General features: G+C 34.9%; 3 protein-coding genes across 3 annotated transcripts; 2 read left to right on the plus strand and 1 right to left on the minus strand.

The window, feature by feature from the left end:
* Positions 1–18,999: 18,999 nt before the first annotated feature.
* LOC147069678 (uncharacterized) lies at positions 19,000–65,126 on the plus strand. Its single transcript, XM_085950688.1, has 2 exons — positions 19,000–19,782; positions 63,013–65,126. Exons 1-2 carry the CDS (start codon positions 19,655–19,657, stop codon positions 64,448–64,450), a joined length of 1,566 nt encoding a protein of 521 aa, XP_085806814.1. The 5' UTR covers positions 19,000–19,654; the 3' UTR covers positions 64,451–65,126.
* A 35,465-nt stretch (positions 65,127–100,591) lies between these two features.
* LOC147069679 (uncharacterized) lies at positions 100,592–104,278 on the minus strand. Its single transcript, XM_085950621.1, has 3 exons — positions 103,807–104,278; positions 103,298–103,399; positions 100,592–102,240 (listed from the first exon to the last, which is right to left on the minus strand). The coding sequence occupies exons 1-3, from the start codon at positions 103,942–103,944 to the stop codon at positions 101,923–101,925; spliced, it is 558 nt and encodes a 185-aa protein (XP_085806747.1). The 5' UTR covers positions 103,945–104,278; the 3' UTR covers positions 100,592–101,922.
* Positions 104,279–105,533: 1,255 nt separating this feature from the next.
* On the plus strand, positions 105,534–123,060 carry LOC147069680 (bleomycin hydrolase). Its single transcript, XM_085950881.1, has 11 exons — positions 105,534–105,653; positions 107,170–107,327; positions 109,099–109,229; positions 109,478–109,592; positions 110,147–110,284; positions 111,605–111,728; positions 112,716–112,843; positions 114,802–115,028; positions 115,304–115,424; positions 119,408–119,518; positions 121,229–123,060. Exons 1-11 carry the CDS (start codon positions 105,635–105,637, stop codon positions 121,331–121,333), a joined length of 1,377 nt encoding a protein of 458 aa, XP_085807007.1. The 5' UTR covers positions 105,534–105,634; the 3' UTR covers positions 121,334–123,060.
* The last annotated feature ends 21,119 nt before the right edge of the window (positions 123,061–144,179 follow it).

Raw genomic sequence — 144,179 nt, forward strand, 5'->3', positions numbered from 1 at the left:
TAATTTCTGGTACATGTACATATTTGTAATATCTAATTATGTTTGGAAATTTCAATCACTAATAAAAATAAACCCCAACAATAATTAATTATTATTGGAAACGGTGTTGCTAACAATATAAAACAAAAAGAAAATTATTACAAAACTTCTACACGTGCTGTATTGTGGATCAGACACATGGTCAGCGCTTTTTTCCGCCATAAGGGAGCGACCTCTTCGCAAAATTGTCTATATTATTATATTTATATTCAATTACAGAATTTTTTTTTTAAAATGTCGTTCTTTTCAAGCCACACGCGCGACGAGAAAATGTAAATAAACAAAACAAAGCACAGCTTGAAAATAATAACAAAATGTCAATTCGTCAAGCGATTTTGTTTGTGAGTAATTTGGTTATTTTTATTTTTGCGTAGAAGATAATTTTAAATAAAGAATATTAATTCAAATCGTGTCTATGGCATTCGTTTCTGATTTGAATTAATTATTATTATGTGTGTTCTAGGAAATCGAATAATATAGACCAAATCTAAATAAGCCGCCGAATTTTAACTTATTTTTGTATTTTTATTGCATTAACCAGCTTACGTGGAAATCGTTTTCAAATTAACCTTGAAGAACTCGCGTGAACTTACTTAATTCGTATTGAATTACCCACAGCTTGACACAAAAGCGAGAGAAAGAGAACAATATGTAAATTCCTGAGTTTTAAACTGGGTGTAGTTTTCTCTAACCGTCGCGCGATAGGCTCTTTGTATGTTTAGAGAATAGTATTACGACGAGAGCCTAAAGGAAGATAAAAACATATTTTTTACGAAGAATTGAAAATTGAGTACTTATTTATTTGTGATGGTGCATATTGCATGACTCACAGCCTGCCGCAGGAGTGGGGTAAAGAAAAAATATGAATCCCGTACCTTAATAGGTATAGTTTCTCCCTACCGTCACGCAGTAGGCTCTTTGCATAATATCGAAATAGTTTGACGATGAGTGCAATAAGTGGCCAATAGAAGGCCAAAACATAATTTTAATGAGACTGAGAATTTGTTTGTGATAGTGTAATACAGTTACTATCCATCATTGTCAGTGTGTGTTTGCCTTTTGGTGAGTGTACACAGCGCCTGAAGATGCCGAAAGGCGAAACCCGGGTCGTAAAACCGACTCAAATGGAATAGTATCTAGGTAAAAAACTTAAATCCATTAGAATTTAAATTCAAATTCCATCAAGTACCTTCGGTCGATAGTATTAAAATATTGGGTACTGTTCGGTTAAAGCGGATACAGCGGAAAACGCATTTTGAAAATAGCCGATAAACTGGATTATTTGTTAGGTAAACCTAACCAAACCTAACCTAACCTAACCTAACCCAACCTAACCTAACCTAAACTAACCCAAACTAACAAATAATCCAGTTTATCGGCTATTTTCAAAATGCGTTATCCGCTGTATCCGCTTTAACCGAACAGTACCAAATATTGTTAATTACTAATGTTGTTTAATATGTAAAACGTCAGTGTCCTTAGCTAAATATAATACGTTTGTTTAAAGTTGAAGAATAACAACAATATGAGAGTGTGGTGATGATGATGACTGCAAGTTTCAATTGGATAGTAGATCACGGCCTACTTCAAGTAGGACACGACTGTTATATAGGATTCCCACATGTCCTCTTTTACCAGGACATGTCATTACGGTCAATGTCCGTTTCCGGTAACTTTGTTCATTTTTATAGAATAATGCGTAATATTTAATCTTTTTCCGCTATGAACATTGTATGCTCCTATTTTGTAAAATCGAAAGATTTGTACCTTTGTAAGTTGTAAGAGTACCTATATTTATTAATTACAATATTATTTACTCGTTAGAAATTCTTGTTTTTTAATAAATATGATTATGAGAATACGTGATTGTAAACTTATTACATTTGAAGTAAATTATCGAGTTCTAGCAATCATTGGCATACCACGGGTTGCAATGTAAATTACAGTGGAAAAATACATCACAGAAACGGTTACATAATATGTATTTTACATAATACGTGATATTATTATCAATAGTGCGTAAAACATTTCACCGTGGCACAGTTCGCCGTGAACTTTTTTATCGGAAAATACGGTATTCTACACGGTCTCCAATTTTATTAGATTCAATATGAACATTAATTCAATTTTCATAGCTGATTTTGGCAAAATTCATGAATTGAAGAATGAAAACCTAACCTAACCTAACAAATAATCCAGTATGTGGACTATTTTTAAAATTTGTTCGCTGCTGACTTCCTGTAAAGTGTAAACCGACAAGAACCGTGTTTTATTTAGACATGAATTGTATGGTTGTACTATTTATACGACCCAAGGAGTTTGGATGGTCTTTAATATCCGTTGTTATATCATTGGTTTATCGAATATCCGTTTTTGTCGAAATAGACCTTTTAATGCAGAATGATTTTTTGCTTCTAAATGGACCAGAACCATTCTTTTCTTTAAGTCGTTTTGTAATGAATACAGCATTCAGATGGTGTAAAAACAACAATTTTAATACCCCCATGTAATTAAATATAAGATAATGAAATTTGTTTTTCGTCTCCTGAACATTTGACATCTGGTCTATTCGACAAACCAATCTACAGCGAGGAACGGCATGTTGAAGTATGATACGGCGACCTGCACACAGAGAACCGGACACATACAGAAACACTCTGAATTAATAGATTCACAATATTATGTATGTATTGTGAGATCACCGAGATCGAACCCGGAGACCCCGTACGGCATTGGACTATGGGGCGGCTGCTGATTTTTTTTTTATTTTTTTTTTTATTTTATTTATTAAGGAAAACAAACAGTTACATATTGATTACAGAAATTTATAATATAATAATAAAAAGTTAATGCAACCAGCAAAGTTTCCATATATACATTATAATATCGACTGTGGAAAGGCAAAAGGAGTTAATCCACACTAATCAAATTTTACAGGAGGCACAAAAAACGTTTTGATAATGATTTTGGGCCAAAGTCTAAATATAAAATAGACACAAACTTGAAGTGCATGATGATTAATAATTTGGTGTTTTTTTTCCCCAATCTATAATTAAATAATGAAGTTATTGAAGAAAAACTAATAAAAATGAGGGTTAAGTCATTTTACCTGACAAACAATTAGGTAGGTATTAACATATTTGGAGTTAGACACGTACATTTTACTTGCGATTCATGTTATTACTATAATATATTAACATAAAACAGTGCATAATAATGATATTAGTCTATTACAATGATATTAATCGTAAATTAAAGCGAATTGAAAACAATTTCAATTGAGAAGTATTTTTGACATATCACATAACCTATAAATCGCATGGCGGTGTTTTAAGTGAATTAGCAAATATTGCATTACTTTTCTCAGATATTATGAAATCATCAAATCAATTAATCAATAATCGACAATTAAAACATAATATAAGTTGTAATAGGCCGTTTCATACCGATATAGATAGAATTTACAATAGCTCTTCTCGTGTGTGATATAAAAACTTCAAGATGTAATTTTAAACACTAACAGTTCTTGTCGGGATTATTTGTTGCGTCCATATTAACACCACACTTTTCAAGAATCATTTTGCTTCGTTCTGTTGCCATTTTCACTCAATGTTTAAACTTTAAATGATTTTTTATGAAAAGACTGTCGAAATCCGTGTTAACTGTCAAACGACCGACCGTGAAATGTATGTGGCTTAAGTCTACCTTCTGGTTCATAACTTACCCGGTCGGCCGGCAGAGTTTAGTAAAACTACCATTATTTTCATACATTTGCAACGTAAGATGCATAACGCCTTTTTCCTTTCCGTAAAAGATTACTTGAACGACTAATAATGTCATTGATGTGGAATAAATCCTTTTACCTGGACGCAAATTTCAAACGCCCTTCTTTTTTAAAAATTAAAAGTTAAAATTTGATAATAATTTGGCATTTTGCAGCTTACATCCTTTAGGCAGAACGTGTATTTAGTTGTGTGCAATGCTATTATTCAATAAAACCTATTTTGCAAAAAGTGAGGGTTAAATCCTTTTGCCTTTCCACAGTCGATATAGTTAAGCCTAACAAGATAGAGAGTAAAATAACATAAATATAAAGAAATTATATGAGAAGATTACATAAGAAAAAATGAGAAAAATGAGGAAGAATAATGAATAATTAAATAATATACAAAAGATAAAAAAGAAAAATAAAAAAGTAACATAAAAAATAAAAGAATTATTATATATGTATAAGTAAATATATTATATATCTATTTATACAAAATTTTTGAGATAGCATGTTTAAATGAAACAGGTGAATTATTAAAAGGGTCAACGGTGGAGAAATACATATTATAATTTAAATAAGAGCGCCGAATAAAGGAGTTTTGTGCATAATTAGAACCGCTACGACTGATATGGTACAAAGTCTGGTTTCGTGTAAATCTTGATGGACAATGGAAACCCACCCTTTCGAGTTGGTTTGGCGAGTCAACAAAACCATTGATAATTTTAAAAAGAAAATATTGATCAGATATAGAACGTCGACTTTCCAAAGATGGTACCATAAAAGTTGCAGCGGTCGAAGTAGAATTAGATAAATCATAACAGTAGGCTTTAAAATTAACGTGCTTGCGAAATCGCTTTTGCACCGCTTCGAGCCGATTTATATAAGTAACGTACTGTGGATTCCACACGACAGAGGCATACTCAACTAAGGATCTAACATAAGAGAAGTAAAGAACCTTCAGAACATCAGGTGATCTGAATGGTTTAGAGATCCGAAGGATAAAACCTAGTAATTTTAATGCTTTATTGATGGTTTCATTGATATGAGCGTTAAAATTCATTTTATTATCCATTATAACACCCAGGTCACGTATTTTTGAGCTGCGTTTCAAGGGTTCGACTCCTAGTTTGTATGGTGTGATGAAATATATTCTCTTTTTATCATCTTCAAATATCTTACTGTTATATAAATATAGAAACGGATTAACGCTATATTCCAACTCGATTCATCCATTATAGCTATTGCATACTATTAGTTTTATGTTGCATGCACGTGTGGCATAGTCAGTAGTGTATAAATCAATAATCCATCATACAGGTCAGTACCCACTAAATGTAATACACCAACATTATTATCGTATATCGACTTCACACTTTATTATTTTCGAATTATGTTTAACTAACACCGTGTCGTGTGCAGTATTGTTGATTTCTTTCTTGCGATATGCAATGTAATAATTTTCTTCGATGAGAAGGATTTCACTGAGATGTGTACGGTGCAGAGTTCGACAAACCGAGCTTGAACGTATCGTTTTGAGGTTGATTTGATTTATCTGTTTGAACAAAAGATGATGAAACTATGAGAAACTACACATAATTAAATAGTTGAATAAACGTGTAAGATTTAAAACCGTTTATTACTGCACTCGTGTAAGTAATCAAAATAATAAAAAAAAACATAATACCTAGTAACTGAGCGATGTTAATACTTGTGTGGAGTTTACCAACTTAAGCATGTTTCATACATATGCTGAATAATTTCAAATGTCAGTTGGAATAGAAAATAACGTACAAGGCTGGCTAATTCTGTTTATAGTCCAAATTCTTTTTTAATTCATGTTTAAACCCGTCTCATTGTCAATGCGTGTCATTTTTTTTTCGTGTCTCTTTTAATCCCTCTGGGTTTTAATCAAACGGGTATTTAGCGAATGACCAACAACCATCCATAATTTAAAAATCTGTTAATATCTTAGCACGATCCTTTGTAAGCTCATGTAACCCAATAATTGTGTCCGAAAATGGTAATTTATTTTTCCTGACATTGATATAAATTATGTATGTCTGTTGTCTGTAACAATTATGTAACTTTCAACATTTATAAATTATCAACCAGTTTAGTCTCATGGCATTATCAATTTGAGCCCTTACTCTGGGCTACATACGTATTGAATGGCTGATACCTGAAATATCACTACATAATAATATAATATAACTTCATGCATTTTTTTTCGACCATGTGCGATCCTAATAGGATCATATTATAGGCCTCCACAGAGTAGAGGTTTGTATTAAAAGATTTTGTTATTTACGAGAAATGGATGTCAGCCACTTGCTCTACCTATTATGTCCATACCATGACTCACACACAAATTGAAAAACAATATGTGTACTCGTCAGACCCAGGATTCGAACCTGAGACCCAAGGCGTGATAGTCCAGCGCTTAAGCCGCGCGGCCACCGTGAGTGTCTACATTTACGGTGGACAAAGATTATTACAGTAGAATACTTTAAGTAGGTATAGCAGTAACGAAGGGTGGAGGTAGGCTGTTAAGATTCAACATAAAATAGTGCACACTAAACTTTGTCAGTCATACTTATTTGTTTTCGTTAAACTACGAACACAATTTGCAGATGGTGCTGGTTAGTTTTTAAAATTCAATTAAATCCTGCCTAGACCAAAACCATAATAGTTTAAATATTCTGTAGGCAATCCGACAAAAATAGTACCTACACACTTTTTCAGTCATACTTATATGTTTTCGTTGAATTAAGAATAGGTACGTATTACAGATGGTGTTGGTTAGTTTTTTTTGAAGCTAAACAAAACCATGATCGATAAAAAATATTCTTCTATCTATAAAATATCCAAAATTATGTATAGTTTAATAGCATAATTTTAGATGATACGAGTATTTCATAGATAAATCTTTTTTTTTATCATTATCTACTATGGCTTGGATTAGGCAGTTTAATTTAATTTTAAAAACTGACAAACACAATTACACATTGTAGTATTAATTCAATGAAAACAATAATACGTTTGACTGACAAAGTTTTACATTATTTATGTCAGATCTTAACAGAATAACTCCATCATTCGCCACTGAGGTAGACCGAGCTTACCACAAAAGAGCAAATAGGTACCTGGTAGGAAAATTATTAAATTATTACCCATCCACTATGACAAATAATTTAATTTCTGTGATTTTTTTTGTAATTTTGAGTGTTTTTTTATTAAGGACATATCAACCGTGTTTAGGAAAAAGGGCGTAACCCACGCAGATCAATTTTTACAGGAGAGGCAAAAAACGTTTTTTGAATGATTTTGGTTCAATATTAATAAATAAGCACAGATATTGGGTGCATGATGATTGATGATTTGGTATAATATCTTTTCGATCTACTAATAATTAAAGAAGTTATTACAGAAAAATCATTAAAATTGAGGGTAAATGCCTTAAATTAAAACTTAATTGAAGCTCAATTAAAAACTGAATTTAGATAATAAATCGGCATTTGCGGCTTACTTCCTTTTTACAGAATATCTAATAAAAGCACTTTTCGAAAAATCGAGGGTTACGCCCTTTTTCCTAAACACAGTCGATATGTCATAATATGATATGTGACGCTTCTGGAACGCATATTTTGCGTCCCTGTATATTGTACTCAGATGCAGAGGTACTTGTTTTAATAAGCAGCATCATTGATTAATATATACGTATGGCGTAATAACATAAAGGTCAAATCTACTTCTGGGAAACGATCACAAAATATATTTTTGTTTTCTTTCGTGACACGTGTAGAGATACTTTTTAGATAGTCAATTTATTCTCCCCACCCTTTCATAATAATTATTTGTGTTAACAGACGTAAATCAGATATTTTACGTAGGTACTTATCATAATCTTTTACTACGGGGTTTCCCAATCCTGTGCCCGAGTGTGCCGGTGCGCCCTCGAAATCTTTCGTGCATTATTTTCAACAATGCAGATCGCGACTCACTAATGCGAATGTAAATAACTGTTTAATAGGTAATAGGAATATACACAATACGTACTCAAAATTTCTTGAATAAATTATATGCCAAAGATCCCACTAATTAAAACGTCATTCTGTTTTCTCATATATTGTTTGCTTACAACGTTTTCATATTTTCATTTATAAAAAATATTTTTATAAAGATTATTTTTATATCTAATTTCAATTGTGGATTGCTTCAGGCATGATGTAATTATTGAATTTAAAAGTCAAACCAATACCATCTGCAATTTGTATTTTTAGTATAATGAAAACAAATAAGTACCTATGACTGACAAAGTTTAGTGTGCACTGTTAATTTCGGATGTCAACAGCCTACCTCCACCCTTCGCCACTGGATCAGGGTCACCATGATAAATGCGGTGGCGGTATCCGATTCTGGGCTAAACGTATATAAATAAACAACTGAAATGAATTGCACATTGTTTGTATTAAGTACCTACGTAAATCTCAATTCAAGTCGAGTTTCTAGTAAGTAATAAAAAAAACCACAAAATATTTTATAAGTATAGGTATATAATATTTTTCTTGATTTCTCCACTATAATCGGTTTGAAAAAAAGTTATTTTTGTTATTTCTACTCGTTCAGAAGATGTATTTATATGCCGAAATAGCTGTCAAAGTACATAACTCAATTAAAGAAGAATCGACAAAAATTACTTTGTTTCAAAGGCATTAATTTTTGAGACGTTTCAGCTTTGCACTTTGACGGTCGCAATTACGTTTTACTTCTGCCATACGCGGAAGCTACACGTCTTAATGTTTTTTGTTTTATTTATGTGACGCAAACGTATATTCGATTCAGAACACCACAAAAACAAGCGTTGTTAAAGATGACATAAAGGTCTATCAGTACAATTTAACTGAAAATAATACATTATCTTTCAGTGAAATTATTATCAGTAGGCAGTAGGTACATAATATTTAAAAAAAAAAAAAAAAAAAACAAATAACGAATTTGTTATTTTGCCAATTATGCTGGATATTGCTTGGTAATTTTCCACAAGGAAATGGTCTCCACCAGATGACGCTAAGTTGAATTTTAAGTTAAGTGCATTTTATGAACCTACATAATATAGTTTTTTTTACCATTATGCGGAATTGACACGAATGCTTGACCCTTGATGATAATTTATGAGGTGACTGCATTACTGCAAACAAAACTGTACCTACTGCGTATTAAGTAGATAGTGACAAAGACTATAATATACTGAACAATTATTAACCGTTTGCATTGTCTTGTAAAAAAGTCGGTTTCAAAGCGAGCTCCGCAGGGTCTAGCTAGGACGATTCGGCGCTAGGACAAATGGGTGCCACGCAATCAAATAATATTCGAAAATAAATAGACGTTCGTGAGTTATAGGTAGGTGCCTACTTTAAAATACGTATCTATTTAATATTATTGTTTATATTTAATTATATGATTATTTAAAAATGTAGGTACCTACACGTAAATAATGATTTAATTGTGAAATTAAAAGAGAATTTTTTTTATGTATAGGCTTTATAGCCTCAGGAGTGATAATTATCAGTCCGCAATAAAAAAAAAACATTATGTTAGGAGCAACACTATTAAAACTGCTAAGTAGGTAGTTGATAGAAACTGTATAAAGTTCCTCGTCTACTCTACTACGGCGTCCATGGCCACCGCAGGACATTTTAAAAAATACACATTTTTTTAACAGAAATTATACATGCCTGTAGAGTTTATCTGCTGGATTCGTCGTAGTTATCTAAGGCGCCCGTAGTTTAATTGGTAAAACATACTGGCACGAATCCAGCAGATACAGGATCAAGTCCCGTCGGGAGTCGTATTTTTTTTTCTTCTACAAAACGATTTTTTCTAGTGTGTACCTATATACATGAAATGTTTTCAAATTATGTTTATTCAGTATATCGAATGTTACATTCAGAAATCTTGTGTCTTATTCGTTGAATAAAAGAAATACTTTATTGAAAATTACACAAAATGGTTTTCAATGCAATGAAGTTGACGCAATTAAGGACACTCGTGTCAAAATTGAAGGCCGTTATTTCGGATAAAACATCCGTGGGATTTGGCGGCAAAGACAAAACGTAAAAACCATATACAAACCATCCGAGATGATCTCGGCTCCGTGCCATTTTACCTCGCGGTGACGTAAACTAGGACTGCCGAAAAAACGGTGACGTCACCTTCCAGAGAGATAGCTTAGCGTCGAAAACTGGTTCTCAACGAATATAACATTAATTATTTTGCTGGCAATCTGGTCCGAGTCGCTCCTAACGTGTTATTGCAGGTTTTACCAGCACGACAGAACGCGAAGATTCTGACGGTCTAAATTTCGTCAACAGCCAGCCATTATTATGATCGGCGGGTATGGCATTTGACATTGGCCAATTAAAATGACACTATTCACAATCGTCTCGGTAATGACTGATTACTTTTGGATTAGATTCTATGCTGTGGCAGACAGCGTTGTCAACATATCGTCTTTCTTGCCATTTCTAACATTCTTGAATTAATAGACATCTAGCTTTCAAAATTCGCATCTGACCTATGGCATTAAATCTAGCGTTTTTCTACACAGCAGACAGCTTAAAATTTCTCATAATAAAGCTGGAATAGGTACCAGATTTGATTGAAAATGTTTTTTGTAAGTAGGTACCTACGTTATCTTATAAATAAAATAACTATAAGTACATACAAAATTAAGAAATTCTTCTTCGATATTTGCTCTTGTATAAACAATGTTAATAATTTTGACATGTTTTTAAAAATTGCTGATTTCTAGACATTTTTTTAATTATGAGATTATCTAACATTTTTTCTGTCACCTAGCTTATTTTCTTACCCTATCTGGCCTTTTTTTGTGAATAACATGGTGTGTAAAATTCCCACCTCCGCTCCCGTTATGTATATGCAGCCACGTCATACGCGGCCGGCTAACATAACCCTTACGTGTGCCAGATCAAAGAATTTAAGCCCTCATTTTGTCCCGAGCAGAGCCGCACGGGACTGGTGATGCAACCTTGCACCGAAGTGCGAATGCATGATGTTAATTTATATGGCAACTATCAGAGTGACTTTAGTTTGAAGAGTCGCAAGGGGAGTCGAGAGTGTACCGCCCCCCGTACGCTCTGGCGAATTTAGTAAAGGCCGCAAAATTGGCCTCGGTTGCCACCATGTCCGCGTGTCCTATTGGGCCCGAATGGGGTCGGACCTGGGCAAACAACTCCGCTCGTTCGGGGCCCATAAGTGGACAGTCCCACAGGACGTGCTCTGCGTCCTGCTGGTCGTGTCCACATGAGCAACCCGACCCATTTCCTGCCAAACCAAACCCCTGCAGTTTGGCCGCAAAGTTTCCATGGCCAGTCATGAATTGACTAGTCCAGTGGGTAGGCACCAGTCTCCTCGTCATGTGTCTCACCGAGACATCTGGAAAGTATAGAAAAGTCTGGCGGCCCTTAGAGGAGGCCACCCATCTCGCCTGCCATGCCGCATATGCGGTCTTGTAGACCAGCTCAGATACAGTTTTTCTGTAGCTCACGCCCTCCACTCTCGATGGCGGTGTCAGAGGGACACCGGCGAGAGTTGTATTGATCCTCCTCATAAGGAGAGTGATCGATCCTCTAATTTGAACGTGCAAGTCGAGGGGAAAAACCCCCGCAAGGACCGCCAGGGCATCCGAAGATGTGGTCCTATAGGCCTTAGTAAGGCCAATCAGAGCAGCCCTCTGTCCGCTAAGCAGAGCCCTCTTCACAATTGTCAGCGAGGCTTTGGTGTGCCACACGCTGGAGGCATAGCCAGCGATGCCCATGAATATAGCCTCGTAGGCGATTCTCAGGGCCCGAGGCTTTAGGCCCCAATTGTTGCCCGCCAGGCGAGCAACCTTCTGATAGGCTGAGTTGGCCTTAGCCACAATTACTTTAGCATGCTTCAAAAAGGTCTGCTTCTCGTCCAGAACGACCCCCAAGTAGGTCATCTCTCGAGAAAACCTTATAGCAGAGTCGCCGAAGCGCACTGCGGGTGATCGCTTATTTATGTTTATCCTTGAGCTGCCCTTTAGGAGGATAGCTTCCGTTTTGCTAGGTGCAAATGCAAGCTTATTAAGCTTACCCCAGTTAAGGATTCTCGATAATGCGTCCTTAGCTACGCGCTCGAGTGTTGGACGGCTCGACGAGCCAACTAGTAAAAGAAGGTCATCAGCGTACGCGACGAGCGCGCAGCCCGGTGGCAGAGGTAACGTCAAAACATCGTCAAAAAGTATATTCCATAGCAAGGGGCCAAGCACGGAACCCTGCGGACACCCCATGGTGGTCTCCCTGTAAATCAATTCAGTGCTAGAGTCGTATATAACTTCCCTTTTATTAAAATAGCTTTGCACTAGGGCAAAGAGGTCCCCCGGGATCTGTCGGAGCCGAAGCTTAGATAGAATTAATGGCCACCATGCGGTGTCGAAGGCACCGGCTATGTCCAAAAAGAAGCCTGCCACAATAACTCCTTCTGAGTCCTCAACAAATTTCTGTGAAAATCTGATAGCGTCCTCAGTAGACTTGCCGGGTCTAAAGCCAAATTGCCTCTCCGAGATAGGGAAGATTCTCTCAAGGTGGTCCTCCAGTCTTCTGCTGATTAACCGCTCCAATATCTTACCCAGCACTGGCAGAAGAGTGATTGGACGGTACGCCTTTGGGTCATGCGGTGGTCGTGTGCTCATCTTAGGTATAATCCTAAGGAGACCCTTCTTCCAACAGTCCGGGAAGATGCCCCTGCTCATGCAGTCAGCATACAGCCCGACTATCTCATGAGGTGCTCGAAGCCACGCCCTTCTGGCAATCACATTGCTGATCCCATCAGGTCCGGGGGCTTTGCCCGCCCTGAGGCCATCAAAAATTAATCCCACCTCCGACTGGGTAAGCTCAGGAGAATGGTGAGTTTCCAACGGCAAGATTGCAGATAGTCTTAGTTGACAGGTTCTGTCATCTTCATGTGCCGTAGGTATGTCCTGTGGAATTAGAGCTTCCAGCAGTATGGATGCAGACTCTGCGCTGTCCATCGCAAAGGTGCCATCGGGGCGCCGCATAGCCGCCATGACTTTACCAGGCCTTGAGCCCAGCTTTATCACGCGGAAAGGCGGTCCCCACGGATCATAGCCCCCCATTTCAGAGACAAAATCCCGCCAGTGCTTTTTCTTGGCTTTATTTAACTCTTTTTTGAATTTTGCCCTTGCGGATTTATAAGCAATCTCCGTAGGTTCGTCATTTCTGGGTAAGTCGTTCTGAGATCTTCTAGCTCTTTGCAATTTTCTTTGGGCAAGTCTCATGGTCCTTCTCAAAGACGTCAATTTTGGTATCCACCATGGCGCAAGGTTGGGTGGCCTCAGAGTGGTTCTACCCAGCGTGGACTCCGCAGTTTGAGTAATGAACGCAGTCAAGTCATTGGCTCTTTGGTGGAGATCGTCAGCCGACATGGCAGAAGCCAGTCCACCAATTTTGACGTCAAAAGCATCCCAATTGACACCGCTCGTCCGAAAGCGCCTGGGAAGTAGTAGGCTCTCGGTTTGGCTCAATGGGGCCGCATCTCCCGCAACTCTGAACGAAAATGTGATCAGACGGTGATCGCTAGCCACCGCGTCCGTGTGGACCTGCCAGTCCACGGCGCGTCTGGCAACGCCACTGGATGTCAGAGTGACATCAATATGTGACTCACCATTTCTGGTGGAGAAAGTGGCCGGCCCGTTAGGGTCATTTAGCACCGTCAAATGAAAGGCGGCCAAGAGCTCCTCGAGTGGCTCAGGTTTGTCCTTGTTACGTCTGGGCCCAGAGGGGGCCCAGAGCAAGGACTGGACGTTAACGTCCGCCCCAACAATTATCTGCTTGCCTCTGCAAGCATATAAGATTTTCTCCAGTTGTTTTGTGCAATACAGGGTAGAAGAACTGTACTGAAAATACGCAGATATAACTACAATGGAGAGCCCCCTGTTATTAGCAATCTCCGCCACCGCGAAGAGCTCATTGGATAGATGCGAGAGATGCAACACAGTCAGTGCGGTGTCAATTACAAATATGCAAGCTAGAGATTTCGGGGTAGCTTGTATGATACGGCCACCGCTTAGGCCCCGATTGGGACCAAAGGCGTATGGCTCTTGTATCATAATTATGTCCGTATTCTGATCCCGAGCAACCTCAAGCAGCTCGGCAGATGTGGCTCGACCTCTGCCCACGTTTATCTGAGCGAAGGAGATCATTGCGGACAGTAATCAGTGCGGCTTCTTTCCTCCTCAATAGCGTGTAGGCGCGCGGGACAGTCGGGATCGGTGGCCAAGTGGCCGTTCGGCTTCTTGTAGCGCGTGCACGCAGGGCACTTGCCCGGTTCGTCAGCGGTGGGGCAGTCTGCTCTGTCATGCCCTTCTTTAGTGCAGTGGCCGCACGTTGTAACCTTAGCGTTGCAACCCTTAGCCATGTGTCCGTATAAGTGGCACTTTGCACACTTGACAACTCCGCAAAAGTCACGCACAGGGAACGAATTCCACCCCATGAAAAGTCTACCATCATTAAGCAGCGCCTCTCGAGCCTTTCCAGGGATCGACATTATCATATGATAACGTTCGGTCTTCGGTCCCGCCTTGTGGCTCAGTTTAGTTTCAGCGTAACCCTCAGATGCAAGGCCAGACGCCTCCTGGGTATTGTTTATGATTGCCTCCTTGAGCTGCTCTTCTGTCGTCTCAATGGGTACATTAAAAATTATGACGCGGGGAAGCTTTCTCCCCGCGACTTGGGCCTTTAAGCCGGCCTCAGTCAGCCCAGGGGCAGCCATGAGCCGCTTAGCCTCGTCGTCACTTTTGGGATGCACGATGATCCCGCCTCCCCGGATCTTGCGTACCCCGGTGATGTGCACTCCCAAAGTTTCAGGCACAATAGTTTTCATGACCGCTTCCTTTGTGGCAGTCGATTCTTGGCCCACCTTAGTCGGATAAAACATCACCCCGGCCTGGCGACAGTTTTCGGAGGAACTGGTGGCCATTCGGAGACTCTAGTTGGTTGAGCCTCTCTACGGGTTACGTCACTCCAAAGAGCCCTGGGAGGAGCATTAGAAGGAGCCTGGATGATGGCTCTCGTTAAGGAGGCACGATCCTTCACAATTGCCTTGTGTGCCTCCAGCTCTATCGCCATGGCCCACGTTTCAGTGATTGCCATCTCAAGCTCCTCGGCAACTGCGTTCACGGTTGCTCTGGCAATACGACTGTCCTTCTCGAGGGTGGCAAGCGCCTTTTTGATGGCAATCGTCGCCCTGGACGCACTCTCCTGAGACTCAGAGAGAATACTCAAAGCCACGGGACTGATCTCCTCGCAAGATGCTGAGGTTGAACCAGCCCTTGACTTAACGCCCTTGCCCTTTGAAGTGGTGGAAGCGCTCTGCTTGTCTTTCTCTTTTTCTTTCTCAGGCCTTTTATCCTTGACCTTGGGGGCCTGCTTTGGGTCACCAATACCCTCAGCCACGTCCGACTTCCGCTTCCTAGTGGACATTCCTTCCACTTGCATGGGGTCCCCTTTGTGGTTGACCATGGCGCTAGGTAACACTCGTCACACGTCACTCACTCAACCACAATTTATCGCACAATAAATATTATTGTTACAATAATTACGTAACTATTATTAAACGAATTAAAAGTCACAATTCCCGGGAAAGTCCAAAGGGAAAACACACAAAAGTTTCACAAATCGTATTCCAAGGGCAGGCGAAGGTATTAGTATAGAAACGGGATCAAAAACTTGTGAATAGCAGGGTCAAAATTGAAGATAACGAAAGCGAAATAATAGCGATGCAAAAACACGTCCGCACGGCTCGACAGTTCAGTCGCAACTCTTTGTGAATAACAGTAGGCTACACTGCAAGTATGATATTCAAGAATTGACAGTGGCATTATCATTTTTTTGAAACATTAGTCGCATTGCCTATAATAGCAGGTTGATTCTACAACTTATGAGAACAAACAATTAACTGACGCTTCCGATGTCTACAATGACATAGAGCGGCATGCACAATCAAAGATTTCGATCCTAAAGATAAGTCGCCGAAAAGCATGACTTAACTATAGACAATCCTGAGTATAGAGTTAAGGAATCCTTAACCATAGACTATATTTGTTATGAACACCCCCCCCCCCCTTCTGTATTGCCATTTACCACTGACAGCTGCTGTCAAAATAAATTTGCATGTCTATAAAACAGTCCATACACTCAAATTCATTTAACAATGTATCTCAATATGGATATTGATAGTGTTAATTCGTTTGGCATGTACTTGCAGAATATTATTTTACTTTTATACGCCAGCCCGCAGAAATACAAAATGCCAGATGATAGAATGACACTTGACGCTAGTGTTACCATGTTAAAAAATATCTTGCGGTGCCTGTGGAATCACGTATAATGACTTACAACGGAAACATAAGAGTATTATAATCAAATAATAATATGTATTTATAAAATGCAGTTGTCATATTTTTGTCATCGTTTAACAATTATAAAATAATTTACCTAAACTGTAGGAAAGAGAATTTTTAAATATGGTATTATTTTCAATAGAAATGATCTTAACTAAGGACAATGTTTCTGCATAGTGTTTTCTGCCAAGGAAATTTTAGTTGTGACAAAATGTTTCTGCATTCCGCTCATAGTTTTTAAAGGCCCATTATAGTCAGCCCGTTACACGAAACTGAAAACTTCTATTTCTCCCTGAAAAGGTTTGTGGCCCGATTAGGCCCATCGCGGGCCTGTCGTGGTTTTAAAACAAAGTTTTTTTTAATAATACGATAATGTAATAATTGTCGTAGACGTTGTTTTAAAACAAGTATAATGGAGTTATGTCACCTAAATGTTAATTCAACACTTAGGTATAAGTCCACCCAATTATATTAAAATAATGTTATTTGTAAATAGTGGCAAAACCCCGATTCTATCACGAGGAAAATTCAATCAACCAATTGCGTCGTTACGTATCTTTAACCACATTATTGGGCGATTTTATTTATGTCGCTATCTGGGTAGGTATGACTTTTCTCTAATCTCCCAAAGTAGTGTTCCAATTACTAGATGGGTACTGTTTTCTTTCAAAACAATATTAAGACAACTTTTGTTTTGTTCGACAAAGTAAACAACACTTACATCTACGAACGTAAACAATAACGCAGTGAGTGAATAAGAAAATACGTAATATTATTAGGTGTATACATATTATATTATTATTACGAATCTTTGTCTCTCTCTCTCACATCAGAGATAATGAAATAATTTTAACGGTCGGGAAAACCCGGAAAACTGCCAAAAGCTATCTGACAAGTAAAGCACGCGGCGCGTATGTTTTTTTGTCAACACACAATATTTCCTTTGATTTATTTATACAGCGGTCAATACGCGTCGATTCGCTATACCTAATATAAAACTAATTTATTGTAATAGTAACCTGCATATTATCTATATTTTAGTATTTTAACTAAGCTGCTTTTAAATAACGGACTATGTTTAATAACTAACAGATTAGCTTCATAAATACATTAATTAATTCATTGAGCTAATGACCTTTAGCCGCAGATTAAGTTCAACAAATCGTTAGTTTGCAGGTCAAAGGTTTATTTTTTAATGAAAGAAACATGCGTTTATTCTAATTGTCATAAATACAACTTTATTAATCTAGTCTACTCAGTAATTACTTCATCACACTGCGATACTTACTTTATTTTTAAGACTTTTGTCTCTTAAGGTTATAATACATTATCATCACGTCATGTGCTGTTACGTGCTGTCACGAAAAGCTGCCGCTACGGGGGAAAATGTGTAATATCGTTTTTATTGATATAAAATGTTATCAGACTGATGCTCCCATCCCGTATCACATTAAAATCTGGTTACCAGGTACTGGTATGAGGTCCTCATGTTTATCGCACTACATCGCCAATTGCATGACTCAATGAAAGTTTTTTTTATTATGTTATGCATGCCTACACATTTTCGACTCACGTCAAAACGCGTGCTCTTTGTTGGATGCAAAATCGCTTTAGTGCTCGTCCCATAGACTAATTAACAGTCCCACAAACTTATCTGTAGAGCGGACAAAAATGGAATTACAATGACGCCATATTGAATACGTCATTCCACTGTCAGATTCTGTTAGGTTGCGAGTCTTTATTGAGTAGTTTTCGACTGTGGCTCCCCCATCAATTCTCCAGATAAATGTGTGTCACTGTACGTATATCATGTCACGTAACTGCACGTGACGTGGTGGTAATATGTTCGGGCCGTTAGCTTATTCGTTATATATCAGGGATGGGCATACAACGAGAGCCACATTCTGGATTTTCATATACTTATATAAAGAGCCACATCATAGTCACGTTCTCGCGTAGTATTTAATACACCAATTTCAATATAATTAGGTACACACAAATCTTAATTGCTATATAAAGCATAAAAAATACATATAAGAAAATAAAAAATTAGAAAGAAAACACAAAATAATCTTTGTCAGTTGCATTAATATTCCTGCGCGCATCTTGTCACTTACATTGTTTAGAAAGGAAAACTCACGAAAATACAAGTATGTATATCTAATGGGAAAAGAAAATACCTATATCTTTATCAAGAGATATTGGGAGCCGCACTTAACCCAACGAAGAGCCGCATTTGCCCATGTCTGTTATAGGTCAAAGGCTTTTGTAATGAATAAAATACGTATTTATTCTTCTTCTAAACTCGCAATAAAATTAACCCTTGTCTATTTTGAATACAATTAAAATAAAGATCATTGTGGATGATTATTAATTGCTGTAGGTACAGTGTAGAATAATTGTAGATGACGGTAGCAATAGCTGAGATAGGTATTGATATATTGTATTTAACTGTCATTGTTTTTTTCGATCCATCGAAACAGATCAATAGACTATAGATTTATGTGGCATAGGTAATCAATCTTATGGGTGTGGCATACGGACAAAAAATTGTATTGTTTTTATTTTATTTCTAAACAATAATAAATATATAAAAGTTTTATTATCTCTCTTGTAGCATTTATTGTATACTATGTAAGTTAATTTAGATTGAATGTCTTCTCTTTCTTTCGCAGGGAGAAGCCCGCATCAAAAATCTGCATTCGCTGGTTGAATAAAATAAAATTCTACAGTCGCCCGCTGGCCGCAGTCAGAGGTGGACGTATAACTTGTTTGTGGTAACACTCGTCTGGCAAACTAAATTCCCGCGAACACGATACAGTTTCGAATAACTAATAAATAAAATGATAATAATTATGTACCAAAATTACGAGAAATTGGCGCGGTCTAACGCTAAAAGAACTAACTTTTTTAATAATTCAAGTGATAGAATTAACATTGAATTGTTTTGCAGCGCATCTGATGTAATTCTATGAATGCACCGTATGTTTGGTTTCATTAAATTCTATGTCAAAGAGTCATTGTCTGTTTCGACTGTGAATCGATTGAAAATAGTGATTTTTTTCATATCCAGTAATTAAATCAGTGCCAAGTCTTGCCAGTTTATAAATAAAAACACTATTTATTGTTGCTGCAAAAGTTTTGAAACAGTTCCGTTGGTTGTTATTTGACCAACAAAGAAAGTGTTGTGAATTTTTGACAGTCGCCGAATAGAAATCAGAACGTTCAAATAATAATATTGAAACAAAACTAATACAATATAACATAATAATATGTGCAGAAATATTCAAATGGTCAATTCGTGAGGAGTGTGTGATCTGATCAAGTTGAAATAAAATTTGACAGCAGTTTTGAAATCGAGTGGTTATATTATTATTGCTAAAATGGTGTCAGGCGTGGAATTGGCTGCGACGATTTCGCTGGCCGTCGTGCTGGTGATTTCGATTGCTGCGAATGGACTCGCCCTCGTCGTCTTCTGCAGTCGATCAGCTCTCAGAACTGTCTCCAATAGGTATGTCCAAAACGTCATCTATTTTCTTACATCATTTTAACCTTCCCTACTTACTAACCACATTAAAATGTTATCAGAACTGATAATAATTTAGTACTTACCTGCACATTCGTTACATATAACATACTTAATATTATAGGTGTTCAAATAATATATAGTTCGTAATCCTAACAAGTCACGAACTTATTTATATTTTATGCAATTCACGATGAAATTAATGATTGTGCTGAAAAACGGAATTTATTATGCTATGCGTGTTTATTATAAATTTAATATTATTAGAGAATACAATAATATGCATATTTAGTTTAGATTATGTTCTTGTTGTCACAGGAAAAATGGTGACCATAAACAATGATTGAGTACTGCCTAATTTATGTATCTATTTACAAAAGGGCGTCTGCAGTGGTGTTTGGCTAATTGTATTTTCAATGTTGATATTTTTGGATTCATATTCCATAGCATGGACATGACAGGTTGAGTGAATGAATAACAATTACCTGTATTTTACCTAAGTAATACAAAATACTTTTTACCAAAATTGTCCATCCCTTTTGGGTGCATAGCTGGTATTTTTCATTAGAAAAGTTAAAAACTAATATTAAACTGTACACGAAGTACCTACCTAGGTAGCTATGATTTCAATATACTTATTGAATTGATAAAATGGAAGAGCTCAGAAAACTTATTAAAATGCACTTACTCGAAATTATCAATTTTTGACAATGTTTCCAATACCAAAGATGTTAAAAAAAAACCTTTCTGTCAGATAGAGCCTTTTGTGGTTACCGTATCAAAATGGTTGAAACTAGTTCCAATTTGTCGTCTGTTATTTTTCTTAGCAACATCCTTAGATACTCAGTTTCTATGAAAATTAGTAGAATTTTGCGTCACTTAAATAAATTATGTTTAGGCTCCATTTGTATAAATATAAAAGAAGGTTTTATTCGGCTTTCCGTTCTTTCTAATGCCATTGCCGATTATAATTATAGATAATATTAGTTTTATTATTTTGTAATTTTGATAATAATATGATCAACATTGTGCATACTATTATTATGTCATTTAGATGCGTACTTGATATCTATGGTTTGCATGATTTCTTTGTCAACTGAATACAAAGATAAGTATTTTTTTTATTTTGTAAACATTGTTTATGACATGTCTTGTAGAAATCCGATAAGATTCTCATATTCCACGTAAATCCTTGATAATTTAAATTGGATGTTCCTAAATTTGCAATGATACTGATTATCTAACGTCACTAGAAAAACCTTTTGTTTTGCAACAAGCCATACTGCAATTAGCGTGGTTGTTTTGCACGTATAACTAATTAATCACTAATTAAATTTTCTCGCGTGGCAATATCACCGTGGATAGTACCTACCGGCTTTATATACCTACCTAGTACCTATTTATTATGTAGTATGGAAGTGATGCTTCGTCACAAATAATATAACACCAACATGATAAATGATCTAACTATTAAAGCCAATAACCAAAGCACTTCGCAATGATTGTGTATCTAGGTATATAATATATTTGTATGTAAATAAATTATTATGCCAATCCCCCAGAAAGATCAGTGGCAATAATATAAAAAACCAAATGACCGATTGGGTAAATATTTTCTTCCGAAAGCAACACCAGTTGAAATTTAATTCCAAATTCAAAACATCCCGAAATTGACGTTAATATAGCAAAGAATGCTGCCTGTCAATATTGAAAGTCAATTGACACACCTTTTGAAGATCTTTGTTGATCTTATTTGTTAAAAAGTAATGCGTTTGAAGTTCTGGATGTGCCGGATTTTTGGGAGTTGACGTGAGAAAGGCTAGTTAAATGCATAGCTAAGCTACTAACAACCCTGGGAAATTTGCTTTCAAATGCAATCTTCTTATAATAATCTGGCAGAATGCATACCTAATACTAATTATCTTTTGACAGTCGTTTTGTCGCTAGTTTTAAACCCGTTACGATTTCGCAAATTTCTTTCTGGAGATTTCGCACTCAATTATGGTCGATTCACACTTAACATTCCGTTTACAGTCAAAGCATGTTTTTCAATGCTAATATTATTAAAAATACATCCTTGCCTGTCCATATAAACACCAAAATCAGGTTCATTTTAATATATAGGTAACTCGTCGGTGGATACATAACGTCGTCGAAGGCCGGCTCTCAAATTTCACAAGAAAATAACAGTGTAAAAGCAATTCGCTGCGCACAATGCCGCAATCAGAGAAATTTCCTATTAATTGTTGGGAAATCATTAATATGTACTAAGTATTTTGCTACCTTCCAATAATGCAGACCGAAAATGTTAAAGAAAACAACCTCTGCATAGATCTGATCTAGATGCAGCGTAAATATATGACAATGAAGCTGAAAAAAGGGTTCTATGACTAATGATGAAGTTAGCTATACGATTCCTTTCGCATTGCAAATGACGTGCAGCTGACACTAATTGGGTTAGTTACTTTAGTGGTGTTATTTACGATTATTTATCTAAATAATAGAGTTAATTTTATTAAAAAAAAAAAAAAAACTAAAGCTTGTTTGGCATGTTTTGAATTGCAGATTTAGTGGAAAGCTTGCCATAGATGAATCTGCGTTGCAAAATGAAATGACGTGCATCATATTTAAGCATTAGTCTTAGCAACACTTTTACCAGTTACACTTGAAAATATAAAATATACTCGTATCTCTGATGTAAACTGTTTTTACAGATATTGGTTGTCAGCCTTTTCACAAACTCACTAAATACTCGTAGCTCAATGATGCAATTTTTATCCTGAATGAAATTTCTTAAATTTAATGGTATTTTTTTGCCGGAAGATCTACGAATGCAAAAAAAAACAGCAAGAAAAGGTACAAATTGAATAATAATGTCGATTGCTCGAGAAAACAAATATTCTTGATTTTGAGAATACTCGAATCTCAAGAAATTAAAAAAGTCGAGAAATCGCAAACTCTAGTTGCACCGTTGCGTGGGAAAATGTTACATAAATCAGTTTGCATATCCATAAACAGACTCGCACTCAGCTGTCAGTATTAATTGAGGGTTGAAAATCAGACTGTTCTATCGTATCGTATCACTGGACGATACACACACAGTAAATAAGTGTGTACGGCCTAAGGTAGCCAACATTTTGCGTGGACTGTTGGCCAAATTTGTGTCAACGGGCCAATAATAAGCGAATCGCTAAAGTTATTAGCTGTCAACGGTGTTTTAGTCATAGTTTTTGTCCACTTGGCTCCACAACATGTAAGTTTCGCCCACCGCGCCTACCAAAACGAGACAATCGCCTTGAATATTAAACTACATATTATTACATGTATTGTAAACTTGTAATAAGACCGCCGTATAATAGATTCTTAATCGTGTTGATATTATATTACATGCATGTTTGGCTTTTTTTTCGTCGCTCGAAAGGTCACGTCTACTATCATTAGTGTGTTATATATATGGATAAGTTATTCTTAAATCATTGATGATTGAAGGTTTTTCTTTCTCATCGGTGATCGGTTGGACTAAATTTAAACACCGCAGGCTCTCGAGATGGTTTGCCGTCGCACAGACCCGCTCCGCCAATGTGCACGAAGTGTGTATTGGACGAGGGCGGCTGAATTTAGAGGCGGCTAAAAATGTATGCTATCTACTTGTAGCGGCCGCCACTGTGCATGAAGATAACTGCTATAGAAAAAATGCACTAAGTATTTAAATGTAAAAAATCCCTTTGTTTTAGAAAGTCATTAAACTAATTTTCCCAACATCCCCCCCCCCCCCACCCCCTTCAACCTACGTGCTTATTTTAGTTTGCAATCACACAAACTCGCAATATCGTTCGTAGTAAATACATTTCAATTGCCAGATATATTAAATTTAATATCTTTAATTGTATTAACTGACAATTCATGGTGGAAATGCATTGTATTATTAATTTTTAAGAAAAACGCATTTTTTGTACTGATTCCACTTTTTATTAAATAATCGGACCGGTTTCGTCCGCCTTAGAATGACATTTTCAACTAAGATAATATAAAATAAAACAGACGGATAATAAATTAATTTAAAAAAAGGCAAAAACATTCACACATACATTAAGTAGCTGGTGGATAGGCCGATTTCCTTGTGGCGGTCCTGCCATCATAATACCGAAACTCGATTCAAACAGATTTCAAGTGAATTAATTACATTTTTATTTCATAGATAAATCTTTTAAACAAAAAAAAATCTGCACGTTTTGTGAATTAAAAATACTATAATATATTATCATTAATAATTATTCAATATAATGGTTAAGTAATATAAAAATAGTTTGATAAAACACAGACTTTGCACAAGAATCGAAAAGCGCTGTCTCATTTGTCCATTTTCTACTCAGGCTAGTTGCTAAGTTGAACGATGGTCTTTTGTTCTAATTGCAGTCGCTTTGTTCTATGTGAATATTGATCTTAGTGACTTGCCATACAATTTTATTTACGATGCTTACTTTAACTGTCTACCACCGCTATAACCGTATACCTAGCTTCTTTATTAAACAACATAATTCAATCACGACAGTCTAGTTTTGAATCTGCACAATTTCAGAAAAGAATTTTAAATATGCTTCACTGCAAACACGAGCTAAATAGGTGTAGTCTCTGTGCGTTATGCCCATAATGCATCATCGTGCCACGTTACGATATCGTTCATTTTTGGATTTCTCTTGCAATAAATAAGTGTTCACGTTTTTCATGCATACGTCACTTACTACTGGCAGCATACATTGATTATATACAAACTTGAGGTTGTCTAAACAATGTTAATTATTACTATGTAGTTACATGATTAGCAAAATAAACGGCCGTCACCGTTTTCTTCTGCTTGTTACTTATTATTCAGATGTTTTCACGTTATGCATTTCCATTTTAATTTGATAATATCTTTGACTATTCTGCATGCGTAATATATTTACAATATTCTCTGTATTAGTATAAGTATTATTGCTTACCCACTTCAATCTATTTTCTGCGTATGGTTCGCCGCTATATTCTCCCAATCCTTTACTATGTCATGGAATGTAGAGGTTTTACCCAACTCTACAACTGACACGTTATTGTCTATGCTCATGTTTAAAGCATAGACAATGGCGAGTCTAAAATGACAGTTGTCTAGAGACTTTCAATATAATATGTAGAGGTTACAAGAGCACTCACCCCTTTTCCAAATTACCCAATTTCCAAGGATCAGGATAAACATTTACACTAAAAAACATGGTTTAAATATAACGGCATGCTATCTGCCGTGTAATACTACTAATGTATTTGTGCCATATAAACGATATAAAATACCAACGCGTGTTTTCCTTCAACACTGTCCATACAACATTACATGCCAGATACAAAAGCAACTGTCTGAATATAAAATAATAACGAGGGTAGTCGACTAAAGAAATAACAACTACTCCTCTTATAGGAGATAGTTTCGAGGTGTGGCTGTACATACACATACCTACTCAAAATTCCTTGGTCTGATAGGTGTCAAATTTAGACATCCACAAAAAAGACTATATTCTACCTAGGTATCTTATTTAAACTACCAAATAAGTTCTGATTGCTGTGCATTTTAGATTATACTATGAATTATTCACAAGACCACACAATTAATTGCCTGAAACAAACTGTACCTGTGATAGACAGCCCAATAAATATCGATCTACTAAACTGTACATATAATTATAATTAATCGGTAAACAGAGCCCCACCTCAAATCTACATTTTTTTGGTGTAGTGATTTACATACTTTATTTTTTTGACATTGTTTTTTAATGTACTTCGTAAACAGTTTGAAAAAAAATTTGCGTCACTAGGTATCTACTGGTCACTTTTTGTCAATAAAAATAATGTTTTTTTTTTATTCTTAATTAAGTTACTGGTTCTGAAACTATTTAGCATTTTTTGTAATATAAGGTATAATTAAATTTATTAAAATTAAAACCACCGGAAAAATATTGCCATTACACTGCTAATGTAGTAAGTAGCAAGAACACGTCTTGTCCGGATCCATTAATCGTATCACAATGTATCAGTGGCGAAGACTCCATACTAGGCGATTATTTAAAGCCTACCTTCTTAAGAAAAATATTTTTTAATTGCATATTGACATATTTATATACTTAATCACTTCATTATTTTATGTTATATAAAAATTATTTATTTTGCCAACGAGATCGCATATGTAGGAATGTATTACAGTATTACACAGTTTACAAAACAACTGCAAAGGTATTAAAAAAACCACAGCGCGCCGCGCCGTAAATTAAATAATAAATGCCGCAACTCTTCTCGACGTAAATAAATTTCCGATTATGTTTGGAATAATTCTGAATTTTTTTTGTATGGACTTTACGTCTCGTAACCTCAGCAAGTCTGCTGATTTGTACGAAATGAGGCAAGCTCCTTTCGCAGAGCCTAAAACATTCGCGCATAATATTGTTGTCACGACTGCGCACTTTGTCCAAAATCATTAATAATTAGATAATTAAAAAAATAATTTTAACGGCGTTTAATCGAATATTAATAAATAAGTAAGTAGGTATAGATTGTTTTTAAAAATAAAAATAAATTTTATCTAATGATTTTTGATGGGTATACATGTTTTGAAAAATACGTAATTTTAACACATCGCTCATTTTTATGTCGTCAATGAGTTTTTGAAGTTTCATTGAATTAGTGTGTCGTTATCATTTATTAGTGTGTGCCTATTCATTAGTAGTAAATATCGTACTATTCTCGTAAGTATACCTGACAAGTGTGCTCTTTTTATCATATCTCCACAGCCTACCTCTTTCCAAAAGTCACCCTTCGCCACTGCAATGTATGATACCACAGCATTGCCCTAATGTGAATTCTTGGCATATTTCTATCGTGATTATCACTCCTAATGGCACCTTTGTCTTTTTGTAAATCAGTAATCACTGACATGCATTTTACCTATTACAAATTACACCCTACAAGTGCTTCCCAATCTGTGTTAAAGAATTTTAAAGCTCTCGAATCCGATTGTAAATTGAAAAATTTAAAAAAGCTTACGTAAAAAGCTACCGGTCTTTTTGATTGGCACGTCGGTATGATCTGTGTATTTAAAGGGACATTCCACCTATTGACTGACAATTGACAATATAATATCGATGTGTTAATGCACAGTGATACCTATTGTATATCTAGCTTTTTTTTAATTTTGTTATTATACTATACACACCTGTAAAAATATTTTGCATTCAAATAGGATAAGTATTTGAGACGATATTATTGTTTCGTTCAAATACATGTATACTTTATAACTAGTGCGCCTTCAATGTTCTCAAAATAAATGAAACTGAATATACAATAGGTACTTACACTAACCCATAAATGTGTAAATTTATAAATTTGGTTTAATATATGACACGCTATCGCATTGCGAAAGCTCGTGTCGTTTGTGGGAGGAAGGTAGTTTGATCAGTACAACATGCCATGAGCCCCAAAGACAGTAGTGTAGTAGAAGTGAGACGATCACATGGCTTTGAGAGAATCACATACATAATATCGTCCCTGTTCTGGCAGAAGACAATAATTCGAAAAAATGACATATTGAGTTAGTTATACCAAAATGTTCCTTATTTCAAACTTTACCGTCTGGAAACCTCTTAGTAAATAAACAGTCTTTATTTTAAAGTCATCCTTCTTACGATTACTTAATAAACTCACATGCTAGACCATTTCAAACATTTTAACAACTTCAAAGTCAAATTACCAATGACAATTATTAATGTCATTGCAAATTACTCAAAACTAGTATTCTCAAGTTAGTGTGTTCTGCCAGAACAGACACGATATATTGTGACCTAGCTAGAATTCACACCCGGAGCCCCCGGCCGAGAGGCCACTGCCTTACACACTGGACTAAATTTACCTTCTTGTCACAATAAAGCTCTATTCGATTTGATCAAACGTCTTTAAATACATTATTTCATTCTACTCGTAAATCATATCACCCAAAGCAGTTATACGCCGAGTTAGGATTTGACAAGCGTCTGCCATACTAACTGTTGGACTGGAAAATTTATAACATCTATGGGAAAATTACATTATACATTCAGAAACAGCGAGTACCCATCTATTATATTTTGATATTGAGTGTAGATGTATGTGAAATTTTGAATGGGTATGTACCCTTAAACTAATTTACCAATACATACAACCACTGGCTTTTAGTTTGCCGATGTATTTTATATCTGCCCAGCAACACTGACTGACTTGACAGACAGCTGATTGAAGTGCATAAGTATTAAGTTTAGTTATTATCTACAAAGTGTCAAACCAATCTATAAACAGAAAAAAACATGTTTAACAACTTCATTATTTATTAGACCAAAATGATTTATGTTTTATTTAATCAGCTTTTACAAGTATGTACCTACGTACGTATTATATTATACTATTTAACTCGCAACATCTATATCAATACATTTTAATTAATAAACTATTATATGGTAATAATACATTGTCCATTGATTATCACTATTATCAGCATCACTAGATAAAAACACACCCCCAGCGCACTTAGGGCATTATGTACAGTCATGTTATTATGTAAAACTAACTAATTATGACTACTGCTATGTAAATATGGTCTAAAAAATACAGAATTAATATAATATTATTGTGTCCATCACTCATCAGGGTCACCTTCAATACTGAATGATTATTTTCAGTTACAGGATGTAATTCTAATAAAGAGATAAGTACCTAATTATGTTGGTTGTGGGAATGTGTGATTTTTATCTATTTTATTTATTGTGGGGAGTCCCAAAATCACTCACTCAGTCGGGCCGTAATTATTCCCTTAATTCACCAATGTAAATATGACTATGTAATTATAAAAATTACCAGGCGGCAGTGCCACCTGTCAACATTCTTGGATGTGACGATATGCTAGTACTGCACTGTAAGCATCAGCTGTATATTATGAAAGTATTCGATCGTTGGTTTTCTTTCACGACCCAGTCAGTTTATTTTTAATTCGAACATACATAATTTGAAAACAGCTTATGCATATACCAATTAGAAAAAATCAGTGTGCTTTTCCGATTAAACTACGGGCATCCTACTTAACTACGACGATTTTAACTAATAGCTAACTAATAGAAATGCTTATCAAAATGCGTTACAATGTAGTGGGTATATGCATGAGATGTTTTCATATTATTTATGTTGAATATATTATAGAATGTTACACTCTAAAATATTGTGTTTTATTCATTGAATAAAAGAAATTGTTTATTAAGTAACTCTCTAAGTACTAAGTAATCTCTCACCCTACGTCTTTTCATATGACGTCTTCTCCCTGTGTAGCTAGCTCTCTTCTATAAATTAAGTTCTCGCATGCGTTACAGACAGACAGATAAAACAAGATAAATATAATATATTGTAATACAATACATTGTATATTCTACCTACTCAAGGATTCGGCATGATAATAATATTATTATCGACTTCGAGTAAAGTTGATTCGACGAAAAATAATAATAAAAAAATATTTTAACATTGAAATTAATGTATTTTGCCCTTCGTCCTCCTCTAAATATTAATCAAACAAGTAGGCAGGTAGGTACTAGCATAATATAATATGCCATATGATAATAAAATATAGCTTTTCTGTTATCTAGCAGTAATAAAAAGTCACTGTGGAGCATTTAAAAAGTGGCACAAAAATCAAGGCAACAATGTAATTATGTGTAAGTTAATACCCAATTATCAATATTGGACTTAACGTTTTCCTATCTATATAATAAATTAATATTATTATGTAAGTTAGTACAACTGTGGTATGAACTGTCTATAACTAACCAACTGAGTATCTACTGTAATTAGATAACTGACGTTATAACTTTATTAGTTTTATTTTAAATATAATTTTAACGAACTCTTCGATTCTCTCCAATGCCAGGGCACATTTGAACTCCTTGATGTTTTAAAAGACATCAGCTGTAAGTTGCAGCTCTACTCTTGTGTCGTTCAAATTTAGGGTATTGTACCACTATGTGTGCAATGTCCTCCTAAATAAAATATCATATTCAAACGCGTTACATGGAAGTATGCCGAATAAGTCAAGTAGATCCTATTTTAAGAATATAAAACAATTTCCACCTAAACTCTTAAACACGCATGTGGAATATATCAATATTATCCGAGGCGATTTGGTTGAACACAGTTAATGCCCTACCAATAATTGGCATCACCGATGATGTATTAATTATGCACCTTGGAAGAACAAACTCAGTTACTGATTCTACCAATTTTTAGGATAGTTATCAGTGTTATCAGTGTTATCAGTGACATCCTACTACAGATAATGGCATAGTTCTCATGTACACCTACAATTTGTGTTTGGATCCAGAGCATGGACCCAAAGGGGTGAGATAATGGTTCACAATCGTTCATCGTTATACTTTTTCTATTAATTACCAATCATTTTTAGTTCAGCTAATTGTTGTTATTAAGTCTCAAAGGTAAAAGAGATAAATCAAGCTATCAGATGTTAAATCCTATATTCCAGATAACACGAATGATATTCTGTTTATTTCATGCTATTAAATACCATACCATATTTATCTGGGAAGGGGCAAAAATATCTGGCAATTACAGACTAATGTTTAGAGTTTTAGCAAATATTCTATGGAGAAAGTACTAGGTAACTCATGAAGTGTGATGAACAATTTTACCGCCTTGTATACCACTCAGTTGTGAAAGATTGAAAATTACTTCTCTACTGTCCATCAACATTATTACTTACAACCAATAAAAAAATTCGGCAAACGTAACGTTTTTACATAAATCCGAATGAAGTAATGCATTAATTTCTACATCATTACGTTTCATTTGATATAGTTACAGTTAGTAGCACGCACGATCATTTTAATATTAAAACCTAAATATTATTATCTCGCAGATAGGATAATTGTATAATTTAATATTGAATATCAAAGAGTATGCCCGGCGCGGCTTAAAAAATCTGAGTCCACGTAAAAAGCGGTTTTATTGTGAATGGCAAGCCGCTCATTCAGAAGAGGCATTCTCTCGATAAATAAATAATTCACATTCTGCGTCCAGACTCCAGACTTCAGACCTGTCTGTGCGTCTGCGGCTCCGGGAACAAAAACGATCGGAATTATAAACTCCATAAAATGTATTCTATCGTCTGGAAATTTTAATAAATAAAAAAAAACCTAATAGGGGTAGAGGAGTTTTCAATGTCGGCGCCGTATAACTAGTTAGTACTAAACTTGAAACCGAAGAGTTTTACTGTTCAATAATGAATACCGAATAAATGTTTTGATCGTCTCACGTTTTAGTAATACTAATAAGTAAATAATACATGTAACTCTATTAAATTACTTTTATGCACACCAAACTAGTGGTTTACATAATGCCAATACATTCAATTAATATAATAATAAATTACTGTGTTCAACCTAATCGCGCCGGATATTGATATATTCCACTTATGTGAGTGAGTTTAGGTGGACGTTATTTTATAATTGTATTAAATAATATGGTTCATTTGGTGTACCTACCTACTTCCATGTACTTTTTTATGATATTTTATTTACTTATTTAATTATTATTACTGTTTTTCGTATACCTGCCAACATATTGTTAATGCTGTTACAAATTTCTTTGCCCCCCCCCCCCCCCATGTCCTGAATTTTAAACAAATTTGAATTAAAAATGGCACCAGATATCTATATACTTCACTTACCAACATAGGCAACCTAATTCATCACAAGTAGGTTAATTAGCCGGATAGCAGCGGCGGAATGTTGATGTGAGATACGGGATAGAGGGTTCGCGTACATCCAACCGTTATTTTATCATATTGAAAAAAACAAATCTAATCGGTAAAATAATGTATTTCTTCATTCTGTATGTATATTATCTGTCTTTTTGCAGCGTCATGGGTACTGAATCGTGAATATCTCTTCACTTCGATTGTTCGGGAGTTTTGTATTAGCTTTTGTCATTTATTAGTTAGGTATCATTTTTAATGTTGTCTCTCTGTGCTCTTTCTCCTGTGGACACTCTTGATATCAAGTCGGCTAAACTCCACCAAACCACACTTGAGTGCGTATTGACCTCAGTCTTTGGTAACTACTCCTGAGAAATTGCCAGGCAAAAAAAACACCTGATTCTTCACATCGAAACTTTAGAGCCTAGTAATACGCCCGTTTATTATCGGTATGTTGCAGGGCGGATGGTTTGGAAGGATCTGTGTTTGTGTTGTCCACTTTTTATTTTCTCTAGTTATTGATAAATTTATATCTGCTCTTTCAGATAGCTATCATGGCGTCAATGGAGATTATTATTAATATTTTTTTATTATTGTGTTCCTCGATACTTAAAAATAATTGATTTTGGCCACCAGTCAATATTAAATGCGATCGTAGTACGTACGGCCTGCATGTATTATTTTCGATTTGCCAGTAATTCTGTTACTGTGTAAGTAAATATAATTAAATTATTCCAGTAATATCTACAACTCTGCAGTATATCTATCGAGTGGATTCTCAAGTGCTAAGTCGAATTGTGCCGATGTTCCCGAATCCGGATAGTGGCGTGCGTTTCTGATTTGTTTAGAGGGGTGGAAAATAATATTTAAATCATGTAATAATCAGAGTGACGTTTTTATTTTCAGTAAGAAAGTCCAAAAGAAAGAAAGTTTCCAATTTTGCTAAGTTATGCCATTTTAAAGTACGAATGAGTTATTAATATTCTTTTACTTTCTTGTTTTTTTATATATTTCTATATCAAGCTTATCCCGAGTCTCGGGCGCATAGTATATAAATAAGCATACAAGCGATATGATCTGGTGTTTTTTTTTGTCTACACATCATATTATATTATTATGTATTTATAAAAACATATATTTTGAGAAGTACCTAAGTAAGTACTGGAAGAAATCTTTTTTGAAAAAATACGGAGTCCGACGAGGTTTGAACCTGTAACAACTGGATTCGTGCTTTACCAATTAAGCTACGGGCATCCTATATAATTCTAACGACGACATTCACCAGTAGTTTCTACATGCAATGCTTATCAAATTTGCGTTAATTTTGGCTATCGGCTTTAGTGTTTTAAATCAAGGTATCAATTAAATGCCCTAATTAGTAGCCGACGCCAGCATTACTCCAAAATTTAGTTAGCATTCGTTGAATGAAACAAATAGTTTATTATAGTTGTATATAATAGTAGAGATCTGAATTCATTGAAGACGACTCAAACTCGAACCCTATGCCATTTCTTCGATTTTCATAATTTAAATTTAATAGGCAATGTCGGAACCTCAATCAAAAGTTGTAATTCTTTGTGATGGGAATAAATTTTCGGCCATTAAAATATGTGTACAGTAAAAAACAAACAATAATGCGGTCGGTCGATAGCGTGCGTGCGTATGAGGAGCCGTGATAAATGCCTGGCAGCCGATATCCGCGTATTCGTACGTATACGTACATAATCGACGAACCGCAATCATTGTTTCGTTTTTACTGTTTAACTAGGTACCTATTTAATACGCATTTCCTTAACGGAATTTAGACTCTATTGGCTGCAATATTTAGCAATTTACATTAGGATAATATGGCAATGGAGGTTCTAATGATGCGTTTCTAGTCAAAGCATCTGTCAAAATTCCTATTTTAAGAAACTATTTATTATTTATTTTACCTTGAATTTGTTTAATGCTATTCATTTAGTCTACCTAGTGATAGGTATAATTGTCACTGAAAACTTTATGTGAAGAGTTCTCGTCAAAAATTAATTTTCTCAGACTGTTCGAAGGAAAAACAACTCAAAATATTATTAATGGAGGCTACTCATAAACGTTATGGTAATTACTATAGAAATAATATATGCGCATAACCGAGAGGCTGGTAATTTTATCAATAACCTTTAATACAGATATCGCAAAATACTCCCTCCAAACTCCTCTACCCACAGACTATTTTCTTTTACTTCATCGCTTTCTCCGTCATGGTAACGTTTACCTACGTCACGTTATTTAAATTTCAAGCTAAAATATGTCGTGACGTTGTATCCATCTAGTTCAAACATAACATGTACCTACTGCTTGACCTTGCGAGAGTGGATCCTTCTCATCCACGCTCGACCGAAGTATTATTAGGAATAGTCGAGCCGCTTACGGTCAAACTATGCGCACTATATAAATATACCCCATTCACAACCGGGGTCTTGGGAAGTTATCCCCGAGACATCCAGATATGAATATGTGATGTATGGTGGGCGTAATGCATGTTTACGAAATGTATCTATTTTGTTTCAGTTATTACATAACAAGCATATTTTTTACAGGCGGTTTACTGTTAATACTCCCACTGGCAAAGTGTGTCCCTTCTTCATCCCCGTGTCAATACATATTGTCACATGTGATAAATAATTTCGCTTTACATTACAGCAAAGATTACATTCGCTTAGAGACAATTTGAGATAAAGACTGTAAAATCTTGTTTATTTGACAAACAATATTGGCATTAGTCATAAATATAGAGATGTGCTACACATTGGGTACGATGTAAGTCTGTAACTTTTGCTTTTTATACAATTATCAATTGACATGTACCTATCGTAGAGAACTTGACAGAATTATCCAGTGGGTAAACTTACTTTAGTAATTCAATTAAAATGTAGCTGTTGAGTAGTAAGTGTTGAGCACATCAAAAGCTCCCAGCTTCGTCTGGGCCTCTGTATAGATAAATCTTAATGATATTATTATTTACAATAACATAAATTATCTATTAAGAAATCATTGCCAGAATTTTATAAATATCCATACTTACTCGTGCCGAATTTATTAGTTATATGGGCAAATCTACTTGCCCCCTTCTTGGTAAGCGTCCAGGAATGCCTCTGCTATAATTTATTTCCTTTCCGTTCACGGTATTCACATGCAGTGTTCACGTGTTACAGGTTGGCGGATTATTTCGCCACTCGAGTGGCCATATTGCTTCTGCATGCAGGCAGCCAATCTAATAATAATGAAATTAAACATTTCATTGTACGGTGCTGCCAGTTGATTGGCTGAATGGAATTGATACTGCACTTGACGGGAAATCCCTTTCGATTGGCGACAAAGCTCACCTATAGAGATAAGTTGATAAGTTAATAAATATTGCTACAGCTTTGAGTAGTACCTTAGTTAGTGACATATTAATGAAGTAGCACTTGATTCCATTCGTTAATATCACTGAAAGTGATTATTTCATATCTGGACGAGAATTATCCACTATTTAATGATAACTCTTATCAAACAATATAGTGTTATATTTACCCATATACCAGCTAAATTTAAGAGAGCTTTTCTGAATGGCATGAAGGTGGTTTGCTCAAAGAAACAATGATCCTTGTGAAGTCTGACGCCGTAAATGGTAGGCATCTAAAAGAGTAACTCCCATACGTTGATAGATCATATTAATATGGTTGAACTTCCAGTTGAGCAACTCCACAAATATTATCGTAGGCTCTGCGGACTTCTATAGCATGCGTACGTGGGTGTTAAATCCCTTTCCTTTGTGTGCGTACTGAGAAATCCAAACCACTGAGACCGTTGAGACTTGCTTCCCATATGTCTTTCTTCAATGCCGCTTTTCTATCCACCAAGCTGGTATGTATTGAAGTCGTACATGTGTCTCTATTCTAATGATAACAGCTATTTATTGACAATGTGATACTGTGTGGTTTTGTTTCTGTTAAGTTAATGTCATTGGTGTAGGTATACATACTTATATTTTGTCATGTACTATTTTGAAGCCACCGAGATTACAAAATTAAATAAAAACCATAAACGCCAACCCAGTAAAACTATCAATTCTACTTATCTCTTTTCTAGAATCACATCCTGTAACTAAAAATAAATAGCATTAAAGATGAATAATAAGTAACTGATGACACGTGATAATATTATAAGTGGTTTATTTTTTTGACTACAAGTACATATTCGCTTGAGTTGGTTTGTTATGATGTGTCTCTTCGCAAAAAAAAATTATGCCCTAAGTACCTAATAAGTATTTTATATTAGATTTATGAGAAATACGCATCCTAATTGTATGACCGGTTTGAATTATTTCGAGCCCCCCTTTAAATTTAAATCTTCTGACCTATCGATTGTATTATCTGCGTCAAAGAAAATCGCCGCTTACCCTGCCGCCATACACCTGAGTGAATTAATGACAGAAGCACTGTGCTATCATGGTTTGTCAAATATATAAATCTCCTAAAAATCACATTTAACATGACTGTTGCAAACAAATCATCTAAATATATATGATTTGAATTGTCCAGACTCCAGATGCCAAGTTGGTGAATTAGATTCGATAAAAAAAAATCACCAAAAATGCGGTAACTCGATGCGGTCCGATTTTGCAACCGTGTTAACTCGAGATAAATAATAACAATATAAGAAACCAAAACAATCATTCGCGGTTTATTCGCGCCTAAGTGAAAACTGTGGTTTTGCACCCGGAAATTATCGAACCGGTTCTGTTCACTCGAAACTATCGATTCCGATCACAATCGCATATAGACATTATCCGTTATTATATTTTGAATCGTTTCGATTTTTAAATGGGACAGGTCCGTCTCAGAGGGACATTTTCAACAGGCGGACGAAACCGGTCCTAATTTATTGAATAAAGTGGAATAAGTACTACAAAAAAAATAGCGTTTTATTAAATAAAAACAACAATACAATGCAGTTCCACCATGAATTGACAGTTAACAAAATAAACTAAAAAAAAGTCAACATAATAAATGTAGGTAGGTATCTACTTTATTTCGCTGTAAAATAATATTTAAAATATATTTCAATAGTTATGTTTATTGATAGGTACCTACTTCTTTTATCTGTAATATGGCTTGATGAATAAGAAATACCGAAATACCGGTATTGATATATTCATTCGGTATTGCAATCCCTACTTAATAGTACTTAGGGGATCAACATGAGGTCCTAGGAAATGCATGTGACCAAGTGGATTGGACCGACTTCTGAGTTAAATACGCAATTATTAATTTATTCTAAATACCTGTTTTAAACATTCCATAAATGAAGTCCGGTTCGTGAATGATACAATATTTCTATGCCAAGAAGAATATTGATATTTATTTTATGTTAATTATTGTTTTCAGCATTAAAATTAGATGCCAACGTTGCTATGAAAATAATAACATTTTATACACGGAGTTTTTTATTATATGTAATATAATTCAGTGTTACTGCTATACTGCATATTAGTACCTACATCAGTTTCACGGATACATCCTGTTGCAGACAAAATTGTTTATGTTGGAAAGGCAAAGTTACGAACGTCGAGGGTGAAAAGGACCAATCCAAATAATCGGAAACTTGTAAACTAGAAGTTGACTACGTTGGCTACATCATGTGGCCGAGAGCTGGTTACATGTAAAACATTTTCATCGTGGCACAGTTCGCCGTGAGCTTTCTTATCGGAAAGTGATGAACGTATACTATAGGTACAGTCTCCAATTTTAATAGATTCAATATGAAAATTAATTCAAGTTTCATAGCTTATTTTGGCAAAATTCATGAATTCATGAATGAAAACCTAACCTAACCTAATCTAACAAATAATCCAGTATATCGGCTATTTTCAAAACTTGTTTGCTGCTGGCTTCCTGTAAAGTGTAAACCGACAAGAATCGTGTTTTATTTAGACATGAATTTTATTTCAGTACTATACGACCCAAAGAGGTTGGACAGTCTTTTGCATCTTATCATTCAATGGAAGATCTCCGGCAAGTGAGACCCTGGCAGATGAAGAACGCCCTGGGTCAAGAATATCAGAGACTGGTTTGAGCTTAGCACTTCATCCTGCTTAGAGTAGCGAAATAACTCAATTATTCATCGCCGACAACCAACAATCGGTTCATATACCTACGCACTGTCTTATACAGTCCACAACTGTTTTTGTTGATATTATTCGTTCATTGTCTATTTATTACATTACTCTATTGTATGTACGCATGGGCTATAGGCCTAAATAATATTCGTTTTATTATCATATTCTTCAGAACTTTCGAGTCCTGGCCTTCCAAAGTAGCAGATGCCAAGTTTGGCAGTCCTTCAAAATTCCTCCAAAATACACTTACTTTGAAGTATATCCATTCACACTATGAATTATCAATATGTCGAATATTTACTTGGATGAAAATAATTCAATGCGCATCGGCCCTCGCGGAAAGGTAAACGTATCAAGTTATTATTTGGCCCTCAGCTATCGGCGTCTGCTCTCAAAAGTGCGGGTTTATATACGCAGCCGTGACCCGAAATTCTTTCCATCAGTACGCACATTACTCACCGGATCATTTGGCATTAATACTTTCAATAATAATTCATGGTTCTAAATGCTAATATTCGACCATCCATATTGGTTTCAATTATCTGGTCTTAGGTTCAGGACACTGGTCACTACTGCGCGAAGGCTTTCCCCATCTCCTCCCACTCTTCTGGCTCCTTAGTGTTTCGCTGCCACGTTCACCTACTGAACTTATTTTTTTAAACAAAATCAGTAATTATATGGAATAATCCAGTCATAGATTTTTAAAAAAAATACCAATTCTATTTACTAAACTTCGAAGCGCTACAAAATTTTTCTGTGTATACTAAAATGTATTGTATCTACCTAATTATCATACCAGTTACTCTAATAATTTATGTACACTAAATCTATGTTTACCTGTGTACCTACCATCTAGTTATGTACATAAACTATAGTATGTATTATATAAATAATTATCATGTAACAGACCTCAGGCTACAAATATATATTTGCTGAAGATAAGAAAAATTCTAGTGATGCTTTATTCTTCTAGATTGCATCATTTGCATCCGTTCGTAACGAATCGCTAGATGAACTCCTCTCCAAACACTATGACCTAGATAAAAATGTTTGAGTTACGTTAGTCGAACGTACGTAAATTTATATGCATAGACCAACAGACTGACAGTTGGTAAACTCTTAATTCGTGACGTCACATCGTTATGTGACCATTTTTTAAATGTTCACCTCCCGATATTATAAAAAAATCTATAAATGGTGTGCAAACGGCTTAATAACGGAATAATTAAATTAAATTATAGTTTATTAAATACTTACGTCATCAGTGTTTAACTGAAGTAATTAACGCATTGCGGGTCCAATGCACATAGTATGATAGAATTAGTTATACTGTATCCGTTTTTGTTTTTATTAATATGGCAATAAATTTCATACATTTTCTAAAATGGTCCCTTGTGAAATATAATAATATTTAATCGATATGTATTCAATATAATTTTATTTTGTTGGAAACAAGTAAATGAGATTAAAAACTATTTATTTGTTTGGTTAAAAATGATAGACAGATTTGTTTACATTTTTTTCGCCTTTACTTGGGTATTCAGCTACTCACTCGTATGCTCTAAATTCATTGTTTTCTATGTTATGTTATAGTATCCCCGATCAGTAATTTTAGAGAGAGTTTGTGTCTATTTCGACATGTGCACGGCATACACTAAAGTAGTTTGAATACTGATTACCCGTAGTGAGTATTTTCAAAATTTATCGCCGCTAAAAAGCAATCTACAAAAAAAACAAAAGAAACACCGTTAACCAGGCCACTCTTTTGTCTATTATTTTGAATAATTGAGAACATATTATTGTTTTAACTCACGTATATTATTGCATGTAATAGGTAATTAGGATAGCCTTCTATCTGTCAAAATGTAACTATATTGTAATCTAGTAACTAATTATTATTAGTTACTAGACATAATATACCTACTACTTTACTATAAGCAAATTAAAATTCAATTAACACAGACAATATTACTCTTATCATATTATTTTCCATGCATACTGAACGTTAGGCCATTTCACAGTGACATTATCTAAAATAGAAAAAGAAGAAAATATACCTACAGTCATGTATTTTTATTGAACTTAGATGGCAACTCTGGATGAGCTACAATTACAATTTTAAAAAATATTATGAAGTATTGATGAAAAAATGTGTGTACGGTGTGTGTACTTATGTACGCGCGTTATAAGTTATACTTCTTTGGCGTAACAAAACAAAAACAAAACTTGTGATAAACTAGATTCTTCGACTAGCTCTTAATTATCTTGTTAAATTACACACTCAAGAAAAAGGGCCTCTTATTGGAACGCCGTTGGTTTATTTCTATACACTTTAACTTATATCACTAAATTATATAATTATTTATCGTTCTTTTTATTTTTAAAGTCACAACTGCCACTATGACGTTTAATAGTTTGTTTTCGTAAGGAATTGCAAATGGCCGACAATAATAAATTCGCTGCCTAACAACGGAACAATTCTAAACTATAATATTATACTGTATAATCGTCACTATTGTAGTATCATTCCGTGGCGCAATGGTTTTGCTTTCGGCTGATAACCGAACAATCGTTGGTTCGAATCCAATCAAGTGTTTTTTGTGTGAAAAAATAAATTATGTGTTACATGTCACACGCCAAAAATACACTGTGATCTGATTTTCCAAACGCGCCTAAAGAAGTATAACTTCAAAAATCTCAATTAAATTAACTACGTATAGTCTCTTATTACAGTAATTCCCAACCAGGTTCTGCGAGATTCCGCAAATTTTACGAATGAAGTACGATTTGCCAACTGCTTTTTAATTGAGTTAAAATTACCTTATACGAGTATATTATATTAATTGTCTCGATTTATCTGTAACGCATTGGAGAATATGTGTTATGTAAATTCGTAGGAGAGAGCGAGACAGTAAGCATGTGAATTAAATAGGGTAATGTGAAAGAAAAGATGAACGCAAATTCTAAATTTGAAAAATAAACTAACACGAAAATAAAGGAATCGATTATTTTAATTGGGTCGTAATCGTTTGACAAATGATTTTAATCAAATTAATTCATGTTTAACAACTAAGCCACAAACAAGATTATTCACCGGTGTGATTTTTAATCTACAACAAGAAATGAAAATATAATTAATATTAAATTCTACAGGTTCTACAAACCTGTAGAATTTAATATTAATTATATTTTCATTTCTTGTAAAATGGAATTCTACCAAGTAAATGCTAACTCAATTAATAATCTACAACAGTTTACATGTGACCTATCATTAATGATACAATGAGGGCTCGATTGATATTATTGAACTTATTTTTATAAAAAAAACAATTTAAAATTATTACAAAAAAAAACAATCTAAAACCACTAGTAAAGTGATTTTGTTATTCCAGTCTAACCTAATATGTGTCAGCCAGGTATTACAGTATATTTCAAAACATAAAAGGTTCGGAATCACTGCTTTAGTGAGTAAGTTCAATTAATAAATACTTATTGATTTCAATTATTGATACTGCCTCAATATTGGGTGCCATTATTTATTTATTAAATAAGGAAGTCGTTTAAATACGTGCACAATGAGTAGACATTTTTTTTTCTTAATTTTAGTAATATCGATTATTCATTCGTTGCCAATGATGATGATTGAATTCGAAATTAATGGCTACATAATTTAGAATTGAAACAATTAGATATAAATCAAATTTGCATTAATGTCATTATTATATCAGCTATCACTATGACGTTTATGAATAGGTCTACGTCTTGACATTCGTAGGTCACGTTAATATTTCTACATTGTAATCTCGTGTAAAAACAGGATAAAACATTTTTGAAAGCAGTCGGACAAGAATTTGGTATCAGGCCGGCATGATAATAATATGCCAATAGGTTTTTTTAATTTTTATGTAAACGGACCTAAAAAAATAAAGACAAATTTAAAAAATATGGAACATTCGAAACAAGTGAAACGAATTTTAACGTCAGACGAATAAATCGAATATAAATATAATAGAATAAAACGAAAAGAGACGAAATAACACAGGAAGAAGAAATAATTTTTTTAAATCTTAAAAACACTAATGAATTTTTCTACAATTCTCTGAAAATTAATGGGTTTTAATGGTACCGTTAACTTGTGATTTTTCTCCATTTTAACACGTTTTAATTGGCTGATTTTAAGCTAATAATTATTACGGTAGTTACACTTATCACAGAATTTCTTCATAATAACATCATAAAAATAATAGCACACTATAATTTATAGTTATGTTTTGGTTATACCTCAATGTCTAACACTATTTTCTAAGACACTTGCATTTCAAGATGACATGCAATAATTATTGTACTTGATGTTCTATTCACCATCCATATCTACCTCATACAAACTCAAATAGATGGCTTACTATATCAAGAAATTCATCCTTTATTGACTGTTCAATAATTCCATTTAAAACGTCTCATTCGTTGGTTAATTATAGGAAAGTGAATAAAAAAACGCGATGAGCATTTCCATGGAATATAGGCGCGGGTGTTTGCAGTGGGTATAGTGGAAATTTATTGATGTCGCTCCTCTGCGGGAATTTCCCGGAATTTTCCTTTGTCCGGACGTCGCGGTGTTTATTTAAGTACCAGCATAGTCGCGGTGTTGCCACTCACTGCTAAGTATTTGATAGTTATGAAAAGGAATGATGCTAATCGGCAACACTTTGATGTTTTGTTCGGGGATTTAAAAGTGTGCAAGAATTTCGCACTCTTAGAAATATATTAATATATAATGTAGATTATCTATCAACTTATTATACTACGTAATACATAATTCTGATTACAATACTTTTTTTGCTTTGATTGTCAATTACACTTCTACGCTTTTCTCAACGTCCAGCTTATCGCAAGATCTGTGGTGGTGGAAACTAAGCAAGACATCACTACAAGTTATTCATGCGCTCTCGTCGTCACAAAAACTACCATAGACAAGAGCTTCTCAAACTGTTTCAGACTACCAACCCACGTCCCCATTACTGCACAATGTCATTCAAAAATTACGAGTATGGGTATTTAAAAATTAAATTTCTAATAATAAATTAATTAAATTGCGACGTTTGTTCTTATACAGGTATAACGTATCTTAAAAATACATGTAATGATAAATACTGATGAAAAATCATTTAAATGTGCTTTTGTCTTTATAAAAAAAGGTTGGCCGTTTAAAAACACATACAATAACACGTCATTGCGGAGACACAATGAAAGGGATGAAATGTCTCGATTTGTAATATTTGCCCAATAATTGAATCATTCTAGCGCCATTTTGAGAATCACTGCTTTAGACAATATTTCAAGTCAAAAAAGACTGAGATAATATGATGTTGATGATATTATTGTGTAGTTGTCTTAAGCCAAGTGGTATAACTATTTATTAAAGCTAGAATAGATAGCGAATGTAAAACGTTAAATTGGCAACACTGGTAATATGCCGGCGTCTATTGGCGATATCGGCGTCTGCACGAAAAGCGCGCCACGAGTCGTCTACCGGAAGTAGCATAAGGTACATAATACACCAGCGCCACGTGTAAATAATAGCGTGAACTAGATTTACTTTTCCCTCCTTTTTTACTTAAGATTGCGTATATGCTAATTTGATTATAATAATAATAATAGTGGTATTGAAATAATGTATACAAATTTAATATAATTGGGTAATAGGTAGGTAGGTAGGTATCGAACGATTGTATTTTTTTGTGAAATTAGAATTTCAATTCCAATCCATTGTATACTATTAATTATTCTGAAAGTTTCCACGCTTTTGCCGCGGTGCTCGATCGTTTTACCTATATACATAATTAAATTATTTACCTAGCTACTACCGATCGATGTTAAAAAATTCTGTTACCTGCTTTCAATTAAGAATGATATATAACTAGGTAACTGTGTACCTACCTATAAACCTTTCGTTTACATAATTTGCGATTTTTTGTTTACTTTATTACTGTAGAAAATTTTCCATGTTATATAATGTAAATAGCTACCATCTATCATTAGGTAACGTAATAGTAGGTATGTATGTATTATTATCATTAAATTCTGTTGTCTTTGGTCACAATATTACGATCAGTGCAATGTTTACAATTTTGAGAAGGTGTATTTGGCTTGTTTTCAATAATAAAGATTATCGCCAATATTAACAGAAGTTTTATTAACATTTTAAATGCATTGATGTTAGTTTAGGTTGGTTACTTTAAAATACTAAGGTAGGTATATATTTTGTTCAACTGTGTTACCTTCTTAAATCTTGTGTTATATTTTATTCATTGATTGAACTATTTTCTTCTTTTCCACGAATAATTCGCACGATTTGAGAACGTAACATTCTTTATTGAGCATACAGTATATGAAAACACCTCAGATATATACCCACTAAAAAAATCTTAAAAAATACAATGCCGGGCGAGACTCGAACCCGCACCCACCGGATTCGCGCCAATATGCTTTACCAATTGAAATTAACACGCACGACCTCGCCAACTGGTGCTATTTTATCCAAATGATTCTGAAAACTAAGTTACTCTCAAGGAAAACCAAAACAACCCTATTTAAAACTCACCTGCCTCACTAAACAAGTGCCCAATAATAACGTATAAATCAACCCTTAGCAAACAGGATCAGAAAAATATAGATATATTTGAGAGGACAGTAATGAGTTGAATCTCAATAAGATGTCATTTGGGGGTCCAGAGATACTGACGAACTGTACACACTTTATGGGGGTGAAAACATCACGTGGCATATTAAAAGAAGACTCCGCTGGGTCATCCTTGTGCATAGAATAACAGAGGAGATACCAGCACGACGGTTTATGTACGCAACCCCGAGGCAAGAGAAAGACTTGGACCGCCGAAACTGAGATGGCTTGAGATTTAAGGATGCTCGATCAAAGCAACTGGAGAGTATCTGCGTTGGATCGTCCAGGATGGTGGAAGTTTTTGAAGGAAGTCAAAACCCGCCAAGGGAAGTGGTGCCACAAACGATGATGATATATCATCTAAAGTAGTTTGAAATCATGTAGGTACATACCAAATTAAATTTATTTATGTAAATATTGACATAATTATACAAAAAAAATGTGAATTCTCTACACAGTCTACACTGTTCATTTGATTATTTTATTAAATTCACAGATAGTCTTGACTATTTTTTAAGATTTCCGTCGATTCATATTTCTATCCCAATGTTTTTCCAGCCAGCAACGGTTCACGGCCAAGTAGCGCACTTCTAAATACGTCCACACGTAACTATTTCAGTGAGCAATATCCATCCATCACACATCTTTCGCAATGTCCCCAATTATCGACCCGGCTTCGACCTCTCCGAGCGCTTTCAACATTCAGACATTTCGATTTCAATTCGGCTAGCCCTGAAAGGTTCATTCAATCTCTCCTCGCCTTTGATGTGTTGTGTTTTCACTTCGGCTGCGTGGCCCGCTCGCGTCTTATCTCGCGCCCACTCGGGCCGCGGACCCGCGTTCGCTATTCCTGGCGAGGCCGCGAATTTTGGTGCTCGATTCGACTCAGAGGTGGGCAACTTATCGGATGATAATTGGGCGATATTCCCCTTCGGAGTAATGGTGTCTTTAGCCGTATACGGAATCTTGATAACTGCGGGCATTGGCCTTAAGTATTATTAGCATTTCACTGTAGCAAAAATTAGCTAAATTATTCTAATACGTGTGTCTATGGCTAAATTCCGTAAAGCACTTACACAAATCTTAGAACTTAGAATAATTAATCATCTCAGCTAATCTTGGTACACTGCTGCATAAAGGCCTCTCCTTGCCAGTTGCACTTCAACGTAAAATAAGATCAACTCATTAGTTATTCCCAATACGTTACCATTGTTCCCAGAATGGACGATTTTACACCTCTTGAGTGTAGTATTTTTATTGTTTATAATTACTAATGATCTATTATTAGGTTTTGACGATTTATATACGCTTATGTGTATTATTATTGATAAGATAGGCGTTTTTTTACAAACATTTCAACTACCTATTCATAGTCTGTTTGTTATATATTTTTATTGTGATCCTTGACTTAATAGGTAGGTAGGTGATAAAGTTTTTACCTACTTTATTGAATTGATTTGTTACTAGTATCTATATAAGTTAAATTGTACTCGTTGTTAGTGTGTATTTACCATTTGGTGAGTGTACACAGTGCCTGAAGATGCCGAAAGGCGAAACTCGGGTTGCAAAAAACGACTGAAATGGAATAGTACAAAATTTAAATACATTACAATTTAAGATTATCCAACGGTGTGTTAGTCACCATTTATATCTTTTAAAATACTCCAGATACCAATGGATGATGCAATGTATCCAGTAATGATCTGTTCTACCATGCCGCTTTGTGTTACTATATAGTACATAAGATACTACCTATATAATGATATTAATAATTAATGTAATATTTGTAACTTTGAAACAGGTCGATCACACCTAGTAGGTCTGCCTAACAATAAATGAATAATTCGACTAATTTTGGCATAACGGAAGAAGTACAGTTCTTTCACCGCCGCGTGGCTTGAAGAAAAAGATAACGGTCAGTCGTCAACGCGTCTCCCGATTCGCATCATAATGCACGCTCCTACGCCACCTTTCAGTCAAGTTCTTAAACTCAGTGACGCAATTTAAAAAGCGCTTCAGAGAGTATTGTAAAAACATTAGTTAAATTTCTCGCAATTTGATAAGACACGTATAGATTAGTGGTCAGTGCACACGGGCGTGAATCCCGAGAAACGCAGGTTCGAATCCTTCTAGGTGTATTTGTTTTCTATTGGTTATAATATATTTCTCAGAAGTTATGTATATTCAATAAAAGAAGTTTACATTCTTAAATCTCGTCAATTATTCGTTGAATAAAAAAATGTTTATTATATATCTACATAATATTATTAAGAACATGAAAGTTGTCTTGGTTACATTAAATCTGTATTTAAATAATGCTAATAACAGTTTTCCTTTACTCATTCATCGATTAAAGTAAGTATGTGAACAGTATTAAATTGAATCTCTTCACTAGATAATGAATTGTATAAAACAAAAGTGCATTAACAGAATAACTATAACAATAAAAAAACTTTTTAAGTGAATTATTTTCTACAAATAACCGTGATGCAGGTTCGTGATGCGACTAAATATCTCTCGCGCTGAAATAAAATCACCAAGCTTCGCGAAATTTCGATTCATTTCGCATAATAGACAATGACAGGTTCTTTTCATAGATAGCGCGAGACCTCTTATTTATACCTTTATGGGTAAGTATGCAAATTAATAGTGCTGTGCAGTCGCCCAAGTGCCGTTCCCAACTACAATCGATACGAAGACTCCGCGACTGATGGTCGAATCGCGTGTGCACACCCATTACTTCATACTTTATAGCAAAGAGTATTATAAATAATACTCACTTGGATAGGTAGTTTATTTACCTACCTTCTTACCTAGGTTCTCTGCTTTTCACGTGGCTTATATTATAAGAATAGAAATAATGACATAACCACTCCTGGCAGCTGAAAACGTGCCACTGTAGTTTTCATTGTAATTTGTATTTATTTATTTAAGTGATTGTAAAGGAATATACCATGAATATCAAAAGACGTAATATTGATGCCTTATAAGGAGGCATGTTGAAGATATAATTGAAAGCGCAAATAACTACATAACGTCTCCAAATTAATGTAAACTCTCCATACCAAAGTAAGTAAATATATAACACAAATGTGTCGCTAGATTTCAAAATCAGCCAAGTCCATAATAGATGCATAGGAGAAAAACAGCTTTTTGTTTTCTCAAATACACAGTCACAAGGGTGAAAGTTTATATTATTTCGAGTATAGAATATTTAAAATTAATAAAATCCACATTTTGATAATGCAGAAATGTTAGAAAGCAGTAGTTCTTCAGCAATTCACAAAAAAGTCAAAAATACCTAAAGGTGTTTGGCTGATTCCGACACAAATATGGAAGAACGGTACTTCCGTCGTAACAACAGTGCACTTAAGTGGCCATGTAAATTCATCCCGCCAAATTTTAGGGGCAGGAAAATGAACCCATTACTCACGCATCAGCTTTTGATTGTCTTATCGTTAAATTCCTATGCTATTACATATTTTTGACTGGCTGTCAAACACGCTGTAGTATGCCTTCGAGCCTTAATTGAAATTGCGCCTGGTATCTCTCTGCCCAGTGGAAGGAAACCGGAGGTGGGGAGGTACCGTGCCGTCATTTATATTCTCCACCAGACTAAACATTTTTCTCAGTATTTTCAATTTCTTTTTACAGCACCCACACACCGTTCAAAACACATTTATTAGACCCAATAATTAGTATGAATGACGTTCTCTTTTATTTCAATGTTCTGGTTTATTTACTTGTAGAGCTTTTTATAGTTTTATATCATTTATTTACTAATAAAATATATTATTAATTAATTGCCGTCCTATAAAATATAATTCACCAAATTAGCGACAGTTTAATTTCAAACATAGACGCTTTGAAACTGTGTCAAGTTTGGTCGTATTTTGCCGAAACGTTCTTGAAACTACTGGCATACAAAAATAAAGTCTGCTTTCAAAACATTTCCATAATTGCTCGCAATAATTAAAAAAAAAAATGTCGAGATATGTATTGAATACTCTGTACTATTAAAGTAAATCAGCTATTTACATAAATTCCATCAAAATGTCATTGGAATTATTAATTAGCCAAACTATCAGTAAGCTGGACAGTGCGCCAGATAGAGGCGTAGGCCATGTATCAATCATGAGCGTCCAACCAGTCACGGAGCTTCTCTTATATTGATAAATCAAAGAAAACGAGATATGGGAAAACTGAACTGAATCAGTTTTACTTTATAGAAAGATACACGTCAGTTCTGATGGCGCCTAAATTATGGCCATCATAGAATCGGCAACATGGCTCAATTCGCTCATTGAATCTCGGAAGAAAGAACAGAAAGTTAAACAGTTTCATTTTATTTCTGATCCAAAGTCATTTTTAAACATGCATTAAAATAATTTCTACTAATAATCTACACCGCTTTGTACAGATATATGCCATGACTTGTCCAGTGAACTATATTTCTCGTGAGTTGCTGGTAGATACCGTACTTTTTCGCCACGGGCAAGGCCATTATAACTTCTATGGTTCTGCCTCACCCCCGTGGAAACACCCAAACACGAGTCGCAACCCCACCGCAGACAAAACTGTATAGAACAATCGTAGTCTTCAGCGTTTAGCTTGTCTATGATAGATATGTCATGTCATCGACCCGACCCGCCTTTGTGTGATTGGATAGGTCACGTCACGCATAATATGACCGCTAATAATAGACTGAGGGGGCATTAACTATATCATTATACCCTAGAGTCGTATTAATTTGATTTGAATAAAGCTTATTGGGTTGGTTGGGTGGGGGGGGGGGTTACATCTCGAAATAGACCCGAATTACTTAATCAGACATACGCCTCAAACGATTCCTTGGGGCTGCGGGATTATGTCACATTATGAGTTTTGCCATTTTCTAAATTAGCTTTTACTTTGTTTTTTGCTTAATAAAATGAAATAAACAGAATATTATTCTTGTTATCTGGAATATATTCAACATTTGATAGCTTAATATGTCTTTTGCCTTTGAGACTGAGCTAAAAATGAGTTGGGTTAGATTAAAAAGCTTAATTACTAGTTTCGCTCTGTGGTAGCAGACTAGCGATTATTAGTCATTCTCTCACCTCTTTGGGTCCATATATATTATATATATTCTTCTTTTTTAACACTACGATAGACCATGAGGCGCATCGACGGTAATGTAGTACCTAATAGACGTGAAACAATTTTATGAGAATCGCTTAAATGTATTGTGACCGAACCGGAATCGAACCAGGAGCCCCCGTGTGAGAAGCCTTCGCCTTACGCACTGTACTACTAGGACCGCCATACAGGTGACATTTCATAAAGCATAAATTATAATTCTAACCGTCTTTCAATTAATTAAACTTACATAAAGTTTTATCGACTTGTGGTGCTTGATGATAATTGATTAAAGTCTAATAGCTATCATTAAATAAATAATCGTATTTCAAAACAATATTCCGTATTTATTTGAGGTTATTAAAGCTATATATAAAAGCTTTTCAATTGCACTTGGCTGTTGATTTATTGCCCAATATCATGCATCGGATCGAAATGGTAATTGCACTAACATGAAAATATAATTCATCTTTTCGGCCATGTTTTGACATAAATTGTCTGCCGTTTCTAGCGATTTACCATTAAAATCGGGTCTTCGGTGAAATCAATAAATTAAATATGTCCTTTACTGCCCAAAATTGCACAAAGTTTGACCTTAGCAGTGATTAAATTCAACTGTTGTTAATATTTTGTTGTTTATTAGTCGAATACGTATTCATAAATCGTTACTATCGCGGTCAATTAAAAGGAGAATACACCTTGGTAAATCATAATAATTCACAATTAGTTCTTAATTTGACAACACCAAATTTAATAATTAACAGTAAATTGCATGGTTATGAATTATTATGCAAATGGCATTCGGAATTGAAAATTTTCGCCTATTAATGATTGATGACTTCCAAATTGCATTTATCAATTACTCCTTCTATGGAAAATGGAAGAAAATTTATTGTATTGTATAATTCGGTTCTTACTCAATTTGCGGAAACGGCTTATTGAAATTCTTTTTCTTCGATATCCGCCTCAGTGTTACCAAACAACTCTTATTATCTTCGGTGAAAATAATATATTCCAGATGGGGTTAGAAAAACAGATATTTCGCAGAGAAATAGGCTGCTATTTCTGGAGAATTCTGTCTACATAAGGAAAAGGGCAGCTTTTCGACAAAAATCACAAATTGAGTAAGTGTACGGACAATGCTCTACGTGAATTTCTGAATCATTTGACAAAATGTCAAAAGCAGTATAAAAGTTATTTCAGTATACAAATTGATATATTCTTGTTCATTTTTTCGCGAAATCGGTAGTTATGCTAAACAAGAAGACAGTATAAAGACATTCATAAGCATCGATTGAAAATATTATACTGATTTTTGCTTTGGTATACCTACCATAAATCAAAATATTCATCTACATAATTAAAAATTTTCTTAAGAAACGTTGAAATAACGAGAATTTGTCATTATCTCAAAATGCGACTTTGGCAAATAGCTGCATTTTTGCTTATGGGGGCAGAATTATTATACAACGAATGCTAAACTTTTTTAAAGTCTAGTACTTAAATAAAATCTACTGTGAAAACCAATTTAATGATTTCTTCTCAGGAACAACATTCTCTTGGCCGCTTATACAAACCTACGTATCATATATACAAGTATATAATATGTTATTCATAATGGTATTTTTTTCATTTCCAATTTGTATCACCAATGTTAGTTTTACTCTACTCCTTGGGAGAACGAATAATATTGGTTCTCCCGATTTCTCGGAATAATTATCTGGATTAACGACGGTTTAAAATCGCTGACCTTGCTTATCATATTGCATATCAAAGTCAGGGAATCGCTATGCACTTGTGATTGAATTAGGGGCAAATTGACTCCGTGAGCCGGATGTCGGCTAGACCCGAATGAAATCGGTTTCTCTTCCATCGCATCAATTTGCAATACAAATTGCTCCATAATATGACATTCGCGGACAACTTTACCATTCGACGAATCATTCATACAAAATTTGACATTATTGTCTACGCGTGTCTGTTTATTTGTACGTATAGATGTATTTGATTTAATTTAAGGCGGTGATAGTAACCATTTGGAACTAAATACTTTTTCTGTTCATTGATATAATACCTATATAGTTATATATATCATGTATGTGTGAACTTACATATAATATATTGACTGTCGAAAGTAAAAAGGGCGTAACCCTCAGTTTTTTCAAAATAGGTTGTAGACGACTAAAATACACGTTGTGTCCAAAGGATGTCAGGTGAAAATGCCGATTTATTATGTAAATTTAGCTATCAATTAAAAAAAGAAGAAAGTGACATGGGAAAAACGACTTAACCATCATTTTGGTCGGCTTTTTCGTTTAATTAACTCAAACTAGGAAAATAAAAACTTATTAATTATCATACATTTCAAGGTTATGTCTATTTTGGATTTTAACTTTGACCGAAAACCATAACATAAACGGTTTTGTGCCTCCTGTAAAATTTTATTTGTGTGTATTACGCCCTTTTTCTTTTCCACAGTCGATATATTATGTGTGTGTACTTAAATATATATTCTTTTTAACACTGCAACAAGTCATGAGACCCAATGATAGTAGTGTAGTTAGTAATATACTCGTAAGTGAAACAGTCGCAAACACCCAGGCCCAGAATGAAAAACCAGCGCACGCACCCACCGGCTAGCGACTTCTCCTGACATCTAGTCTATATATTTATGTTAGATTCGATTTATTTTTATTTGTGTGACTTACCGCTGTCTTCAATTATTATTTTTATTTTGAAATATATTGTATGCCTAGGTACATTTATTTTGATATTGAAAAATGGTTTTATTAAGTACCTAAGATAGATGTACGTATATCGATCAACGAAGCGACCTCGTGCAAACCCGGGTACTTTATCTAGTATCTAATATTCTACTAATGCTTGTTACACGTTGATGTCTTATAGCTATGATTGACTTGAACCTGTTCAATATTAAGTACTTACATACTCTACTAGTAACAATCAATCTATAAAAAATATACCTACACAATGAATGTAGTTCCCATAAGAACAAGTTTTTTTTTGTCTTCTGATTGTGATATTACCAATATTATATTCAGTTCAATCTCCTTCGCTATTTTACATACAATAAGAATTGATTGGTTGTAAAAAATGGATACAGTTCTGATTGGCACGTCAATATCTACGCAAAAGGATGTCGTTACCTAAATTAGATAAATCTTCATTAGTTTTTTCTTTGAGTACTACGTTCATGACATCATAATATGAGTAGTGTAGAATCAAAAGTGGATACATCCATAATTCAATATTAGCAGTAACGTTTTGTATATTTTAAAAATTTACCAAATTAACTGATGTGATTATAGGTATATGTATTATATAGGGAACTCAGAAATAATGGGAACTGAAATACCTAACGGGTAAGGAGAAGCAGGCAGCTGATCTAGAGTAAGGAAGAATGCGGGATAAATTTAAACACGTGTCAAGAATACGTCATACGTCGAATACTGACAACTGCTCTCGGTTTATGCATTGAGGGTCATTAAAATTTAATATCAGTGTATTATAATATATACACTATTGCACGTCTATAAATAATGCATGGTTCATTTTCGTATGGCACTCACACTTTCAAAACCCTGCGTTAAAATTTACTGTATTGGTATATACTATATAGCTTATCGGAATTATATTTATTAGGTATCTATTCTGTGGTATTATAATTGAAAATCAAGTCTCATTGCATGCATCATTAAAAAACATCATCATCTTCTCCGATACAACTCAATGTAAATGGGTCTTGGCTACCTCTAAAAAACATATTTATCCACCTCCCTCACCACCTGCCTGTCAGTGTTTCTATATTTTCTAATGGTTTCTGATTTTTGTAAGATATTATTTTGACATGGGATTGAAAAATATTGACTAAATATATTCCAATTACACATAATATAACTGTGCTAGACGAAGTGCCAATGTCATCAGTCACGACAATTTAAAATACATATATTTTGAAGATATGGGCAACCACCATTCGCTTGGCCCTGCTTCATAACTCCGGTAACATCACGAGGTAAAGTCCTCGATAGAATGTTGGCACATTTTCTGAATCATAATTTTCGACTATCGTCGATTAACAAACATTTCGTGGTTATCCAAAATTGCATTTGCTGGATATCTTCGCAACGTTAAATGAAGTATGTTTATCTCTCCAAGGAATGTGCAAAATGTAGATATTAAATAGTTTCGCTGTCTCGTAAGTTGCAATTTGGGATCTCAACTGTGGATTCGCGGCTATTTTACAACGTTTTTATTAGCTCGTATTCTTATTTGCCCGGTGGTTGTTTATCCGGTACAAATCTTGCAATTCCCGACTAGCTAGACATTTGAAACTTTTAGAATACACCAGAACACGATGCCAATGCATTATTTTAATACTTTTAGCCATCTTTAAGTAGAATTGAATTCATTTTCAGTTATTCTGTTTTGTATGAAAAGTTATTTCGGAAGAAATCCATAATCCAATCCACTATTATTGGTTGCTTCTGGGGTCCTAGCAACTAAATTATTAATATATACGTGTGTTACTATTAAAATCAATATGACATTTCAGTATTCCTATATTTTTTTGTTTGTTTTTTATTTATTTACTTCATATCAAGTACAAGTTTGAGCATATTGAGCATAATAATTCAACAGAAAATTTAAAAACGTTGTACGTTTTGTTTTCGTGTTTCATGTTTCTATGACTAGAAACAATTGAGAAAATTTCCCATTAAATCACACTTGATATCGTGACTGCTACCTACGTCATGGTTAGTTGCACCTGAGACATTCCCGGAAGAACTGCAGATGAGTCACATTACCATTGGTAATTCGGCATACTCCCGATTAGGCTGGTTTGCTTCAAGGCCTTGGTTTGCTTAAGCATTTTTTACCAACTAACTTTGCCTAATAGTTACCACAATACCCATGAGTATAATATTCTATCAGCTTTGCCTGTACCCACAAGACAATTTTCACAGCGAATCTCTGTATTTTACCACGTTTTTATTAGCTCGTATTCTTGTTTGTCCAATACAAATCTTGCAATCGATTTTTAACTAACTTCCCGACTAGCTAGACATTTGAAACTTTTAGAATATATCAGAACACGATGACAATGCATTATTTTAATACTTTTAGCCATCTTTAACGGTTTCGCTGCTGAAGAGATAATGAGATTTTAATTGCCCCCTTTAAAATGCACGTTAATTACATCGATCGGCCGCCTGGCCATTACGCGCCGTGCGCGTCTTCCGCGTCCAAAGTATTAAGCAGAATTGAATTCATTTTCAGTTAATTCTGTATTGTATGGAAAGTTATTTCGGAAAAAATCGTAAAAGTAAAACACTATTATTGGTTGCTAAGGGGGTCCTAGCAACTAAATTATTAATATATACGTGCTTTACTATAGAAATCAATATGAAATGTCAAAATGACATTTCAGTAAGTATTCTATATTTATTCAGTATTTCTATCAAGTACATAAAAAGTATTTATTAATACATATAAATTGTCAAGTTTATATGATTCAACAGAAAATTTGAAAACAAGGTATATAAAGAGTTCTTTTTATCTTGTAATTATTTATATTTCTATTGTAGATGTTTATCTATTTATAATTCATGTTAATTTTTAATTTTGGCCTTACTTGCTGGTGACCTCAGGCATAGATATCTAGTTTTTTTTATATATCTAAAGTGCACGCGGATTGTAATCAAAAATACACGTTTGATAGTCAACTTTGATTTTTATTTGACAATAATCATTAAAATATAATACTTCGAATTATTATTTAATATTTGTTTATTATGTTTATTACGTCTTATATTACCGAACGTCTTGTCTTTTTTGTTTCCTTTGTAAACGTATTTAATAATTAATTCGCTGAGAATCGAGTCGAAGTGGCATTATCAGTAATAGATGAGTTAAGTAGTATAGGTTTTTACATCATCGTATTATACGTATTTATACATAATACAGGATTCAAACACATAACTGCTTTGTTTAATAATATACAAGCATTCTATCTATGAGCATGGTGTATGTATAAGATGTCGTTTATATTTTCATCGAATACTAAAATCAATAATGAAAAAAGATATGTAGTTATATATTCTTAACGGAATTGCTATAAATTTTATAGTATAACGGATCATTTGAGAAACGAGACCTGAGGCTGAAAACAGTTATTAGAATTTTCAATTTTACACTTAACTTTAAAGACGTGTTACTCAACATGTTAACCGGTGTACCTACTTGTATTACCTACTTCAATTCTTAGCACCTTAGAGCGGAATGCACAATCTAAGATTTCGTTCTTAAGGATAAGTCGCCGAAAAGCATGACTTAACTATAGACAATCCTGAGTATAGAGTTAAGGAATCCTTAACAATAGACTACTTTTGTTATGAACATGCCCCCTTCTGTATTACCATTTACCACTGACAGCTGCTGTCAAAATAAATTCGCATGTCTATAACACAGTCCATACACTCAAATTCATTTAACAATGTATCTCAATATGGATATTGATAGTGTGAATTCGTTTGGCATGTACTTGCAGAATATTATTTTATTTTTATACGCCAGCCCGCAGAAATACAAAATACCAGATGAAGATTGACACTTGATGCTAGTGTTACCATGTTAAAAAAAATCGTGTGGTGCCTGTGGAATCACGTATAATGACTTATAACGGAAACATAAGAGTATTATCATTAAATATTAATATGTATTTATAGTTATTGCATTTATAAAATGCAGTTGTCATATTTTTGTCATCGTTTAACAATTATAAAATAATTTACCTAATTTACCTAACGAGAATTTTTAAATATGGTATTATTTTCAATAAAAATGATCTTAACTAAGGACAGTGTTTCTGCATAGTGTTTTCTGCTAAGGAAATTTTAGTTATGACAAATGTTTCTGCATTCCGCTCTTAATTATTGTCGTGATGTTTTTTTCCCATCATATAATAATTAATATTCATCATGATGTTAGTCACTTGCTCAACACATTAAGTACAAGATACAAAAATTTTAGCTACGATTACAGACCAATAATTCCATATAATTAGGGTTCCCAGACAAGTCCTCTTTTTGAGGTCAATGTCCGTGTCCAGTACCTTTTATCATTTTTATCGAATAATACGTCCTCTTATTCCGCTATGAACATTTTTTGCTCCTATTTTGTAAAATCGATTGACAAAATATTTTTTTCATTCAATATTATTGAAAAAATTGTGGTACCTTAGTATATTTCCGACACTAATAATTCTTGTTTGTTAAATTAATTATGAGAATATTCTTCTTCTTCTTCTTCTTCGATGGCGCTACAGCTCAAGTTGAGCCCTGGCCTCCTCCACCGCCGTCCTCCAGCCGGAACGGTCCTCTGCACGTATTTTCCAGTTCCTGATTTTTAACAGCTTGTTGGCATCTTTTGTAATGTTATCACCCCATCGTGTGCGTGGCTTTCCCACTGGTCTTTTCCCCCCTGGGTTTCCTTCGTGGATCGTCTTCGGTATCCGTGACTCAATTATTATTATTATGAGAATATACGATTGTAAAATTATTACATTTCGGGGTAAATTGTCGAGATCTAGCAATCATTGGTATACCACGGGTTCAATTACAGTGGGGCAAAATACATCACAAAAACATCAGAAATGTATGTGTGTATTGTGAGATCACCGGGAATCGAACCAGGAGACCCCGTACGGCATTGGACTATATGGGGCGGCTGCTGATTATGAAACATGTCCTCTTTTTATCATTGTCAAATATGGGAGCCCTACATATAATTCGTCACCTCAATACTACAACTAGATAACTCTGATTTGGCCATTGTTGGGAAAGTGAAATTTAAACTTAATCTAGGCTATAATCATTATTTAAAATAAAAATGGAAAATTGTGTTTGTCTAATTAGGAACAATTATTAAATTATGTTCAATTGTATGAAAAAATATTGTGAATATAATATTTTATTTATTTAATTAATTAATTTATGGTTTTAAAGTTATCTAATATTTTCAAATACAAAATTAATACATTTCCCATTAACCTCTGACTACCTAGATTCATCATTTTGTAGAGAATGAAATAATGTAGAATCATATTCAATAGCTATCTCAAAAACAGTGAAAATCATTTATCTAGTTGTAGTATTGAGGTGACGAATTGAAATACGTAGCTAGTTTCTCGCGTTTTAATTTTGTTACTTAAAAATTTTATGAAATAGCACATCGATTCGCTACCACTGCTCCATATTTAAACGTGAGATAATAACTCTGTGTCGAAATCAAATAATATATTGTATTTTTAATACCCACCGTAAGACGGTTAAGTAACCGATTATTATAATCCATTTTAGATTTGGCTCAGTCCGCTGTTATCTAATTGCCCCCGAGAGCGTAACGCTTTCCGACATGGCGAATATTAATTTTAAATAAAATCGCAATATGATTTCGATATCGTCGAATGCCAAATGCTAGACAGGTTAGCGGTGCAGCTCTTGTGACTCACGTATATAGACGATGATGGTGCTGACTGGTGACCTCGCAGCCGTTTTGGACGGACGACTTCATCCTCTCTCTCCTCTCGTCAACGATAAGTATTTGTAGAGTGTAGAAAACAGAGAACCCTGTTGTGTTGTGTATTGCTTTTTTTCTCTCTAGTGGATAAACTTGAGCATTGCCAAATTTGTTCTGCGTTCAATTTATTGCTTTAAATCTAATTATACGTGACGGTATCTGGACGTCGAAATGTTTTGCCAATAATTATATAGATATTTAGTTACTATACTCCATGCGTATCCAACTTGCATGGACATACGGATTCTTTCCTTATATTGACAATCAAAAGAATTTTCCAACTCATTTTCTTCTGGGTATGCTATCAATGTATTGTCCATCTTAGTGAGTTCATTTACAATCCGTCTATCTATATATACTGACAAGCAGTGGCTATTTTCTTTGAAGCATACAACGTACTCAATTCGTCGGAATATTTATAAGGGGGCCTTGAAACAGTTCAAACTAATCATACAATAATTAAATTGTATCTACCAATATTTTAAAAATATGCATTTTTTGGATTCACACAAATCATAAGAAAATCACTGTAACTGACATCAAAGTGGCCTTGTACCATACAATATTAATTTATGTTATCTTCAATAACAATAATATTTACAGGATTTGATTCCAGTACTTAATTTATAGTTTTTATTTTATTTTATCGTGGGGGTGCTCAAATTCAGTCATTGCCTCGGGCATCCATTCCTCTAAACGCGTCACTGCTCGTCATTGTATCGACAAGTTTGAAACATTGTATACTTACTCAGTTTTTTTTCTCTCGAAAAATCGTACATGCCACAACACCGACGGAACATCGTGCCGCGTTTCATTGCCAAAGGGTTCGTTGATTGATGACATCAGCCGGCTGCTATTAAAACAATCATGACTTGCAACACCATTGATCGCTGGGCGGCATCATAATGGCGCGGCCCACGGATGGTTCGCGATTATGTAACTCGCCCAGGTGGGCAAGGTGTTCCGACCGCGCCCAGTCGTTTGTGTGAGCTCAGCAGGCGCGCACACAATGGGGGGGGGGTTTCGGGTCCGGACCCCCCCCCCAAATGTTTAGATAAATGGAATACTACTTCTTTTTCGTCGGGACTCCATGACATACCTCAGGATCGGGACCAGGATGATTTGCTGTCAAACAGACTTCTCAATGAACTAATCCCAATCCTATCGGTATTGTACAACATTCAAGGCATTTGGCCACTAGAAGAACCGCCACACTCATAAATTGGTGCAGTTATCTGGGACGTCATCCAATGGTTGCTTCAATATTCCGATGCGACGTGTGTAAAGCCGCATTTAGACCAAGCGAGCGAATGTTTGTTCTTCCCCCACTCCAGCGAAATTCTCTTGACTTGTCGCTTTTTGTTGAGCGAGCATAGGAATTTCGATGGAGTGGGGGAGAACAAACACTGCGCGAACGGCACAAACGGATACTAACGATCCTAATTATTACGACCGTTAAGCCATATGCAATGATAACCACTTGTGGATGCGACAGCTCGTAATGTCGTAGTCGAACGCCCTTAGTTTGATGTTTATCGCTAGACTCTAGTGCGGCGTGTCTGTGTATGGAGAATGTACCTTTAAAATGTAGTAAGTATTCCGCGACGGGGTAAATGTGAAAGTTAGAGCGCAGACACATTACATTGCAATCGATGTGCGTAGACTCGATAAAACAAATTCAATTTGTTATTCTAACCGGATGCAATTTGAATCAAATAAGACCATGCGACGACGCACGTCCACTGTAATGCCGTGTGTCTGTAGCCTTAGTATACGGCCTGAGTGGACAGCGTTCGGCGGGATGTAAGCGGCGTGCGGAACTCAAACGTATAACCAAGTATGAAAATGTTCGTAGACAATGTCTTTTTGGTACCTGCTAGATTTTACTAACCCCGCTGCCTTAAATCAATTAAAAAATATTATGAGCAATTTTTTTCAACTTGACCCCCCTCAGTAATCTTTCTGTGTGCGCCTCTGGAACTAAGTACGGCCGCATGGTAGCTAGCTACCACTCAGTATAATCGGATTTTGGAGAACCAAGGTCAAACTAGCCAACTGATACGAGTTTTCTATTAATTTATTAAAGTCGCTTTGTGACCGACCATTTATTTTGTTGACAGGCTAAACTTTAATAAGTTACATATTATTATCTAAATTACTTATATACCTGTATAATTATTTATATAGTGATATAAAAGCCTGCAAGATATACTTAGTATATATGTATATTTTACTCTGCAGTCGAAAAAAATAATACAAGTAATATTGCGATATTTCCTAGTCCATTCAACCTCACGAGTATTTAGTTTTTTCAAGTAAGGGAGTAAATCAATAGATGTTGAAAAATTCCTTCTATAGAGATGGAGCCTGAATGTATGATATTTAAGCAAGAAAGGGTCCACTGATTAAATTTGCTATTTGACTACGACTTCGCATTACAGGTTCATTTGCAGAGAGCTTTACACTACTGCTATGACATTTATTTGACAATTTGCAGGGCGTATATAAAGATAATCCATCACGGGCACTATTATTTAGTACTACTAGTACTACTATTCTATAAAATCTCGGAGTAAGTAATCACAATGAATGCAAAAATAGCCGCCGTATTGCGTGAATAAAAAAATCTGAATGACAACTGAGCGATGTTAATTTTTGTGGGGTTTATCAACATAACCATGCTTCACGCGCTTGCGAAATAATTTAAAATGTCTATGTGTAGTATAAGTATTTTGTATAAGTTTTGACGCAACATCTGACAATAGAAAAAAAACACAGGTATCTAAACCATAATATGAACAATATAGTGTTTTCCCTCTGATTTCGTGGTCGGCACTGTATCTACTGATATATTACATCACGAGACTGGGTGTACAAATTTAATTAACCTAATGTTACTAACAATTTTATTAATCCATGTGCTTCACTATCACACGAGCTTTCCAATATTTTGAATTCTAGAGTTGAAAGGAGTCCCTTTTAGTTGAGGCAAAAAACTATATAAGTTGACTTTATTTTCATTTGCCATTCGTTTATTGTTACCGTGTCTATCAGTCTCACAATATTACAAGCGCCTAAAAACCATTGAAGTCGTCACCATACTTATTATCTGATCCAAGATATTGGAAAGCTAGCATTGCGAATAAAAAATATCTGGCGTCATCATTCAACGTTGATTTGCCAATGAATCTCGATACATCCATCCATCTTGAGAGAAACAGTGGTACAATGTTTCGATATCAAATGTAGTTATCTTTTTAAAATACATTTTTTTTAATTTTATTCAATGGACCACACTACGCCTGATACTTTCTGACAGTGTGATAATGTTGTTATAAGCACGATACTTGTTACAATATACAGGGACAATTATTATTAAAAAGTCTTATTAAATTAAAAGGGATTTTGGAAATTGATATTATAATATATTAGTGACCAGATAAGATCTGAGATGTCAATTTGAATATCGGCTCGCGAGTTTGTTTACCTAAAGATTAGAGTGGTGATGTGAAAATTTTCCTTGTGCGAATTCCAGAAAATAATATAATATCAATACGGGTTTGTAAGACGTAGTTTTTCGTTTTCCTCGTGCATGTGTGTCATTGCACAGAATAAAGTGACATTTTTATAGTATATTGATGTTCATAATTTATTTTATTATAAACACGAGGCTTGTTCAATATGGAAATGATCAATATTCTACCTTTTAAGTAAATAGTAATGTGACAACTTTACTGTCTTCGATTAACATTTCAATACCATGTTAGGTTAGTGGTTGGCTTTAGGTTGATAAATCTTCTTTTTAATGGGTTATCATTGTTTATACAACTTTGTGAGGTCACCTCATTGTTTATGGGTCTCTCCCGTTTGTATAAAATGCCTGGACACATTATCTCCCCCTTAAGAATAAATTCCTAAATTAACTCAAAATGTCAAATTACAATAATTGTAGTACTTAATAATCATTAACCTTTGATATGTATCTCGATTTATGTTATGTTATAACATTTTAGTATGGAAATCAGTATTCTCAATTTAGATTGTCACTTTATTAATATAAGAAAAAGGCCTGATCTTCAATAAGTTAAATAATCTAACTGTTTGTGGTCTCATAAAAATATGCTAGATTTAAAAGATTAAAGTGCACTTGACAGATCTAAAATTCTAAACTATTCAAATATATTTGATGGTCAGTTTTATAAGTTTACAATAATTGCAGTCTATTTAAATTGAAGTAAGACCAAAGTCTTATGTATAATAGTCGTATCGAAACGGATAGTCTTGTGATAGTCTCTCTCAAAGTTCCATACATTATCTTGATGATCCGATTGTCCCACGCCTTCAAAATGGAACATCATAACTGTCCATCCAAAATGAATCATCATATTTCGTGAATGAAACGATCGACTGCTAGAGTGTGATCATACGGCAACAACTGCTGGCAACTGCTTATTAACTCTAGTTTGGTGCCTTGCCGTGAGAGCAAATCTGGTCCGCCCGCGCCCATTATTTCACTACCAATTTTATTCTATTCGGCGAGCTGATCTCCGTACAGTAATTACCATCGATTCTCACATAGGCGGAACAGAAACATCAATGAGATTTATTAACAGTAATGACGCCATTTTTTTAATTTAATCAAAACTACTGCTGTTCAATTTCGCTTTTTATAAAGCAATGATCGAATCGTAAAGCTTGGTAGGTAGGCACATAGGTGCATATTATTATCTGCCCGCAAGCACATAGTTTTTGGAACTCTTTTATCGGTGTTTTGTTTTGTTATTACTGGGAGACCATTTATAATAATCGATCATAAAAGTCTGTACCTAATTCAGTTCATAAAACTTATTTGTGTTTTTTTATTGTCCGCAGATTCGTGATGAACTTACTCGGCGGGAATTTGGCGTGCGCAGCCATCCTCGGTCCACTGCTGCTGGTGGAGTTATCAGGAGGCTCCAATGCGATCGGCGGTTTCGCCTGCGCCGCTGCTGAGGGCTCAGCCGCAGCTTTCAGCCTCGCGGCCGTGCTGGCTGTCTTGCTCGTCGCGGCCGATCAATACCTCGCCGTCACGGACCCTCTGCGTTACAGAAGCCGCGTGGGCCGCGCCAGATCGATGCTCGCCTTGATGGCGGTCTGGTCGGCGGCCATTGTCGCGGCTCTATCCGCAGCTCTGGCTCCCAAACCGACGCGCAGCGCGTGGAAATTCTGCAGGACTAGTGGAACAGCTGATTTTGGATCCGACATGTACAAGGCTATCTATTCAACAGCTTATCTTATAGTCGTGGCCGTTTCTCTTGGAGCTATATGCGTAATGTACGCCAAGATATCAATGGCGGCCAGACGAAGCGCTCGACCTCCGGCGCCTCTGCCAGCTTTGTTCTCGCTCGATATAGAGACGCCTTTACCGTTACCTTTACCGAGGGATTCAGATACTGCGACTGACGAGAGCGATCGCTTGCTAAAAGGCAAGCCGGCCGGTCCGCCGATATGTCTCGCGCCGCGCAACGCTCCGTACGAGCCTCGACTCGCCAGGTCCCTCAGGAGCGTCCTCCTCGACAGCGACGCCCCGTTCCCTCCGCTGCGCCCGGCGTTGATCGGAGAACGGCGAGGTCTATCGCAAGACGATGTCTGCACGATCGCCGAGATCCCTCCGATGAACGGACTCAAAACGGTCAGGTCCAGTCCGGATTTCGGCGCCGGCGATTGCAAAGTCGTGACTCCGCGACCGGCTTCCTACGCCAGCACATTACGTTGTCGCATCTCGAACGCTTCACTCTTCAGATATCGCGAAGAATCTCGCGCGGCTAGAGTCAGCGCCAGTGTTGCGGTTCTTGCTCTCGCCGGTCAATTACCGGCTGCCGCTATTCAGGCGGCTCCTTCTTTAGGGGTCGCACCGTTGGTCGCCCTCTGCGTTTGCGGTGCCATATCTCCTTTTCTCTTCGCCTACCGCAGTCGCAGAGTCAAAGGTGAAATTCACAGAATGTTTACGAGGAGGGATTCTGGTCCTTCGACCGCTCCGCTCCGTCGGGCTTCGTCTCTCAGCACGGAGCGAAGCTGGCGCGGTTCCGAGAGCTCCTCGGCGGCGGCGCTGCGTCTGTTGAGGGCCCTCGCGGAACAGCGCGAGGGGACCGGCAAAAGAATACCGGCACCCCTGTCCTGCCCTCCCGGCAAGTCCATTTTGAAAAGAGTCCGCGCCAGGTCGCGGCGATGGAGCAAGCGATCGAAGAGGTGCGAATTCTCACAAGTCAGCGCGTCGCCCCCGCGGGACTTCCCCACCTCAGTCTCTACGCCCGTCTTCGTCAGCAGTTGACCCTGAATCGAGTAGAAAAAACGAGCTCTTTTCTTCTGTGATATTATTCTTAATGGACGTCTCTCTAGTTACTGCGAGTCAAGCGTTTGAAGTTGATATCTTCAAATGCGATCCGATGCTTATTGGTTTCTTTTGACTTGAAAATCGCGAGGACCAGACGTAGGTGACGGTAGGGTGGCGATCTTAACCAATGCGTCAGCGCGGAGATATTGATATAAATAAAAATACTATAGGTACTAATCGATGACAATTTTGATATTAGACCATAATGAAACACTATTGAATAAACAATCGCGACATGACAGTTGCACAATTCAATCCTTATATTATTTTGGGTATTGCAATATTATAAAACAAAGATATATTTTAATATTTAGTGTTGCCAGATAAAATACTATCATTAATTATTTATCCATCGACGGTATACTATTTCCGACGCTGGCGCGACGTACGATTGGTTGACACGACTGAGACAAAGTGGCGGGGGTAGCTCCGGCATCGTTCGTGATAAAGCGGTGTCGGGGCTCTTAATTCAATTAGGGGTCATAACAAAACTATTATTTTTATTAAATCTAATACTTTCATGCCATTATAATTTTTGATTTTTAAGAAACGGTCGACGGACGAAGTATTGTTCCTAAACACGTATGTCTATGCCAGATAACGAAAATGCACTAAAAACTTATCCGAAAGTTTTCTCCACTAAGGACACTTAGGCGATTCGAAAACACAATTATTATACCTACTTATTTGTAATATTAATTAATAGAAATGTAATGTTAAATGTACTCAGTGTAAACGAATCAAAAATGGTTCCAATAATACCTACTTAGGTAAGGTGTGTCAAAAGTAACAAAAGATGAAAATGGCAATTGTGTCTGTGAAGCTATTAATTTGACAAGTGTTGTGGTACATAACATGTACCTACCTATACAGTAGTGATCGACAACACATGGCAGGTTACCATAAGAATAAAATAATGTAGATGCAACAGTAACCATTCATTAATAATATGTGGCTTCACATATTGTATAGTAAAGAAAATACACATTCAGCCATTCTCTACTTATGTTATTTTATAGTAACCAAATACCTAAGAACCAATGACAGAAATGTACGATTTTTTTTAATTAATTCGTGTAAACATGTGTTCAGGTATTTAATAAACAATATTTTATGTAATTTTATGAGAAAGCCATCAAAATAGTAAATTTTACATTTTTTTTATTACTTTTTAATTTTAGTAGAAAATTTTAATTGTCTCTACAATAATGTATTTTTATTATGTAAATAAAAATACAGATTGCTGTGCATTGTTTTAATGAATAATTTAAAATGTGTCTTGGGAACCCTTTTCAAAATGGGATCGTCTATATTTTATTTTATTTAGCATTGTTCTGGTGAATATTTGATGACAAATGGCATTCTTTGACATTTTTAATTTCGTATGGTATTTTAAATTAATATTGTAAACCTACACTGTCTATTGTTTATTTTATTTTCTTTAATAATAATCAATTCATCCAATACTGAAATATTAATTTTTCAGCTTCAGTCAACTTTTTTTTTCATTTTAATCACTTGCCAAAAGTATGATAAATTCACCGTTTATCTAAATGTATGATAAACCGGAAAATCGAATTTTGTTTCATACTTTTGGCCATTCATAGTCGACATGATTGTTTTACTCTAAAAATAATCATATTATGTACAGTCTATCATTTTACTATAAGGTATATAAACAATTACCTAATACATAAAATTATTTATTGACTTCCTTCCAAATTTGAATTTGACAGGATTTCAATGCTCTCTTCGAAGTCGTATGCCAACTATAGTAATATGATAGACTATATACAGTAATATAATATAGATAAATCCATAGCTACCAATAAACTAGAATCATTTTTAATAATAGTGATTATTGTCTATTACTATCTACTTTGTCTATTAGGTAAAAAATATTAATGTGCTCTATTTTATTGATAGCTAAAATGGCTGCAGCCGAAACAACGCAAGACTGAAAATACCTAATTTATGGCATTAAAAATAGTTAGGACATTTTATAAGTTTATATTTTAAATTAATTATTGCATGCGTGTCTTTATTTTTGTATGCACAATCCAAATGATGTCCAGTTTTTACCGTCATTTGGAAGATTAAAAAAAACAATATATCATATTATTATTATTTTTCTAAATCACAATTCTTTATTATGACATTGCATAGATGAAGTGGTTCCTTAATTTGAACGATGATTTGGTCACTAAGTACACATTTATATTGATCATTTTAAATTGAAAGAAAAATACATTTATCTTATGTTTCGTATAAGATATTTTATTCTGTAAAAATTGTATATTAAAGTACCTACCAATATTAAAAAAGAAATCATTTTGTTTTGTGTATGTAGGTAATCATAAATAATTTTCAAAGACAATGTCTGGAATATTTGCAAAAAAATACGTGACAGATTAATCCAAAAGCCAAATAAATGCGTGCACTGTCTATATAACAATGTAATGACACAGCGGACATCTTTGAATTATTATCATTTATATTCTTCTCCAACGTGACGGAAATTGCACGAGACATTCAAAAAACGAACGCAAAATCGCGTTGAATTTATTGCTCAATTTCATGTTTCGTTTGTTTTAAAGCGTTGTGCAGAAATTTCGCTCTGAAAACGAAACCATAACGTCGGATCCGTTCGAAAATTGCCGTAACGGTTCGTAATATTATTTTCATTCAAAGCAATAATCATTTGCGAATTTCCGAACCGTGGCACCGGTAGTTGAGGTATTTCACAAAATCATTTATTAAATGTTACCTACCATTTTTATTTATGTAGAACAGCTTACTATTATTATTTTGATGTAACCAGTTTCAAAATCGAACAGCGTTATATAATAATTATTCAAGTATGAACAGGGAAATTATGAACACATTCAAATTTTCATACTATGAAATTCGATTTGAAAATGGAACTCTACGGTATATGAAATTGATTATTTTGTCTATGGTTTCTACATACTATTTTTTTAAATGTTTTAAAATGATCAAATCTATATCTATCTAATCGCACCTAAATCAATTGATTTGTCTTGTAAGTAAAGAATACCGTTCTGTATAACATTTATTTTGTAGAAGCTTTTATGTACTGGATCCATTGCATTTAATTGGTATTTATTGATATGAAAATTGTCAACCAACTTGAAACCATTACTAAAATGTGCATTTTTATCAGTTTAATCATGTATAGCGAATATTTTTGCAACTTTATTTTATTCATAATAAGTAAAATTCATGTAAAAAGCCATAAATAAACGAAATTTTTAATAATTGTAATAGTTTTAAAATGTAATAAAATAAACTTTTTAGATATTTTTTAAAACAAAATTATTTATATGAAAATGTCTTTTTCAATTTTGTCATCGAATTCTGTAAGTATCGAAGTGCACAAAATGCATTTCTTGACAACCTTTTTTTCTTATTATTAATCTGGCGATATAGAAAATGAATCTTGCGTATTGTCTTTTAAACAGGACAGTGCAAGGTTTTGTGTAGAAGAGGCTATTGGATGCTGTAAGCTTATATTATTAATAAAATAAATATTGTAATATTTTCTTGTATCAGATTAAGTAAACCATCCGAGTTCTAGTCAATGTGTTTATTTTTAAATATTTAACTTTAATATAATTATTGTATCCGATAGGGATTTTTCTTGTCAATATACCGATGATTGTTATACATACAAAAAAAACTAATGGGTGGTGAAAATATATAAATAATACGTTTTAGAAATTTACTAGTTTCAGATTATTTTAATTTATTAATCCAGTGTTTACAGAACACAAATAAAAAAATGTATGTAAGTACTTCCACTATATTTAATTTCACCACTCCTTGTTTTTTTTGTAAGTATTAATAATCTTCCACTACCAAGAATATATCTAAATGTTTGTAAACATCGTAAAACTGCATAGAAAAATGCTATACCTACCAATATTTCATAAGTCAAATTAAGACATTTCGTCTATTTTTGTATACATTAATTATTGTGATCAAATTAAAATAAAACATATATGTTCATAAAATTATTTTAAATCTTTTATTTCAATATTATATACCTGTATATTTAATCCCAGCCATTCAAAAGGGTCATTTTCAATAGATGAGAGGGAAAATGAGGGTGGGTGATCTAAACTGCAGTGGTTGAACCAGCGACGTCCCTGGACAAAATGCCGCCCCTAGGCAGCGCAGCGCTAAAATGCCACCCCATTTTTATACAGTATTTTTTATCATCCTTTCACGACTCCAATATCTAAGAAGTGTGTTGTATGGATACAGCGCCTACTAACATAAAATATAAGTGCCACTAAACATGCAAAATTAAATTTAAACAAAAAACATAATATTAGTTAGACATATTTACACAGATCACCAGAGTTGAGGTCTTATTTGGTTGATATTTCTGACACATTTGGTTTGTACCATTCAGCAATACACAGATTTATTATTTTCACACCAATTTTACTAGTACAATTTATATTATACCTACAACGCATAAACAAAATAATTTTAGCTATTAATATATACTCTTACACCAAATGATTCTCCTTGATTTGCCGCTCTTCGAGAACCTGCCGCCCCCAAGCGACGCTCAATCTGCCTACCCCCCACGGGACGTCACCGGGTTGAACTAAGTGTGTGGAAGAAGATAATATGGAAAGCATATGCGCACCTATTCTATACACAAGGCTGCTATCAGCGTCTATCGAGGGTAGTTTATCATATTTATACCTATATTGAGGCGGTTAATTGTAACAAAAATTTAACTGTCTGAACCAGCGATACTCAACCTGCGGCCCTTTAAGCTTTTATGTGCGGCCCGAAACACATTTATTATCAGGAATTTCGTATATCTTGAGATTCGTTTCGACTTTGACGCACAGATAGTGATACCCGAAGAGGATTTTCATTATGGTCCACATGAGATCTGGTATAAGAGTGTCGCTATTGCACACGATTAATTTAAAAAAACACGCATAATTTTTAAAATCTCAAAAATGTTTTGTAAAAAAGGGAGGGTTTCGTGATTTTTTTCGTCACACCAGTAGTGATGCGGCCCGCGTTACTTTACAAATATATGTATTTTGGCCAGAAGAAAAAAGAGGTTGAGTATCATTGGTCTGAACTGTCAAAAAGTGTTATTTTTTAACAGCACCTATCTTTGAGGTGTTAACTTTTAGAGCGAGATAGATAGTTTAGAATATATGGCTAACTTATTATAACAATTAATTATTACAATACATACTTCAACACATAAACATTATGATAAACAACCCTTGATAAACAACCTGATAAGCAGCCTTGTGTATAGTATAGATGTACTGAGGCTAAATCAGTGGAGGGCGCTTGCTGCAGACAGAGTGAAATGGAGCCGTTTCCTGAAGGTACTGAAGGCCCACATTGACTTGTAGTGACGATGGACAATAAATATTATCAAACATTTCCATTGGGTCTATTCTATGCTTATCGACCGCTGAAGTGATAAAGTGAAAAATATTATCAAACTTGGGGTAGGTTTGTATCAAAATATTAGCACTTATTGTAACAATTACACTGTCTTGCTGCTGTTAAAATATCGCACTTATTGCAACAATAAAAACCGGCTTCGTGTAATTGTTACAATAAGTGCTAATATTTTGATACAAACCTACCCTAAGTTTGATACTATTTATCAATTTAGTGTTCGATAAGTATAGAATAGACCCACAGATCTACATAATTTAAATCATAAGATAAGATTTTTTTTAGTCAAAGTTTAATGATTTGAAATATTTAAGAAACTATTCATTAAACATATTTAGAACAACCAAGAGTATTAAAATATTTTTAAAAAAAATACAGAGATTTGATGGAATTTGGTCGATCAGCTTTACAAATTAAGCTGCCTATTAGAATGCCATACATTCCGAAAATTCCTAACATAATCTGAGGTGTTCAAATTCCGTCGATATCGAGATCCGTTTTTTACATATTGTACACGTCAAAGCTAAAATAATTTAGAGAGGCCGGTTAGTCAGTCTGTAATAACTGTAACATCTTGGTTTTAAATTCTTATTTTTTCTTTTCACCATGTCCGGTCCTAAGTACCTAAACGGGTATGGGTCTCCACAGAGTTGTTTTAACAGATTTTCGTTTTTTTACGAGAAATGGATGTTAACCACTTGTTCAACGTAATAGGTCGATACTGTCCAAACACGCATCGGAAAATAACAAGTGAATTGTTGTTGCAATACCCTGGACACACAACATTATAGACCGACACGTGACCCGCTCGACCATCGTGGGTGTAAAATCACAAAACATATAATCATGAGCCCCACAAGGGAGGCGGTTGACAGGGCTCTAGCACGGGAGCCTGGGGTCAGGGGGGGCAAATTTGCACTAATAGTAAAAAATATCGCCTGCGGAGATATTTTACTTCGACAGTAATGGCTGTGCGATGCATTTTTTTTTATTATTGTGTCGATACTCGACAACTCCATAATTCTAGTGGATATATTCATAAACACAAACAATCGATAAAATACACTGAATACCCTTAATTTTGCCTCGAACTCCATTTGGCCCTCCAACGATTTTGGTCTGGGGGCCCGCTTCAGGATGTGGTGGCCATACATATAATATAATTAATTATCATATTACAACAACTAGTGGATGTTTAGAACTATAACTCCAACCTAGAGATATGTACTATATTTTCAGAGCGTTGGAGCGGACTAATTCTATTAAACAAAATTCTCGCCAGCAAATCGTCTCTCATCATTTTCCTCTTCTGTCAAAAAAGTGAGGTTATTTATCACTTAGCAGTGTTGCCATATTTTAAATAACTCCGGTGCTGCAAACTCTGTCAAAATATACTATTTTCATTGGATTTTAGGATGAAAATTTAATAATAAAAAAACATCCGGAGCAGTGAAGCACTACAAATTTTCGGTGCTCCAGCTCCGCTCCTGCTCCGGGTAAAATCCCATTGCTCCAGTCAGTGGCGCACCCAGGATTTATTATTGGGGGGGGGGGGGCAAGGAGGAGAATGTAAATTAGTCCCATAGGCTCTTTTTCTTCTTCATATAAATAGTTTTACATATTTTCACAATACACGGCGATATATTTGTACAGTTTCTCCTAGTTTTTATTAAATTGGAGGCATAGTGGCGGTAACCGTTGAGCGTGTCATCAGCGACTAGCGGATTGGAAGTGAACAGCGACCATGCTGGACATGTGTACCTAGTATGCTAAAAGATTACTTAAATAACATCGGCTGTGCTACCCGCTTGGTCTAGAGCAGTGTTTCCCAAAGTGTGGTACGCGTACCCCCTGGGGTACGGGAAGAGTTTGGTGGGGGTATGCGCTGCACCGGGTTATGGCTACGCCTGGTGCAACAAGCATTAATACAATATCCATGCTAGAAGGTTTATCGCATACGGAAGAAGAGCAATTGTTGGAATTATTAGCTTCAGACGGATTCTTGCAAAATAAATATAAGGAGTGTACTTAAACATCATTTAGGTTGCAAATGCAACATGTGTATCCAGTTTTAACAGAGACATTCCTGAAATACATCTTGCCTTTTCCAACTTCATATCTATGTGAAGTTGCTTTTTCAGCATTTGTAGACATTACGTAAAAAAAGGAACAGCCTTTTGGGTGTGGACCCGCACCTCAGATTAAAATTAATAACCAATGAACGTTATTTTTTATAATATAACTTTTATTTATATTTTATTATGAATGAATTTTATTTTTCGTTTATTTTATTTTGTTTATGTACTACAAAAGGAATATATAAATATATTTTGATTGTTATTAAAGTACTTATATGCATTTTTCTCTGACGAGGAGTACTCAGTATTACGAAAATTATAGAAGGGGTACACAGATGTCGAAAGTTTGGGGAACACTGGTCTACAGAGCTTCAATATTTATGCCGAATTCCACCGAAAAAAATGTTCTTTTGATTTACACCACCACCGTAGTGGGTATAGTCGTTCTTTTCGCCGAATGTTTATCGTAGATTTTTGGTTTTTCAATATTGAGGTTCCAACATATTAATCAAAAATGGACAAAAAAGTATTATTGCATTTAAATTATACACAACCTACTCAATACAACACAGCCTAATATATCGTTTATCGGTCTTTTGTCTATTGCACTCGGTGTACCTACACCATGGCCCCCATATCTTGAAACGGGCCCTCAGGCTAGGGCAGTGGTCGGCAAAACTGCGGCTCTTTGGCCCCTTGAGTGCGGCTCTGCCACAGATGCTCTCTGCCATATTTGACATGGCTACAAAGAAGAAGCAAAGAAAATGGAAGAGGATAACCGTAAATGTAATGTTGAATAGACCGAGACTTCGCGTTTATTCAAAATTTAAATGGCTTACCGACCTTTATTTATGTGTCGGGAAAAATTAGCGCATTCAAATTTAGAGAGATACTACAACTAAAAACTCGTAATTTTGCGCTAAATATTCTGTCGATGATGCAAGGAAGAAAGCAGCTGAGGAGAAGAGTCAAGAAAAATAAAGTTCTGTATTTAATTAGGTACTGAATAAAATCTGTCAACAATGTTAATATTGCAAGTTTTGTGGCTAGTAAAAAGATTTCCAAGAGAGGAAATCAAGACTAAATTAAGAAATCGATTTATTGATGAGAATCTGGAATCGTGCTTAAAATTAAATCAACAACATACGAACCTGACTTACCCAAACTTTACAAGGAGATGCAAGGCCATTATTCACATTGAGTTTGACAGTCATTGTCATGATTCAATTTTATGGATACCTGACTTACAATTTAATTTTTAAAATAAATAAGATCATTATTACGTATGATATTCAGTTTTATTCAGTGTACCTACCTATAATTTAATTAGGACTTAAAACTAACTAAAGTTTATTAAGTAAATTAGCAGTGTACCTACTTACTACCTACGTATATAATTTAAGTTTAAGAAATTTGGCTCTCAAAAGAAATCTCAATCGTTGTACTGTTGATATTTGGCTCTATTGACTAATGAGTTTGCCGACCACTGGGATAGGGTATTTGACGGGCCCCCTATCCACCGCTTAAATTAAAGGCAGTGTGAAATACTACATTAACGTTTTTCAAATTATTGTGTTTTAGTTCAAATTGAGGGTACTTATACAGTGAATTATTGGCGATTTTCAATACATCTACTTTAATAATGGAGTCGAGTACTGTCGTACAATTATATAAATTATTTTTTTTTTACTATTAAAGCTAATTTATGATGTGTGTTTATCTCACTTATCTGGTCAACCCGACACGCCAGGCCCCCCACAGCACGGGCCCCCAGGTTAGAGCCCTGTCAACCCTCCCCAGCCATGACCTATACCACTCTGGAATTCGGGTGGACACCGAGAATTTCATTAGGGAACGGGTTTCTAAAAAAACCTGACATTAGTGTTTCGAAATTTTTGTGTTAGAAATTAAAATCTAAGAAATTTTACTAAAAAGGGTGCTGGAGAATTACAAATCATTTTTTGCCGTGTTGTTTGTCTAAGCCCAAGGTATAGTTTATTGGCTTTCGATTTCAATGTGTAAAATCATTCTGATGATTTTCATATTTTGGGGGGGCAAAGCCCCCTGCCCCCCCGTGCTCCTGCTCTGAGCTCCGCTCCAACGCTCTGTATATTTTCCTTGACCGTGACGTTAGCTCGTTTCGCCTACCATTTTTTTTTGTATTACCTGTATAGTATTTTTGCGCTCGTTTTGGGACACAGGTGTTTCTTTCAAGCAATCAAATACCGAAATAGATTCAGTGGGTTTTCATATAATTCCATGTACCATACGGAATTACATAATATGAAGGCTCCACTATGAGACCGTTAAATGTCACAATATATTTTTAGTTATGTTATGTATGCCATTCGATATCCATAGAGCAACTTTCTGAATTTTAACTAGCCAATATCGCTCACAGTCTTGAGAAAATCACTTTTTCAAAAAGCAACACACGGCTAGATTGCTAACTGGGCGTCTTACGTGGGCGAAGTCGGTGAAGCGTTGAGCGGCGCGCGCAACTCAAACGTATAACCGTGTGTGAAAATGTTCGTAGACAAAGTACAATGTTTTTCTTAGCTCATATTCTTATTTGTCGGGTATAAATCTTGCAATCGATTTTTAGCTTACTTACCGACTAGCTAAACATTTGAAACTTTTAGAATATATCAGAACACGATGCCAATGCATTTTTTTAATACTTTTGCGATCTTTAAGTAGAATTGAATTCGTTTTCAGTTAATTCTGTTTTGTATGAAAAGTTATTTCGACACCATTATTGGTTGCTAGGGGTCTGGGAGCCTAGCATCTAAATTATTAATATATACGTGCGTTACTATGAAAATCAATATGACATGTCAAAATAATATTTCAGTATTATTTCTATTAAGAACAAATTTTTTTGATTGTTTAAGCTAGTCAAGTCAAGTTTATATGATTCAACAGAAAATTAAAAACGTTGTATATCAACAAAAAGGTCTTTTTATCTTGCAATTATTTGGTTATACGTTTATACGGTTGTACGTTTGAGTTGCGCGCGCCGCTCAACGCGCCGCCGAACGCGCTTACCTAAGACGAGCCGTAAGAATCACGTGTCTACATAGCAATAACACTGAATGTCCCATAGAAAAAGTTTACCCGCCATTTCAGCTGCCAGTATTGCCAACTTTACATATCAAACTGCAGACACTTTCAAGGTTAGGTTTGGTTAAATGCAGGTGAATTTCAACTAGGTACCAGCCCACAACAACAGACTACCGATATCGACTGCAAAATACAATTACAAACCTACAAACTTATCTGAAGAATGGATGGGGGAGCCACTGTCGAAAACTACCCAATCGAGACTCGCAACTGGACAGAATCTGACATTTGAATGATGTTTCCAATATGGTAGTTCGTAGTTCCATTTTTAACCGTTCTTTAGATAAGTTCGTAGGACTGTAGCTGCAGTTCCTGAAAAAAAAATTCCGCCCTAAAACAAAAGAATATTATGATGATCATGGCCATGGCCCCCACATCCTGAAGCGGGCCCCGTGGCTGGATCTTTGGCGGGGCCTCCTACCTATCGCTAAGGTTAAAGGCAGTGTGACGCTCTACAATAGCATTTTCCAATGTGTACATATCTAATTCCATATTTAGTGTTTTTGTATATTTGAATATATCCATTTGAATTATGGAGTTGTCGAGTATCGATATACAATAAATAATTTTATCGTATAACCACATCATTTTAAATAAGTAATTACATTATTGAAGGAAAATAGCACCGCAGGCAGGCTGACAGGGTTCTAGCCTAGGGGCCCGGGCTCAGGGGGGCGGCGTGGCTGGACTATCAGATAAATGAGATAAACACACATCTTAAATTTGCTTTAATAGTGAAAAAATTCGCCTGTGGCGCTATGTTACTTCGGTGTTATTACCTTTTTAAAATAAATGGTTATTGCTTATGTCAGTGGCGCACCCAGGATTTAATATTGGGGGGGGGGGGCAAGGAGGAGAATATAAATTAGTCCCATAGGCTCTTTTTCTTCTTCACAGCCTAATTTCACGTTTATCGGTCTTTTGTCTATTGTACTCGGTGTACCTACACCATGGTCCCCACATCCTGAAACGGGCCCTCAGGCTAGGATATTTGGCGGGCCCCCTACCTACCGCTAAGATTAAAGGCAGTGTGAAACACTAAATTAACGTTTTTCAATTTGTGTTTTAGTTCAAATTAAGGGTACTTATACAGTGAATTATTGGCGATTTTTAATACATCTACTTTAATAATGGAACTGTCGAGTATCGATACATAATAATCAAATTTTCACTATTAAAGCTAATTTATGATGTGTGTTTATCTCACTTATCTGGTCAACCCGACACGCCGGGCCCCCCACAGCCCGGGCCCGTTCCTAAAAACACCTGACATTAGTGTTTCGAAATTTTTGTGTTAGAAATTAAAATCTAAGAATTTTTTCTAAAAAGTGTGCTGGAGAATTACAAATCATTTTTTTACCGTGTTTTTATTTGTCTAAGCCCAAAGGTATAGGGCTTTCAATTTCAATGTTTAAAATCATTCTGATAATTTTCATGTTTGGGGGGTGCCAGGGCCCCTTGGCTCCCCCCTGGGTGCGCCACTGGCTTATGTATGCAATGCAATTTTTGGTTGATGTGTGGTAGGTAATACTGGACAACTCCATAATTCCTGTTAAAAATGCACTGAATTTAATTTGACCTCGAAGACCATTTGGGAAACGCCACTGTAAAGCGTCATACTGCCTTTAACCTTGGCGATAGGTAGGGGGGCTGGCAAAGATCCTGACCTGGGGGCCCGCTTCAGGATTTGGGGCCCATGGATCTTCCTCATGTTGTAAATATAAGAGACGCAGATGAATAAACATAAAATAACAGAGTGAAAATATACAACTATCGTTCTTAAATGGGCTGCAGTATAGACAATCATCATTTTTGCAGCGGTAATTTCGGACTTGAATGACAACTTTTGTTTTATTATTTTTTTTCTGATCACAAGAATATCAACTACTATTTATAAAAATACTCTTATAATATATTTACTTCAAAATTAAATTAATTACAAGATAAAAAGAACTTTTCATATCTTACCACGTTTTTAAATTTTCTGTTGAATCATATTATAAATTTGACAATTCCATGTAGGTTTTAAGGCGATACTTCAGTGAAACGGAAAATAATTTTTAACTATAGGTGCGACGAAATTTTGGACTCGCTGGCAGTCTGAGAGCGAACGTCAAGGTGTGAATACGTCAATTTGTTTCGTGATGGCGACGGGGGTATTAATTCTTAAATCGTGTAAAGATGACTAAAAACGTTACCCATTTACTTTAAAAAGAAAACATGTCAATGAATATATTTTTATTGACTAATAGAATAATAAACAGAACATTAAATGGACGCATGTTGGATTTATATGACAAATTATATTTCGTTCGGCATGCGTCATTTGCACCCACGACCCGCAATCCGCGCATCGCCTAGCCACGATCTTTTTAGACCATGCCCTCAACTGAGGTATAACGTAAGGCAATAATTGTCAACAAATCATTTTTTTGCTATTTTGCAACAAACAAAAAATATAGAATACTGAATTGTCATTTTGGTTTCCATAGTAACAACGCACGTATATATTAATAATTTAGTTGCTAGGACGACCCCCTTAGCAACCAATAATAGTGGATTGGATTACGGTTTCTTCCAAAATAACTTTTCATACAAAACAGAATTAACTGAAAATGAATTCAATTCTACTTAAAGATGGCTAAAAGTATTAAAAGAATGCGTTGGCATAGTGTTCTGATATATTCTAAAAGTTTCAAATGTCTGGCTAGTCGGGAAGTTCGTTAAAAATCGATTGCAAGATTTGTACTGAATAAACAACCACCGGACAAACAAGAATACGAGCTAAGAAAAACGTGGTAAAATAAAAAATACATTCATTTATTTCTCGACACCTATATTTTTTGCAACTGTTTTAAACCTTACTTTACTTGGACATTCGCCGGTCTTGCAGTGGACCATTCATATATGCCTATATTATAATATAAATATCTATTGCGAAGATGATAATAATATGGTAAAATATTCTTTAAATTTAAAACAACTAAATACATATATTTTTATAGTTTTGATTTTTACGTTTATCGGTTTACTATTTTTGAAGAAGGTGCAATTTAAAATATTAGTGACTTCAGAATTGATAAGACAATTATATGGTAATAACAATCTATATGGAATAATAAAAATGACAAGCCTTTAAAAATTGTTTACGCGAAAATTTTTACTATCAATAATTATTTTGAACTCATAAAAATAAATGTATTTACTATAAGCCGTTACTATCAACTTTTTTGGTAATGACATGATTATCCGAATGTATTTTTTTTAATAAATTAAAAAAAACTATTTTGTATTAATTTTGAGGTCAAAAATTATTTAGTTTAGTGAGTATTTTGTTGATGTAATTTAATTTTTAATGACCTTTTAGTAGACACTTATTTCAACAAATAATATAATTATTATCTGTAGACAGTTTCATGCCAATGAATGGGACTGATTTTAGTGATTTTGGTGTAGCAACAAGAAACGGTAGTCAAATATGATTTAACTGTGGAAATGAGACGATATGACGCCAGGATAACAACGAGTAGACAAGGAAGTCGTTGAAGTGTTATACCTACTTCTCCAGCACCTTGGCAAGAGGGCGACAATGTTACCCATGGCATTACAAAATCCCTAGAACTAACATCAAAAGGTTATATATTAATAACACAAACACTCAAACAGATGCCACTCATATTATGTGCTTTCACTGCCATCTTCAATGATAATCATTTTATAGAGCCAGAATGTGATTCTAGGAGAGATTTGTAGCTAGTAGTTATAAGTAGAAATTATGGTTTTTATTTTTTATCGTGGTGGATATATGAATGATGAAAATAAATTAGTGGTGGTAAAGCCACCCATAGACCTAACATCTTGAATCGAACCCCAAGACTAGGATCTTTGGCAAGCCCCTTTACCTATCGTTAAGGTTAAGGGCAGCGTTTTCCAAATGTTATTCCGCGTAGCCCCAGAGTTCTGCGAGGTAAAACTAAGTCTGCAGACACACGGCATTGCAGTGGGCATGTGTAGACGTGCTTCGACGCATGTCAATTGCAATGGCGTGTGTCCGTGCCCTAATGGTGTTCAGTGGATGTTTCGGCATAAATAAATCCACTTAAATTATTGAATAGTCAGCACTGTTCGTGACCCATTTTGTGGTAGCCAAGTATACAACCCTCGCCGTATTGAATAAATAACTATTTTCAGGAACTATTTTCACCCACAAAAGCACACACACAAATAATTAAGTATAAAATAAAATTCTACACGTAATTTATAATTTATAATTTATATTAATCATTAAAATGTCATAAAGTGTAATAGCATTTTTTTTATAATCGGAGAAAACTCATGATGTGTGTTTATTTCCCGCGACGCCGGGTCTCAGCCCTATAAGCCCAACCCCCCTTGTGGGGGCCATGAAGCCACCACTGTCGTCCAGTTGTCCAGCGACGGCAAATCTTCCAAAACCCACTATGAAACGTGGCGCCTGACCAAAACTCTACTAGAGTATCGGGTATTGCCTGAATGTATTATGTCTTCGCTAAATCTTAGGAGTATACTGGTACGACCGTATCTCCAAGGAACGAGCTCGTGACGTGACACGTCTGCTATCCAACTAGATATACATATACTAATTAGATTCATTTGTAATCAACTAATTAAGTAAGGACCAGCGTCGACGCGCTGCAACCGCAGTGTCGTGTGTTTGAGCCCTTAGCCGGCTCGGAGATTAAAACTCGTCCGTCTGCAACGTGTCGAATACGTCAATATGACGTCATCGTTGTTCACAAAACACACACTGTCAAATGGAGCTCCACAGATTGGTCGAATGCGACTTTTTAGTTTGGAAAAAACATGTAGTGCTGCTATTAACAAATAGTATGCATCTCGGGGTGCGAATCAAAGACGCCAGAACTCATACAAACACCTACGAATTGGTCATTCCTATACTGGCTCGCCGGTCGCCGCATCCAAATATCTACACGTTTCGAGAGGTTACATGCGACTGTCGCTAGGTAGATGTGCTCGGTCTTCATATGCAACATCGGATGGACGTTCCTAGAAGGTTTGATTTATGGCTGTGCGGCAGACGAGGCGAGTTTAGATGTGAGAGCCGGCTTAGTGATACATTCCGACAGTGCTACATACGCTGCGTTCTACGCGCTGCAGGATTCACATTTAATTATGTATTATAAGGCGCGAAAGGTAACGCTGGAATGTAGAAAATGGTGCAACTTTATACGTGTCCTAAACTCCGAGGCTGGAGCGTTAATGAGTTTAGGGAATAGGTATAATAAGTAACAAGTTATCACTTGAATAATTTCTATCCAGTGTAATATCTATTATCGAACAGCCTGCGGAACCCCTAGGGATGACACATATTTTGACTACCACTCAGGGAACTCAGAAATAATGGGAACTGAAGTGCCTAACAAGTAAGGAGAAGCAGGCAACCGATCTCGAGTAAGGAAGAATACAGGATAAATTTATGCACGTGTCAAAAATACGTCGAATACTGACAACTGCTCTCGGTTTATGCATTGACGCTCATTTAATATTGGTGTATTACACACACTATTGCACGTCTATAATGCGTGGCTCATTTTCGTAGGACACTCACACATTCAAAGCCCTGCGTCAAAATTTACTGTATTGGTATATAGCCTATCGGAATTCTATTATCTGTTCTGTGATACCACTGTAATAGGTACCTAGTAAATTTTATTGTCAGTACTTGCCCAATGTTTATTTTATGACTAGTTCATTTCACTACATAAATAATGTTAGATACTAGTAATAGTTGACTTAACCTATATTAATTTATTGATTAAACACTTCTTCTACGCAGATTGATTGCAATCTAATCATTTTTTTGACACAGTTCCAATAATTGTAATGTGACTATAGATTTTATGGTTTTGGTGATAGGTATCTAGATCACTACCACCAGCGTTGCAGACTAAGCGTTTTTCTTGCTTCTAGCTTGCAAAATTTCCATCTGGCGTATGTCGTTATGACTAGCTTTTTTAACTTTTTTGAGACCGCAAACAGCTTAAAACTGCTCACAATAAAGCTGGAACATTACACCAGATTTGCTTTGAAAATCAACATGAAGCCCGGTCGTACGTACCCCTATAATATTATCTTACTAGAAAAAATACCAAGTAGCACCTGTCAACATTCTCGTCGATGCGCTCAATCAGCTCCATCTTTAGATTAATCTTTTTGCACAATCAACTAGTGGTCCACTGCTCAGCTGTCAAAATCAGATTCCAGATTGCTTGTCAAATTGATTCGCCCTTTCTCGTTTCAAATTGAATTATAAAACATTCTCAAATCAAATATATTAACTATCAGTGTTAGTAGGGAATCCAATCCCGAGCCAAAATTCTGATCCCGGGATCCCGGGACTGGTCCCGGGATTGGCATTTTTTCCATAGTTAATACATTTTTTTTTTATATTTACAAATAACATCAATAAAATCGGTCAAAAATAAATCTAGTATAATTTATACTATTTAAGACATTTTTATACAACGTTTTCATTAGCTCGTATTCTTATTTGTCCGGTGGTTGTTTGTCCGGTACAAATCTTGCAATCGATTTTTAACTAACTTCCCGGGTAGCTAGACATTTGAAACTTTTAGAATATATCAGAACACGATGCCAAAGCATTCTTTTAATACTTTTAGCCATCTTTAAGCAGAATCGAATTCATTTTCAATTAATTCTGTTTTGTATAGAAAGTTATTTGAGAAAAATCCATAAAAAGTTAAAGACTATTATTGGTTACTAAGGCGGTGGTCCTAGCAACTAAATTATTAATATACGTGCGTCACTATGGAAATCAAAATGAAATGTCAAAATGACATTTCAGTATTTTATATTTGTTTGTTTTTTTATTTAATTCATATCAAGTACAAGTTTGAGCATATTTAGTATAATAATTCAACAGAAAATTTAAAATCGTTGTATTTTAAAAGTTCTTTTTTTATCTTGTAATTATTATTGTTAATTATGTTAATTGTTCAATCTTGAAAATACATAAGTTTAATGGAATAAATAATATTGTAATATTAATAATAATGTGAATTTCATATGAGATTGCTGTTTCTGGTATAAAAAGACTTAATTAATGGGTTAGCTAGATTTAAAATAGTAAAGCAAATCGTGGTGTATGGCCTTTCCGCTTCATAAATCTAATTAATCAGCCAAATATGAAACTGCCGTAAAACTTATGAGATCATGGTGGAATTACTTTGTTAAAAGTGCAAAGAATTATTTTTTCCAATCTTTCTCATTTTTATTGATTTATGTGAAAAAATAAAATGAATCGCAACTTACATATGGGAATAAATCAAACTTCATTCAAACTCAGTTTATTTCTAATTTAGTTATTTGTTATTAAAAGTATTTTTTTGTTCTTTATAAAAAATCAATCCCGAAATCCCGGGATTATGTTTTCCAATCCCGGGATTCAAAGGTATTGAAAATAGCTCGGGAGCCCGGGATTTGGGATCCCGGGATTGGAATCCCTAAGTGTTAGTAATAAATAATATACACTCCTTTTATCAGCTGCCAAAGTCAGACTAGTCCTTCACACAAAAACCGGTGGTAATATCGATTTCCAAAAAATATGTAGTATTGATCTATGCATTACATTTGTAGAAGGTGTGTTAATGCTAGTGTATTATTTATCATGTAACTAATCTATCCAAATCATTCACTGTGTGAACACGACAGACGCGTCAGTATGAGCACTCTATAGAACAATGACTTTCAATGACAGGTCATCCTTAGACAACAATGGGAGGGGCGGAAAAAGTAGGACCAGTCGTTGTGAATGTATCGGCTTTCTACTTGAGTCGGCAATGGCTCAATGCGTTCAGTGTGTTCAATATGCATACATATAGAGCATGTAGGTATGTGTGCGTGTGTGGGATGTTTGTCCTTATAAAAATGTTGTTCAGAATAAATTGAGACACTTTTTTTGAAAGGCGAATGGAATATTAATATTTCTTCTTATTCGTCAGGACCCGATGTCTGAGGATCGTGATATGGTTGATTTTGCTTTTGAAGAACCTTCCCAACGGGTTCCTCTCCTTTCGGCATTCAACACACAACGGCACGCAATGCCTGTGTCAGTGGAATGCATGCAATCATCTGAAGCATCCAATGTTTGCTTTAATATACTGACGCGGCATGTATAAAAGACAAAACGGCGCAGACGACACAAACGGACACTAATGATCCTAACAATTATGACTGTTAGGTCACTCGCAATAGCTCGAAGGTGGGCAACCGTAATTATAGCTGCAGGCAAGGTGTTTATCGCTAGACTCGAATTACGGAGTGTCTGGGTATGGGGAATGTTCCCTTAAGTGCCTAGTAGACGGTGTAATCGTGGGGCTACTAGATTTTGTCAACCCCGCCCCCTCACGCTTTCATAACAATAAATTATTGTGAATATTTTTGCGAAATGGACCCCCTTCCCTACCGTTTTCTATGCCTGTTTCAACTGCGCCACATAAAGCGAAATGTATTTTTATAATAAATTACACTATTAATCCCACAACTGGCAGGAACCAATCAAAACCAATTAAACAATCACTTGCATTGTACCTACATGTTTTTGCAATATCTGCTTAATTCCAAATGAAGTCACAAGACAATTAAAAATATTGCCATTAATAAAAAAGGATTAAAAAAACTGTTGAGAATTGATTATAATCCAACAATAAATTTTTATTACTTTGACATTGTAACACGATCTCATTCTTCATTTGTTAATTTTTGTGTAGATATAGTACGTAATTATTATTTATTATATTAAAAAAAACTTTTTGTTTATCACCCACCTATTACATAATAAAGTATTGCATCGATTATAATATTATATTGTAACATTATAAAACACATGTTTTATATCGATTTAATAATTTACTGTCGTCCTGCAATCTCTGTCAAAAATATATTAGGCTCGGAGCCCATACGCCATCTCATGGTAACGTTTACTCTTTTATGTCTGTGCAATCATACCGCGCCGACTGGCTTCTACATTTCTTACGGCAGAAGGGTCGACAGGTGACTGTTTCGTTGTAGGCGTACAGCCTTATAGCGCCTGTACACGTGCATGGTATTACTGTCGGCAATAGTGCTTATTTTAAAATATCGTGACAATAACTGTTTACACGTAAAAGTGCTGACTGTCTCTCCAATCTCATTCTTCAAGAGTAAGCGAGACGCGATGTTGTCATTTTATAGTACAGACCTACCAAACGTTGTAGAATGGCCACAAATGGAACTACGAACTACCATCGGACGCCATTTTGAAAATGTCAGATTTTGTCCAGTTAGTCTTGATTGGATAGTTTTCGACAGATGCTATTCTCAAATAAGTTTGTAAGTCTGTAGGTACTATTTTGACAGGAATTATTGAAAATCGATTAACCTCAGGATGAGTAGTTCGTTTTTTTACCGGAAGGTTCGCCATTATCGTCCCACTGCGCAGGCGCAGATCTTACTTGCGCATAAAAAAATCAGAACAATTCAGAAGCTTCCAAACTTATTTGATTCATGCACGTAATATTGCCAACTACACGATAATACATGTTTCCCCATATATTTTCTTACTGTGCACAGTAAATCCATGCACCCGTAAACGGGGTATTAGTCATGGTGATCCCCAGGGGTGACGAAATAATTCCTTGTGACATTATTACCAGCCAACCAAACGTTTCACTCAACAGATTCTTCTTTTTCTCGCACAACCGTCTATCGGAGATCAGCCACCAGCGAGGAGTGTCCAGAGAAAAAACATTTTATGTCGTTATATGAAAAATCGAGTCCGAAAAATCGCTTTGAACAAAACGCCTTTTAGGAATCTGGTTAGGCAATCGTGCGTACACGTCACCAAAGAATTTAAAAAAATCAGTACAGCATTATTCGATGTCTCTACTCTCTATCAGCGGCGTTTTTCGATACTAACAGGATTGGAGGTCCCCTTGCGATAATATTATCTTATCGCATCATTAATTCTAACAACCTACATGTAAATATTGCATGTAATTACTACAGTGACGTCCCGTGGGGGTAGGCAGATTGAGCGTCGCTTGGGGGCGGCAGTTACTCGAAGGGCGGCAAATCGAGGAGAATCATTTGGTATAATACCTATATAGATATAGCTAACATGCCTATAATAATAGCATAGTAAAAATGGTGTGGAAATAATAAATCTGTGTATTGCTAAATTTAATGGTACAACCAAATGTGAGTAAAATATCAACCGCATAGAACCTTAGACTCTTATGATTTGGGTATATTTATTCGCTTTTTATATCTAAATTTAATTTTGTATGTATTAGTGGTACCTATATATTATATTTTCTTAGTAATGTATCTATACAAGAGTTTATTAGATATTGGAGTCATGAAAGGATGATAAAAAATACTGCATAAAAAATGAGGTGGCATTTTGGCGCTGCCTAGGGGCGGCATTTTGTCTAGGAACGTCACTGAATTACTAATTACTTACATTAATTCACTGTATCACAGTTAACCAAACTGAAAAGAGATGGCGATATTGCAGACAATAATGTTCCAATTTTATTAGATTCAATAAAAACATTAATTTGATATAAAATTGGTAGGTATCAAATACCTGATAATATCAGCTACTCTCAGTAATCATTCAGAATTTTACATACTTACCTACCTACATAAATGATTACATTTCTAATGTACTTACCTACCTACCTAGTTTCTTCTTTCTTTCCGTATTTTTAAATGTCTTATTTATATATTAATTTGATACGGCCATCTATTTCCAATACAACAACTCCCAGACACACCATTCCTCACGCTTCAACTATACTACAATGGAGTTTTACGCGGTGCAGGACTGACAGGATGAATAAATGGGGAAAAAAACACATCGAATAATATTTCCCATTTTATTTCTTCAACATTCGTTAAGTTTTGATAATAGATATTGCAACAGTTCAAGAGTACATTGGTATAATAATAATATACAGGAAAATCTAACGAGGAAACGGGGGATTACAAAAACTATACTATACAATATAATCATATTATCTTTATTGCAGTTTTTTTTTTTAAATATTTGACACCTCGTGCTATCCTATAATATTGATAATGTATCAAAATATCTCGTTACGCCTTTTTACAATTCAAAAATTGTCATTCGATCTTATCTATTCTCTATACACAAGGCTGCTACCGGCAGCTATCGAGGGTAGTTTATCATATTTATGTATTGAGGCAGTTAATTGTTACAAAAAGTTGAATAAGTTAAGGCTATACCTCAGTTGAGGCATGGTCTAAATAGATCGTGGCTAGGCGATGCCCGGATTGCGGGTCGCGGATGCAAATGACGCATGCCGACCGAAATATAATTTGTCATATAAATCCGACATGCGTCCATTTAATGTTCTGTTTATTGTTCTATTAGTAACAATAATAATATATTCATTGACATGTTTTGTTTTTAAAGTAAATGGGTAATGTTTTTAGTCATCTTTACACGATTTAAGAATTAATACCCCTGTCGCCATCACGAAACAAAATGACATATTGACACCTCGATGTTTGCTCTCAGACTGCCAGCGAGTCCAAAATTTCGTCGCGCCTATAGTTGAAAATTATTTGCCGTTTCACTGAAGTATCGCCTTAACCATCTGAACTATCGAAAAGTGCTATATTTAACAGCACCTCTCTTGGCTGTGTTAACTTTTAGAGTAAGATAGATAGTTTTTTACAGCTGAAACGCTTAAGTTATTGTAACAATTATAAATACCTCAATACATAAACCTGATAAACTACCCTCAATAGCAGCCTTGTGTATAGAATAGATGCACATAAATAGTGTCAATGAATTGTACAGCTGTACGACACAGCTGCACTTAACCTAGTCTTACGATGTCCCATACAGAAAATCGTAACGTAGATAGAATTCTTAATCTTTTACAGCAAACGAATAAACCACTGAACTCGACTCCAAGAGATAATCCAAAAACAATGATTCCGAAGAAAAAAAAATGTTTTAGTATGTAGTCAGCCCACTTAAGACTAAATATTAACTCCATTGTTATGCCGGGATGCACAGAATGACACTAATCACTAATTAACTATTTTTCGTACAATAATGTTAAGTGTATATTGAAGAATAAATTTGCACATGCAATTTGACATATAACGTACAAATCTGACAGTCATAATTTAATTATAAATAATTAATGTCATTTAACACAAAAGAATATTATTTTTTGTATCAAACATATTATATGCAACCACAAAAGACTGGCAGTATTAAATTATTCTCACTATTGACGTCATGCACTATGTAAACAGACACCATCTTAATCATAATAATATATGAATTTCAATGCAGTCAATAAAAAAATATTCAATTGATACTGTGTAGGTATATTGTATTCACGATGATGCGTACAGTAGTTATTCAATTATAGTAGAATAATTTAACCCTGAACATGTGCAGTTGTGACTTCTTCTAGTGCCCAGCAATTAGGCAAATAAAATGAGGTTGTTGTTACAGATGTACAGTACCTACATCAAGTTTACTCACTTTCTATCACGCCGCTCCAACTATTTCTTGTTTTCTGTCAAAACTATCTAATTTCTCGCTAATGAATAACAACAATGAATTTTATAAGTTAATTTATAATTATTAAATATAAAAAAAAATATTTTAATAATTATCGGGCAATTGGGAATTAAAAAATGGCAAACAATTTTGATAGCAGAAAGCGATGTTGCCTTATTAATTAATATTTTAGCATGTCATTCTATTTTCATATACGCATGACTTTTGATGTTACTTTGATTTAATGTAACGTCGATATTCTATGCATCTTGGCCTAGGCGAATACTGCGAAGATAGACACATGCTCTTGCAGCATGATCCAATACATCATAATAAAATTATTGCATTAAAAATCATAAACTAAACCGGCACATAAAAACTCGTCTCGACTGCAACATGTCAAATTAGATGACGTTATTTTGTTGGCACACACAAAACGACCTCTACACACAGCGTCAATGTAACATGTTTAGATAAGCTATAAAATAGGCGATTATAAAATATCATTCCAACAATTGATACACCGTGCATTTGTATATTTCTAATTGACAATAATTAATGCACCCAATATTACACATAATTTCTTAAATGTCAATACAAAATCAATACTTCTCGTCGGATGTACAATGACGTTTATCTAATTACAACAGGTATGTGCACGGGAGAAACTTGCAACATTACGAGCAGTTATGATTTATGGCCATGTCGATGTCGAGTCGAATTTTAATGTCGATGGCCTGATGTTAATATTCCGTAAGTGACTTTTTACAAATTGTGCAGGAAGCTAAAAAACTAAATATTTAATATCCCGTATCTGACTGTTACATGTTGTAACCTGTATTATAGTATGCCAATAACCCGTAATGTAAAAAGTGGTAAAGCAAAGCACATTATGTCTAATATAATGATAAGATCTAATAAAATGTGATATATAAAGACAAACATTCAAATTTGTTATATTACTTACTGTTTTACCTTTTAAATAATTCGAAAGTGACATTTTGAAGCAGAATTCAACACACGTCATGCAACACGCTTGACAGCTTAGAGGCAAAATACGGGCTATTACAGGTTTATTCCTGCAATGTTCAGATACGGGAAATTACTGAAATAGCTGTATCATTTTTGTTAAAATAACTACAGATATGGGAATTTTGCAGTCGATGGGCAGTATTTTTGTTGTTTTTAGTACGTACATCAAAGTCATTTCTGTCATATAGGTCAGATACGGGTTATTAACATTAGACCATCGATGTGCTTTACAACAGGGTGGTGTCGAGCTCGGTGGTATAAACATGTATTAAGTAGTTATTTAAACATTATTATTGCCGATATTGGAGAACAGATATTCCAATAACATAAGAAAGTGTTTTTTTTTAATTTTAATAGTAGGAATAATTACATTTTCATAATATTAGGCAAGCAATTTGAATTAGAAGGTAATAAAGTGGATTATTGTCAGGTTTTCGCAAGCACCACGTAATCTACAAAACGCTAGAGGTCTGTATTGGCTAGAATCAAAAATGTATATTATTAAATTTAATATTGCAACAATTTTTGTGAAAATTCACATTAGGTACCCACAACATAGTCGTACACATTTTAATGATTTAACTACGCTTGAAAGTCTATATATGTGTGCAAGCTTTACGGTGTAATAGGTATTGGAGACATCAAAAGACGAAATTACAAGACATTGATAATTACAAATATAGAAAATTAATGAATATTGTATAATAATAAAAAAAGACATCTACGGGTGCCTATTAGTTTCATTGCTTATAATATGTAGAGAAAGCTATTGTTAACTTTACTCTGTTCATTAACCTGAATACTTTGAAATAATGATCAAAAATTGAATTTTCTTTGTTCAATATACATGTGCTTGGTAGAAAATGCGTTCATAGTGCTGAGATCTTCGTTGAATCACACTAGGTAGCCGTAAAGTTTATCACAGACACAATTGCTAATAGCTGTGACCGATCTCAGCCACAGGTGGTTGAACATAACATGCATCACAATGATTGGCCAGAAGTGTAACTGTAACCATTGGTTATAAAGTTGTGATTATATTATGCTGCATGTTGCGTACTATCACGTGACGTCACAGTAAGCTGCCGCTATGGGAACAAAATGTGTTATGTCGTTTTTTTTTGGTGTTTAAAATGTTATCAGACTGATTCTCCTATCCCGTTTGATGAACCTTTAAACGAACATTGTCAGTAAAGTTAGCAAAACCTGCCGAAATTACCAGAACAACAATGAGGTCACCTCACGTTGTACCGCACTGCATCGACACCTGCATGACTCAATGAACGTTTTTTATCACTTTCTACATGCGTACACATTTTCGACTCATGTCAAAATTAAGTGTTTTTTGTTTTTAGCGGCTGGCACTATGTATTTTCTATAAGAATGTTGTCAATTATCTATGGGTTCTGTTCAAAATAGTATCTATGGATGTAATATCGCAAGTAATTTTAACGTACGCACACGTAGAAAATGTTAAAATTATTTGAAAATAGCATGAATAATGAATAATAATTCAAAATAGTAATACATTAGAGTTGGCACTATCCATCATAGAATTTAAAGAGATGATGATCGTTCAAAATATTCTGCAAAATGACGAAACCATAGACTAAATTTGTCGCTGTGACAGCATGACAGGACGCGACGTGCATATCAATATAATCACAACTAAGGCGTACACCGCCGATGACAAGCCGATGGCAACGAATTGATATGAATGAACAAAAGTGTGTGCGAACTTCTCATATGAACAGTACGACAAATGCAAGCGATAGAGTGTGACAACCATAGGTCGTTAGTGATCGTGTCTCATGATTATTTTAGTATCACTCTAACGGTTTATTCAATTCCATTATCTTACTGCATCAAAAATTAAATTCAATAAATACCAGCTATATACAATGGGGATTTTCTTGGCTGATCACATTATCAGTGAAAGGATTCTGAGATAAGCCATTTAAAGCTATCAACAAACACAAACAATCTACGTGTTACATATTACTTTGACCACATTTTTCACAATGAGAAATATGTTTTACTCCAACTGAAAGGTAGAAAGGTAGGTACAACATGCGGCTTGATGTTCAGGATACCAGTGATCTGACCCAGGATAGAAGTGTACAGGGGATCCTCGTTATCCGAAGTAATTGGTACTGAAAAAATACCTCTTAAACCGAATCCACTTAAAACGGAGACCAAAATTATTTAGTACTTAAATGGGTTTAATTGAGACATGTTTAGAAAAGAAAACGACACGTAAGCAAGACAAAAATAGCGTCGGAGTGTGGGATTGAAAAATTAAAAGTGACAGTTGACGACTGCGGTTGTGTTTTTATAATTTTTTTGCATTTTTCTGCAAATTCGTAACTGCAAGAACTACGATACCGAATACTCGGATAATGAGGACCCCATTTACTGTGATTTGGTTGATTTTTAAATGATCAATATTCAAATTATACATAGGTATATGGGCGCATTGAAAATGGACTGCATATTGGTACCTACTATTTAAAAATAACAACACATTTTAAATATTTTCGAGTTGATTGTCCTGTCCAATAACCATTATAAAATCAAAGACTCATATTCCAATATCATTTAAAAACAAAACAAAGCATTGTCCTAATTATATGAAAATAAACAGATAACAAGAATAATGGATACATATTATTGAACTATTATCAAAATATACTATTGTATGAACTATAAATTTATCGCCGTAGAGTGGACTTGGTGCAGATCAGCTGATTTGATGACAGCGGTCATTATATTATTATGAATCCAGTTTGGACCAGTTGAAATATCTGGTCCAAACTGGAGATATTTACTGGACTAATATCAAATCTGAAAACATATTAATTATACATACTGTTATTAATATTATAATGATATTATATTTCAAACAAATTGTTTTATAGACTGATTATTATTATTGCTGGATCAATTTATATATTATTTAAAACATAACTTTTATATTAATTATTTATCATTGGGACAAAATCACAGGATATAGAAAAAATACATAGTTTTACAGACCCCTACAATCTACAATTTAATGAAGGATATAAAACCTATTCCTTACTTACAATTTGTACATTTTATAATTATCTCCAGTGGCGTAGAATTAAAAATATAATATTGAAATGCTTCTTACATGTGTGTGCTACTAGTGTTCATGAATACATGAAAAACATTGACTTTCATTGCATTTTAATAAAACAGTGATGGGCGCAAGGCAATATGACTACGAGACGCAAATGGGTAAATATGCAAAAGGACAATACGCAATGTGATACGTGTGGTCAGACTGCTGAATTTGCAATGGGCTAGGCATGCTCCTCACACTCGTATCAAACGTATGGAAAAAATGACTTTTTATCACAAGTGTTCGTAGGTCTCTCTTCAATAGGCATTACCATTATTTTATCAATCGGTTCAAATCATGTCTTTAATACACGGAATTCGGTGACATTGGATATAAACCCCCCCCCCCCCTCCCCTTGTCATTAACTGGCTGTGTAATAAAATTGCACAATTTATTGTACATCAGAATAAGACATATTCAATATTATTACAACAAATAATTTTACAGAATTTTTGTAAAACACTATTTTTATCCTTCCACTTAGATACTGTGCTAAAAAATTGCTCTGTCCTGCGCCATGAAATTGCGTTACTGTACTTTCACTATAATGCAATATTTTATAATGACAATGGTTTTGGCAATATATTATTAGGCATAAGGATTTGTTCATCATTATTAGCCTTTTGTGTTGCCGATAATTCTAATAATAGCTGAAAATATAAAGCAAATGAAATACATATCAAGTGAAGTAAGAACCAGTGTAACGTGACTTGACATCACAGAGTGGGAAAGGTTAACACTATTACAAGACCATTTAGGTAGGTCATAGCCTCAGGGGGGCTGACAGGGCTGTAGTCTAGAGGCCCAGGCTCAGGAGGGGCCTGGCATGGTAGGTCGATCAGATAAGTGAGATAAACAGACATAAAAAAAGTCGCATGTGGCGCGATTTCACGAGGGGGATATTAACATTTTAAAAATGAGGTTGTAAGATGCAAGTTTTGCTTGTTTTGTGTTGATACTCGACAACTCCATAATTCAAGTAAGCGTATTAAAACTACAAAAAGATCACTTAACATACAAAGAAGGCCCTTACTTTTACCTACAACACAATTTTGAAAACGATTCTGTCGTGCGTCGCACATGCCTTTAAGTTAAGCGGTAGGTAGTGGGGGGCACCAAATATCTTGGCCAGGATGTGGGGGCCATGAGGTAGGTCTTGAACAACAAATGACAGCAAACGTTTTGTATATAGTAACATTAAAAAAACAGCTATATCCATATTTACTACACCACTGAGAACTACATTTTTGACACATAATAATATAATATATTTTTAATTTCTTGTATAATATCGCATTTTACTTTTGGTAGGTAACATTCAAATATTTAATAAATAATTTATTCTAAGGAATAGTTATTGCAAGCAATTGATATTAAGTAAGTGGATACCGATAAAAAGATACAAAAAGCTAATTTATTACATATAGAAAAATTCCTTGTTATGAGTTACACACAAAATAAACCTATTATTATATATATTTTTTGGTTTGAAACATCACTGATTACAAATAATAAAAAAATGCAGTAAACTACTACTTTTAAATGAATATGTTTGACAAGTCTGTCAACAGACACCGCAGTGCTACACAAAAAAAAATAACTATCACAATAATTCACAATACAATAATTAATATAATATTATTCACAGGTCATGGAAATATTTTATCCTAGTCCGATTTGACTGTGTGATGCATTATCCGATCAAACGACACATCCTAGAGTTATGAATGACAGATAGTAGGGTAATCTTCAACTTAATTATGAAAACGCAGATAAAAAATATAAATACACATGTTTCTGTAAGGCTTCGGCCACACCAAAGTGCTTTGCTTAGTGTTAAGGTACGAGGGTGGGTCAATAAGTCCTTAGAAAAGCCGACAAGTGGCGCGACTAGTACTGTACGCGGTTTGTTTTCATGCAGCGGCACTACCGATTCAGTATGCTGCGAAGTTTCAATCAGATTGGTCGGGTTGTTGTGTGTTTCTCGTACATTTAAAAAAAAAATTTGCTTGTGGAAAATGGAAAAATGGAAAATGGAGAAAATTGAGTTTAGAGCTGTTATTAAACATTTTAATATAAAAGGGTTAACAGCAAAGGAAATAAAAAATGAGTTGGATTTAGTTCACGGCATATCTGCTCCTTCACTTGCAACTATTTATAACTGGTTAAATGAATTTAAACGTGGTCGTACATCAACAAAGGATGAACCACGCTCAGGACGTCCTGTAGAGGTGACTACACCAGAAATGATCAATAAAATCCACGATATGGTGTTAAGTGACCGAAGATTAAAGTTGAGTGAGATAATTGAGGTTACAGGGATCTCAAAAGGTAGCGTCATTTCTATTTTACATGACAAATTGGGCATGAAAAAAATTTCTGCAAGATGGGTGCCGCGTTTGCTCACAGTCGACAATAAACGCAATAGGGTGGTGGCCTCTAAAGCCCTGTTGTCGCTAATGCAACGCAATCCGGATGAATTTTTTCGTCGCTTTGTGACTGTAGATGAAACATGGATACACCACTATACTCCTGAGACGAAAGAACAGTCAAAGCAGTGGATTGCGAAGAAAAACCATGTCCAAAGAAGGCGAAAACCGTAAAATCAGCTGGTAAGGTTATGGCTACTGTATTTTGGGATGCACGTGAAATTATTTTCGTTGACTATTTGGAAAAAGGAAAAACAATAACAGGGGATTATTATGCATCTTTATTGGACCAGCTAAAAAACGAAATTGAAGAAAAATGGCTTCATTTAAACAGGAAAAAAATCCTCTTTCATCAGGACAATGCCCGTGTTCACACATGTTTACGATCAATGGCTAAAATTGAAGAATTGAAGTTTGAATTGGTCGACCACCCACCGTATTCGCCAGATTTAGCCCCCAGTGACTTTTTCCTTTTCCCAAACTTAAAAAAATGGCTAAGTGGACAAGGTTTTTTTGCAAATGAAGAAGTCATCGATCGGACAAATGCTTATTTTGAGGACCTTCCGAAAACTTATTTTTCTGACGGTTTAAAAAAAATTGAGAAACGTCTAACCAAGTGTATTGAGCTCCAAGGAGATTATGTTGAGAAATAAAAAAAAAATACAAAAATAAAAACTGTTTTAATGCTTTTTTCTAAGGAATTATTGACCCACCCTCGTAGGTGCTATGCTTGTCTACTAAAAACACTACTGCCACATTGCACTCTACGTGCTTAGGTACAAATTCAGTTGACATTTGGGAGCGCTCAACTCAACAACGATGTCACTCTCAAAACCACTTCTCACAGAGAATTTAAGTTTAAAATTTCGAAAGTCTCAAATTCGAACTTGTTGGGTGCATAATGCCAATTCATCTCGAAGTACTCTTGGAGAGTTTCAACTTCTCTACAAAGAATTTCGGAAACACGATGAAAAGTTTTTTAGTTATTTGAGGATGAACCAGGAAACATTTGACTTATTGTTGGGCAAATTAAAAGAGACATTACAAAAGAATTATACACATTTCAGTGATGTTCTATAGCACCCGAGGAACAACTGTATATACTCTCTTTTATAAACTGCTCCAATTAAAACTTCCTCCATCTTACAAAATCACTAGGTTACACAATAAAATTAACCAACACGTTTGTCGCCGGGAGACTCACTAGATAACTAATAATCACGAAGCGAAACGCGAAGCGTGCAGTGTGGCCATTGCAATAGTATGTATAGTGTGCGTCCGTTCGCTAGGATATGTCACCTAGCACGTAGCGTAGCACTAAGCACCAAGCAAGGCACCTACCTATGTGGCCTCGGCCTAAGAGTTTTGTTTGTTTGAACCTTCAACATTTAAATAAGCAATCACAATTAAACGCGAATAACAGTGATAGAGATGAACCGAACCAAGACATCAACAGCAGGCCATAATTTTGTTAAATAATTCAATCAATGTTGCCAATGAAAAGATTATTAAGTGTTCAATTATAAATAATTAAAGTATTATTTTCATTCAAATGAATAATAGGTATGTACATGAAAAGATTTAGCATTATTCATTGAATATGGTTTAATTAAATTATTAATATTTATCTGATAGCTAAACTTTAGAGAAATCTCGACGCCATCTATGAATCTAAATTACAAGTTATCTCGTCCGACTTTAAACTCAAATTACTAGCCAGTGTTGATTGATTTGCATTATCTAAAAAATTAAACACACAGTAACATCTGTTTGAATATTTATGAAATACTAAGCCACAAATTATCGATATTACAGCGATTTAAGTAAGAGCTTAACACGTGATAACAAGAGTGATAACACCTCTGATGTATATTGTCAGAAAGTTTCAGCATATTTAAAAAAAAATGTAATAGATAATATATGATTCTAAGGTTGTTTAAAATTATTGTGTTTTTTTCTTTTATTGCCCATGAAATCGCACTAAAACCGTATTGCAATCGTTCTCAAAGTGTCGTGAATATTTTTGACAGACACCCTCGTTATTGGTCTAAACTCTTTCTACGAGCGACTTGCTTATTTAGGTTGCTTGATGAATAAATGCATTAAGCTGCCAATTTTTATACGTCAGACATGGATATCAATTTAGGTTAAAGAAATCATTGATCTTATTGCTTGAAGATTTTTTGAATTTAAACAAGTCTACAAAATTATCTGACACATCATTAACATCACATTCTTATCCTAAACACAGAGATTTCAATGTATAACACAATAAGTACTAATTGAATATGAATTAAATAGAAATAAATATTAAATAAATACACATTAAATATAAAAGATTAGGCCATGACTTAGCCTAGCCTATTTATTGGAAAAACAACAATATAAATTTTGTCATAAGAATCGTTGTATACAATACTAATTATTAATAACTTATATATATAATATATACCTATATATTACTTTAAATAGAAAAAGTAGTCATATACATTGTAATAAACATACAATACAACATATTGTTTTAAATGAAAGCATTATAATCATTGACTTTCTAAATAATGAACACTGACTACATCTGTAAAATAAAAGGACCGTCGTAAACGACCCTGCTCGAAGATATCTGGGGTGGCCCATATAAATTTCATTCTTCGTAAACAGAAGACTCGGTACAGATGAATACGGTTTAAAATATAATCTACCTGCATTGCAATAAGCGTGCATATCAAGAGATTATAATTAATAAGTCATATCTCACAAAACACAAATTGTGCAGACCGCTAAAAAGCTGTCACCCTAACACAAACGAAATGTGACAGCAAACTTTTGGTTTTAAACATTTAAAATATTTTTTTTTGCATAATTACAACAAGAAACATCAATACTTTGGCCATAGATGTGTCTGTAGTGATTAATTAATTTGGCATAAAGAGTCAATTTTGAGAAAAATGTCCATAAGCCGATTCGCACATTTAAACTCGTGTCGTTTGCAACACGTTGAATATACCGATTTCATTTTGTTGGCATTCACAAAACGCATGTAACTAAATATGATTGCAATATTTTAGTTTGAAAAAAACAGCTGCAGTCACATGCAACTATTTTCACCCGACAAGCAGTGCAGGGTATAATCCCGAAATGTCGCACTTAGTCATTCATTTAGGCCTGCCATGTGATATCACTGTCCTCGCACGGCCTTGCCTATACGCACATAAGAAAGTTGCATGTTGAGCTCAGTTTTAATTTATGACTAGTCGAGACGATTTTCAATGTGCTAAGGCCTATTAAATATCAACGGTGTTTTGTGAAAAGGGCGAATTAACCAAAATGCTATTTTACAGTAGGAGGGTTTTTAACTTTTGACATTTATTTAATAATTACCTGTTGATGATTATAAATGTCTAACAAGTTTATAATAAAGCTTTGAATGAATACTGTCTTTATGATAGGCTTCATAATATAATATTTTAAAAGGCCTATTATGTCACATTCGCTTTTTATTCGTAACACTAAGTGGATTAGGTCGATACCATTACGATTATCGTTTTTAAGTACTTTCCTGTGGAGATACAAATTCGCCGTTATTACAAAATATATTGTTTATTCATTAAAATCTCAATTTCGCTAAAATGGTTGATTTGCCCTTTTTAGAAAACACTGACAATATGAGGAATATTCTGTTAACATTAAATAATGCTACATACATATATTGCAATAAGAGTACATGCAATTGTGTCGTTGACTTATTCTGCTAACGTGTTCATTTTAATATTCAGTGTTCACAATTAGTAATTCAATGATTATAATAAATACAATTATAATTCATAAACTACTCACTACATAAAAATACAATGTAAATAATGGAATTTCATAATATGTAATTGTAAAATATTATATTATGATGTATAATTGTATACGATATTCGATAAATTTGTTTAAATATTTGTTATGATAAAAATAACAGCTGGAAGCAAGCATATATACCGAGGGTTAATAAACGACAAATTCAAATAAGTACTGTTCAAAAATTTTTGCTGAAAATTTTTAAAAATACATTAGCTCCTAAAAATGTTTGAAACGATATCTCGTATCTACTATAAAATTAATGACAACTCGTAAAAAGCGTTGCCAATTTGGCGTTTTTAGATAGGCATCTAGCTTGCGAAAAACGCGTCAGGCTTGTGGCGTTTTTACTAGCATTTTTTGATGCCTAGAACAGCTTTAAATGTGCTGTAAATATGCTAGATATTTAGTTTATTTATTTTTATGCACATCAAATTTCTGACTATCAGATACCTACTTAATGCAGGTAGGTCGGTACCTATTTTCGAACCGTCAGAAATAAAACAACATACGCCCTTGACACAATATAGGCAAATTTCTGTTAAAATGTGTTGTTTTTACGCGTATAGATAGACATTTTTACTATGTTTTCACTTTTTTTCACTTCTCGCGAAAGGAATCCTTGGTAAATAAGTAAATTAACTAGCATTTTTTCCTGCCAAATAGCTTGTTTTCTTATCTCGTCTGGCATGTTTTTGTCAACAACAGTTGGCAACACTGATTGTAAATGAATCATTTTGTTTGCCGCCTGAAACCTGTCAAATGCATATAAGTTATCCTTATAGCTCCAGTACACGTGCATGTATTGTACCAATAGTGTGTATTTTAAACTATCGCGATAATAACTGTCTCGCCGATCACATTGTCATTGTATGGTACTATTTGACAGGTCGTGAAAATCGGTTAACCTCAAAACACGGTGTAGTATATTTTTTTACCGGCAGGTTTGCCACTATTGTTATACTACACAGGCGCAGATATCGCACAGTCCAATTGTAGCGTGAAAATTCAGAAGCTTCTGAACTTTTTTTAATCCACGCATACAATCTTGCAATTTGCACGATAATACATGTTTACACATGCATTTTTTTGTTATGGCAGCGATATTACGTATTGTCAGCAGTAAATCTATGCATGTGTAAATGGGGTATTATACTACATACATACATTCACTATTGATGACAAAAACATTGATTTTTTATTATCAAATATCAAACACTTGTGAGTGTGCAAATTGTGAATTTTTTCCCTGTCCCGTAAAGTTGTTATTTTGTCACTTACAAGGTGTCGTTTCTTAACCCTCGATATATTATTATCGATCCAAAACTTTGCATATCTTAGCTTATCAGGTAATCAAAAATAATTAATTCTATGAATACTAGCAATTCTATTATTAAATTATATTTGGTACATATTGTATACCTTACAGATGGTATCTTATTCCAGGAAACTCTTTCATTGTCAGTTTTTTTATAAGATAATGCCATTATATGATTCTCTTTGCACGGTGGAATATATTGCATATTGAGGAAAACGCAAACACACTATGACTTAGTGGTGAAGGGTGGAAATAGGCTGTTAAAATTCAACATAAATAATGCACACTAAAATGTGCAGTCATATTTATTTGTTTTCATTGAACTAAGTAATAATACAATTTCCAGATGGGATTGGTTAGTTTATAAAATTCAATTAAGCCCTGCTTAAACCGAATCATATTGGTTTAGGTCCTCTATGAGCGATTCGATAAAAATAGTGCATACTTTTTCAGTCATACTGATGGTGTTGGTTAGTTTTTTTTAAATTCATTCGGCCCTGCCCTACCAAACCATAATCGATAAAAAAATATTCTTTTATCTATAAAATCTAAAATTATGTATGGTTTAATAATTCTAGATATTTTATAGATAAACGAATATTTTTTGACTATCATCCACTATGGTTTGGATTAGATAGGGTTTAATTGAATTTTAAAAACTAACAAACACTATCTACACATTGGAATCTTAGTTTAATGAAAACAAATATGTATGACTGACAAAGTTTAGTGTGCACTATTTATGTCGGATCTTAACAGCCTACATTCACCCTTCGCCACTGCTATGACTCACAATTGATATTGAAAATATCAAATAATATATAGTGTATCCAAAGGGCCAGAAGGGGGGGTCTAGAACGATTTGGCTCCGGGACAACTGGACGCCATGCAATTCGAAAATAAATAGAAGTTAGGTACTTTTAAAAAATATATTTAATATTATTATTTATATTTTAATTATTATATTATGATTTAAGTTATATGAGCATATGTTTAAGTTCCAACGAAAAAAGAGTTTTTTATTTTTATAAATAAAGCCTTAGGCATGGTAATTCTCAATCCGCAAGAAAAAAAACATTGTGTTAAGAGTAAAATGAATTAAAACTACTTAGTAGATAGAAACTGATTAAAATTCCTCGTCTAAGTTCTGTATACGTGTCTACGACAGTCCAATTGTCCTGGCGTCCAGTTGTCCCATTCCCCAGAAGGGACATTGTATAGCTGGCATCCACCATTAAATTAAAAATTCTGCTAGTTAATTATAAACACCACTTCAGTCTAACCAAGGTACTACGTTTGCCCGGTAACCGTAAAACCAGTTGTCATTACTCAGAAACCTGGTGGATGACTAAAAACATGGAAAAAGTGCTAGGCTCATTTGAGCAAAGTGTGCCGTGCGGTATCTTTGGATCAATGACATCCAGTGGGAACAGACAGATCATGTGTTTCTTAGGAGCAGCAAATTAAGTAACGAATACGCTAATAACAACTTTTGAAAGCAGTGGTGGTTTTACATGAAGCGGACGATGCAATCGTTTCATTAGAAAGTACCGATATTTTAGTTTTAAAACATCTCAAGGAGGCTTCCTTCCTTTTCCTAAGACCTTCAAGTACCTAAAATCACCACTGTTTGAGATTAGGTATGGAGGTTTGAAACTAATAGTCTCAAGTATAAGATGGAAGGATAGTGTCGATATGGATTTAATGATTTTGGGTGCCCAAAACAGGATGTAAGCGCTATTGGACAAATTCGAATGGAGGTAAATGCTGGAGAGAGTCAAAACCCACATCGGGTTGTAGTGCTATGAAAAAGGAAAGTGCAATATATCGATGGAGACTCCTTTGAGAATGAACAATGTGATGAAACATTGGAATAGTCGAAACTTATAACACATTACTCGGACGACGAGAGGCATTGATCACAAAATGTTTAAAAAATTTTATTGAAATAAAAATGTCTCGAAGACAAACATAATAATAATATTCTGAATGGTTGACCCAAAAACAATATTCACAAATGGCACTCAAATCAAGTAGAACAGATTTGCCGATGTTATTTATTTTGGACTAGAACATTCATATAGATTAAAACATAAATTATCTTGCAGCGTGTAAAATAGAACCAATAAAATTTTCCACGCAGCATTTAAAAAAAAGTAGGAAACATTTAACACTACTCCTGCTGTCTAACTGCATTGATAACAATGGCTTTACAAGTCGCACAAAGAACTTACGCAAGAAGCCGTTCTCAACCAATTCTTATGAGGGGTTCACCGAAAACAGCACCAACAAAACAGATTATTCCTCACTATCCCATCTCTTAAATCCCAGTTCAATCAATCAATGAGACAAATTGGAGTTATTACTTCAAAAACTTCTTCATCTGCTTATTCTGTTGCTCCATGGAGTACTGTGCACTCTCCGCCTTATTCAGGATGGAGTCCAGCTTATCCACCTGCGACGTGAGCTGCTGATTGATTTCTTTGCCGATGGACCGGTTCTGGTTGTCCTTCATTGTGTCCAGATCGTCAAGGGCGCTGTTGATCGATGAAGCGGCCTGCTGGCCGGAGGTGCCCGCCGCGTCGGGGACTATGTAGTTGGGACCGCTCGAGTACGACATGTTGTCTTTGGAGCCGGTCAGCTTATTGCGGAGTATATCAGTCAGACTCCCACAGACACCCTGCAAAATAGGCAAAAAATATTTCATCTTAATAAACGAAACCGACCAAGTGATTTTTTTGAAACTTTTTTGTTGTCTGTCAAATCAAAGTATCGATAAAATATTTCCAATTCCTTTCGTTACGTCTTAGGCTACACGCATAATTTGACAACCACTAGACATTAAAGTTAATGGCGCCATCAAATCATACCTGCCCCACAACACTCTCGGTCTTAATCGTAGACAATTATATTATATACCTTTTTCTGTCAGCGCAGATGCTTTTCGAACCAATAATTGTTAATTTAAAATTTTCATACATTTCGACGCATCATTATCACACACTAAGATTATATTAGGTTGGGATAGGTTAAGTTAGGTAAGTTAGGTTCGGTTTGGTCTAAAAATAAAGTTATTAAAACTCATGCGGGCATCTGTGGGACATTTACCGAGGATTGGTCACTAGCCATTCGCTCAACTCGTTGGTTTTATGATCTGGATTATAACACAATAATAATATATTGATTGAATTGAATCAAGAGTTATATAATTATAATCTGTGACATACTTAACAGTGACGTCCCGTGGGGGTAGGCAGATTGAGCGTCGCTTGGGGCGGCACATCAAGGAAAATCATTTGGTATACGAGAAAGAAATAGCTACCTAAACTTAGTGATAACGAAAATATCTTTCCATAAATCAGATCACTGCTTGGAAACAAAATGTATTAATTAACATAAAAGGTTTAACAGGACTCTATTTTTTTGTTCGGTTCGCGATGTCTAGTTTACTTCCGTTGCCCTTTGACGTATTTGGTGACCAGAAACGACACGCGCACGGATGATAAAAAATACTGTATAATAAAAGGAGCGGCATTTTGGCGCTGCCCAGGGGCGGCATTTTGTCTAGGGACGTCACTGATACTTAATATCACGTAGGTTGGACAATAGATACACTGATCCAACAATGTAATTATAAATCTTGAAACGATGCGAGAGCTGTCACAATAATTAATAATATAATATAGGTAATATGGGTACATACAGGGAAAACATTTAGGTGAGTGGCTAATATTTACCTTTAGTTTGTTAAGGCGCCTGCTCGTTCCAGCTAGGATTGAATTTAATTCTGATAGACCCCCGCTAGTATTCTGTAGGTCATCATTTTGAAGAGATATATCCTAAAAATATGAAATTATTTTTTAACTAGAAACCAAAATATCAAATAAAAATCAATTAAGGTAAGAATTGAGTATGGGGCCAACTAATTGCTACGTGTTTGCCATAACCTATATAAATTTGACTGAACAATTTTAAATGAGGATACTTTCAAAAAATTGGTTTTTTTATGTCTTAATTAAAACACTTCCTCAAATTCCTCAAGAACAAAGACATTTTGAAATCGTAAAAATATCTACCTCTTTAGTAAATAGGTAAATAGGTGTTCATTGCTTAATACCATTATTTTTTTTAAATATATACCTAACTCCAATTTAAATTTAATCAAAAATCAATAAATAATTACCATTAATTTTTACTGTCCGATTCTCTATGAAAAATTAAAAATTCAAAATAGGAATCTTTTTACCTCGAATTGTGCAGATTCTATATTGTCATCGTCTACGATTTGCGGTTGGGGTTGATTTTTAAATTCTTCTTTACTTGGTTTATCCAGCCCTAGAAGTTCAGCCCTCATGCAGGCGTGTTCGTACGTTCCTTCTGCCATTATTTTAGGATTACGTACAACTGAATAACTACGCGAAATCTAGGTTTATCAGAAGAGAAAAATCTATCTCGAATCTACACTAGCTTGCACATATTATCGATTCTTCATTGTATATTCGCGTCACATTCTCTCAGGCGTTCGGTAAATATCCTTGAGTATAATTATTGCGTTAAATTTAGTCACAGCTATATATAGTTATAAAATTTACCACAATTAAATAGTACAACTACCGTGAATCGATTTATATCAATTATGATTCTTTAATAATATTTTTATTGATAACGTATTTTAAAATGCGCGCTGATTTATTGCTATCTTCACGCCAAAGTTCACTGTCAGATTTATTTATGGCTGTCCATACCAAAAGAATAGAGCATGTAAGACTTTAATTAGATTGATATCAAAATAAAATATTAAAAACAGATATTTTTAAATAATATTAAAGCATTAGTTTTTTCAGTTCTTGAATTATTGATTATTATTCGGTATAAATGCATTTTTTTTTTTGAAAATCAGAGATTTTCTCTTTGTGGTACGGAATATATATTTTTTTAGACTGACATTATTATTGCAGTTGAATCAGTGTTGCCAACCGTACTATAAATATAGTATTTGTACGATAATTTTGGTCCGCGTACTATGTACGATAAAAAACAGGTATAGGACGCCCAAAATACTATAATTTTGAATATCGGAAAAAATATGTAAAAAATTTATATAAAATAAAAAATTGGTGCAAAGTACTATAATTTCGCAATATAAGAAGATTTGTAGAAATTGGAAAAAAAATTGCTCGAAAAACGTAAAAAAATCCCTTGACTTTGGTTTAAAATGAAAATTCTTGAATTCTTCGTTTAACATTTTTGGTAGGAGTTTATCAAATTATCCGTTATTTTTTTTCTGTAAAATAAAAAACCTATACATTTTCAATAGAAGAGACAACGCGTACTATATTTTTGTCCCAAATACTATAATTTTGGAGGCTCTGTACTATAATTCCACTTTGAAAAGATGGCAACACTGAGTTGAATTGAAACCAGTGTTGCCAACCGTACTATAATTATAGTATTTGTACTATAATTTTGGTCCGCGTACTATGTACGATATAAAATAGGTATAGTACGCCCAAAATACTATAATTTTGAAAATCGTACTATAATTTTATATAAAAGTACTATAATTCTGCATTTGCCATTTCGCAATCGAGTGGTCTTTGGAAAATTTGGAAATCTGCGGCCCGCGGCGAAATATTTTTCCCAAAAAAAACAAGCCGACCACGAAAAATCGGGAACCTGCGGCCAAGCCGACCATGAAAATTTGGTAACCTGCGGCCCGCGACGAAATATTTTTCCTAAAAAAAACAAGCCGGCCGTGAAAATTTGGGAACCTGCGGCCCGCGGCGAAATATTTTTCCTAATAAAAACGAGCCGACTATGAAAAATTGGGAAAATTTTCATTTTCAACAGATGACAACGCGTACTTACTATAATTTTTATCTCCAAATACTATAATTTTGGAGGCTCTGTACTATAATTCCACTTTTAAAATATGGCAACACTGATTGAAACCTTATCTATGATTGAAAGTCTATGGATTGAAACGTCGGAAGGTGGTTGTTGTTTATTTTATACGGCATCCGATTTTTCAATTAACCGCAGCATATTCACAGAATAGGCAAGATTTTAAAAAAATGGCACAAACTACTCCAAGTAAGTACATAGTCAAATGTATATTTCGAATATTAAAGTCTCTTAAATATTTATCGTGTCTTTTCCCGACTTTTAAATTTAGTAAAAAAATTGACGTGTCATTCTGTCAAAATGTATTTTCTCTATTTTTGCAAACGACCGGTATTTTATGAATTACTATTAATTAAATCAAATTTATCACAAAGCTGAATAAGTTCACTACGAAGACTTCATATACCTAATTTATTATTTAAACTAGTTTCAATTGTAATTTGCTTTTTTCAATTATTTTTTTTCACTTTTTTAAAACTTATTCACAGACAATGAATTTGGGTCGAGAATGATTAGCGAAACCGGATTGATATTTTATTTTGAATAATTAATTGCCAGAAAGGCAACTCCAGTTTATTTATTTCAATTTCGCAAAAAAATATTGTAAACTAAAAATATGTGGGCACCCTCAGAACAGATGTTTTAAAAAAATCTTGCATATTGACTTGGAATACCTTCGTTCCCACAAGGAAAAATGCTATATGGCCTACAGTGGCAAAGCAACCACTTAGTGCCTTATCCACAAGCAACAGGCCTGCTACCTATTGTAGGACTTTAAATAAGTCAATATCAGGCGCATAAGAATGGTTTGGGGTATCCATTTCAAAAAAATATCTATAATACTGGCTTCCAAATTTATTCTCGTCGCCCCCAATTTACATTCCCCATACTCAGACACTCCGTACTTTGCGTCTAGCGATGAACACCTGATCAGTAGCTATAACTATGTGTGCTCACCTACGATATACAACGATGTGTCGCATCCACATGTAGTTATCGAATGCGCGTGGCCTGGACGTCATAATTATTAGGATCGTTAATGTAAGTCTGTGTGGTCATCGCTCTTATGACTTTTAAACTTCTCACATCAGAATATTAGAGCTAACATTGGATGCCCCAAATGGATGCACCAATTATCCATGAGTGACACGGATTTTCCAGTCACCACAGGCCTTGCTAGTTGTAGAATGCTGAGAGAAGTGAGGTCAACCCCTCAAGAGGACTGTTCAACAGCCAAATCATCATAGTCACGATCCTCAGTCATGAGGTTCTGATGAAGTGGAAAAGAAGTAATCTTTGATACACTTAAATAATTTGTATTTTTTTGTTCCTATAGGGGGGTCCAGACCAGAAAGTTCTCTAAAAAAGATTACACCCATCACAAATCACCTAAATATTCTACCATGTCCGATCCTAATAGGATTATATGGGCCTCCACAGAGTGGAGGTTTGTATTGACAGATTTTTGTTTTACGAGAAATGGATGTCAGCCACTTGCTCAACCTATTAGGTCCATACTCTGACTCATATACAAATTGAAAAACAATATGTGTACTTGCCAGACCCAGGATTCGAACCTGGGACCCTCGACTCTATAGGCCGGCATTTAAGCCACTCGGCCATCGTGGGTGTGAATAAATATTCAGTAACCGTTAAACATTATCCAAAGATGACTAATTTTTAATTTACAAATTGCTCTCCACAGAAGCCTTGTCTTTAGAGCAGCTATCGCTTCTGCGCTCCAGGTTTGAGGAGGATCCCAAGAATATCCTCGCGCAGAATGTCTGCACCAGGATCGACCCCTTCGAAGCCTGCATCTCTAGGAAGCATATTGAAGAAACCAAGCATGTTTTTCAGTACAAAGTAAGTAGAACACGAAGCTGCTACTTGGGTTCGCATGATAATTTTTGTGTTTTATGAAGATCCAACACGATTCTAGTTTCGTAGGATGGTTTTAAATGAACACTTCAGCGAAAAGCAAAAATTTGCAGGGTTCCGAGACAGTTTCGCATTGCAAACATTCTTTAGATAAAAAAAAAAATTTGATTTTTCATTTAGTTAAGTACCAAATCTTCAGATTATGTTTATTAAAAGCCATGTCAAACAATAAATAAAAAACTTTGTATCGAAAAATTGTTCCTACATATTATTTTTATGTTAATTGAGAAATTATGACTGCAATAATTTTTCCTTTTCAAGTATGCAGAATTGAAAATACGTATTTATGTGCTAAATTTTTATGTTCTCTTCATCGAAGGCTTTATACTGAGATTTCAAAAAAAATATTGTTAAAAGCTCTATGCTTGCACTCGACAAGAAATAATTAAAATAAATGTCCCAGTCGAAGGTGACTTTTATAATCACATTCGGTACCTATATTCTTACATCTGTGCATTTGCGTCGGTAGTGTATTATGGATCATTCCACTTTCAATCGATAGTCTTAATCAATCTCGCCAATGGTGACAACATGTCATTCTCATTGATTACCATTATCAATGATTATTTATTTGACATGATTGTGATATATTTTGCAATACTTCATTGTTTTTTATCTTTTTAATAAAACCGTTTTTCTTTTAGATGTGCTTGACTGATAATAATAATTATATTAATTATTGTATTGTGTTGTGTTGCTATGGAAAAAAACTAACTATTATGTTCTATTATCTAGTTTCCCAACCTTTTTTAGATCACGGCATTCAATCTAATTCTATTAATTTATTATTATTAAATTAACATATTATAATATATATTAATATATCCGTGGTTGTACATTACTGTGAAGGACTAGGGATTGAGAAAAGTGGAAGGAGCTAGAAATAATTACAAATGTAAGTAATAGGTAGCTACTTTTTTAGAATGCACTTTTTTATATCTGGGTCAATGCTTGAAAGAGCTACTAGATAAACTTTAAAGAGGCACTGTGACAACTGGACGCCAGGAAAAGTGGGTGGCATAACTTGATATACTTGGTATAACTCTTAAAATAATGTTTATTATTACGGATTGAGAATTATTATGCCTGACGCTTCATAAATAAAAGAACTCTCTTCTTGTTGGAACTTAAACATATGTACATTTACGTGTGCATATTTAAATTCTCACTAAGTATTAAACATATATTTTAAAAGTACCTATAATTCACGAGCGTCTATTTATTTTCGAATTTCATTAGATTGTGTAGCGCCCAGGTGTCCCGGCGCCCAATCGCCCTAGACCACTTTAAAGACCACCTGGCTTATTCAATCAACTCTCTCCACCTGTCTCTTAACTATTGTGGCCGCTTTCCTGTATGGTACCCCCAAGTATACGCCAGTCATTGGTAGCTCCATCCATTAAGCCACCGATTTTTTACCTCTTCGTCAGCATCCTCTTGGTTTGCTCGACATAACACTTTTTGCTTGCAGTAAGCGCAATCTCCCATTGATTGAATCACACTTTAATCTTCACATAGACCATTAAGCTCAGCATTGTATCTTCTACAATAATAGCCGTCCAGATTGGTACAATATATATGACGGAGAATATTTTTTTTCAAAAATGTTCGGTCCACTTTTCCGAGACATAGGCTAGCACAGGCCCAAAGAATAACAAGGAGAAAATAAAGGAAAATGTTTGCAAATTGATTTCAGGTGGAGTGTGAGGGTAAACCTATAACGAACCAGAAGAGGTCGGGGCGTTGCTGGATCTTCTCCTGCCTCAATGTGATGCGGTTGCCGTTTATCAAGAGCTGCGACCTCGAGGAATTTGAATTCTCACAGGGGTAAAAAAATTCAATCAAACTAACCAAATCGAATTTCATCTTATGTATTGAAAATAAATTGTGGGTTAAGAAAATAATAACAAAGCAAAATTTTTCAAGGTAATGAGACTTTTATTGGTCATCTAAAGAAATTGAACTATAACACAAAAGAGCAGGGAGAGGAGAAGGTTTATCAGAGAGAAAAATGAGATTGTTGATCTCGCCTACCTATAAAAATAGACCTCTAAATTATGATACTTGCTTTTCAGCTTCTTATTTTTCTGGGATAAAATCGAGCGCTGTCATTATTGGCTGAACACCATTGTGGAAACTGCTCAGCGCGGTGCAGCCCTCAATGACCGTCTCGTATCATTTTTACTTCACGTAAGTTCTCCACATGTATCCGTAGCTTTAAAGTCCACAGAATACGACATGGTGAATGCGTGGAATTTGATCTACTCTGTGGCCAGGTAGTGTAAGTTATTAGTAATAATTCGCATGGATTATAAACGGATCGATAGCTCAAAAGATAAGAATACTCACCGGGATAGTGAGAGTCTAATTTTTTTTCTAGGATTTTTTATAATAGATAATTTGTTTCTGAGATTTTAAGGAATGTTTATTTCAATTCTATCATATTACAGTATGATAAAACGTTACATTCTTAAATCTTGTGTATATTCAGTATTGAAAAGGAAAAATTTACTAAACAAACATCTTCAACCCTTTTGTTATACAAAAATCAGCAACCCTCGCAAAAGAAACTTCATTTTGGAAAGGTTGGTGAAAACCGTAGTAGTATTTGTTTGCCAGTGTAATTCTTCCACTTACTTCTTGGCTGATATTCTTTTCAGGAGTTCTTTAAGCTTCGCTTTCATATTATATTTACTCCATGTCTAGCAAAGAAGGTTTTTTTCAGCGTTTCTGTGTTGTTGTAGGACCCGGTTAGCGACGGCGGGCAGTGGGACATGCTGGTGAACCTGATAAACAAGCACGGAGTGATGCCAAAGAAGTGCTTCCCTGAGACATTCAGCTGCGAAGCCAGCCAACACTTGAACGCGTTGCTCAAGTCAAAGGTAAACTACATCACGTCATGATCACATCTGTTTTTGGCTAATGTCAATTATCACTTTCATCAGGTTAGATGACACCATCTAATTTTGCTGACAATAGATATTTTCTCACCGAAACTGACTTCTCCAATCATCTCCATGTATAGTACATGCTCAACTCAAGTGGAAGGAAAAATCAATTTGAAGTAGGATGTTCTTTCCCTAATCAAAATGTAAGAGCGCTTTTGACAAATCCTCGAGATAAACTAATCCACAAGATACCCGCGATGGCCGAGTGGTAACGTATCCCGCATGGTAAGTCAAGGGTCTCAGGTCCGAATCCTGGGTCTGGCAATATTGACATGATGTATTTCAATGTGTGTTTTGACCCAGAGCATGGGCCTAATAGGTTAAGCAAGTGACCATAAAAATTTGTTACATAACCTTTTCATGAGTTGGTCAAGGTCCACACCGGTTTATAGAGCCAATTAAAAAACAAAGCTTTTGTCATAATGTCGAAAAGAATTTTCGGGATATCGAGAACATTTAAATGAAAATCCTAAAATCAATGTAAAAACAGACAGATTCCAAAAAAATATGATTTTTTTTATGTAAGTAAGAAGACAAACAAATAGAAGTAGGAAAACAAAAATAATTCAAAACATAACTTATTAAAATAAGATTTCAAAAAAACACAGACTGTCTATGACACAATCGCACACTCGCACACACTCGAACTCAAATTTTGTTAATTTATTTCAATTAAAAAAATCGTTTTTTCAATTAATATTTGATAATAAAGAAATATAAAAATTTCAATTCTCGAGATTCAGGATGGGAAATCTCGAAAATTCGAAAATTTCTCGAGAATTCCTGAAACCCAATTCTAATTGTACATATATCAAAAGAAATCGGTCTCTAAATCGAAATTGCACCATTATTTTAAAAAGGTGTAATAACCCGTTTACACATGCATGGATTTACTGGCGGCTGTACATATTGTCGTGCAAATATAACCACGTATTATCGTGCAAGTCGCAAGAATACACGCATGGATAAAAAGATAGGTAATAATGTGTTTACTTTCTTTTGATGTATTAATTTACCATATTATTAACAAGAATTAACTGTATCCGTGTCAGTGTGTATTTGCCATTGGCGAGTGGGCATAGTACCTGAAAATGCCAAGAAGTAGAAAACTTAGATCAATTAGAATTTAAATTCAAATTTAGTGCTCTCAGTCGAAAAGTATTAATTAAAATCTGTTTTAGCACTGATGTTATCATTAATGATTCAGATAGGAACATCGGGAATAATTATAAATCACACGTGCATTTGTTACAGCTTCGTCAGTTTGCGAAGGAACTCCGAGACCTTGTGGAGGATAAAAAAACCACGCAAGATAAAATCCAGGCAGCCATAGACCGACAGATGGGGGTTATTTACAACATTGTTTCAATTTGCCTCAGTAAGTCGTCACAATTACTAGCTACTCGAAACTGTGAAGACTGATGTTGAATTACAGTAGTTGGCAATCACAACTGGACATATCCAATATATACCTAAAATTAGTTATTGGCGGAATATCATTCTATAACTACCGGTGGCGAAGGGTGGGCATAGATAGTGCATACTAAACTTATCTGCTTTCATTGAACTAAGAGCACAATTTACGTATGGTGCTGGTTAGTTTTTAAAATTCAATAAAACCCTGCCTAAACCAAACCATATTAGTAATGGTATGCTTTGGACGATTTGACAAAATAGTGTACATTTTTTCCGTCATACTTATTTACTTTCGTTGCATTAAGAATATGTACATATTACAGATAGTGTTGGCTAGTATTTTAAAATTCATTAAGCCCTGCGTTACCAAACCATAATCGATAAAAAATATTTTTCTATCTATAAAATATCTAAAATTATGTATGGTTTAATCATCAATGGCATAATTTTAGATATTCTGTGGATAAACGAATATTTTTTCACTACATTATCTACTAAGGCTTGGATTAGGCAGGGTTTAATTAAATTATTAAAACCTACAAACACTATCTACACATTGTACTGTTAATTCAATAAAAACAGATATACATAATTTTGAAAAACACTTTCTGAGAAAATATATTATAACCGCGCATTACCTCTATGCTACGCGGTGACATACTAATTGGGACAAATTTTAAGTATTGGCCACTTTTAATGCCCACTCATCATCGCTCTTCTAAATCAAGCTACTTTGGCAATCGATTTTTGTTTATTAAATCAAAGTAGATACCTATTACTTCAATTACTAACCGACGTGGATTTCTCCAATATTTTTAATGATGTAACTTACTTGAACTTGCTAATAATTTATAATTAACTATTTCTTTTATTCAACGAATAATTCACAAGATTTAAGAACTGGCTGGGCAATGTTGATATTTTTAATTGTGCTTGAATTTGTGTTTAGGCATACCGCCCGAGACATTCACCTGGGACTGCTACACCAAATCAAAAACGCTTTTATCGATTGGACCCATCACGCCGCTTGAGTTTTATAAGCAACACGTTAAGCCTGTCTTCAATGTAGATGATAAGGTATGAATACAAACGGTGGCGAAGGGTAGAAGTAGGCTGTTAAGATCAGCAATAAATAGTGCGCGTTAAACTTTGTCATTTATACGTGTATTTGTTTTCATTCAAATAAGACTACAATTTGCAGATGGTGTTAGTTAGTTTTTAAAATTCAATGAAACCCTGCGAAACCGAGCCATAATAGATAATAGTCAACTTGTTTATCTATAAAATATCTAAAATTGTGCAATTAAATCACACATAATATGTTTTATCTATTATAGTTTGATTTAGGAACGGCTTAATGAATTTAAAAAAATGAACCGACAACATGTGTAATATGTATTCTTAATCCGATGAAAACAAATAAGTAGGAATGAAAAAGTGTGCTCAATTTTGTCGTATCGCGCAAAATATACATATATAAACAATGGCGGCTCGTCCATATGCACTGCGAAACTGCAGCACCCCCAAGCAAATTGAGAAAAATGTAATATAATATACATAAATTTATGTATATTATATGAAAATATCAATATTATTTAAGCGTGAATTAAGCTCGCCCGCGCACCGATATTTCCAATAATTATCATACACGACGGTACTGCAGTACTGTTTTCAAACGGATATGCTCGAATGAGCGCAGGCACGTTTAATCAACCGCAGCACCCCCAGATATCTTATCCACGAGCCGCCATTGTATATAACTATTATGGTTTTGTTTTTGGCAGGGGTTAATTGTTTCTGTATTTTGTTCACTACTGTAATTGACACCCTTGTAGTATATTACAGTGTTAAAAAAATTATATTTTTATTCTGTTTTGGACGAAACAGTTAAAGAATACCTTATATTGACGTTTGAAAGTAAAACTGAAAACACTGACCACGGTTAACTATATTTGGATATACCTACCTCAAGTGAGAGTCCTTTGTAGAATTCAATTAAATTTTTATCACGATAAGATGCTTTCTGCTTCCATGTTCTCTTGCTAATCTACACAAATATCAAAGTGTCTGATAATTCATTCTTGCCAGAGGATATTTAATTTTAAACGTAATTTTTAATATTCGATATGAAGAATAAATAGTTACAAGATAAAAAGAACTTTTATATACGTTTTTAAATTTTCTGTTCAATTATTATGCTCAATCTTGTACTTAATATGAAGTAAATAAAAAACAAACAAATATATAATATGTACTGAAATGTCATTTTGATTTCCATAGTAATGCTTCAAATACACTCTATGACGATCGGTCATATATATGTCGAAAAACCCGTTTCTTATGTTGGCGTCCTGTGTCATAGGGTGTCACAGAGTGTAAATAGGATGTCATAGCTGTCATACAATATGTATGTATAATATGTCGGAATGGCATAGATTTGATCATAGACACTAAAACGCTCTTAGCATATATGTGCCCGATCGTCATATAGTCTATTTCAACCTTAACGGACGTATATATTTCTTTATATATTTCTTCCGAAATAACTTTTCATACAAAACAGAATTAACTGAAAATGAATTCAATTCTACTTAAAGATGGCTAAAAGTATCAAAAGAATGCATTGGCATCGTGTTCTGATATATTCTAAAAGTTTCAAATGTCTAGCTAGTCGGGAAATTGTTAAAAATCGATTGCAAGATTTGTACTGGATAAACAACCACCAAACAAATAAGAATACGAGCTAATAAAAATGTTATAAAAATAATACAGATTTAACATAAATCTCGTAGGACACATGAAAAAGTCACGCGGGACACACTTTGTGAACCCCTGCTCTACTTGTTGTACTTATGTGTACTTTTTTACTCATCTTTTATTTAAAAATTGTTTCAAAATATTGAAGTTTCTTTTTTTTTTATGTCGTGTTGCCTTGAATTTGAATTCAGACACCTTTGTGGATTGTATATTTATGTATTTATTCTCCATTTGACGATAATAAATTATATTGGTATTTATAAATCTTCTGCTCACAGGTATGCCTCGTGACAGACCCTCGCCCACATAACAGATACAATTCGCTGTATACGGTGGAGTATCTGGGCAATGTGGTGGGCGGGCGGCAGACGCTGTACAACAACCAGCCGGTGGATCTGCTGATGAAGGCGTGCACCGACAGCATCAAGGGCGGAGAGGCCGTTTGGTTTGGCTGCGAAGTTAGCAAGCGATTCTGCATGAAGCTCGGCATCCAGAGCCTCAAGATGTAGGTCACCTTTCATTGACTTCATATAAATACCATCAGATACAGAGTGATAGGGGTGTCGAGATTACATACTATGCATTAGGCAGTAGATAATATTATTTTTTAATATTCATTTTATTATCTGACTTAGATTAATGATTGTTTAAAAATTGTGACATCAATATGTGCAATTTAATCTCACCCGACCCATATTTGGCACTACATATAAATGTTATTAGTATATTTTTATACACACAGGACAGTTAATCATTCCGTTGTTTTCCATTACCTTCCAGACATGACTTCCCGTTGGTTTTCGGAACAGATGTCCAGATAACACAGAGCAAGGCGGATAGGATCATGTACGGGGAGTCCAGCATGACCCATGCCATGGTCTTTACTGCCGTATCTACTGATGTAATTATATATTAATTTATAATTGGCAAATAACAAGATGTCGACGTTATGTAAAGAGTTATGCATAGTCATAGGCCTCCACAGGGTGGAGGTTGTATTTATTAGTTTTTTGTTTTTACGAGAAATGGATGTTTGCCACTTGTTTAACCTATTAGGTCTTTACTCTGGTCCAAACATACATTGAAAAATATCATGAGAATTTTCCAGACCTGACATTATAAACTGACACAGTAACCGCACTTGGCCATCGCTGTTCATTGAAATACAATGATAAAGTATCAAAACTGCACAATGTAAATTGAATAATAATAAATAATATTTGATTTTTTTTATATCAGCTTTATCAGTGGATTTGAATAAATTCACCCACTGCGTATACAAGTGTACTTGGTATTAGGACAACACTATTTGAATTGCAACTATTGCAATACTACGTTGGTTGACGCGTGCGTACAAAAAAATTCAAACTGTTTTGTAATAGTTTGAATAATATATAATATTTTTTTTTTAATACTGCTAGTCTTTCGTGTTTGCATTGATAATCTGTTCAATTTTGCTTTGTCGGAGATGATTCAACGATATTCAATATTCTTGTTCTCTGTTAATAATAATGATTATTTATATATATAGAGAACTATCTTTTTTATCTCTTCAAAGTGAGACATCACCTATGTTTATACTTTAATATCAGTTATGATTACAGACAAAATAATTTCATGATATTTAAAGGTGTCTCTAGAGTCTCGCGTTGTAATTTTATTACTTACTTACGGATGGAATAATAAATCAATTCATGCTTTTCTTTTCAATTGACTTGTTAGTTATATATTTAGAAAAGTCACATTTAAAATTATTTTTATAGCAAGGTTAACAGTAAATAACCGTTTTGTATTGAGTCTTTGCCACTGCTCTGCTTTGAAGCGAAAATACATATTTCCATTGTACATAATATCGTCGGTCCCTATTAAAAAAGTCGGATCTGCAAAATACTATTTTTCAGTACGAGCAATCAAAGATGTTTCATCAAATATCCTTTGTGACCTATTGCTTGCCATAATGAATAAAAATACGGGTTATAGAAACTTTTCTAAACGTTTATAAAAACATCCGTCTGTCCGGTGAACATAGCAGCAACAGTCAGATCCGACGCATCTTGCTCACCCACGCCCAGCCTACAATGTCGGTTGGTAAGAACCAACATTGTTATTCGGACACTCTCGGTAGATCCGTCATTTTTAACTTGAGTATCTCGAAATTTTTCAAACAAACAAAAAAAACTGTGATTGTGGTATAAGGTGCATTGGGGTAATTCCGAATATGGGTATATTCCGAAAGTTCAAAAATTCTACCAATCGAAGCGATATTTTCCTATTGGCAACATTTATTCTAGACACCATGTTCATTGTGCTCGCCTCGTCAGTCGTCGCTAGTCGCTAGTGTCAACAATGCGTGCATACCATCAAGTTTTTTCGGAGAAGTGTTTTTCACGCCATTTTTGCTGATTCGTAATTACCCCAACTTACATATCTCGGAATTCTGGTAAGTTATTTGAATAAGTGATTGCTTTTACGATAGATTATCGTTTTTTACGAATTTGTGAGAGGAACACAATGTCCTAGCTGTGTTTTTAATTTTTTTTCGGAAATACCCCTTTGGGGTTATTCCGATATATATTCATTCCGCAATAGCTCACTTAACTTTTTCATAGTAATTGGCAGTGATTCTCAATCTGTAAAGATACTAAAATTATATCTAATTTAGATGTACATAATATCGTCACTGTTCTGGCAGAAGACACTAATTCGAAAAAATTACATATTGAGTTAGTTATACCAAAATGTTCCTTATTTCAAACTTTACCGTCTGGAAACCTTCTTAATAAATAAAAAGTCTTTATTTTAAAGTCATCCTTTTTACGATTACTTAATAAACTCACATGCTAGACCATTTCAAACATTTTAACAACTTCAAAGTCAAATTACTCAAAACTAGTATTCTCCAGTGAGTGTGTTCTGCCAAAACAGAGACGATATACTTAATTAAATTAATATTAAAGTAAGTAAATTTAGCGTCGTCCTAATAAGAAGCTATTGCACGTCCTATTATAATCTTGGGTAAGTGCGGTGACGCCAGCCTTCACTTAACAGCATAACTAGTGTATCCGAAATCATGCGCGAATATAGCGATTCTGATATTATAGATTATCTTGATTTTGAAGAATTGATGGATGAATACTCTGAAGATGATTTTAAAATATACATGGAAGAACCAAGGTCACAAAAAAAATAAAAGATGTTAAATATGGTGAAAGTTTAACTGACGAAAAGATACTCACCAACAACGATTCAAATTCTCTCTGTACTAAGAGTAAAGGTGTTGGCAAAAAAAGTAAAGGTAAAGAAAATCAAGCGGATAAAACAGAGAAAATAAGAGAAAAGACACATTGAAAGAGATGACAAAGACAACGTTGATGTTTTTATAAAAGGAAAAATTATCACAACTAGAGAAGACTCAAAAGAAAATGGCAAAGATGAACAACTGCCACTAAAACTGAAAAATAAAGATATAGTATACAAAACTCAAGAAAAGGACCCTCAAGAAGAAGGAATATTACAAATTAAATGATTCAGTGCTTGTCAGATATTCAATCAGAAAAAAATGGAGGTACCATATTGGGTTCATAGAAGAAACAATAAAACATGAGGAAACATACTTCTCTATCAAATTCTTAAAAACTATGAGACCACAGCAGCAGCTAACCTTTATTACGACCAAAAGAAAAGATAGTGACAAAGTTCCAGAGTCATTATAGTGAAGAAGATAGATATACAAAAAAAAGTGCTGATGAAAAAGAATATTACTTATGTAATGATAAAAATAGAATTTATTTTAACTGATTGCGTACCAAACCAATAGATCATTATTATGTATATGTGAGGCTTTCAGACCGTGTCTTAAGCAATTCTGTTAAATTTTTTTAACAGTGTAGCCCGCATTTTAGTTGTAGGTTTGCTAGCAGGAATAAATTATAAGTTTATGCCATAAAAGTTGATGAAAATGATTAAAAAGACAAGTTCCGACTTTGATTTAACATTTTTAATGTTGACTAATTTAATTGTATGGGTATGAAGAAAGTTTATTTTGCTATGCAAAAAGCAGTAAGTAAACAAAAGACATCAAAATATTGTTCTATCAAGGTAGGCAAATAAGAATGTAGACTCAAATAAAAATTGATTTTTAAAATAATCACTTTCTTTGATTTTCGTCGTCATTATTTTATTGATTGAAGGTGGTAGGTACTTGTGTCATATTGAGATATTTTTTCTCATTATTTGTTACTGGTGGGAACAAAACTGGTAGTGACAACCGGGAATAAACCTGCTCTGCTCCATCCCGTTCCACAATCCCTATAATCCTAAGTACTTAACTGAAATGTTGAGAACCACTATCTTTTTTTGGGGTAATTCCGAACTAATAGTATCAAAAGTTAGGGATTATGGAAATTATTAACAAAATTGATGATATTTTGTGTTAGGAGTAATTACGGTCGAAAAAGAAAGGTAAACCTTCGGTCAAAGTGCAATAAAATCAACTTTTGAATAATTTCGGAATTACCCCAAGATAGTTCGTAATTTCCCCAATGCCAAAAAAAAATGACTCAATATTTCAAATTCTCAATTTAAAGAACCCAACTATATATTTAAGAATCTAATATATATTTATCATACATCTTTTCTTTAAGTACACAGAGGTAAAACAATAATGGCAGTAAATATAAAACACTTTGAATAATTAACCGAAATATATTACCTCTAGGCATCTCATAGAAATTCCTGTCGGAATTACCCCAATGCACCTTAAATGTTTAAAGTGTTTAAATAACTTTTACGTAATAATCCGAAAATGACAAAATTTCAGATCCGACTTTTTTAATAGGGACCGACGATATGGTGTGTCATGTAAAGTGTTTCTTAATATTTCAGAAAGACGGAGTTGCGACCAAATTCCGCGTAGAAAACTCATGGGGTGACGAAAAAGGAGAGAAGGGTTACCTAATTCTCACTGCCGACTGGTTTAAGGAGTTCGTCTTTGAGGTACTTACGTTTCCACTGTTGTTATTGTTATCTAAAATAAATGGTGTCACAACCGCAAAGCATCATTTCAAACAATTTTAATTAGTCTTTCCAGGTGCTCTGAATAGGCGAAAAATGGAGAATTTTGATTATATTGGGCATGAAGAAACTGTAGACTTTGTAAGATAGATATTCATGTCATTTTGATACTCTATCTTTTCTCATGCGTCATTTATAAAATACAGTAATACCCTGACTTACTCGGTTCTTGATTTTTTCATTTACCATTGTTTTGGAAGCCAAAAGCTACCTACTAAAATACAGCTATCGTTTTTGAGGACTGGTTTGGTCACCACTTCATTCTCGAAATCGAAGGTTATTGCAAGTCTAAACAGATTTTATTTAAAGCAACGCTTGCTATGAAGAAATTATTCGTGAAAAAAAGGAAGGCATTATGTCGTCAGACGAATTTGTTAGATTTTATGAAGCCATCGACATTGAAATAACTTTTTTGTGTAACTCATTTATTTTTTTAATATTTTGTACATATTAATATGTACAAAGAACTGCAGTTTTATTAGACATTTTTCTTCTAAATTAGTGTTTTTGTTGATCCTTGGTCCCAATTAAACAAAATTTATAATATGCAAAGATGTACCCGGACTTACGCGAATCCAACTTAAGCGATTATCGTCGGACCCATCTATCACGTAATTTTGGGGTATTACTGTATATGAATACCATAAAACCCAAGTATTTTAATCGCTCCAGTTCTAAAATTCAAAATTTTATTATTTATTTAGCCGTATTTAATTTGTTCCTCTAATTATTTTAGCGTTTATTGAATCGTAAAAAATGAACCTTGAGATAATATTAATAAATCATTATCTATCATACGTGACCATGTATTACATACAATACGTATATACGTATTATATATACGACTCAATCTGATATTACATAGAAAATTTACCAAATATATTAAGCTAGATAACAATTAAATTAACTTGTTGGCAAAGAAATAATTTGTAAAAGTGCTATATCCACAGACATGTCATGTACCAAAATTTTATTCTCAATTTTGAAACCATGACATTTACAATAATTTATTTATCTTCTTCCTGGCACTACAACCCTATGTGGGTCTTGCAGTGGCAAAGGGTGGAGGTAGGCTGTTAAGATCTGATATAAATAGTGCACACAAAACTTTACATATTTGTTTTCATTGAGCAAAGTCTACAATTTGCAGATGGTGCTAGTTAGTTTTTAAAATTCAATTGATTCAAATAAAATTCAAAAGACCCCTCGCCACTGGGATCTTACCCTCCTACAGCATCACACAGCCGCTTCCCTCCTGTTCAGGATGCCCAAGGCATTTAAATCCAACTCAACACTGTCCCTCCATCTTGTACGAGGTCGACCTAGTTTCCATTTGCCTTCCGGCTTCCCGAATATCAGTTTGTTTGTCAATTGCGTGATGCGTCCATTGTGTGTACATACAATAATTTATTATATTAATGTATTTTATATAATCATGAAATGTCAATTTCTAGAATGAGAAATGAAACGGCATCATTCTACAAAGTTTACAGAATATTTAGATTTAGCTTCCAAAGATACCCCAAATTCTCAATACATATTCGACATTTTTATACTATACCCCGTGCCTCTAAGCACAGATGTTCAAATATATTTATATGCCCGGTTTTCCTTATCTATGATTTTTTCCAGGTGGTCTGTGATGAGAAATATTTGGCTCCCGAAGTGCTGCGTGTCTTCGAGCAGACTCCCGTCACCCTGGACGCGTGGGATCCCATGGGAACCCTAGCTCATTAATCTATTATTACACCGAGTCCTGCATTTTTATACAAATAGTAAAATCATTAATTATAAGATCAATCGCCTTCAGTTTGGTGCGAGATTTCTCCCCAGCTAAAGTATTTATTTTTCATCTAAAGAATTCTTACACGTGATTATGGTAATGAGTAACCTTTGTGTTAATTTTTAATCTGATAAGATGTTTGTACATGAATTTCTATGTAATTTTAAATTCGTTTTTTCGAAATCGTTATTGACCCATTCAGATAACGTAGTAGGTAAGTAATTAATACAATAATAATAATGAGGAGCTGAAAACTCAAGGTGTGTAAGTGAAGCACAAGTAAAAAATTACACATAATTACACATTGTTACACAGAGTAATGCCTCGAGTACAGTGGCAAGACAGCAAAATGTCACTAGGTCGAGAGAGTGGTGTGGGCGAGAGAGTGTTTATACGTATTTTTCTCTTTACAACATTTGTGGCGAGTCAGTTCACTTTCGATCCCAAAGCAGGCTAGTTTTGCGTACCAAAGAATGGATCGTAAAACGTACATTAAAAAATATACTAAACTGCTCATACCACTCCTAATAGAAGAATTGAATGAATTATTGCGTAAAGAAGATAAACGTCTTTGGTCAAGACAATGGATTTTAAGGAGACCAGATCGTGGTGCAACATACATTCTTTTTAGTGAATTGGAGTTAGAAGACCCTGATGAATTTAGAGCGCTTCTGCGAATGGATGTAGAACGTTTTAATAAATTGTTAAAAAATATTACTCCAATGATACAAAGATACGAGTGGCAAGTACGCACCGAGTGTGTGTTTAAACATGCCGAGCGGGCTAGCGAGTCAGTGCCGGTAGGGTGGGGGGGTTGGGCACTTGGTCTAGTAAATAGAAAAGGTTCCGAGTGACTGTCTCGCCATCCTACTAGGCCGAACGTTCGGTAATATGTTTATACCAACCGAGCACTCGGCCAAGAACACTGTAATCGTTACATGTAATCAAGGCATACGTAACGTTAAAGTCAAAATATTCTTCTCTTGGTGCCTTGTCTTGATTCTATCGAAGGTCGACTACCAAATTACAGTTTATCTTCTTATCATGATACAATCGTATTAGATCACCAACGCCTCGGACATTGCACCACATACAGACATTGTGTAGCCATTTGAGTTGAATGAGACAGTTTCCGATGACACGTATAATAATTTAATATCAAATACTTATGTCGAAGGCAAGGAATTTTTCCGTTCTAATTTGTCGAAAATATCATATTATATAGGTATGTATTTTATTTTAAAGTCGATTTACTCATCTTGGTCATCTGTAAGCTTGAATGTGTAGTGCTCTCAGCACCTCAATTTTATTATTCAATAATTTCAGAACTTTTTTTGCCTTTTTAACATCATTATTTTCATAAATAAACTGTTTGTTACCACATAATGATATCCAAACAACTTTTTGTAATTTTAAAATGAAATTTAAAGGAAACCCCAATTTCATAGGGTTTTACGGTGTCTTTTAAATGAACATTTTTTTATTTTACATGTCTTATGATAAGTAGTAATGATTAATATGTTAATTCAATGTTTTTTTATAGTGTATTATATTACATGATATATACTTTGGTATGCCAGTCCCCAGTGTGTTCGAATACATTTGAAATAAAGACAATGTCATTTTGCATGTATGAAACTATACCAAATCTCCATGTTGCCCAAATAAAGACTGAAGTTAACACCAATTGTTTTATTTATATTTTTAAAAATGCATGCTTCGTACTTCGTAAATGGAGCATATCGTCGGTCCCTATTAAAAAAGTTGGATCTGCAAAATGCTATTTTTCAGTATGAGCAATCAAAGATGTTTCATCAAATATCCTTTGTGACCTATTGCTTGCCATAATGAATAAAAATACGGGTTATAGAAACGTTTATAAAAACATCCGTCTGTCCGGTGAACATAGCAGCAACTGTCAGATCTGACGCATCTTGCAATGCAACAATGTCGGTTGGTAAGAACCGACATTGTTATTCGGACACTCTCGGTAGATCCGTCATTTTTAACTTGAGTATCTCGAAATTTTTCAAACAAACAAAAAAAACTGATAGTGGTATAAATATTTAAAGTGTTTAAATAACTTTTACGTAATAATCCGAAAATGACAAAATTTCAGATCCGACTTTTGTAATAGGGACCGACGCTATGGCACCAAGTAGTTTTAGCAAATTTTCACACCAATTCCTCAGTCTCCAAGGTCCAAAAAATTATTCAATATCTAATTATTTTTATTGTGTTTAATATTGGTATGGGTATAAACCGCCCTTTGGCTTCGGACAAATACGAGGAGGAATCGCAGGAGAGAGGGGTGGAATGTTTTTGGTGGGGGGATAAACACTTTTGATAAACTGATTTATTGAGGCACAGTAGAAATTACAAGATAAAGTATAATATGTTTGAGTACACAGCGTGTGTGCGAGGAAAAGTAAGTATTTCGTTAAGAACTCGTCTTGGTTTGACAGGGAGGTCAAAACTGACTTCAAAAACACTTGAAGTTCAAATAAGGATGGATGGGACTCTTTGAATCTGGTGTAAGAGTAAACTGAAATGTGTGGCGAATCAGTTTTATAACCGATAACGCACGGGGATTGGTGTCGTCCAGGACTTGAAATGGACCGGAACACCGTTCCAGTTCATAAAATCCCCAAAATTTTTACTCCATCTTGTGGACATATTAATTTGACGGTCTGAGCTAGATATGCCATACAATACTAACAGACTTATTTTTTATAAAATGGACGTACAGTTCGATAACAATGTTAATATTTTTGTAAAATTATCGAGCGCTCCGGTTCATAAAATTTTCCATTTCGAGTGCTGGTGTTCGAAGGGGATGTTAGTATACACAAGATTTAAAAATGTTATAGCCCAATTACGCATATGTGGATTTACTGCTGGCAATATGTATTATCGCGACCTTAAAAAGTTAAACGCAAATGTTAACACTTATTGTCATGCAAGTTGCAATACTGCATGCATGGATCAAAGAAGTTTGGCGGTTTCTAAATCGAGTTTTCATCCATTGGATTCCGGCCAATTTGCTTTGCCAAATAATCGACATGTACAATACTAATCTTTATCTTAAAAATTATCAACATCTATTGCGTCCAAGGTGTTATTACAATATCTGTTAGTATTGGCGACATCAGCAATGCAAGTTCAAGTCTTGCTCGGTACAAATCGCCGTTGAGACCTGTTAAAACCTCCAATGTATCAAATTTATCAAAGCGGTTAATTTATAATAATTTGGCAATGGTGTAGTTATGGCATCGGAGCTATTTTCAACACTCGATGATGATGACCCCCGCCCTCCATTATTTAAATAAATCGAATTATTCAGAGACTTACAAAAAAAAACATTCAACCTTCATTTTTGTGCTTGGTAAAATTAAAATTTTGTCACAGAGGTTTTAACAGCTCAATGATAATCTTAATATATTAAGTACAGTATAACCTCGTTTTTACGTGCCCGGAATTCACGTTTTCCTGGCAGTTGCGTGTAATTTTTTCAGTCCCGATGTATTTCAGTACATTTAATACCCGCATTTACGTTTTTCTTTCCCGTGATTTACGTCGGAAATATTCAAAATATGCGAGTTACGCGCGCTTGACAATGATTGGGTCGTGACATTCGAACGGCGTAAGGTGTTTGGAGATTGTTGACAGTCATTTAACACCAGCAGACTTGTCTGATGAAGAAGAGGTTGATATTCCAACAAAAGAAGAAGCAATGAGGTTCATCGAGGGTTTAAAAACCTACTTCACAAGCTTTGCTGATATTCAAGATGACATTTTTAAATGTTTATATAGTCTTGAAAGAGAATTACAAAACAAAAACGCAAGAAACTAATATACATATTTTTTTTGATAAAAAATATATTTTTTTTTAATAAAAACTTAAATTGAATGTTGTTTTTTAATAAAACGTTATTTTTTTAGAAACATAAAATTTAAATGTTCTTATTTTCAATACCCCCCTTTTACATTTTCCCTCCAATTAGGTTTTTTTTAGTCCCTTAAAAAACGTAAAATAGGGGCTATACTGTATATAATATAAGTATATTTCTGTATTCCAAATTGTGTATATTCAATAACAAATGTCGCATTCTTAAATTTTAAGTACTATTCATTGATTAGAAAATAGTTTAATTTAAAACCAATGTAATAAAATTTATTATAACAGGAAGTTAGATTATTCTGTTTTTGTACATCTTGAGAATGATAGTATTAATTATTGATGTACAGAACTACAAACTTATCTAAAGAATGGATGGGGAGCCACTGTCGAAAACTACCCAATCAAGACTCGTAACTGGACAGAATCTCACATTTGAATAGATTGAAAATAAATAGACGTTAGGTACTTATATTTGCTTTAAAAAAAAATATTTAATATTATTATTTATATTTCAATGATTATAATATTATGATTTAATAGTTGGTGAGAATGTAAATATGCAGACGTAAACAATGATTTAATCGTGCATATGTTTAAGTTCCAACGAAAAAAGAGTTTTTTATTTTATATAAAGCCTTAGGCATGGTAATTCTCAATCCGCGATAAAGAATACATTATGTTAAAAGTAAAATGAATTCAAACTATTAAGTAGTAAATAGAAACTGATTAAAATACCTCGTCTACGACAGTGCGGCGTCCAATTGTCCGGAGGCCAGTCGTCCCATTCCCTCCATATGGTAACCCGTAGTTCCATTTTTGACCGTTCTTTAGATAAGTGTGTAGAACTGTACATACACCTATTATTAAAAATTCATACAACTATAACACTACAAAAGAAATACGTCATATTTTTAAAAGTAGGTAGTTGACAAAAAATAATTGATTATGTTTATATTTTTGAAATAGCATTTTCAATAATATATATTTTGGAACCCAAAGAAGGTAGACAAATTGAGACCCATCTAAGATGTTGAATCTTCGTACACTGGAACATTCTGTAATTTGTCCATATAATGGCTCACGATGGCCGAGCGGCTTATAATGTCGCAGGTTCGAATCCTGGGTCTGGCAAATACACGTGTTGTTTTTCAATTTTTTTTGGAGTTAGAATATGGACCTAATAGGTTGGGCAACTGGCTAAAATCCGTTTCTCGTAAAAACAAACCTCCAACCTGTTTTAAATTTTTTAAAACTAACCAAAACTATCTGCAATTTGTAGTCTTAGTTCAATGAAAACAAATACGTACGACATCTGAGTTTAGTGTGCACTATGTATGTCGGATCTTAACAGCCTACCTCCACCTTTCGCCACTGGATGTACAGAATGGTGAGTGTTCAACTTGGAAAGCCTTCATTCATTAGGGAATTGATTACAGCTGGTGATGAACATAGATGAATAATTAAAAAATGACCTATTTGATCTTTTCGAAATGCTACGAGTATGTCGATTTTTCCATTTTTTTAAATTTAAAGAAGTGAGCGGATTTTGTTAAAAAAATATCTAAATATTAATAAGACACACTTAATATAAGATGCCGAGAATTAATTGTCCAACTAAAGAAACGAGTTAGGACTAGGAGTAGTTTTTACATGTATCCATATACGAAATATGATTCAAACATATAACTATTTTCAGGCTTGCACACAAGGGGGGGGGGGGGGTTCGAGTCCGGACCCTCCCCCACAGAAACGGAAAAATTACAAATTTATTAGATTATATTATTATAATATCTGTTCTTGTTATTATTCTCATGAGGAGCCTTCGCAAGGGGGCGAAGGGCGAGTGACCGGCGCCATAAAACTGGCCTTCTGGCTAAGGGAAGGAAATCCCCGACAGAAAAACCCGGTCGAGCCGACCCTCAGGGCCCTCGTGGCTCGGGCCTCGGGAGCGCTGGGCTAATCACCTTGCCTCCTTAAACGAAACAGATTAACACAACACCTACACAGCAGCCTCGGACGACAACTGGCTCTGTAAAACGACGACCTTGCATGGAAATAGACAATGAAACAGGTAGAGTAATCCTCTCTAACAACTCGAGTATGCGCATCGGGACATATAATGTTCGCACCCTGCGTACCCCCGGAAAGGACCTGCACGCCACACGCATCATGCACACCTACGGTGTGGACATCCTAGGGCTGAGCGAAGTGCGCTGGAAAGGAGCCGGGAGAAAGTTGATTGAGGGTTACTCTATTGTCTACTCAGGTCAGGAGCAATATCATCGCCAGGGAGTGGCAGTATTGATGTCAAAGAGAGCGGCCCGTTGCCTCGTGAAATGGGAACCAATCTCGGAGAGACTGATACGTGCCTCCTTCAAGACGCCAGATAGCTCCTTGACCGTCTTTGGGTGCTACGCCCCCACTGAGGATGCTGACGCGCAGATAAAGGATGCCTTCTACGATTCTCTCCACGCGGCAGTCTCCGCCATCCCCCGAAGAGACCGCGTGATTGTAATGGGGTATTATAATGCGAGAGTAGGAGCAGACCCGGTGCTTGGCCATACGGTGATAGGACGACACGGCCTCGGTGACCTCAACGATAATGATGAGAGGCTCGTAGAGTTTGCCACTCTGAACGAGCTCGCCATCGGAGGCACTGTTTTTCCCCACAAAGATATTCACAACTATACGTGGACGTCTCCTGATGGACGCACTAGGACGCAGATTGACCACTTCTTGTACAGCTTGAAGCACCGAAAGGAACTTCTCGACGTGCGTATTTACAGAGGCGCCGATATCCATAGCGATCATGAGTTACTCATTGGAAACATCCGAGTAAAACTCAGTCGCCAGGCGAGTCCTCCAAAACGCGAACAAATTGACATTGAGAAGCTCCGACGCCGCAGAATTCGGATCGACTTCGAAACTGCTGTACGAGATAGTGTAGATCGTATCTACGAGCGGCACACATCTGAATCCGACCTCATTGAGGCGGACTGGAGCCTCATAAAGAGTGCGATTGTGTCGTCGGCCCGTACCGTCCTTGGTACCAGAGGGAGTGAGCAGCCAAAGTGGATGTCTGACGAAACGTGGGCTGAAATTGGAAAACGAGTCAGGCTGAAAGCCCTGAGAGACGAGGAGACAGACCCCGACCGAACCGAGGACCGCCGGACTGACTACCAAACCCAAGACAGGGTAGTCAAACGATCCGTGCGGTTGGACAAGCGCAATTTTATGAACCGGCAAATTGAAACGGCAGAGGCGGCAGCAAGCAGAAATGACGTCATCAGGAAACTCTTCCGAATCACCCGTGAAGTCTGCGGCAGGCGACCACAGACTCCCGGAGTCATTCGTGGTCCCAGTGGAGCAATAGAGTCTAACGCAGAATGTGTCAAGAATATTTGGAAGAATCATTTCTGCCGAGTGCTGAACCGCCCACCCCCTTTGGATCCCTTTGACATATCTGCGGAAGCTTTACTTTTGGACATTCCCCGAGCGACCGACATTCCCGATTGCCCGCCCACGCACACCGAGATAAAATCGGCTGTGAAAAGGCTCAAGAACGGAAAGGCACCGGGGGGAGAAAAGATTCTTCCTGAATTCCTCAAGTACAGCCTGAGCGCAATCCTGCACCCTATGTTTCATTTGATGACAAAGGTGTGGGAAGAAGAGCGCTGTCCAAGGGACTGGGTGAACGGTGAAATCATCACACTTCACAAAAAAGGTGACCCTCTAAGCTGCGACAATTACCGAGGCATTACGCTACTCAGTGTTCCGGGAAAGATTTTGGCAAACATCCTCTTGATGAGAATAAGGGACCCAATTATGCACGTCCTCGGGAAAAACCAAGCCGGGTTTCTACCTGATCGAGCGTGTGCAGACCAAATCCACAACCTTCGATGTCTTCTCCAGCGGAGCTATGAGCTGAACAGTCCGATGGCCTGCTGCTTTGTGGATTATGAGAAGGCTTTCGACAGTCCGCACCACCCCTCCCTCTGGACGATACTGGGAGCATACGGGATCCCTCCCAAGATCATTGCCATAATCAAAAGCCTGCACGAGAATAGCGAATGCTGTGTCAAAATTGGAGACACTGTCACGGAATGGTTCGGGGTCACGACCGGAGTCAGACAGGGTTGTGTCCTTGCACCGTTTCTCTTCATCATTCTCTTTGACTTCATACTATGGAAGTCAATACCACCCGACCGAGGCATACCTGTTACCCCCACGGTGAAGCTATGCGACCTAGAATACGCCGATGACGATGTCCTATTAGACAACTCAATCGAGGGCATTCAAGAGACAATCGACAGGTTGCATAACAACTCCTCTCGCGTTGGTTTGAAAATGAACGCGAAGAAAACCAATGTCTTGTGTAATAGCACCTGTCCTGATCCAGATTTCCCTCTGATTAGCGACGGACAAAACATCGAGAGCGTCGACAGCTTCAAGTACCTGGGGGTACACATCACGGGAGATGGCATTTTGCAGAAAGAGCTCGCTATCCGAATGGGAATGGCTGGAGCAACATTCAACTCGATGCGTAATGTCTGGGACTCACGATTGTACTCGGTCAAAACCAAATGCCGCCTATTCGACGCTTGCATTCTGACGGTGCTGCTTTACGGTAGCGAATCATGGCACCTTAAGAAGGCTTAGAGCAACCGTATACTGAGCTTCGAAAACAGATGTTTGCGACGAATACTGGGTGTGCGGTGGTATGACTTTAGGAGCAACGAGGAGATAAGAGAACGCACCAAGCAGCCTCTCACCACGCTGAAAGTGAAGAGGCGACGTTGGACCTGGCTCGGCCACGTGCTGCGGATGCCAGAAGAGAACTTCAACCTGGATTGCCTGTTCTTCAAGCCGACCAGATTCCGGCGTCCTGGAAGGCCACTAAATACAATCTACAGAGTGTATACGGCGGAGCTACGGGATGCTGGTTTGACCTGGAACGAAGCAAGAAGACTGGCGAGCGACAGGGATTCTTGGAGGCGCCGCGTGGTGTCCATATGCTCCAGTTAAGGGGCGGATATGGCAAAAGAAAGAAAGAAGCCTTCGTAAGATGCCATGATTCGCTACCGTAAAGAATGCAAGCGTCGAAAAGGCGAGGTAATAGGCTCCTAATAGGTACCTATATAGTATTAGATACAGTGGCGGCTCGTGGATAAGATATCTGGGGGTGCTGTGGTTGATTAAAAATAAAATAAATCTTTATTTGGAATATATTTTACTATTAACTAATAAGTAATTAAAATAAAGAACTTTGCATAAATTGCTTGCAGAAATAAATTTTAACAATGTTAATAAATCATTAAAGCTATATTTCTTTCCTCCGCACGCGCGCGGGCTCACGTACGAACGCAGATACGGCGATACACTGTCGGGTCTGCAGTACCGATCAAGCACCCAGCTACGTTCCCCGCACCCCTTCCTGCGCCAATTCGAGCATATTCCACCGCTCTAAATGGAAAAGTTTACGAACCGGAGCGCTCGACAGTTTTCTGAAGAACAATACATAGTTATCATAGTTAGAAGACATAGTTATCAAATTTTATGTGTACCTATTTCATAAAAATAAGTGTGTTAGATTTTCTATTATATGGTCTATCTAGCTCAGACGGACAAATTATTATTTTACCGATTTCACGAATAGGAACGGCGCTCCGGTGCGCTCCGGTTCATTTCGAACCCTGGCATATTCGTTTGAAAACGGTACTGCAGTACCGTGGTGTATGATAATTGTTGGATATATCGGTGCGCGGGCGAGCTTAATTCACGCTTAAATAATATTGATATTTTCATATATTACACTTTTCTCAATTTGCTTGGGGGTGCTGCAGTTCCGCAGTGCACATGGACGAGCCGCCATTGATTACATACCTACCTATCTAAACGCATCCCTTGCGTGGTGGCCGAAAAAAAAATAAACAAATGAAACACGTGTCTAAAGAAGATTCTTAATTCAAATATTATAAAATTATACTGACCTTTTGTTGTTTTCGTAAAACGTCAAATAACACTCGCCCTGTATTCTGTGATAAATTTTATTTTTGGTCTCTTATTCGGACCCAGGTTCTTTCATTGAAGCCATGAACCACCGAAATCGGAAGGGCACACATGCTTACCTAGAGTTTCTGTTTTTTCATTTAAAGTTGAACTATGACATTGAATACTAGGTATGATTTTTAAAGTGAAAGTGATATTATGTTACATCTCTTTTACGCATGCTAATATGATAAAAAGTTATTCTTTCTCTTTCTGTCACATTCGAATTTGATTACCGAAGTTTAAACATTTACTATGCGTATTAGCTGACGTGCTTCGTCGTTTACAATTTATAACATAAATTTAAAAAATATATGTATTTATAATATTAAATATATTTTATAATGTACACAGATTTTTTAACAACTATATTATATATACTTTTATTTATTTGTCGCATATTTAAAATGTTCTTGCTATATTAAAATCTTTTTTTTAGCCGGCCAAATAAATCCGTATTTTTGGCCATAGACTAATATAAAAATCTCTCTGCTGTCAAATATTATGTTTGCAAATTGCAAGGTACCTAAAACAATTGTGTTTTATATCAGGAATAAGAAACACTATCTGTAAGTACAATATTATGTTATTTATTACTATCGTAGTTTTCTGTGTGTTTTGCATATATTATTCAAGTGTTTATTTATTGTTTTCTTAGTCTATACATACTTTCAATGTTTCATAATTCCGACGTAATGCAATCCTTTTTTTGAGGTTAGTTACATCCATTCCAGAATTATATAAAACCTGTGATTTCATATATATTTGTTTGATATAATCTAAGGCGTTCTAGTTGTTATTAAACATGTTACCTACCTGATTACTTTATTTTAGTTAATCAATCTTTTTTGATGCTTTGTATTATCACTAATCCGTTTTAATTACCACTCTTCAAACAGTCGCCAACTATAAAAGATTAAAAATCACACTATTAACAGTTCCTATGTTATGTTTTTTGCAGATGGAGAAAATGTCTACCGAGATCTTTGCTTGTCGACGGTTTCATATGAATAAGATGGAATGAAATAAATCTTTTAATTAATAATGAAATAAATCCGACTTTCGGCGTACGATTCGAACATGGCGTGATTTATGACGTCGACCATAAAGCATATACACCCATTTTATAGATTTAATAGTACAATTACACAAGGTAAATATAAAGTGACTAATGTTTAAAAAATAAAACAATTTTATAAAAACATTTTTGCACTAAATTTATTATCGATAATGATATAAAAGTTGCTATTTTGATTCGTAATATAAAATATAATATAATTATGGATATCAGTTACTTGTATCATTTATTAGGTATGTCATTTGGTAGAGCTCACTCTCCAAGTCTTGTCTTTTTCAGCCTCAATATCACTTTGATATTAGAAAAATTCTCTTTCCAACACCAATGAAAGGTGCATGTATCTATACACACACATTTCAAAGGCTTTAAGTTTTCTAGATGCTGTATATTACTTCTTCTCTTCGGCTATATCCGCATCTTAGTTGCAGCATATTATGGATACAATGCGGCGCCTCCAAGAATCTCTGTCACTCTAGTTTTTTTGCATCGTTCCAGGTCATACTAGCAGCCCGTAACTCTGCCAGATATGCTATATAGATAGTGTTTAGCGGCCATCCAGAACGCCGGAATCCGGTTGGCTTGAAGAACAGGCAAACCAGATTGGGATTCTCTTCAGGCACCCGCAGCACGTGGCCGGGCCAGGTACAAAGTTGCGTATTCACTCTCAGCGTGATGGGAGGCTATTTGGTGCGTTCTTTTATCTCCCGTTACTTCTAAAATTACCGCACACCCAGTATCCGTCGTAAACATCTGTTCTCGAAGCTCAGTATACGGTTGCTCGGAGCCTTTGTAAGGTGCCATGACATAAAAACTAGTAAGATATTCAAAATAACTGCTAGAATGAATACATTGTTGAAAGGAAATGAAAACTGATAATATGATATATCAATTAATTTGTCCATCTGAAGTTGTAGATAACAGTTAATAATTATGTGTTATACCAGTAATTAAATGCTGACTTCAAATGAAAATTGACAATTAAATATTGAAATAATATATTACCAGTTTTGATTTTTTTAAGTACTATACTATATCCATGGTTCATATTACAATGTCATAGTAAAACTTAGAAGAATAAAATATGTCACAAGACGAAATCAATCTTGGGGTTTTAATATAAGTTAAATAAATAGTACACAGCTAATTTGTTATTACTTTGAATACATGCCATGTCTTTACATCAATAAAAAACAGAAAAACAATTTAATAATGTATAAATATTTATATAAGACTTAACAATGGCTGACATCTACTTAGACACGATGAGCTCCATTTAATTTCCTCTTATTTTAAAATTCACCAAGATATATCCTAATAAGTAGGTAAGTATATTACATTTGTACATATAATAAGTAAATCAAGTACTTAACATAAATAATTATACTGTAAAATTAAATTACAATTGAAGCAGTATATATGGACCCCACAGAGTAATTAACAATATAATAATTTATATAATTATATCGGGTATATACTATATTGACACATTTTAATGAAGTCTATTTTTCTTGGTACCTACGTTCAATGATAAATGTTGTTTTATATTGTAACATAAACAATGGTAATATGCATTGATCTTTCTGATTTTTAAACTGTGATATCTATTTTATATATCTTTTGATTTCTATGTGTATAATTGATACATTATTTATTTCAAATACAATACAATACAATTTAAAAACTAACAGTAAATAATATAGAAAGCGTCATGTTGTTCAGTTGGAATTTCTACTAGGAAATTCCATCCAATCCAAATCCAATTTTTACTAGGTGGGTACTTGTAGGTCAGCTATTTTTGGAATAAAATGAATCCCTTAAAAAACATGAAATAAGAATAGAATGATAAATATTTGTGAAAATTTACCAAATCAACATGTTTAACGTGAATATTTTCACACTAAAATGATAAATATTGTTAAGAAAATATACACAAACAGTTCATTCAGAAGTTATGACGTTTAAAAGATCCCGCGAGTTAACTCGTGCGTGGCACTGATCAGTTATGAGGTGATATCAGTTATAATCATTTATGAGGAATGGTTATAAGCCATTGGCACAACCAATTTGGTTTTTGACTTTGAGAACAAAATGTACTTTTTACACGGGACCAAACTCCACGGCTGCAGAGACGAATGCTTATACAAAATATGGCACAGTGGATTTGCCAGCAAGATCTGTAGGTATCATTATTTAGATGTAAGTATACATATTATTTTGAATTTCATAAAATTACACTTGTTCTGGGTGTCTCGCAACAGTAAACTATATTAGTAAATTAGATATATCTTGATGAACTATAAAATAGTGATGTAATAAAAACTTGTTGAAAATATATTAAGTATAATAAAATTTAGAAATTTAGCCTTTCTAGTTCTCTAATATTCATAGATCTACTGGTTCTGGGATCTACTATTTCTGGCAGTAGACAATTCATATAAAAGTGATATATCTGTTTTTCAATCCAAAATGTCTCGTCTTTTTTGATTAATTCTATTTTAACAGGAAAATTATGTCCCGTCCAAACTCCAAATAAACAGACATCTTTCTTAGTAATATGAAGCTGCCCCTGAATCTGGAAGTACCAATCATGATTTTTATCTATTACCATATTCCTGTCTTTATCTACTTTCCAAATTTTTTTTTTTTTCTGTACAATAGCTTCATCTGCACTTATTCCAGCAGCTGAGAAAGGACATTTTATTTCAATAATTGTATCATCATCGCTGATGCCATCTGGCGTTGCACCGATAAAATCATACACATCATCGATAAACAATCCACATCTCTCAATCTTAATTCGTTCTTGTACACTAAGCTGTTATAAAGCTATTGATTCATTTTCTTTACCATATTTTACCGCTTTCACGTTGGCTAATGATTGGCTATATAATAAACGTTTTACCAAAGGCCCAAATTTTGTATTTTCTCGCCGCTTACACACCTTTCCAAAAACAGAGGCAGTAAGAAGGTTTCGTCGCCTTTCTAGCCATTCTGCACATTCAGATTGTAATACAGTGCGTCTTTCTATATCCCTCCTCTCATAGTTTGTCAGTTTGAGTTTTTTCAAAAAAGTTTCTTTTAACAATTGATATTGATTTTTGTCCATATCAGGTTTTTGGCAACTCTCTCCATAATCTGGATTGGATAAAGGAACAGAATGTATTGGTTTTCGCCAAGGTTTTCCTATTTTTTTTTATTTTTTTTCAACCTTCTTGATTCTAAGCGATTTATGAAGGCTTTTGGGCTATTTTTATAAACTTGTTTTTGAATTGTGCAATGTAACTTATTTGTATTAAATGCGATTACCGCCGCTGCACATCGTCCCATGCACGATTGTCTTTGAGAGTAGTTAATTCTCTTGCCGCCTACAAATTTTGCAATCATGTTATTAAAAGATTCTGAAATATTAGTAGAAAAATTATAAATTAAACTTTTTGAATTTAGCACCAAACGAGAATTATATATCATTTATTGAGAAAATAGACTGCATTCTTTTAATGCTGGTACATAATTTACATCAAGCATGTCCTCTGTATTTGGTTCATTTGTACAAAAATATGGTAGACAAGAAGTATGGTCTCCAAAAACATGGTGTGGTCCATTAATTAAATCTTTTTTCAAAGCGATAACCTTTTCTTCGAAAGTGCTATCTTGTAGTTTTCTATACTTGATTGCACCTATGACGGCTTTCCGCAGACGTCTTTTTCTTGACGCAATGATTTTTCTTACATTCAAGGGATATCTTGTGTCTTTGGTTAATGCCTCTATTTTGCCACAATAATTTCTAATTAAATGGTTTTTACATTCAACTTTCTCGACAGTTACATTCGGATAAGGGTGACAATCAAGAATTTTTTTGTATGTGCTGGAATCTACATCAGCAATCAATTTTGAATAAATCAATCCATGTGTATTAATAGATTCTTTAAAGTCTTCTAATATTGCTGTAGATTCCATTCCAGCTGACGGACCGGTGTAATTTAAAAAGCATTTATGTTGTTGAGCAGGGATATTTTTATTTTTAGCTTTGGCGCACAAATCGCAATATTTATTTTTCACTGACATGTACAAAATCTTCCCGGTTCTTTGACCAATGATCGTGGCAGCGCCAGATGCTGCGGAATAATTGCATCTGTATGAACGTTTCGACCAACAGCCGTCTGCAACAACTGATATCATGGGAATACCAGAAGAATCGACGTCACCATTTTCGATTGCAAGTTGTCGCTCTTCTTTCGCAGCGTTTTCCATACTCTTATTTTTGGTTTCTTCAAACCACTCGTACACCTTCTGTTGACTCTTTCTGTATGTTCTTGCTGTAATCGATGGTACATCAATTGCAGAACACATTTCTTCCAGATTTGAAAATCCACTGCCGATACTGATTATACTGGATACAAATGCGTCACACAGATTCATTTTGTTTTCGTTCATTTCAGTGGTATATAATTTTAATTTTTTACCACAAAGTTTACATTGGATAAAAAATGTACTACTAAAGTTTTCCCGATTTTCCCCAAAAATTTCTAAATGTGATAAATTACAATTAAATGGAGAATCATGGTGGCTAATTAATTGAAGTTGTTGGAAAAAATATGAAAAGTCTAAAATTTTACGGCCTTCTACACGGAATTTAGGACTTGAATCTTCAATTTCATTTTCTATAATAAATTCTTCGTGTTCGTGTTCAAATGTGGGATGAAATTCTGGTTCAGGTAGTATGCTTTGAGGATTTCCATGCTCAGGCATAGTCTTCGGCAATATATCAATACTATAATACATTCAAAAATATTAGTTTAGTAGATAGTTAGATAGTTAACAGAAAACAAAATGTATAGCTGGTATTCATTATTGTACCAGATTATAATTTTTGTCACAGACACACTAATTTCGAATAAGACGTGGCACAAACATAATATAAAAAAATATAAGTACAAATGATCATTATACTTAATTGTGTGTATTAATAAGTAATACGCAAAACTTCCTTTTGCAAGATAAATAAATATTGTGAACCAAAATTTTCTGTGAAATGTGGTTTTTTCAACTATGTATGATTATGTCAAATTATAAAATAATAATTTCAAACCTTTGTGTTTTTAATGTATTAGTATTTCCATCTTTTCTCCTACGTCTTTTTTTGGAACTTCCAGCCATCGGATAGTGAGTTCGTGGCATTTTTTGTAAGTACAATCGATATAAATAATTGTGATAATATTGTTAGGTACCTATGTCAAAAACCGAGGATGAAAATTTCGCATTCCCGCTGAAATAAATGACGTTCATAGTATTGCCAGGCTAAACTTTCGAAATTAAAGCTAGTTTTTAAAAAAAAAATTACATTGGAAAATATTATGTAAGTACAGGCATCCATTATTATGTTATTTGATGAAAGTATTCTTTAAAATCATCTGTATTATTATAATCTCGCAAATTCATAATTTAGTAAAAGTTAAATTTTCTGTAATATAAATATCAGTAGGTACCTAACCTAGGTAGGTTCATAATTTGGCTAAGTAAAAAATATAGATATTTTTACTTCGCGATGTGTTTGAGGTGTTCTAAATTATGTAAGTATGTTTAATAACAAATGTGAAATTCGTAAAACCTCATGTGTATTATTTATTAAATAAAAATAGTAAAACTAATAGTAGATACAAATGGTGAAAAACTTCATTCAATTATTTACTAAAATATATATCCAATAATATTTTAGTAGATATGGCAATACTGGACGACCTGATATATTTCACTGAAATAAAATAAAATCTATCACAATTTATAAAATACATACCTACTACAATCATAATTATTTTGAATGTAGAGGGAGATAGTTATAGAAAGGGACAGAAAACTGATTGCTATGTTGCAATATTAGGCAAAATAGATTGCAACAGTGTTAAAAATTATAATGTATGATTTAGTATGACATAACGTAGAATTGACGCGAATACAAATTTCTTCAGATTTTTTTTTGTTTTGTCCTCAAATGTCAAAATATGTTTTCCTTTTGAATAATTTGTCCGAATTTATGTTTGTATCACCTATTTTTGTGCTCAATTTGTAGCATTCACTTTTATAAACATATTTTTATACAATATTCGTGGATTGGCGTATTTTTTTGGTCATATGAAGTGAAAATAGCACCAGCTAAAGATTCCACACATCTAACGCCAAATTTGCAGGCGGTCTGACGTCCCATCGAGTTGGTCAAATATTTCGTGAAATGGTTGTTTTTAAAATGTATCTATTTAGTATTATAAATTTATATTTAACAAGATATTTCATCATTTATTCAATGATTAATGATAACCCTTCTGATACGTAGCTTTAGATTATTTGGAATGTCTATAATTATCGCATATTTTAATAACAAAATATCCAGTCGATTCCGTTAGATTTAGAGCCAACAGAAACTGCAAATATTATAATTATACTGAATACTTATATTTTACTACATTATGTTTGATAACATTAAAACTATCTATGATAAACGGTTTGACATAATATTTAGTGGAAAAAACGGTTATCAACACAGTCCATTAATGTCACAAAAATATGGCCTCGTTGTCCATTATTACATTTCAAGGTTCCAAAGAATATTATTTTACGTCATAAAAATACTTTATGCAGTTATCAAATGTTTAACATAAATATTTGCCGATGAATAAGCTTCATAATTATATAAATAGTTTTTCTATAAATCTTACGTAAGATTCAGGCTTAACCTCCGAAAATACCAGAAAATAGCTGACATGGAACACCTTCCCCCTTATGTATGTATCTTATCTCAATCTTATGTGCATGAGGTTTTGTGATGTAAAAACACCTATCAGGTGCCGTTGACTTTCACATTTACACCGCCTACTATTCATAGCTTCTTGTCGCTTCAACCATAAAATACCGCACGTTGACATTAATACATTCCCCATATTCAGACGCTCCGCACTTTGAGCTTAGCTATAGACACCTGCCCTACATATATAACTAAGGGTGTTCACCTACGACTTATTGCTAGCTGTCGCATCCACAAGTGCATAATCGGAGCAATCATAATAGGTAATTATTTATTCGATAATTGGTGTCCGTTAGTGTCGTCCGTGCCAAGGGTATTTCCAGTGGTCATATTATATGCCCGAGAGGAGAGGGACCGACACGTTCAGAAGGTTGATGAAGACAGCTACATCACTCGGGTCACGATCGAGAGCAACTGGAGCTTCGAGAACAGATGTGTGCGACGAATTCTGTATATGACTTTAGGAGTAACGAGGAGATAAGCAATCAGCCTCTTATCGCGCGAGAGTGAAGAAGCGATGTTGAACTTGACCCAGTCACGTGCTGCGGATGCCAGAATAAACCTGGCTTGCTTGTTCTTCACACCAACCGGATTCTAGCATACTGGAAGGTCGCTAAATATATCCATATAGTGTATACGGCGGAGCTTCGGGATGGTGGTATGACCTGGAATGATGCAAGAAGATTGACGATCGACAGGGATTCTTGCGCATCTATTCTATATACAAGGCTGCTATCAGCGGCTATCGAGGGTAGTTTATCATAATATTTATGTATTGAGGCGATTAATCGTTACAATAAGTTAACCGTGTGAACTCTAAAAAAGTGTTATATTTTAACAGCGCCTCTCTTGGCTGTGTTAACTTTTAGAGCGAGATAGACGGTTTTGACAGTTTAGACGGCTAACTTATTGTAACAATTATAATACCGCAATACATACATAATATGATAAACTACCCTCCATAACTACCGATAGCCGCTGATAGCAGCCTTCTGTATAGAATATATGCGTTGGAGGTGCCATATGGTATCCATATGCTCCGGTGAAGGGGTTAACATGAGCGAAGAAGAAGATTACTTTCACCTAAAGTTAAAAATATTGTGGATAGTTATTATCAGTGACGTCCCGTGGGGGTAGGCAGATTGAGCGTCGCTTGGGGGCGGCAGTTACTCAAAGGGCGGCAAATAGAGGATAATAATTATTTCGTATAGTAATAACGAAAATATCTTTTCATTAAAAAAATCAGCTCACTGGCTGGAAACAAAATGTATTAATTAACATAATAGGTTTAACAGGACTGTATTTTTTCTGGTTCGTGATGTGTAAGACTGTATTACCAACGTAAAAAAACCCACTTTTGGTTAAAAATATTTATAAATTTAATTTTGTATATTTTAGTGGTAAGTATCAGCTATATATTTTGTTAGTATCTAAAATGTATCCATACAACATCTTAGATATTGGAGTTATGAAAGGATGATATTGTATAAAAAATGGAGTGGCATTTTGGCGCTGCCTACGGGCGGCATTTTGTCTAGGGACGTCACTGGTTATTATCTTCATACATAATTCGGTACCCTACCAAAAATAAAACAAATAAAACTTATTACAAAACAACCGAAGTTTAAGCAAGCGAGCAAGGCAAGGCCTACATTGAGGCTATTGTCCCAATATGCCACTATTTTATATAATAATCTAATGTTGTAGATATATAACCGAACTTCATTACTTCAAGCATAATAATTATTTTATTATACGTTCAAGGAAACAAACTTAATTACATAATGATTTACAAAAATTCCATCACAGTTTCAAAGGTAGGTACGCAATTACAAAATGTGTTTATCTTTTGTGCTCCATTGTCAAACATTTGTTTTTATCTAAAAACTGGATTTTTTCAAACATAATGATGTCGCATGGTAATTTATGAAAAGTTGCTCATTTGATTATTAAAAATACTGTTTCGTTTGTTTTGTTTTGTTAGAGTAATAAAAATAATCACACGTAGAAACCGTGAAGTAAATATTTATTATTGTACACTAATGTAGGTTTATTAATTGAATCGGTGATTAGGTATGTGATAGAATCGCATTAAAATAATAGTTTTTTTTTAAACTAACATTTACAAAAACTTTGAATTCTAAAATAAAATCACCTTTATCCAAAAACGATCAATGATACTACCTAACTTTTGCGCTTAGGTGCTACCCACAGAACAAATTAATAAATAGAATTCAGATAGGTTATAAATGCACTACATTTTGAAGCAGGGTTTTGAATGTGTGAGTGTTCTATGAAAATGAAACAAACATTATAGACGTGCAATAGTGTGTGTTGCAACCTTCAAATACACCAATATTGATTGAGAATCAGTGCATAAACCGAGAGCAGTTGTCAGAACGAAGGACAAGCTTAGAACGACGTATCCTTGACACGTGTTTAAGTTTATCTCATATTCCTTCACACTCGAGATCAGTTGCCTGTTATTCCACACCCGTTAGGTATTTCAGTTGTCATTAATATTAATTCTGTGTTCCCTGGTGCTGCCAATAATGCCCAGTAATATCATACTAAAAGCAAAACTCGCACATACCACTTAATAGTTCCCTTCAAATCAACCTGCCCAGCACCACACTCGGTTTAAATCTAGCGTATCACGAGGCCCTACGATTAGATGTGATGCATCACCAGTTGTTCACGCCTGGGAATGTCTCAGGATCAGATGCCCAAGACCGAGGTCGCCACGCACTCATATGTGCTTTGACTGCGTTTACAGAGACTTTCTAATAAAAGTGCCCATGGGAGAGAGGAGCACGCATAATTAACAAAAATAAATGATTCTAATTAATTTGCATATAGGATGTAGAAACAAAGCTAAAATAATACGGACATACTAAACTATGTATGTAGAGATCTACACGTCCGCAATAAGACGCCGCATTTTTTTAAAGCATTATAGTTGGACTTTGTGGCGACCAGGTCGGACGACCCGATGGGCCCAACAGCTGGTTGTACCGACTTGAGCATCTCTTCCCTTTTGAATATGGGAGAATACAACACGTATGAGTGTTTTTGTAATACTGACCACTAGCACTATGCTTGTGCAAAGCCTCCCTTTCGTATCCGAAAATTTGTGCACATGCACTTGGCCGTACCACAGTTCACCGTGAGATGTTTTTTTTTATTTTTAGAATTACTAATAACCATGTCCTTGCTTATTCGTACAAGGTGGTTTTGTTAGTAATTTTGGACAATCACAAACACCCAGGCTTTGAGAAAAACACATAAATATTGTGTCCTCACCGGGAATCGCACCCAGAACGCTCGGGCGGAAGGCCAGCGCTTTTCCCACTGCGCCACGAGCGCCGCCTCACGTGAGATGTTGTATCGGAAATAAATTGCCGTTAAGGTGAAATCATGTCTAAATAAAAATATGAAAGTAATAAAAACCACTGGAATACAAGGGGAAGACAGAAGAAAATGTGTAGATAAGTAAATTGGAAATATGATCATATCGTATATTTTTTTTATAAAATTATGGTAAATATTAAGTCTACAATCAAAATCTGATAATAATTTTAGTGTTATTATCAGAAATTTGATACCAATTAATGTTCTTATTGAATCTAACAAAATTGGAATATTAATGTCTGCAATACAATAACGCGTATACTTTTGATCTCGTTGCTATACGGCTATCTCTTTCCGGGAAGACAGCTCTCGGTAAAGTGTGCTACGGCAAAAACTTAATACTTACGTACAATAATTATTATTTCGAGGTAAAACCCTAATATGACTGGATTATATATTATTTACTATACGAGCATTTTACTAATGGACCCGAATACCGTGTGAGTATGGACAAAGTACTGAATATTTTAATACAAAAACTTTCCGAAAACATTAATAATTTTATTATTACAATGCAATTTCTTGTTGACATAATTAATCTGCATCCGAAAGCCTATCGCGTGTGGCTGCAGCCTGCGACCTGTGGTAAATATACACTGCTGATCGATTGCATTTCCCATACGCATTTTTAAGTAAACTAGGTATTCTGCAAAATGTAGTGCATGGGTATCATTCACAGCCCGATTCGGAAAGTTTCTCTGGGACACTCTCAGCACAACTTTGTAGGGCGCCTCTCGTTCGTTACGCCTGATACGGTGTGACGATGTGACTGGTGGCATGGTCCCCACAAGGGAGGGGCTGATAGGGCTCTAGCCTGGGGGCCCGGAATGGCGGATCGACCAGCCAAGTGAGATGAGCAGACTTAATTACAAGATAAAAAAAAACTTTTTATATACCTACAACGTTTTTAAATTTTCTGTTGAACCATACAAACTTGACTTGACTAGCTTAAACGATCAAAAAAAATTGTACTTGACAATATGTCATATTGATTTCCATGGTAACGCATGTTTATATTAATAATTTAGTTGCTAGGACCCCAGACCCCTAGCAACCACTAATGTTGTCGAAATAACTTTTCATACAAAACAGAATTAACTGAAAATGAATTCAATTCTACTTAAAGATGGCTAAAAGTATTAAAAAAATGCATTGGCATCGTGTTCTGATATATTCTAAAAGTTTCAAATGTCTAGCTAGTCGGGAAGTTAGTTAAAAATCGATTGCAAAATTTGTATTGGACAAAGAACCATCGGACAAAAAAGAATACGAGCTAAGAAAAACGTTGTAATAAAAATAGCATTAATAGTAAAAAATGTTGCCTGCGGCGCTATTTCTCGTCAAGCTTTTGTATGTACTAACATTTAAAAATATGTAATTTTGCGACGAAATTTCTTATTATTGTTGATCGATATTCGATAACTCCATAATACAAGTGAGTGCATTCAAAAATACAATAAAAATCGCTAAACTATACACTGAATACCTTAATTTTCCGTCTCAAACACCATTTGGAATACGAAACCTGTAGATCGTTCGACTGTCTTTAATTAACCTTGACGATAG

This window comes from Rhyacophila brunnea, unplaced genomic scaffold (genome assembly GCF_057557595.1).
Source record: "Rhyacophila brunnea isolate RB1 unplaced genomic scaffold, BYU_Rbru_1.0 scaffold_23, whole genome shotgun sequence".
Lineage (NCBI taxonomy): Eukaryota > Metazoa > Arthropoda > Insecta > Trichoptera > Rhyacophilidae > Rhyacophila > Rhyacophila brunnea.

What these genes read in the sequence shown, in the direction of transcription:
- LOC147069679 (XM_085950621.1), bottom strand. Translation starts at nt 103,944, where the DNA reads ATGGCAGAAGGAACGTACGAACACGCCTGCATGAGGGCTGAACTTCTA. An exon ending in TAGAATCTGCACAATTCGAG is followed by an intron (nt 103,400 to 103,806) that starts GTAAAAAGATTC and finishes TCATATTTTTAG; the next exon opens with GATATATCTCTTCAAAATGA. An exon ending in GGCGCCTTAACAAACTAAAG is followed by an intron (nt 102,241 to 103,297) that starts GTAAATATTAGC and finishes CCTATTTTGCAG; the next exon opens with GGTGTCTGTGGGAGTCTGAC.
- LOC147069678 (XM_085950688.1), top strand. Translation starts at nt 19,655, where the DNA reads ATGGTGTCAGGCGTGGAATTGGCTGCGACGATTTCGCTGGCCGTCGTG. An exon ending in CTCAGAACTGTCTCCAATAG is followed by an intron (nt 19,783 to 63,012) that starts GTATGTCCAAAA and finishes TATTGTCCGCAG; the next exon opens with ATTCGTGATGAACTTACTCG.
- LOC147069680 (XM_085950881.1), top strand. An exon ending in TCGTATCATTTTTACTTCAC is followed by an intron (nt 109,593 to 110,146) that starts GTAAGTTCTCCA and finishes GTGTTGTTGTAG; the next exon opens with GACCCGGTTAGCGACGGCGG. An exon ending in ACGCGTTGCTCAAGTCAAAG is followed by an intron (nt 110,285 to 111,604) that starts GTAAACTACATC and finishes CATTTGTTACAG; the next exon opens with CTTCGTCAGTTTGCGAAGGA.